At 43.3% G+C, this 144179-nt stretch overlaps 1 protein-coding gene across 1 annotated transcript; it reads right to left on the minus strand.

Moving 5' to 3' along the window:
* Positions 1-56962: 56962 nt before the first annotated feature.
* On the minus strand, positions 56963-113668 carry LOC140740743 (B-cadherin-like). The gene is made up of 15 exons (XM_073070231.1): positions 113247-113668; positions 112865-112964; positions 93391-93584; positions 89153-89311; positions 78552-78707; positions 76515-76659; positions 74056-74228; positions 73039-73167; positions 71060-71242; positions 68787-69031; positions 67223-67365; positions 64903-65127; positions 63853-64074; positions 62311-62421; positions 56963-59964 (listed from the first exon to the last, which is right to left on the minus strand). Exons 1-14 carry the CDS (start codon positions 113295-113297, stop codon positions 62336-62338), a joined length of 2211 nt encoding a protein of 736 aa, XP_072926332.1. The 5' UTR covers positions 113298-113668; the 3' UTR covers positions 56963-59964; positions 62311-62335.
* Between the last annotated feature and the right edge of the window lie 30511 nt (positions 113669-144179).

Raw genomic sequence — 144179 nt, forward strand, 5'->3', positions numbered from 1 at the left:
ACACTACCCACACTACCCACACTACCCACACTACTCACACTACTCACACTACTCACACTACTCACACTGCCCACACTACTCACACTACTCACACTACCCACACTACTCACACTACTCACACTACTCACACTACCCACACTACCCACACTACTCACACTACTCACACTACACACACTACCCACACTACTCACACTACCCACACTACTCACACTACTCACACTACTCACACTACCCACACTACCCACACTACCCACACTACTCACACTACCCACACTACTCACACTACTCACACTACTCACACTACCCACACTACCCACACTACTCACACTACTCACACTACTCACACTACCCACACTACTCACACTACTCACACTACCCACACTACCCACACTACTCACACTACTCACACTACCCACGCTACTCACACTACTCACACTGCCCACACTACACACACTACCCACACTACTCACACTACTCACACTACACACACTACCCACACTACTCACACTACTCACACTACTCACACTACACACACTACCCACACTACTCACACTACTCACACTACTCACACTACTCACACTACCCACGCTACTCACACTACCCACACTACTCACACTACTCACACTACTCACACTACCCACGCTACTCACACTACTCACACTACTCACACTACCCACGCTACTCACACTACACACACTACCCACACTACTCACACTACTCACACTACTCACACTACCCACGCTACTCACACTACCCACACTACTCACACTACACACACTACTCACACTACTCACACTACCCACACTAACCACACTACTCACACTACCCACACTACTCACACTACCCACGCTTCTCACACTACTCACACTACTCACACTAACCACACTACCCACACTACTCACACTACTCACACTACCCACACTACTCACACTACCCACGCTACTCACACTACTCACACTACACACACTACCCACACTACTCACACTACCCACACTACTCACACTACCCACGCTACTCACACTACACACACTACCCACGCTACTCACACTACACACACTACTCACACTACCCACACTACTCACACTACCCACACTACCCACACTACTCACACTGCCCACACTACTCACACTAACCACGCTACTCACACTACCCACACTACTCACACTACCCACACTACCCACACTACTCACACTGCCCACACTACTCACACTACCCACGCTACTCACACTACCCACACTACTCACACTACTCACACTACCCACACTACTCACACTACTCACACTACACACGCTACTCACACTACACACACTACCCACACTACTCACACTACTCACACTACACACGCTACTCACACTACCCACACTACACACACTACCCACACTACTCACACTACTCACACTACTCACACTACTCACACTACTCACACTACTCACACTACCCACACTACTCACACTACACACACTACCCACACTACTCACACTACTCACACTACTCACACTACACACGCTACTCACACTACTCACACTACCCACACTACCCACACTACCCACACTACTCACACTAACCACACTACCCACACTACCCACACTACTCACACTGCCCACACTACTCACACTACCCACGCTACTCACACTACCCACACTACTCACACTACTCACACTACTCACACTACTCACACTACACTCACTACCCACACTACTCACACTACTCACACTACTCACACTACCCACACTACTCACGCTACTCACACTACCCACGCTACTCACACTACTCACACTGCCCACACTACACACACCACCCACACTACTCACACTACTCACACTACACACACTACCCACACTACTCACACTACTCACACTACTCACACTACACACACTACCCACACTACTCACACTACTCACACTACTCACACTACTCACACTACCCACGCTACTCACACTACCCACACTACTCACACTACTCACACTACTCACACTACCCACGCTACTCACACTACTCACACTACTCACACTACCCACGCTACTCACACTACACACACTACCCACACTACTCACACTACTCACACTACTCACACTACCCACGCTACTCACACTACCCACACTACTCACACTACACACACTACTCACACTACTCACACTACCCACACTAACCACACTACTCACACTACCCACACTACTCACACTACCCACGCTACTCACACTACTCACACTACTCACACTAACCACACTACCCACACTACTCACACTACTCACACTACCCACACTACTCACACTACCCACGCTACTCACACTACTCACACTACACACACTACCCACACTACTCACACTACCCACACTACTCACACTACCCACGCTACTCACACTACACACACTACCCACGCTACTCACACTACCCACACTACTCACACTACCCACACTACCCACGCTACTCACACTACTCACGCTACTCACACTACCCACGCTACTCACACTACTCACACTACTCACACTACTCACACTACCCATGCTACTCACACTACCCACACTACTCACACTACACACACTACTCACACTACTCACACTACCCACACTAACCACACTACTCACACTACTCACACTACACACACTACTCACACTACCCACACTACCCACACTACTCACACTACACACACTACCCACACTACTCACACTACTCACACTACCCACACTACTCACACTACCCACGCTACTCACACTACTCACACTACTCACACTAACCACACTACCCACACTACTCACACTACTCACACTACACACACTACTCACACTACCCACACTACCCACACTACTCACACTACTCACACTACACACACTACCCACACTACCCACACTACCCACACTACTCACACTGCCCACACTACTCACACTAACCACGCTACTCACACTACCCACACTACTCACACTACCCACACTACCCACACTACTCACACTGCCCAAACTACTCACACTACCCACGCTACTCACACTACCCACACTACTCACACTACTCACACTACTCACACTAACCACACTACTCACACTACTCACACTACTCACACTACACACGCTACTCACACTACACACACTACCCACACTACTCACACTACTCACACTACTCACACTACACACGCTACTCACACTACTCACACTACCCACACTACTCACACTACTCACACTACTCACACTAACCACACTACCCACACTACTCACACTACTCACACTACACTCACTACCCACACTACTCACACTACTCACACTACTCACACTACCCACGCTACTCACACTACTCACACTACACACACTACCCACACTACTCACACTACTCACACTACTCACACTACACACACTACCCACACTACTCACACTACTCACACTACTCACACTACTCACACTACCCACGCTACTCACACTACCCACACTACTCACACTACTCACACTACTCACACTACCCACGCTACTCACACTACTCACACTACTCACACTACCCACGCTACTCACACTACACACACTACCCACACTACTCACACTACTCACACTACTCACACTACCCACGCTACTCACACTACCCACACTACTCACACTACACACACTACTCACACTACTCACACTACCCACACTAACCACACTACTCACACTACCCACACTACTCACACTACCCACGCTACTCACACTACTCACACTACTCACACTAACCACACTACCCACACTACTCACACTACTCACACTACCCACACTACTCACACTACTCACACTACCCACACTAACCACACTACTCACACTACTCACACTACTCACACTACTCACACTACCCACGCTACTCACACTACACACACTACCCACGCTACTCACACTACCCACACTACTCACACTACCCACACTACCCACACTACTCACACTACCCACACTACTCACACTACCCACGCTACTCACACTACACACACTACCCACGCTACTCACACTACTCACACTACACACACTACCCACACTACTCACACTACCCACACTACTCACACTACCCACGCTACTCACACTACACACACTACCCACGCTACTCACACTACCCACACTACTCACACTACCCACACTACCCACGCTACTCACACTACTCACACTACTCACACTACCCACGCTACTCACACTACTCACACTACTCACACTACTCACACTACCCATGCTACTCACACTACCCACACTACTCACACTACACACACTACTCACACTACTCACACTACCCACACTAACCACACTACTCACACTACCCACACTACTCACACTACCCACGCTACTCACACTACTCACACTACTCACACTAACCACACTACCCACACTACTCACACTACTCACACTACCCACACTACTCACACTACTCACACTACACACACTACCCACACTACTCACACTACCCACACTACTCACACTACCCACACTACTCACACTACCCACACTACCCACACTACTCACACTACCCACACTACTCACACTACCCACACTACTCACACTACCCACGCTACTCACACTACACACACTACCCACGCTACTCACACTACCCACACTACTCACACTACCCACGCTACTCACACTACACACACTACCCACGCTACTCACACTACCCACACTACTCACACTACCCACACTACTCACACTACCCACACTACCCACACTACTCACACTACCCACACTACTCACACTACCCACGCTACTCACACTACACACACTACCCACGCTACTCACACTACCCACACTACTCACACTACCCACACTACCCACGCTACTCACACTACTCACACTACCCACACTACTCACACTACACACACTACCCACACTACTCACACTACTCACACTACTCACACTACACACGCTACTCACACTACTCACACTACCCACACTACCCACACTACTCACACTACTCACACTAACCACACTACCCACACTACCCACACTACTCACACTGCCCACACTACTCACACTACCCACGCTACTCACACTGCCCACACTACTCACACTACCCACGCTACTCACACTACCCACACTACTCACACTACCCACACTACTCACACTACCCACGCTACTCACACTACCCACACTGCCCACACTACTCACACTACCCACGCTACTCACACTGCCCACACTACTCACACTACCCACGCTACTCACACTACCCACACTACTCACACTACTCACACTACCCACACTACTCACACTACTCACACTACACACACTACCCACACTACTCACACTACTCACACTACTCACACTACACACGCTACTCACACTACACACACTACCCACACTACTCACACTACTCACACTACTCACACTACACACGCTACTCACACTACACACACTACCCACACTACTCACACTACTCACACTACTCACACTACACACGCTACTCACACTACTCACACTACCCACACTACCCACACTACTCACACTGCCCACACTACTCACACTACCCACGCTACTCACACTACCCACACTACTCACACTACTCACACTACTCACACTACCCACACTACTCACACTACTCACACTACACACGCTACTCACACTACACACACTACCCACACTACTCACACTACTCACACTACACACGCTACTCACACTACACACACTACCCACACTACCCACACTACTCACACTACTCACACTACTCACACTACACACACTACCCACGCTACTCACACTACACACACTACCCACACTACTCACACTACCCACACTACTCACACTACTCACACTACTCACACTACTCACACTACACACACTACCCACACTACTCACACTACTCACACTACCCACACTACTCACACTACTCACACTGCTCACACTACTCACACTACACACACTACCCACACTACTCACACTACTCACACTACTCACACTACCCACACTACTCACACTACTCACACTACTCACACTACCCACACTACACACACTACCCACACTACTCACACTACCCACACTGCTCATGCTACACACACTACTCACACTACACACGCTACCCACACTACTCACACTACTCACACTACTCACACTACTCACACTACACACACTACCCACACTACTCACACTACTCACACTACTCACACTACCCACACTACTCACACTACTCACACTACTCACACTACCCACACTACACACACTACCCACACTACTCACACTACCCACACTACTCACACTACCCACACTACCCACACTACCCACACTACTCACACTACACACACTACACACACTACTCACACTACCCACACTACCCACACTACTCACACTACTCATACTACTCACACTACCCACACTACACACACTACCCACACTACTCACACTACCCACACTACTCACACTACCCACACTGCTCATGCTACACACACTACTCACACTACACACGCTACCCACACTACTCACACTACTCACACTACTCACACTACTCACACTACACACACTACCCACACTACTCACACTACTCACACTACTCACACTACCCACACTACTCACACTACTCACACTACTCACACTACCCACACTACACACACTACCCACACTACTCACACTACCCACACTACTCACACTACCCACACTACCCACACTGCTCATGCTACACACACTACTCACACTACACACGCTACCCACACTACTCACACTACTCACACTACTCACACTACACACACTACCCACACTACACACACTACTCACACTACTCACACTACCCACACTACTCACACTACTCACACTACTCACACTACCCACACTACACACACTACCCACACTACTCACACTACCCACACTACTCACACTACCCACACTGCTCATGCTACACACACTACTCACACTACACACGCTACCCACACTACTCACACTACTCACACTACTCACACTACTCACACTACACACACTACCCACACTACTCACACTACTCACACTACTCACACTACCCACACTACTCACACTACTCACACTACTCACACTACCCACACTACACACACTACCCACACTACCCACACTGCTCATGCTACACACACTACTCACACTACACACGCTACCCACACTACTCACACTACCCACGCTACTCACACTACTCACACTACCCACACTACTCACACTACTCACACTACCCACACTACTCACACTGCTCACACTACTCACACTACCCACGCTACTCACACTACCCACACTACTCACACTACTCACACCACCCACACTACACACACTACTCACACTGCCCACACTGCTCATGCTACACACGCTACCCACACCACCCATGCTAGACACACTAGACCCGCTGCACCCATTACCCACCCACACACACTACCCACCTATCCACACTGCACACACTACTGACACTACACAGATTACCATACTATCCACCTACCCACGTATCCACACTACCCACATACCCACCTACACACACTACCCACACTACCCACGTACTTACCCACACTATCCAGCTACACATACTGTGGTGAACTACATATACCTGTCTGGACTGCTCCTGTGGCTCCTCCCACAGACCCCTGTATAAAGGCGATTGAGGCCTGAGCCCGGCCTCATTCCCCAGGATGTAGTGTTGTTCATTCTTCCAGTCAATAAAAGCCGATACCTCGCTTCTTACGTCTCAGAGTGAGTTATTGATGGTGCATCACATACTACCCACACTACCTACACCACCCACATACATACACTACACACCTGGGCCCTTTGAGTTGCATTGAACACCAAGCCTGACAATCCCTATTTAACCCTAATCTAATCGTGAGACTATTTACAATGACCAATTAACATTACCCAGGCCCCTGTCTTCCTCTAGTGAAGGAAGATATTGTCAGACCCCTGCAGTTTCTTTCCCAGCTTCCCACAGTTCTCATGCAGTGGTGCTAGAAAGTTTGTGAACCCTGTAGAATTTTCTCTATTTCTGCATAAACATGGCCTAAAATGTGATCAGATTTTCATGTAAGTCCTAAAACTAGAAAAAGAGAACCCACTTAAATAAATAACACAAAAATATTATACTTGTTCATTTATTTATTGAGAAATATGGTCCAATATTACCTGTACTTTTGAAAAAGTATGTGAACCTTTGCTTTCAGTAATTGATGTGACCCCCTGTACAGCAATAACTTCAACCAAACGTTTCTGGTAACTGTTGATCAGTCCTGTACATCGGCTTGGGGGAATTTTAGACCATTTCTCCTTACAAATTGCTTCAACACTGGAATTTTGGTGGACTCCCTTGCATGAACTGCTTGCTTCAGGTCCTTCCACAACGTTTCTATAGGATTAAGGTTATAACTTTGACTCGGCCATTCCAAAACATGATTTTTCTTCTTTTTAAACCATTCTGTTGTTGATGTACTCTTGCCTTGTTGCATTACCCAACTACTATTAAGCTTCAGGTGAAGGACTGCTACCCTGACATTTTCCTGTAAATGTTTTGATAGAATTTAGAACTCATTGTTCCCCCAGCATTTGCAAACTTTCCAGACCCTGGGGCAGCAAAGCAGCCCCAGTCTGTGATGCTCCTTCCACCAGGCTTCACAGTTGGGGTGAGGTTTTGGTGTTGGTGTACAGTGCCCATTTTCCTCCAAACATAGCAAAGTACATTTCTACAAAAAGTTAAACTTTTGTCTCATTTGTCCACAGAACATTGTCCCAAAAGTGATGTAGAACATCCAGGCGATCTCTTGCTAACTTGGATCGTGCAGTAATGTTTTTCTTGGAGAGCATTGGCTTCCTCTGTGGTGTCCTTCCATGAACACCATGTGAACAGAGACTTCAGCAAGTTCTAGAAATTTCTGCAGGTCCTTTGCTGTTACCCTCGGGTTCTTTTTCACCTCCTTCAGCACTGCACGTTGTGCTGTTGGTGTGATCTTTGCAGGACGCCCACTCCTAGGGAGAGTAGCAGCAGTACTGAGTTTCCTCCATTTGTGGACAATTTCTCTTACTGTGGACTGATGAACACTCAGGTGTTTAGAAATGCTTTTGTAGCCTTTTCCAGCTTCATGCATCTCTACAATTCTTCTTCTAAGGTCCTCTGAAAGTTGTTTTGATGGAGGCATGGTGCACTTAAACAAATCTTTTTTTTTGTGAAGAGCAGGCTCTGTCAGTAACCTGACTTTGCTGTCTTTTTAAACGGGCAGGGCACCTCTACAGCCCGCCACTCCAATCTCATCTCATTGATTGGAACACCTGACTCCAAGTAGCTTTTGTAGAAGGCATTTTCCAGATACATTTTCCAACAAAAACATGTAATATTGGATCATTTTTCTCAATAAATAAATGAACAAGCATAATGTTTCGTGTTATTTATTTAATTGGGTTCTCTTTATATAGTTTAGGACTTATGTGAAGATCTGATCACATTTTAGGTCATATTTCTGCAGAAATAGAGAAAATCCTATAGTGTTCACAAACTTTCTTGTATTACTTTATATACCTGATCGGGCCACAGGAATTTATTCATATTAATATGCCTTAACAACACCAACACCTTTTCTTTGGGAATGTCAATATGATCCAATATCTCTCTATTCATTTCCCTTAGTCCCTTAGCTTCCATGATAATCTCTGTTGCAAATACAGATGAGATATATTCATTTAACTCATCCATCTTCTGTGTGTCCACACAGAGGTGACCACTTTGGTCCCTAAGGGAAGCTATCCTCTCCCTAGTTACCCTTTTAGAACACTACAGAACAGTTCAGGCCCTTCAGCTCACAATGTTGTCAATATCCCTGTAGAATTCCAAGGATTCTCTTTTACCTATCTGCTAAATCTATCTCATTGTCCTCTTTTTGTCCTTCTGATTCCCCTCGTAGGTGTACTCCTACATCTCTGATACTCATGATCCCAGCTGCCTAAACCTGATGCCTGTCTCCTTTTTCCTGACTAGCATCACTCGTTAACCTGGGTTCCTGCCAGCCTTGCCCTGCACTCTAACAGGAACATGCTGTCCATAAAGTCTCCACATCACACATTTAAAAGCCTCCCAGATACTAGGCATCCCTGCAGCCAGAGAAGAGATAAGCCGGTTAAAAGCCAACCATAAATAGTCACACACAGATAGATGAGACCAATGGGATGGTAAATTTCCTTCTCTGAAGGCATTAATGAACCAGATGGTGCACTAGTGCTTGATTTTAACATTTCCCAGCTAGATTTCAAGGTCAGTGGACTAGAACTCTGTGTGTTAGTCCAGTAACTAAACCACTCTACCACTGTGCCCTTAAGTCAAAGCACTGGGAGAGGGAGAAAAGTAGCAACATTAGAGATAGCACAGACAAATTTAAACAGTACAGCAATACAGCAGTTTATTCTGTTTATTGGGATTATAGGACAAAATGGTGGCTCAAACATTGCATAAGGCAGCGTTGTACAATTGAGCGCAGCATGTGGACAGAACAGGAATATTCATTGCTACAAAAAATGTGTTAGAAGAATCATATTCAAAATCCCATAATACAGAGCACTGTTCTGGCATGCAATGAAGTTACTCTTTTGACAGCAATTAGATCTGAGATCTACCACATGAGTATTAAGCCAGTCGTGCCCACAGAAAGCCAAAGCTGTTTTCTTCACAAAGTAGTATTGAAAAAAATAGTTCAACACACAACCATTTGAAGTTGCAGAAAGTTCCAAGCTTGACACAACAGATCAGGGAGCAGAGAAAAATATCAGCAGGTATACACTGGCACCTCAGAATTTATCAAGGCCTTGTTACTTCAATGAATTCTCAAACCATGCACTGAGAGGGCAAAACACACAAGAAACACATATTGCTCTATCATGGGTAGACGCACCTACAGAAGGAAACTCAACAATCTGTCCGGGACCCAGGAGACACTCCACTGAGTTGAAATACACATTCTTCAGAATAAAACGTCACAAGAAGCCAAATACACAAATGCAATGCGAGAAAGCCAGTGATTAACCCAAAAATGGTAATTGTATCACCTATGTGAAATACTTTCTTAATGAGGGAAGTTATTGTGCAGCATCTAAATATGTGAATGAATCTTGAGTGTATGTGAAGGAATTGTACATTTTATAAAACAAACTGGGTAGTTACTTGTTCCACTAATAGAATTAGTACCTATTCGGAACTTACGAGTGTCTCTTAGAGTTTAGTGTGCATTTAATTCTGTACAGGCCACATCCAAATGAAGGAATTTGGGTAGATTGGGATCTGAGCATTTGCAGCATTGTCAATTACATCTTTTAAAATCAGTGAATGGGAAAGATCTGATCCTGGTGATATTCTGCCTTATTTTTCTTCAGACCTATAATTTTGCAGATGTTAATTTTAATGAACTCCTGTCCTTGATTCAAGATGTTTCCTTATGATGTCCAGCACATCATCCTGTTCCTCTATTTAAAACTAGCACACAGGGTATTCATTCCAAATGTCCACTCCCTCCTTTTTCGCATTGACAGTATCTGGTCATTTGCAGTTGTCAGCTTTCAAGGATCTGACATTGCTCCTATTTCCTTTCACATAAATATAAAACAATTTCAGTGTTTATTTTGGTACCCTTTCTAGTTTTTTTAATGCAATCTGTTTGTGGCTGTTAAAACCTTTGTGTCTCTTCTATTTGTGAGGCTGTGGGAGAGCTAGTAACTTCTCTTTAGTTTTCCATTTTTGATTTGTATTCTTTTTAGCTCTTTAGATTTGCTTGTGATAATGTGAAGCTTTAGCCCTTAGAGGAATAAACCATTAAATTGTCATGTGGAATCTTATTTACAATCTTTGTGACTGTTCCAAAAATTGTTCAGAACTTGATGATATTATTATTATTAGATAAAATGAACACATCTTTAAGCTGTTAACTGAACTTGATCATTATTACATCAATTATCCACTGGTTTTTTTTGGACATAATTATCCTCAAGGAATGGACTTTGCTATGTGTGAAGTACTTTGTTCATCCAACATAGGAAAGTTCCAATTCCTTATTAAAGCCACTCTGGCTTTGAAAATGCTCATCTAACCTTCCCATTTGTGAATTTCTGCTGCTCTAGCTCTGCAAAAACGTGCTCCCATTTTACTTCTGAATTAAACATGGAACAGAGAAACACACACAAAATGGTGGAGGAACTCAACAGGTCAGGCAGCATCTATGGAAATAAATAAACAGTCGACGTTTCAAGCTGAGACCCTTCTTCAGGACTGAATAGGAAGGGGAGAGACACCAGGATAAAAAGGTGGGGGTGGGGGGGAACGAGCTAGCTGGAAGGTAATGGACAAAACCAGGTGGCTGGGAAGGTAAAGAGCTGGAGAGGAAGGTATCTGATAGGAGAGGAGAGTGGACCATGGGAGAAATAGAAGGAGGAGGGGACCCGGGGTTGGGAGGCTACCCCAGACGGAATATTCTGGTGTTTCTGCTCCATACTGAGGGTGATTGCATCTTGGCACAAGAGGAGGCCATGGACTGACATACCGGAACGGGAATGGGAACCAGAATTAAAATGTTTGGCCACCAGAAAGTTCCACGTTTGATGGGTGGAGGGGAGGTGCTCAACAAAATAGTCCCCCAACTTACGACGGGTCTCACCCATGTAGCGGAGGCTGTATCGGGTGCACTGGACACAATAGGCGACCCCAGCAGATTCACTGGTGAAGTGTTGCCTCACCTGGAAGGACTGTTTAGGGGCCTGAATGGAGGTGAGGGAGGAGGTGAATGGGCAAGTGTAGCATGTGGGCCATTTGCAGGGGTAAATGCTGGGAGGGAGATTAGTGGGGAGGGATGAATGGACAAGGGAATCATGGACAGAGTGATCACTGTGGAAAGGGGGGGAATGTAGAGATATATTTGGTGTTGTAGGATCCCTTTGGGGATGGCAGAAGTTGTGGAGGATGATGTGTTGGATGCAGAGGCTGGTGGGGTGGTAGTTAAGGACGAGGAACTCTATCGCTGTTAAGGCGGCAGGAAAATGGGGTGAACATGGATGTCTGGGAAATGGAGGAGATGTGGGTGAGTGCAGCTTCAATGGCAGAGGGAGGGAAACCCCATTCTTTGAAGAAGGAGGACATCTCTGATGTGCTGGAATGGATAGCCACAACCTGGGAATTGATGCGGCAGAGGGGAAGGAACTGAGACAAAGGAATAACATTTTTACAGGAGATGGTGGGAAGAGGGAGAGTCAAGGTAACCATGGGAATCGGTAGTTTATAAAAGATGTCAGTTAACAGTTTGTCTCCAGAGATGGAGAAAGAGGAGGGAGGTGTCAGAGATGGCGCAAGTGGAAGTTAGATTAACGTTTATGAAATTGGCAAGCTCAGCATGAGTGCATGAAGCAGCACCAATGCAGTTGTTAATGCAGAGGAGGAAGAGTTGGGGAGTATTACTGGGAAAAGCCTTGAACATGCACCGTTCTATGTAGCCAACTTGGCCCATGTGGGTGCCCATGGCTACCACTGAGGGAAAAATTGTTGAGTGTGATGAGCAGTTCTGCCTGACGGAGAAGGGTGGTGGTGCAGGGATATTGGTTGGTTCTTTTGCCAAGAAAGAAGTGGAGAGTTTTGAGGCCTTCTTGATGGGGCTAGAAGTGTTCAGGCACTGGGCATCCAGGGTGAAAACGAAGTGGTCAGAGCCAGGGAATTGAAAGTTACTGAGGAGATCGAGGGCATCAGAAGTGTCATAGATGTACGTGGGAAGGGATTGGACCAAGGGGATAGAATGGAGTTGAGATATGAGGACCAGAGTTCAGTGGGGCAAGAGCAGGCAAAGACAAGAGGCCTACCAGACAGAATGGTTTGTGGATCTTGAGTAGGAGGTAGAAGTGAGCAGTGTGGGGTAAGGGAACTATGCATTTGGTGGCAGTGGATGGGAGTTCTGCAGAATTGATGATGATAGTGATGCTGTCGGAGATAATTTTCAGATGGTTCAGACTGGGATCCTCTTCAATGGGTAGGTATGAGCAGGTGTCTGAAAGTTGCTGTCTGGCCTCAGTAAGGTAGAGGTCAGTCTGCCTCTCTACAACAGCACCCTTTTTGTCCGTGGGTTTGATGGTAAGGTTGGGATTAGTGTGGAGAGAGTGGAGGGTAGTGTGTTCAGAAGGGATAAGGTTCAAAGAGGAGAGAGGAGCTCTGAAGGAAGGGTGGTTGTTGTCTCGTCGGCAATTTGAGATGAAAAGATCCTGAACAGGCAGAGTGAGGTGTCCAAGAAGGGGAGGAGGGATGAAGGTGGGAGAAGGGGTCATCTGCGTGGGCTGAGAAATTCTTGTATAAGAAGAGGGCTCAGAGACGGAGGCGACAGAAGAAGAACTCGATGTCTTGGCGGGCATGAAACTCACTGTGAAGGAGGACAAAGGTGAGGCCCTTGCTGAGGACAGAACATTTTGCCTCAGAGAGGGGATGGTCAGTGGGAATTGGGAAGATGCGGCAAGGATTAGAGCTGGGATCAGAGGGGGGAACGGAGTTGGTGGTGTCAGAGGACAGGGAAGGGCTTGGGTGTTCCGGGAAGGTGGGATGAGAGGAAGGTGGAGGCTGCGAGGACCCAAGAAGTGACAGTGGGGCCTGAGACACACGGAGTTGGAAAGAGGTGGTGGGGGAAGAGTAAAATGGGGACCCAGAACATAGAGTATTATATTGGCCCACTAGGCTGAGCCAACCTTTAAACTTATGCCTTCCATCAGTTGTTCACTGCTTGGTTGGCTCCAGTTGTTGATGTGACTTTAATCTACGTAATCCTCAAGGAGATTCCCTCTTATCTATCACTTTCCTTATTTTTCTCCTTTGTTCGTCACATGCCATGTCTTATGACATGCACGATCATGGTCTTTCCATGACCATGATTTATCTTGGCAAATTGTTCTACAGGAGTGGTTTGCCATTGTCTTCTTCTGGACAGTATCTTTACAAGATGGGTGACCACAGCCATTATCAATACTCTTCAGAGATCGTCTGTCTATCTTGGCTGCCTACCAATTAAATTCATTGCTATTCATTCTCAATAAAGGCTACCACATTGCTACCTTCCATGTTGAATTTGAAGGCTGAAATTTCTTCTGTTTGCTCATCAACCTCCAAAAGTTTGTTTAAAAACTAATATTGCTACAAATCTCAACTGTCCTTCTTTAATACTTTGCTCTTCCACCTTCAGTAAACTTACACTAATACAAAACCTTTAAGTCACATCAATTTGGTTCACAAATGAAGTTGTTCACTATTCACTCATTAGCCACCATGAGCTCCTGATAAAACACAGCATTCCTTTCATTTCTGTTTTCAAGCCTTTCCATAGCTTCAAGCACCCCCATTGTACTGCCTCCTCTCCGTAAGCACCTACAGCTCTACCATCAGATATTTATGCCTCTCCAGTTGTGAGATCTTTCACATCCGTGATTTCAGTTACTGTGCCACTGAGGACAAGAGCTCTGCTGAGGTTGTGAGTTTGAAATTCCCTCGATAATCCTCTCTGCTTCCCCTTCGTTAAGATGCCCTTTAAAACCTATTACTTTGACTGAGCTTTTCATTACGTCAGACAATCCTGTTTGAATTACGTTCAGATGTTTTACCACACCAAAGGTGGTGAAAGGAAAGTCAGAATGCTTTTGCTGATATGAAATTAAGCACTTGGTGATGTTTGATTTTACATGTTCTTTAGCCACAATCTTTCTTAAAATGATTGCAGAAACACCTGGAAAAATACATTAATTACATAACCTAATAATTCTGCTCCCAAATGAGAACAATTGAAACATAGTTGAGATTATACTGCAGACTTTTGATAGTGAGTTTACTGATGGAAGATCTAACAGTGAGAACAACACTTAACACAAGTTTCCCAGAGAAAAGATTACCAAGCAGATTTAGAGGATGGGATTTTTCTGTCCACGTATGGACATTGACTTTGCTGCCGGTTAGTTCCTTGGGCTCAGTACTCTTTTTGATGTAAGTGTGAGTGTAGAAAGTGAGCAGATAGTCTGGCCAAAATATTTGTTTGGCCAAGCAAGAGATCAGTATACTTATGTGGAGTTACACCTCAACAGCATGCTTACTTCCTAGCAGAGGCCCTTGGATGAGGATCAGAAGCTGTAGGCCTGATTTAATCTCCTCAGACGGCTGGCCTTGGATATTTGGTGTTCTGTAGCTCATAATCGGCAGAGATCAACAGAGCAGCTCTGAAAGATCAAATCCAAGTCCTTCTGGCGGGACACTCTCTGCATTTAGCTGAACCATCAGAGAACATGGCTCCAATAAAGAATGTTTATTCAAGACAATAAACAGTTAATGCTAGGAATAAGAGCAACTGCACCACATGTTAAATATCACAGTGATTAACATTTCAAACAGTAAAGTCATAAATCACATTGCTGTTTCATTGAACCTTGAGGCCTGTTATTTCCTATTCCCTTGCCTACCCTCTGAACAATGGAAAAGTACATTAATTTCTGTTGATACAGTAAGTACCATTATTTAGTTGCTAGTTATTTAATTTCTGAAACTGGAATGGAACCAAGCATGATAAAATGTTTCAAGCCTTTTCTTTCTGATATGGTTCATGGGGGTTATTAATTGACATATGGTTAACCCTATTCTGTACCAACATTGTGCTAACATACAGAACTGATTTAGAGATGTGGTCTGAATACCAGCATCACGTAGGATATAAGAGAAATAAGCAATGTGCTGGAGGATCTCAGTGGCCAGGCAGTGTGTGAGAGGAAAGAACTTGTCAATGTTTTGGGTTGAATGGCTGCAACAGGACTGTGTGTGGAGAGGCGAGACAACTGGAATAGAGAGGAGAGGGGGAGTGGTGAGACAGGGTTCCAAAACAGTTGGTGGTCTGGGGGTCGGGGTGATGCTGTAAGATGGTGGGTAGACGGTGTCAGATAGGGGAGGAGAATAAGGGGTGGTGTTGGTAGACGGTGTCAGATGGGGAGGAGAGTAAGGGGTGGTGTCGGTAGACGGTGTCAGATAGGGGAGGAGAGTAAGGGGTGGTGTTGGTAGTCTGTGTCAGATAGGGGAGGAGAGTAAGGGGTGGTGTTGGTAGACGGTGTCAGATAGGGGAGGAGAGTAAGGGGTGGTGTTAGTAGACTGTGTCAGATAGGGGAGGAGAGTAAGGGGTGGTGTTGGTAGACGGTGTCAGATAGGGGAGGAGAGTAAGGGGTGGTGTTGGTAGACGGTGTCAGATAGGGGAGGAGAGTAAGGGGTGGTGTTGGTAGACTGTGTCAGATAGGGGAGGAGAGTAAGGGGTGGTGTTGGTAGACGGTGTCAGATAGGGGAGGAGAGTAAGGGGTGGTGTTGGTAGACGGTGTCAGATAGGGGAGGAGAGTAAGGGGTGGTGTTGGTAGACGGTGTCAGATAGGGGAGGAGAGTAAGGGGTGGTGTTAGTAGACGGTGTCAGATAGGGGAGGAGAGTAAGGGGTGGTGTTAGTAGACGGTGTCAGATAGGGGAGGAGAGTAAGGGGTGGTGTTGGTAGACTGTGTCAGATAGGGGAGGAGAGTAAGGGGTGGTGTTGGTAGACGGTGTCAGATAGGGGAGGAGAGTAAGGGGTGGTGTTGGTAGACAGTGTCATAGGGGAGGAGAGTAAGGGGTGGTGTTGGTAGACTGTGGTAGCTACTCAGAGGCAGACAGAGAGGGAGAGAAAAACAAATGGGAATGGGGAGGGGAGTGTGAAGATGGGAGGCAGCTGCTAAGGGATTTAAACAGGAACACAACATGCTACCAGTGCTGGATTTAGGTAGGTTAAGGAGGGGAGGATGGGACCCATTCGGGGAGAGGTGAATGATGGTTAGAACAAAATGGGGAAGGGGGAACCTACATGGGAAATGGATGGCTGAAGCCAGGAGGGGGACGGGATGGAGGTTATGGAGGAAGATCCGAATCTTGCTCTGTCAGCATTTTGTGCCCCTGTTTATCTCTCTCTAGTAGTTGTCTCTCAACCTCACACTCCCCTCCCCATCTTGCTCCATCTTTATTTTCCCGCCTCCGTGTATCATTCACCCACTAGACGCAGCTTGACCTCTGTTCACCCCCTTCACCTGCCTGTCATCCCACACCCCTCGTCAGATCACCAAATGCCTCAGATTCCTTTCTTGCCACTCTCTACGCCGGCACCTTACCTCTCCACTTTTAATCCTGATACAGGGTTTCCAGCTGTAACATTGACGATCTCTTGTCTTTCAGAGATACCATTTGACCCATTGAGCTGCCCCCAGCATATTGTTTATTGCCCAGTTTCGAACATCCGCAGTCTCTTTCTCTCTTAAATGGGAAATAAATGAGCCCTCAAACGGACTAAAACCCACGATCCTGTTCCACTTATAACCTGATGGTGACTGACAGTATCAGCAAGGTGGAAAGATTTCAGAAAATCCCCCTCAGCCAGAGAGCTTGATTAACTTCAAGGATTGATTAGTTTGTGTCCAGTTCATGTTTGAATCAGAATCAGGTTTATTATCAGCAACATGTGTCGTGAAACTTGTTAACTCAGCTGCCATAATACAATGCCATACATGATCATATAGAAAGAAAAAAATAAGTAAATTAATTACAGTAAGTATATATGTATATTGAATAGTTAAATTAAAAATAGTTGAAAAACAGAAATAATAAGTGTAGTACTGTTCATGGGTTCAATGTCCATTTGGGAATTGGATAACAGAGGGGAAGAAGCTGTTCCTGAATCACTGAGCGTGGGCCTTCAGGCTTCTGTACCTCCTACCTGATGGCAACAATAAGAAGAGGGCACGCCCTGGGTATTGGAGGTCCTTAATAATGGACACCTCCTTTCTGAGGCACCGCTCCTTGAAGATGTCTTGGATGCCACGGAGGCTAGTACCTGACACAGAGCTGACTAATTTACAATTTTCTGTAGCTTTTTTCACTCCCTTGCAGTGGCCCCCACCCCCATACCAGACAGTGATGCAGCCTGTCAGAATGCTCTCCACGGTACATCTATAGAAATTAGAGTGTTTTAGGTGTTTAGGAAAGCTTCCTAGAAGTAGGTTTTACTTGGTTTAGAAAGCCATCCTGATTTTAATGCTTTCTGCTTTCTTAATGCAGTTGTGGAAATATCTCAAAGGAAACAAGGCATATTGCACATCAGAAGACCCCTTTACTAAAATCAGGAATTATTTCTGAAAATGCATTTTCACTCTGAAACATTAAATCTGCCTGTTCTGCATTTTTCCAGCACTTTTGTCGTACATTTGCTTACATCACAGTGAACAGCTGAAAGTACTGTGGTGTTAAAATACTCCCAGTTATTTATTCTGTTATACAAAAAATAATCCTTTTTGTTTCATATTTTAACTCTAAAACGTAAACATAATTGAAATGTAAACACAGAGAGGCCACAATGGGGTCCGAGTTTCGTTTTGATTTTTAGAGAAGCACGCATTTATGACGTGGTGGCATGATAACGTATGCCATTCACATATATTTACATATAACCTGTAATAATTATTTAAACAAACAAGAACACTGAATCAAACAATGCAGTATATTTACAACGTTACTCAAATAATACTGAAATATTAAGTACACAATATTTATTACATTCTATATGTTGTTATGAGACAATTTCTATAAAAGTCTCAAGACCACAGAATGGTCATCCTCCATCCTGAAGATGTTATCTGAACTTTGACCTCACGGCCAATGCTTCAACCTGCTGCAGTACCAGGAGATGACACCAGGTTGCATTGTAGCCCCACTTGTTACTGCTCAGACGTCTATGTTCAATGCAGCAGAATCTGAATTGTTGGCATTACATTAAACCAGATAAATTTACATATAATTTAAATTAACTTGTAACATAAGTCCTTGCACTTTATTCAATTTCAAAACCAGCTTCCAGCCCAACAACATGAATCCATCATTTCTAGCACAAAATGTCCAAAACTTTTAGTTGGTAAACAGGTCTGGTTGGCTCTGGCTGCTGTTCATTATGGATTGTGGTGTTCTTCAAAGTTCAAAGTAAATTTTATTATCAGAGTACCACATACAACCCTGAGATTCATTTTCCTGCTGGCATACTCAGCAAACCTATAGAATAGTAACCTTAACGATCAAAGAAAAATCAACTAGAGTGCAGAAGACAACAAACTGCACAAATGCAAATATAAATAAATAGCAATAAATAATGAAAACATGAAATAACTGAATAAAGAGTCCTTAAAGTGGTTGTGGGAACATTTCAATGGTTGGGCAAGTGAGTGAAGTTATCCCCCTTTTGTTCAAGATCCTGATGGTTGAGGGGTAGTAACTGTTCCTGAAACTGGTGGTGCATGTCCTGAGGCACCTGTACCTTTTGTCCGATGGCAGCAGCAAGAAGAGAGCATGACCTGGGAGGTGAGGATCTCTGATGATGGATGCTGCTTTCCTCTGACAACATTTCACGTAGATATGCTCAATGGTTGGGAAATCTTTACCGTGATGTACTGGGCCAAATCCACTACATTTTGTAAGATTTTCTGTTCAAAGGTATTGGTGTTTCTGTACCAGTCCACAATGCAGTCAGTCAATACACTCTCCACTACACGTCAAGAGAAGTTTTTGATGTCCTGCTGAATCTCCGCAAACTGCTAAGAAAGAAGTGGTGCTGTTGTGCTTTCTTCTCATTTGCATTTATGTGCTGGATCCAGGACAGGGCCTTTGCAATAGTAAAACCCTGAAATCTAAAGTTGCTAACCCTCTCCATCTCTGATCTTCCAATGAGGCTCATGGACCTCTGGTTTCCTCTCCTGAGGTTTACAATCAGTTTCTTGTTCTGCAGCAAGCATTTTGACACATGTTCAGTTGGTTCACCTCTGGTTTGTGTCTCCGAAAGCTTTTAGGCAGTTTTCCGTAGCTGACGCCCAGTATAACGGTGTGCAGCACCTTCCCCAGTCTCCATCTCATTCAATGTAACCAGCAACAAGACTCTGCGACCTGTGACTTTCCACTTCCTTTGTCATTGATGCTGTGTGAATTGTGGTTGAAGATGTCTCGCGGGCTGTCCTGTTGTAGGAGGAAGGTTGCTTTCTCTTTTCTCTCTGCCACTGTTTGCTTACTCTGGCTGGAGCTTCAAGCTGCAGCAACTTTGCAGCTGTGGCCAGTGACGTTCTGGTTCAGCAGCTCATCCAATCTGTAAGTTGCGTTAAAGTTATTGATATTTTTCTATATGCCAAGGGTCAGTGAGACACATCAGTGTGCATTTTGTCTGCCTTTCATGGAGCAGGGCAGTTCTGACATCATTCTTTGACTTTTCATATTTGGCACATGAATGAAGGAAAAGTGAAGGGCTATGGGGGAGGGAAAGAATGTTCAGTACAACATTGTGGGCCGAAGGGCCTGTTCTACTGTGGACAGTGTGGTGATGACGATCCAGGGTGTGTATTCACACAGCTGCAAACCCTCCAACATCTGCAGCAATTGGTGCTCCTTCCTCTGATACAAGCTAATCTGGAATATACACTGGTAAACTGAATCTTCAGTTTGTGAATGATGGCTGAAGACACAGCTGAATCAAACCGACTACTTTGAAAAAGTGTTTAAAATAATCCACTGTCATCAGGTGGATTTTGGACTCCAGGGTGATGCAGTGTGCTACGACCTACACCTGAGAGCTGAGCCGGCATGGACTCGTTCTGCTGCTTTGCCTCCACAGATCTGCACATGTCACAGTTTAGTGTCCAGCCTTTCACTCAGCACTCAGTCAATACCATAACGTGTGAGCCTCCCTTCCCTCCCAGGTCCCCTGAATGGACGTGCTTGTCCACCCGTTAGAAGTGAGGTGGACTTGGGAGTGAAGTTGATGCAAACTGTTTTCCACCGTCCTGTCAGTGGTTGAGTGGGCTTGCTGCCAGAGTTTGAGACTATTGATCCAGATATGTGTATTTGAATCCTACCATTACAGCTGGATTTAATCAATCTTTAATTGATTAAGTCAATCTGGAATTGAAACTAATCTCAGTAATCCAGATTACCAATGGTGTTTCAGGGAAGGAAATCTGCTGTCCTTACCTGGTTTCCCGTGTTTAAATGCTGTCAACGCAGCCCACAATCTAATTAAAAGCTAAAAGAATGCTGTCAAATCTGCCTTATTGTTTTAAGAAAGGGACTAAATGCACATGTCTCAAAAATCAAGAATCTAGATGAACTCAGAGAGTCAGGCGGCATCCATGGAGAAATATGGCAGCTGACATTTTGAGACAAGACCATCATCTGGACTAAGGTGGAGAAGTAGACGTGAATGGCCAGGGTAAAAAGGTGAGAGTGCAGCAAGAGATAGCAAGTCACAGGTGGATTCAGGTGAGGAACGGCGATGGGCAGACGAAGGAGGGGAGAGTGGAACAGAAGCTGAGAAGGAATAGCTGTATCTAACATTGAGGAGAAGCTGATGGAATCTGATAGCAAGGTGGAACAGGGGAGGTGAGGGAAGGGTATCAGGTGTGGGAGGTAGGGAGGTTTTGCTCCAGATTCTGCAGTCTTTTGTGTCTCCAAATTACATTATTAATGATCTTTAAAGAATCAATAGATTCTGGCATGGTTCCAGAGGGCTGGAAAATTGCAAATGTCACTCCACTCTTCAAGAATGGAAGGAAACAGAAGGAAGGAAATGCTGTGTCACCATGGTTTCCTTAAGGATAAATCTTACCTGAAAAATCTGTTGGGATTCTTTAAAAAAGTAAAAAACAGGATAGACAAAAGAGAATTGGTGGATGTTGTGTTCTTAAATTTTCAGAAGGCCTTGGACAAGGCCATACATGAGGTTGTTTAATAAACTACGAGCTCAAGGTATTACAGGAAAAAACTCGGCATGGTTAGAATATGGCTGATTGGCAGGAGGCAAAGCGTATGAATAAAGGGATCCTTTTCAGATTGGTTGCTGGTGACTAGTGGTGTTGCACAGGGGGTCTGCCTTGGGACTACTTCTTTATATGTTGTATGTCAACAATTTAGGATTAATGGCTTTGCGGTCAAGTTTGTGGACTATATAAAGATAGATGGAGAGGCAGGTAGTTTTGAGGAAGTAGAGAGGCTATCAGACTTCGATTAGGAGATTGGGCAAAGAAATGGCAATGTCGGGAAGTGCATGGTCATGCACTTTTGTAGAAGAAATAAAAGGGTAGACTATTTTCTAAATAGGGAGAAAATTCAAAAATCTGAGGTGCAAAGGGACTTGGGAAACCTCGTGCAGGCTTCCCTCCAGGTTAACTTGCAGGTTGAGTTGGTGGTGAGGAAGGCAAATGGGATGTTAGCATTTACTTAGAGAGTGTGACAAGAAACCCAGGCAAGGATCAAAGTTGAAAATAGATATATTACCAAAGTCTATACACATTATACAACCTTGAGATTCATTTCCTAACAGGCAGCCACAAATCAAAGAAACCCAAAAGAACCCGTATATAAAAAAAGACCATCGAACACCCATTGCACAGAGACAAAAATACATCATGCAAGCAAATAGCATTCTGAACTAAAGTCCACAAAGAGAATACCATAGTCCCATGAAGTCCCATGTTCAACATTGAGCCAAGTCATAGAGTAGCAATTTGAACTGGCCCATCTTTCACCTTGGGCCCCCACACCTTTTCAATCTGGCCCAGCAACTAAATCAACATCCAAATATCAGAGTCAATCGCCTCTATAAGCTTTGGGGATAGAGCTAAGGAACTGCAAGGGTAAAAAAGACTAGATTGGGAAAACCAGATTGGTACTGGATTACAGGAGAAGGAATTTCTAGAGTGCCTACAAGTTGGCTTTTTAGAGCAGCTCATGGTTAAGCCCACTAGAGGATTGAGTGCTGTGCGATGAACCAGAATTGATTAGAGAGCTTAAGGTAAAAGAAACCTTATGGGAAAATGATCATAATATGATCAAATTCACCCTGAAATTTGAGAAGGAGAAGCTAAAGTCAGATGTTTAAGTATTACAGTGGAGTGAAGGGATTTAGAGGCATGAGAGGGGAGTTGGCCAGAATTGGTTGGAAAAGAACACTGGTAGGGATGATGGCAGAGCAGGAATGGCTGAAATTTCTGGAAGCAATTTGGAAGGCACAGAATATATACACTCCAAAGAGGAAGAAGTTTGTGAAAGGAAAGATGCCACAACCATGGCTGACAAGAGAAGTCAAAGCTAACATAAAATCCAAAGAGAGGGTATATAATAGAGCAAAAATTAGAGGATTGGCAACAGTTATACCATGTGCCTAAGAAGAATAATATGGGCTGCCTTAATGACTATTGCCCAGTAGCACTCACATCGACAGTGATGAAATGCTTTGAGAGGTTGGTCATGACCAGACTGAACTCCTGCCTCAGCAAGGACCTGGACCCACAGCAATTTGCCTATCGCCACAATAGGTCAATGGCAGACACAATCTCAATGGCTTTCCACACAGCCTTAGACTACTGGGACAATACAAACACCTGTGTCAGGATGCTGTTCATCAACTATAGCTTAGTATTTAACACTATCATTCCCACAATCCTGATTGAGAAGTTGCAGAACCTGGGCCTCTGTACCTCCCTCTGCAATTGGATCCTTGACTTCCTAACCAGAAGACCACAATCTGTGTGGATTGGTGATAATATCTCCTCCTCACTGACAATCAACACTGGTGCACCTCAGGGGTGTGTGCTTAGCCACTGCTGTGCTCTCAATATACACATGACTGTGTGTCTAGGCATAGCTCAAATACCATCTATAAATTTGCTGATGATACAAGCACTGTTGGTAGAATCTCAGATGGAGAAGAGCAGGCATACAGGAGTGAGATATACCAACTCGTGGAATGGTGTCGCAGCAACAACCTTGCACTCAACATCAGTAAGCCAAAAGTGCTGATTGTGGACTTCAGGAAGGGTAAGATGAACAAACACATACCAATCCTCATAGAGGGATCAGAAGTGGAGAGAGTGAGCAGCCTCAAGTTCCTGGGTGACAAAATCGCTAACCTGGTCCCAACATATTGATGCAGCTATAAAGAAGGCAAGACAACAACTATACTTCATTAGCAGTTTGAAGAGATTTGGTATATCAACAAAAACACTCAAAACTTCTGTAGATGTATCATGAGAGCATTCTGACAGGCTGCATCACTGTCTGGTATGGAGGGGTGGGGACTACTGCACAGGACCAAAACAAGTTGCCGAGGGTCGTAAATTTAGTCGGCTCCATCTTGGGTACTAGCCTACAAAGTACCCAGGACATCTTCAAGGAGCGGTGTCTCAGAAAGGCAGCGTCCATTATTAAGGACCTCCAGCACCCAGGGCATGCCCTTTTCTCACTGTTACCATCAGGTAGGAGGTACAGAAGCCTGAAGGCACACAACTCAGTGATTCAGGAACAGTTTCTTCCCCACTACCATCTGATTCCTAAATGGACATTGAACCCATGAACACAACCTCACTTTTTAAATATGTTATTTCTGTTTTTGCATGATTTTTAATCTATTCAATTTACTTACACTGTAATTGATTGATTTTTCTATTTTATGTATTGTATTGAACTGCTGCTGCTAAGTTATTAAATTTTGCAACATATGCTGGTGATAATAAACCTGATTCTGATTCTGGACTTTTAAAAACCAACAAAAGGCAACTAAAAAATATATTAAGATGGTAAAGATGGAATACAAAAGTAAGCTAGCCAATAATATTAAAGAAAATACTAGAAGTTTCTTTGGATACAAAAGTGTAAAAGAGAGGTAAGAGTGGATATCAGACCACTGGAAAACAATGCTGGAGAGGTAGTAATGGAGGACTCGTTGTGTCACCAGGCCGGAGGAGGAGCCCGTAAGACAGGCCCGACCCCGCCGCAGACCACGAAATGATCTCTGCTACCGGTGCGGTCAGGCAGGTCATTTGGCCCGGGGCTGCCCCAGTCCTCCAGCAGAATCCCTCCGTTGTCGCCCCTCCGGGTGGGCTGTTGACATGGACTGCGTGCAGGAGCGCATCATTTGCCGTGCGTTGGTAGACACGGGGTCCAACCATCGCTATCATCCGTCCCGGTGTTCTCCCCAGCACGGAGCAGCCATCCCCGCCTGGGTGGATCGCAACGGCGGTCCGGTTGGTGACGGTCACCGGCGATGTGAGGGAAGACGAGGCTGCGCATCGCAGTGGAGCACGCCGACATCATTGGCCTGGACCTGCTGAACCGCTGGGGGGCCCGCGTGGATGTGCCGGGGGCGACACTCTACCTCGATGCCGAAACCGTGGCTCTCGGGCAGGGCAGCTCCGTGAAGTGGACGCAGCGGGGGGCAGCATCCACCACCGGTTTCACAGTGGCCCGCCACCGCGCAGCACGGCCGAACCAGGGACAAGCGACGGTGACAGCGCTTCAGGTGAGAGCCGGGACCACCTCCACACTGTGGACCAGCAGCTGCGCAGCAGGCAGGTGAGCGATGCCCCCAGGTAAGGAGATGGTTGAGTGTGGGACGATGGCCGGAGGGGGCAGAGGTCTCCGCCCTAGGTCCAGAGACCAAAGCCCTATACCCGCAGTGGGGAGCGCTGGAGGTGCACGACGGGTTGCTGTTCCATCGGTTGCAGCTTTCTAACAGCGACGGACATCTCCTGCGGCTGGTGCCCCCCCCCCCCCCCCCCAGGGGCTCAGCACTATGGTGCTGCGGTCGGTACAAGGGCCATTTCGCAGTTGCAAAAGCATTGGGCAGGCTGCGCGAAGATTTATATTGAGCTGGGTACAGGCAGGACCTGGTGCTGTTCGTGCACTGCTGCGTCCCAGAAGGGGCCGGGCCACCAGTGCAGCAGTACATGGGTCTACCGCCCCTCCCGGAAGAAGGAACTGTCCCCCAGGCTGGGAGGGGCTGGATGAGGTGCTTGACTGCACCTCCAATGTGGTATATCGGTTGCAGTTGCCTGAGTAGCCGACGGCAGTTGTGCTTCACTGGGACCGGTTGGCATCATGTCGGTCCTGGCCACCACTAACCCAGCAAAGCTGAGGGAAGAAGTGTCACTCTGCCTCTTCCCTCACACAATAGGGCCTCTCCTGGAGGGGGCTCCAGGTCCCCCCAGTGCCCTAGGCGGCAGTGTCTACCCCCGCCAGGCCTCTTGGACGTGATTATGGATTCCGGGGTTGCCGAGGACGGCTAACCGCTTGGGTGGGGGCAGTGTGATGAACTAGGGGCTGGTGGGGGGGCTTGTTGACAGTCCACCGCTGCATTTCTAATGACCAGCACAGTTTGTTCTTGTGTTAAAATGCTTTTGTGGGATTATGGTGGGAAGTTCCAGTTCACTTATTGTTAAATTTTAGCTTGGGTTGTACAGTTACTTGCTTGTGGGTCACCCTAATTGTAACTAGGTTATAATGGTCACCTCCCCTGTCTCTATGTGACTGGTTGGGTTCACTCTCCCGCTCATGGTGCCCGGTCTGTTCTGTGCACATTACAATGAAACAGTTGTCGAGTTTAACGAGCTTCCTTTTCTGTCATTATGGACCAAATGCTTGCCACAATATATTGAATTGCTGTTTAAAGCGTTTCCAATTATCAGCTAGATTGTTGGTAAACTGCAAAGCAACAGGAGGATTTAGCTTATCGACTGAGGGGACTTTTAGGCTCTCGCCTCAATTTCTTGGTGAACATTGAGACAGTGTGAATCGTTTAAGGTGAACTGCCTGCATTGCACACTGGGAAATGAAGCATTTCATTACGTAACCACATAATAACACGCACCGCCTCGATATGGCCTGTAATTGACCTCTCTGATTCAGCACGGCACTTAAATCTCCATCCAAACATCAAGTTCAGGCACCAGGACCCACTGAGGGGCATGAGCACCATCTCCTCAATTCAGCCTATAATCGGTATGCTTTGGGGCCTGGACACCCCTGCTTTGATTTGGCCTTCGACAGAGCGCTTAAAGCAATGGAACCTCAGGTCTTATGACCGTCCCCTTCTTGCAATTCCTCCGTCTCCGCCGCATCTGCTCTCAGGATGAGGCTTTTCATTCCAGGACGAAGGAGATTCCTTCTTTAAACAAGGGGCTTCCCTTCCTCCACCATCAACTCTGCTCTCAAACGCATCTCTCCCATTTCACGCACATCTGCCCTCACCCCATCCTCTTGGCACCCCAGTCGGGATAGGGTTCCCCTTGTCCTCACCTACCACCCCACCAGCCTCCAACCTATTATTCTCTGTAACTTCCGCCACCTCCAACGGGACCCCACTACCAAGCACATCTTCCCCACCCCCTTCTGCTTTCTGCAGGGATCGCTCCCTGTGCGACTCCCTTGTCCATTCGTACCCCCCATCCTATAGATGCTGCCTGGCCTGCTGCTTTCCACCAGCATTTTGTTTGTGTTGCTTGCACCTCAGCTCTTCCTCACTGCCTCGCCTCGCATCAGTTCTGCCACATCAAATTGCCTTCAGTTCCACAGGGAAGTTACAGACTATTACTTCCGAAGATCGCTTGCCAGGAAAAGTAGCTTAACAAAGTATTTAGTTGTTTTCCTTGTTTTGTTAGCCACTAGCCAGCCAGAAGCTGCTGAGGTTCACCAGCACCATCTTAAATGATGGTTTAAGGACAGTTAGGACCCAAGTGCTGGAGTATCCGAGATTGGAATCGAGGCACAATACCAGACTGGGATGAGAACAGGGTTCTAAACTAGACTGTAGACGAGAATCCAAAGTTGAGGTGTCGATTGAGCAGCAAACCTCAGTTCAGGCACTCTTTAAATATTAAAATCTTGGTGCCAAAACATGGTGGCCAGTTAGCAGGGAAGGCCTGAATCTTTAAAGGGGCCAAGCCAGCTCTCCATACTCTGGAGAGTTAGAGCATCTATACCCCGGAGACTGGCTCGATCGAACAGGACCCCCTCCCCTGCGGCTCTGACCACTGTGGCCCAGGCCAGGGCTCTCCTGGTCTGGCGAGAGAAATCATGACGGCCACCTTTTTGCGCTCCCTGGGGGAACTAGGACGGCTGGAGTTCAAACACCAAAGAACATCGAGTGGGGAATCCGCGGCAGCAGCCCAGGTCTTCCAATGGTTGGCGCACGGAGACCTGGAGGTCACGAGTCTCCAGGCTCTGTCTAGAAATTTTCTCACTGTGGCAGGCCGCAGCTGACGAGAGGCCCCCATGTTAGGCTTAATTGTACTGTGACAAGAGACCAAGGCACGTATGGTTAGGGCTCGGTGCTGGATTATCCAAAATGAGAATCAAGACACAACATGAGACTGAAACAAAGACAGTATTGTAAATTAAATGCTAGATGTGTCACAACCATGGACTCTATGCGCCTCCTGCAGGCGGTCTGTGCAACAGATTCGGGAATTGCACTCATATTGATGTGTCACCTAGTTACTGTTTTGTAATGGCGGTACTTAACTCCCTTCTTTTCATTGTAGTGCTTGTTAAGACTTGAGCAAAGCACAGCAAAGTTATGCTGCCTGCTTGTATTCTGCCTTGCCTGAGAAAGTGGACTATCGAATCGATTGATGCTGGACACTAGCGATACTCCTTTCAGCCGCGGTGTTGCCATCTAGTTTTCCATTTGAGAGTTTAGTTAACAACCCTGTTTGGCCTAGCGTTTATTGTTTTCCTTTCGCTTAAAATCCTGTTTGCATTAAAGTCTGTGAACTACTGACCCACTTCAGTGTCTCTGCCTCTCGATACTTGGGCCATATTCGAACATAGTGACAGCAAGTCTCAGCCACACAAAGATGGAGCCAGCAGAGAGAGAACAACTGACCTTGGCCCTGAGATTCATTGGTCAGGTAGGGGACAAGCTTCAGGCAAATAAATCTGTTCTGGGTGAAGTTTACTGAAACAAGATTGCTGTTCGTGAAGAGCAGGATTGTCTGGATGACCTGATTAATGTGGCTGCTTGAGTTGATGACTGGATAACCGAGGGCATAGGCGGCCATAGCTATGTTTCACCCGTTTCAACTGAAACAGGCCTCGCCCCCCCAGGGGCCCCTGAATGACAGGCAAAAATTTAATGCACAGCTCCCAGACGCCAGAATATTCTCCTGGAGGTCAGCCGAACCACCAGTGGGCGCTTGCTGACTGGCATCTGAGAAAATACTGTAAACATTGCTCCTAGCTAAGAAGGCTACTTTTCAATGAGAGGAAAATGAAACGCTCCTATCCTAGTGGTGCTGAAAAATGGAAAATATTAGACAACAAAACAAAACGTCTGTGGTGAACTACATATACCTGTCTGGACATGCCCCCTGCTGACTGCTCCTGTGGCTCCTCCCACAGACCCCGGTATAAAGGCGATTGAGGCCTGAGCCCGGCCCTCATTCTCCAGGATGTAGTATGGCGGTCAACTACTGCTTGTTCTTTCTTCCAGTCAATAAAAGCCGATATCTCGACTTCACGTCTCAGAGAGAGTTATTGACTCTACCAGTTATTGAGGGTTGAGTGCATCAACGTCTAAAGTGTCTCCCAAAAGTTCCATCTTTCTTTGGTCCAGCATCTGTAAAAGGCCTGCCGACTGCAGTTGCTGCTGCACCATCAGCACAGCATGGGGCTGCAGTGCCAAGTGACAGTGTAAGCAGTACAGGAGATGTTGATAATCAGAGCAATGTAAATGAGAAGAACAATTCTACTCAAACCGATGGTGACAATGATGGCCAAACTTTGTTCGATGAACAAGCACCACAGCATGATGACAGTCCTACAACTGAGACAGGTGAGGGAGATGCCACCACCAGCACACCAGACAGAGAGCAAGCCCCACTAACATTCACAGAGACCGATCCGGCACGTTGGCCAACGCATTTTACCAGTGACCAACGGATCGACATTGTTAGGAGAGGTCTCGTTCAGTTAGACGTCATTAACTTTCCACAGAGCCAATCGTGCCGTCATTTTACCAAGGACAGATACCTTATGAAGATGAAAAATGGAGAAACCATTCGTAGATCATGGTCAGTGTACTCACAATCATCTGATTCAATCTTCTGTTTCTGCTGTACCCTATTTGGCAAGCGAAATCACAGTCTCAGTTGCGGAGGTTTCAGAGTGTGGGAGCGACTCACTCTCACACTCCAGGATGATGAGAAGTCAAATGCGCACCGTGCCAACTTGGAGAGCTGGCGCGAGCTGGAAACGCATTGCCAGCACGTACCAAGACATGCAAACGCTGGAAAAAAACACTGGGATGATGTCATGAAGAGGTTCATTGCCATAGTCTGTCACCTTGCAGAACGAAACCTTGCTTTCCGTGGCCACAATTCCACCCTACAGGAACCAAGTAATGGGAAGTTTCTAGGTCTGGTGGAGCTGCTTGCCGAGTTCGACCCAGTGACGAGCGAACATGTCAGACGAGCAGAGAAAAAAGAGATTGCTGACCACTACATGGGGAAACCCATACAAAATGAGTTAATCACACTTATTCGAGTCAAGACACTGGAAGCGATGACAGAGAGAGTAAAACAATCACGTTACTACTCGGTGATAATGGACTGCGCCACTGACGCTGCACACATAGAGCAGCTCTCTGTGACACTGCGCATTGTCACATGCCAAGTAAAGGTCGGAGCTACTGTTAGTGAGCATTTTGTCAGTTTCCTACCACTGCTTGACACAACAGGTGCAGGCCTAACCGACGTTTTCTTAACGCATATGGAGAAGTTAGGATTAGATATATCAAACTGCAGGGGGCAGGCATATGATAACGGGAGAAATATGCGGGAAAAAAATAGCGGGGTGCAGAAGAGGGTGCTAGATATTAACAAAAAAGCACTGTTCATGTCATGCGCCGGCCACAGCCTAAACCTAGTCATTGTCAATGCTGCAACATCAACAGTGGAGTCTGTGAGCTTTTTGGGGTGCTGCAATGTCTATACACACGATTCAGCTCATGGACACAGAGATGGGAGCTTTTCAAGGAGAACGTGCCACAGGTGACCCTCAAGGCCATATCCAACACGCGATGGGAGTGCCGCGTGGAAAGTGTGAAAGTCCTGCGCTGTCAGCTTCCCGATGTTGGCAATGCGCTCCTATCACTGATTGAACATGCCACACTGAAAGGTGACAGTGAAACCACACCTGCAGCCAGAGGCCTAGAACAGGAGATCATGTCATGGAAATTCCTGCTGACTGTTATCATCTGGTACAACGTTTTACATGAGGTGAATCGTGTCAGCAAGCTGCTCCAGAGCCCACCAGTGGGAATCGACGTGCTACAGCGCGAGGTGGAATATGTTCTGAAATTTCTCAAGGAATACAGAGAGAATGGCCTTTCATCCGCCCAAACAGATGCCAGAGACATAGCTGAAGAGGTAGGGATCCAACGGTCTTTCCTACTGCACGAATCAGGAAACCAAAACGCCAGTTCCAGTCCGAGTCCCAAAGTGCAGATCCTTCCCTGACAGTGGCACCCGAGGAACGGTACAAGAGAGAAGTTTTCCTTCCTCTGGTGGACTCTGCCATCACGGGCATTAGTGAGCGCTTCAAGCTGATGGAGTCATTTTACAGTCTGTTTGGCTTCATTTATGGAAGAGAGGAAATGAAAAAAGCCACCCGAAGTCACACACTGAAAGACAGCTGCGTAACCATGGAGAGGACACTTGGTGATGTGGATGCTGAGGTGTCGGCTGCTGTCAGTGCCGTGCCTGCAAAAGAAACCACAGGCCTGCAGGTTCTGAGCTACATTTACAGCAACAATCTGGTTGAACTGTATCCTAACCTCACCATTCATGCTGACAGTGCCTGTGACTGTAGCGAGTGGAGAGAGAAGTTTTTCGAGGCTAAAGCTCATCAAAATGCATCTGAGGACAACCATGCTCCAGGAGCATCTGTCAGCTCTTGCCCAGATATCAACTGAGCATGAAATAACAAGATCGCTGGACAAAGGTGAGCTCATTAAAGCATTCTCAGCACTCAAGCGCGAGACGCAGTTTGTTGTAAACTTCCAGTAGTTAACTTTCAGACACTGTTCATTGAATAAATAAAGTGTGAATTTTCATTAAATATGACATTGCTGTTGTTATTAATTTAGTTAGGGGGAAATTGTTTAAGCTGTTCTTATGTCGGCTGATACCTAACACATAGAGCCATTCAACGCAGACTAGTTGCTGGAAAGGACAAGGCTTCTCACTCCAAAGCAAAAAATGTCATTGTTTCAGTTTTTAATTAAGAGAATTGTTTGGATTATGTTGAGCTGTCTGTCCATTATGCTGAAAGTGCATATAATGCATCAACGTTTAAGTCCAAAATTATACCATTATTGATGCAAACCAACTTGAATATTCGCTTTTTGTCTTTTTTTTTGGGAAGCGGGGTAGGGCCCCACATTAACTCTTGAAACGGGCCCCCAGATGCTTAAGGCCGCCTATGAGCTCTGGGACACTACAGCCAGGAACAGAATCTTGCCTTTAAAGTTCTTTTGTTGCTTGACATTGCGCCAGCCCATCGTAAACATTTGAACAGCATTCATCCTAACATAACAGTGCGTTTCCTGCCGCCTACCACAACATCGCGGATTCAGCCACTCGACCAAGGTGTCATCCACATTCAAGGCATTTTTTTTTTGACAGCAAACTATCTCTCAGATGCTGCAAGCAACAGACGATTTTGAAAATCCCGGGAGTTTACCGATGGTGAGGGAATGGTGGAAGTCGGAACACTCGGCACAAATGGCGATGGACATGGACCCAAGTTTAGAACGGAGTCAAAATTTCAGTCGTTCCCTGCCGTCAACCCTTCTTCCCTACAAGCAAACTTATGCTGAAAAACAAAATGCTGCCAAGCAAACAGCCCTCACTACTTTCTTCAAACCGGTGTCATCTCCTGCTGCTGTTCTGTGAGTATTCCTTCACGCCTTGCTGTGCTCGATGTCTACCTTATCCATGTAAAGCTGCCCGACACCACAACAACCACTCATCTCCCGGAGCGAACACACCTGCCACTGTTGGTGAGTACTGTACACCCTACTATGTTAATTTTCTATGATTTATTACATTGAATATTACTTTAAATTGATGAAATATAATACAAATGTTGCCTTGAGGTACTGCTTTTGTGTCGTATTGGTATGAAAATATGAATAAATTACAGATAAAACATTTAGGAAGCCCTCTGGAATGCATCCCTATTTTCTCTATTTAAACAATTACTCACATAATGCGATTTCACATTATGCGTCGACTGCGAGGAATGTATCCCTCGCATATAACGAGGATAGGGTGTAAGCTAAAAATGTTTTGTTGATGATTTTCATTTGTACTCAGTGTCTGAAGCTTCTCGCTTAAGCGTCCAATGATAATCAGCCAGCATTGATGGATTCCAGTTGCCCTGATACTATTTCTCCATGACCACAGTGTCCAGGTGAAACCTTTCTCCATGCTCGCACTGACAATGCCAAGATTTGCAGGGAAGAAGTCTAACTGGGAATGCAGGATATGAATCTTTGGTCATATCTTGTACTTCATGGCTTTGTATGCTTGAAACATGTTGTCAACTGGCTGCATGTAGTTTGATACTCTGTAGTTGCCAAGAAAATTTTCAACAACATCCTTAAATGCCTTCCATGCGATTTTCTTTGAACCCACTAGAATTTCTTTGAATTGGCTGTCATTGATGACCTGTTTGATTTGTGGACCAATAAAATACCAGTGTTAGATTAGTAGGCAGCCGTCAATCCCAGGGGATCATGGGTTTGTGCCTCTGGTGGACTGTGCCCTCTCCAGGGTGCAAGCCTGGGCAGGAAGATTTGAAGAACCGGCTGTTGCCCGTGTAGTGGGTTCCCTCTCTCCACGTCACTGATGTAGTCCAAGGGAGGGGCAAGCGCTGATACAGCTTGGCACCAGTGTCGTCGCAGAGGTTGCCAGAGTGAAGTTGTAAACAACTTCAAACTGCCAGGGGCCCCGGCTCCGGATTTCTTCCTCAGGGTTTTACTCCTGAAGCTTCTCCCATGGGTGGGTATGGCCACAAGGCAGCAGAGGTTTAAAATGAGTTTTCCTTCTCCTAGGTGGGCTAACGAGCCCCACTTGGCCAAAGCAACTGGTTTTGAGGCGCCAGTGGTCTGCCTTTGCCCCTTCTCTTGTCAGTAGAAACAGTTCCGCACATGAAGGCCAGAGTTGGACTTGGTTGTTAAAGGTTGTTCGGGACGCATGCCATTTGGAGCACTTTATAGGTAGTGGGAGCTTATGTCCAGCTATGACAACCTTAAGAACCAGCATATTGGTACACACACATTTTCAGACTTTTCCCAATGAAGGCTCATTGACTTCAAAAAGCATTGACCCTGTTCCTTTCCACAGCTGCTGCCTAACCCACTGAACATTTCCAACTTTCGTTTCAGATTTCTGGCATCTAAAGTATTTGCTCAAATCACCTGTTTCCAAACACTTGTAAGTGGCACTTTATACCAGCACACAAGTGGCCACTAATCCGTTAATAAAACAGTCTCACATGACCACATTCACACATCAAAACTCTTTGACAGCTGGCTCTTTTAATATGCTTGTGTGAAATAGCTCAGTGAGGTTTCCTTGCAAGATGTTTGCTCACTATTGTTCTGCTCAATGAATCTGTAGAGACTCGGGGTATTTAAAGATATTGCCGTGGCAATTGGTACTTTCTACATCCTTGATAAAAGTGCAAAATTAATGCCGAACTGTACAATCAATGTGCTTAAATTCCACTCAGAATTGCACAATGGTCAGTCATAACCTCACTGAATGGTGAAAACAGGCTTGAAGGATGGAAACAATTGAGGCCCATCACAGTCTTGATATGACAAAAGGCATTTTCTACGTCATAATGAATATGTAAAAGATGGATGATGTGATCAGAAACATGAATCACTCATCAGCCCCAGTTCATGTCATGTCTATATATAATCTACACATCAACAGCCTCATATTTTATTCTCATTCTCCCTGATATACCTAAGGAATAATCTATGTGAATGATGGCTCCAAACATAAAGTAATTAAAATGTACTTTAATTTGAGAGTGCTAGAAGGATAAAATCATATTCATTTAACAAAATACACGATTTAATTCCTCAGACACTAGTTTGGTGTTAGCGAAATTTATAAAACCCATTTGGAGCGAGACACATGTGGAAGACAATAACTTGGCTGCCACAGTCATCTTTGGCAATGAATTCCATAGATTCACACGGCATTACTCCTTTTAGTAAACGGATAAGCATCCTACCTAAATATCCATTCTCTGAATGCAATTCATCATGAGCAAATTTATCAGTTTTGCTTGACTTATTATTTTCTCTGAGAAGACTTGGCAAGTATGGTCACGATATTGTGGCAAACTAGGATTAAATATGAACTCCTATAACTCCATGATATGAAGCGTCAAAAACCTCAGCTATTGCCTGTAAGGAGCAAAGCCCTTCTCATATCGGTGTGTAGCAGATTATCAGAAGCAGCTTTTAACTGAGCCTTGTCCAGTCGGGATTTTCACATTTCCTGTTTTATTGCATGATTCATCCTTATCCACAAAATGTTTTTAATGTATTTTTCCCTAATCTCACGATTTTTGGAGATGTGCCTGTGCTTGTGCAATCCTGGTTTCTCCCATACAGTATCTCCCTTACAGTGATTCTTCAGCTTCCCAGTTCCCAGGGATTACCCTCCCCATCTGTGGGTTTTGCGAAGCCCACCCCATGAAGATAGCTCTCACTTTTGTTCCCTCATGTAAAATGTAAGTTCTAATTCCCAAATAATTATGTGCATTTAGAACACGTTATTGAGTTACCCCCGATACAGCTCAACTTCAATAAAATTATTCCCAAAGTCAATGACATTAAGAGAAAATCAATCTTTTTCCTTTCAGGACAATCATCGGGCAACATTGATATGTTTCTGGGAAACCCCTGTTCCAACTATCGAAAGGTGAGTTATGGCATTCAAATATGCTAATATCTCATAAATCATTTATTATGGTCCCCATGACAATACAGTGAAAATTAGAGAAAAAGATGCAAGATATGTTGTTTTGTAATGCTTCGTAATAATCAAAAATCTAACGGGCAGGCCACCCATCTCAGTACTAATGCTGCTTTTAGCAAATCTGTTGTGTAAAGCGCCAGAGCATAGCTAAATATTGATCAACTTCAAACTACCGGCTGGCCACCAGCACAATCAGACCATCGGTAGAAATGAACTAATAAACAGAAATGCTACAGAATCTTAAACAGAATAACTAGTATTTCAAAGATAAATCTGTTTATCAGAATTACTCTTGGAACGATACATATTTTTCATTGGATAGTGACCAAAAATCCGGGAAATAATTTATATTGGCTTTATTACAGAAGATTAATTCTCATAATGTGACTTATTTAAATGGATTCTAATAGATGGTACTTATATTGAAACATCACAAGGTATATTCATATGATCAGGCATCATAACCCAGTGGAATAACGTTAGGCTGTCAAAAACATGCTCATTCCAGAGGCCTCAAAGAGGGAATTTGACTTCACTAGGAAAATGAGTGCTCGGTATTTGAAAATTGGATTTATGTGGTTAAAAATCAGCTGATGCATAATCAAGGCACTGAAACAAGGAAAACCAATTTGTATTCAGAAATTTGTATTTCATTCTGAATCAGCACCCCCAGGAAGAGGAGATACTGAAGAGAGATAGATTGGTGTTCAAGATGAGGTCAATTCAGGGACAGTTCAGATGATGGTAATCAAATTTATTGATCTACTCTTTTCATAACTCTGGTAATTCCTCTGCCACTCACTACTCTTTCTGGTGACTATTCTGACTGAATTTCCAGTTACGGTGTGAAATCCATGGCCCAAACATGAATGGTGGATGAACTGAATAAGTATTTTGCATAATTCTTCACTGTGGAGGACACTAGCAGTTTGTTGGAAATTCCAGGTGTCAGTGGTCATGAAGAGTGTGAAGTTACCATTACCAGGGAGAAGGTTCCTGGGAAACTGAAAGGTCTGAAGGTAACTGGAGAAGTCACCTGGACCAGATGGTGTACACCCCAGGGTTCTGAAAGAGATGGATGAAGAGATTGTGGAGGCATTAGCAATGATCTTTCAAGAATCACTAGGTTCTGGAATGGTTCTGGAAGACTGGAAAATTGCAAATGTCACTCGACTCTTCGAGGGGGAGAGAGGCAGAAGATAGTAAATTATAGGGCAATTAGTCTGACTTCAGTGGTTGGGAAGATGTTGGAATTGATTGTTAAGGATATGGTTTTGGGGTACTTAGAGGTATATGATAAAATAGGCCATAATCCTAAGAAATGCGGCAAATGTTCAGGGAATATTTGCGTGGGGATTCTGAGTAGGAATGTTCCAATGAGACATAGAAAGGATGGTAGGGTACAAGATCTGTGGTGTACAAAGGCTGTTGTAAATCTAGTCAAGAAGAAAAGAAGAATTTATGAAAGTTTAAAAAAAATGAGGTAATGTTAGAGATCTAGAAGATTATGAGACTAGCATGAGGGAGCTTAAGAATGAAATTAGGAGAGCCAGAAGGGTCCATGAGAAGGCCTTGGTGGACAGAATTAAGGAAAACTCCAAAGCATTCTACAAATATGTGAAGAGCAAGAGGATAAGACGTGAGAGATTAAGACTGATCAAGTGTGACAATGGAAAAGTATGTATGGAACTGGAGGAAATAGTGGAGGTAATTAATAAATACTTTGCTTCAGTGTTCACTATGGAAAAGTATCTTGGCGATTGTATGGATGACTTACAGTGGACTGAAAAGCTTGAGAATGTAGATATTTAGAAAGAGGTTGTACTGGAGCTTTTGGGAAGCATGAAGTTGGATAAGTCACCAGGACAGGACGGGATGTAGCCCAGGCTATTGTGGGAAGAGAGGGATGAGATTGCTGAGCCTCAGGCAGTGATCTTTGCATCATCAATGAGGAAGGGAGAGGTTCCGGAGGATTGGAGGGTTGTGGATGTTGTTCCCTTATTCAAGAAAGGGAGTAGGGACAGCCCAGGAAATTATAGGCCAGTGAGTCTTACTTCAGTGATTGGTACATTGATGGAGAAGATCCTGAGAGGCAGGATTTATGAACATTTGGAGAGGCATAATATGATTAGGAATAAACATCATGGCTTTGTCAATGGCAGATCGTGCCTTTCGAGCCTGATGGAATTTTTTGAGTGTGTGACTAAGCACATTAATGAAGGTAGAGGCACAGATGTAGTGTATATGGATTTTAGCAAGGCTTATTGAGAAAGTAAGGAGGCATGGGATCCAAGGGGACATTGCTTTGTGGATCCAGAACTGGCTTGCCCACAGAAGGCAAAGAGTGATTGTAGACAGGTCATATTCTGTATGGAGGCCAGTGACCAGTGGTGTGCCTCAGGGATCTGTTCTGGAACCCCTACTCCTTGTGATTTTTATGTTACCTGGATGGAAAAATGGAGGGATAGGTTAGTAAATTTGCTGATGACACAAATGTTGGGGGTGTTGTGGATAGTGTGGAGGGCTGCTGTCAGAGGTCAGTGAACACTGGTTACAGTTCCATGTTCTGTTCACGACACCTCTCCTGTATCTGGTGCATGACGACGATCATGTTGGATGTGTCCCTGTTCACTCTGAATCCGCACAGACTCTCTGTGAGGTTGCCTTCAGCAATGGTAGGGATGATTCTGTCCAAGAGGATTCTGTCGAGGATCTGCCCGGTGGTGGACAGCAGGTTAGCACCTCTGTAGTTTAGCAATCCAATTTCTCCCCTTTGTTCTTGCACAGGGAGACAATTACAGCATTGCATCAGTCACTTGGGACTGAACCTTTCTCCCAGCAGAGTGTGAGCAGAGTTATGAGTTCAGTTAGGAGAATGTCTCCAACCATTTTGTACACTTCTGCTGGGATCACATCAATGCCTTGGGCTTTAAGGCATTTCCGCTTGGAAAATGCAGCTTTGACCTCGTCCAGAGTTAGTAGGCCATCAAGCTTAGGCCTGACCTCATGCTGGGGATCATTTCAATGGATGCTTCTTGTACTTGACGATTATCCCCAAAAAGGCTCTTGTTGTGCTTTGATGTTCGCCTCATGATGGCTTCTGTGTCTGTCTGCAGGGTGGAGCCATTCGATGAGCATAGAGGAGCTTGAATCTGACGAGTCGGACCATAGACTACGCGCAGCGATTCGTAGAAGGCTGAGTGTTGCCGCTGTCTGCATAGTGCTGCGTTTGTTTTGCGTCGGTCTCCGTTTGGATTGGAGGGTGCTGCATGCAGCTCTGCTTTCTGCCTTGGCTGCTTGGTCGTCAGGTTTAGACAGCACCACTTGATGGCAGGAGTGTTTCTTCTGCAGCAGGTTCTGCATTTCAATGTCGTTTTCATCAGACCAATCCTTGTTTCTTCTTGAGGAGTGCCCAACTACCTCGACAGTCTCGTCTTTAGTGGCATTCTTCAGATGCTCCCATTTCTTTCCTGTGCTGGAGTCTGCGTTTGGGGAGCTTTTACTGTCCAATTTCTCCGTCAGCTTGACCTGGAATACATCTCGGAGGCCAAGGAGCTTATCCACCTGGAGTCTCTTCGACTGTGGTCCCCTTTTCCTTTTTGCTGGCTTGGTAGCCAGAATGACTTTCGCCCTAACCAATCTGTGATCGGTATAATGGTCAGCGCTTGGCATGACCCTGGTGTGTAGAACATCCGACACATCCTTTTGGCGCATCAGGATGTAGTCCAAGATGTGACAGTGTTTGGATCAGGTTTGTCTCCTGTTTGTCTTGAACCTGGCTTTCTTTGAAACAGCGTATTCGTTCTAACCAGGTCTAATTCTGTGAAGAGCTCCAGGAGCAACCTCCGATTGTCGTTGCAGTATCTGACACCGTGGTGATCTGAGGCTCCCTGCCATAACATCTCTACACACCCTGCCATTGAAGTCACCGAAGTTCATGATCTTACCTGTGAGTCCTGAGCTGGACATCCTGCTCACTTAAGAAAGGTGGAGCATCTCCCATGGCCTCCCCTTTTCAGGTGCAGCGATCGCCACAGGACCACTGTTTGGCTTGCCATGCAGGAGGTCACTTGCATATGGCCCCTCCTACACCTCTGTCCCCTTAGCAATTCCTTCATGAGGCATCCCTATTGTTATTGGGTTTTCTGTGTCACGGCGTGACCGAACATCCATAACTGGGCGGGCAGGCTGGGCTCATCAGCCTTGACCGGCAGCCAGCCTAGGAGAAGGACAACTCCGATTCCAGACCTGGGTAGATGGGGGTCGTTAGCCGTGCCAGGCAGTCTGTGCAGGAGAAGGACAACTCCGATTCCAGACCTGGGTAGATGGGGGTCGTTAGCCGTGCCAGGCAGTCTGTGCAGGAGAAGGACAACTCCGATCCAGACCTGGGTAGATGGGGGTCGTTAGCCGTGCCAGGCAGTCTGTGCAGGAGAAGGACAACTCCGATCCATACCTGGGTAGATGGGGGTCGTTAGCCGTGCCAGGCAGTCTGTGCAGGAGAAGGACAACTCCGATCCATACCTGGGTAGATGGGGGTTGTTAGCCGTGCCAGGCAGTCTGTGCAGGAGAAGGACAACTCCGATCCATACCTGGGTAGATGGGGGTCGTTAGCCGTGCCAGGCAGTCTGTGCAGGAGAAGGACAACTCCGATCCATACCTGGGTAGATGGGGGTCGTTAGCCGTGCCAGGCAGTCTGTGCAGGAGAAGGATAACTCCGATCCATACCTGGGTAGATGGGGGTCGTTAGCCGTGCCAGGCAGTCTGTGCAGGAGAAGGACAACTCCGATTCCAGACCTGGGTAGATGGGGGTCGTTAGCCGTGCCAGGCAGTCTGTGCAGGAGAAGGACAACTCCGATCCATACCTGGGTAGATGGGGGTCGTTAGCCGTGCCAGGCAGTCTGTGCAGGAGAAGGAAAACTCCGATACCCAACCTACTGTTACCCGGTTCCAATATGGCCGAGTGCTGAGTGGGAGACACTGAAGCAGGTCGATAACTTTAATACGAAGTATTAAAGAGAAAATAAACAATAAACTCTTGGCCAAATGGGCCGTTAACTAAAACTCTCAAATGGAAAATGAAGCCTACACTGCAGCTGAAAAGAAAATCTAAACATTAATCAAATACCGCTAGTCTTCAGAGTCAGTTGACTCGAAGGTCTAATTTCTCAGGGAAGGCCGGAAGCAAAAAAGCAGCGAAGCATTGCTGTGCTCTGTCCAAGTCTCGACAAGTCCTATGACGACAAGTATGAAGTTAAATACTACTCCAATTACATAATAATTAGCTGACAAATTCACAAGCGCAATTGCCGTATCTACTGCTCTGCTGAATCTGTGGTTGTGACACCTACAGCCTTGTGATTGCCGCAGCATGCTGTGCCATTGTGGAATGTCCCCGGGCCTAAAGAGTGCAATCGGTCCACGTGCACCAATCCTCACTATAAATCTACGCAGTGCAGACGGGCAGAAAACTCCTAAAGCAATGGAGAAGGGACGAAATGACAGGTGCTAGGTAACAGTGGAAATCACTGTCTCAGACCCATGGGTCATCTGGCTGTTGACCTGAGTCAACAACAGCATTTGGCAGCCCTCTGAGTGACCAAGCTGCCCCTCTTCAGGGATAGCACCGCCTGCTCCGGATGGAGACGGACCTACAAAAGGTGGTCCAAAACAAAGCTTGCCTCACCACCCAGTTGCTTCACCGCGGCCAATGGGCATGTCTCTCAAACGATAAGCAAAAGGGAAACGCAACCGTATCTGAAAATCATGTGCTGGAATGTACGCACAATGCAGGACTTTACAGAGGATGACTGACCCCAAAGATGCTCAGCACTCCTGGCACCAGAACTGGGCTGGCTGGACATTGACATCGCTGCTATACGAGAAGTACGTTTTGCAGATCAAGGATCTTCGATAGAGCTTGGTGCAGGTCAGGCAGAAGCCGCAACGAGAACAGACTGTCAGGGGTGGGCTTCATGATCAAAAACACCATTCTCAATAAGCTTCAAAGGCTCCTGGTCGGACACTCAGACCGACTTGTGTCCCTGTGATTCCCGCTGCAAGACATTGACACCCTTGTAAGCATCTACGCCCACACTGCAAGCAGACACTGCTGTCAAAGAGGCGTTCTATTGGGGAGCTGAAGTCTCTGCTATTGGCACCTATCTAGTCCAATCCTACATTAATCCTAAAAACACAAAATGCTGGCAGAACTCAGCAGGCCAGACAGCATCTATGGGAGGAGGTAGTGACATGAGTGAATCTGCAGATGCTGGAAATAAATAAAAACACAAAATGCTGGCAGAACTCAGCAGGACCTATTTTCTTCTTTCCCCTGCTTTCTTGTCAACTTATCCCAGATTCTACCAATGCACTGGTAGCATTTTACAATGTGCTAGGAACTGACCAACACGTGTCTTTGGGATTAGTGCCCAGAGGAGATGGACACATTCACAGGGAGATTGAGCAAACTTAACAGCACCCAGCTTTAGGATTGAATCCAAGTCTCTGACTCTGGAAAGCAGCAACTCTACAGCCTCTGTCTCTGCGTCACCATTTTTACATCCACCATTCTGCTTGTGTGCAGCTCCTGGTCCAGTGGCACTCACTGTAGCTCCTAGGGAACACACTGATGTAGGTAGCCGTGGACATACAGGGTAGGCTATGCTCCCCAGATCACACCTAGTCTGCAACAAATGTTCCACGATACAGACTTGTGTTGTGTCAGAGAGGGCCTGTTGTGATGTCGAAGTGTTGGAATGGACAGTGGTTTTTGATGGGCTCTGGATTGTGGCATCTAGGGTCTCACTATTGCTTGCATGGTGGTGGGGGGGCGGTGTTGATGCTTGTGCGTGGGAGGGGGAAAGGGCTTTGCGTTTCTAATGCTTTTCTATCCTTCGTTCTTTGGAGTTTTTTCCTCTGTTTTGTGGATGTCTGCAAAGAATAATGATTTCAGGTTATGTACTACATACATTCTCTGATATTAAATTGAACCATTGATCCATAGATCCATTTTCCCCTTCGCCCCAATCTCCTGCCTTCTCCCGGATCCCTTCATGCCCTTACTAACCAATAATTATCAACCTCTGTTTTAAATATACCCAATGACTTGGCCTCCAAAGCAGTCTGTGGCAAAAAAAAATCCACAGATTCCCCACTCTCTGGTGAAAAAAATTCCTCCTTATCTCCGTTCTAAAAGGACATTGCTCTATTCTGAGCCTGTGTCCTCTGGTCATAGACTCCCTTTCCACATCCTCTCTATCAAAACTCTTCAACATTCGATAGGTTTCAATGAGGTCACACCTCATTTTGAATTACAGTGAGCAGAGGCCCAGAGCCATCAAATGCTCTTCATATGACAAGCCCTTCAATCCTAGAATCATTTTCGTGAAACTTCTCCAATATCAGCACAGCCTTTCCTACATAAGAGGCCCAAATCTGCTCACAATACTCCAAGTGAGACGTCACTAACGCATTATAAAACCTCAACATTACATCTTTGTTTTGATATTCTAGTCCTCTCGAAATAAATGATAACATTGCATTTGCCTTCCCCACCACTGACTCAACCTGCGAATTAACCTTTAGTGAATCCTGCACTAGGATTCCCAAGACCCTTTCCACCTGAAATTTTTGAATTTTTTCTCCATTTGTAAAATATTTTATTTCTTCCAGCAAAATGCATGATCATACACTTCCCACACACGCTGGACGTATATGGTGAGGAAAGCTGAGACTGCAGCAGCAGGAAGAGATTTTTTTTTAAACTCAGTTCATTGTTTTTATTTTGATCCCCTCTTTCTGCATTGAAACATCTCAACAGATAAAGAAATTAAAGACCCAAAAAAGTATTTGTTGTCCTGCGTGTATTTTCCCATGCTACAAAATTTGGTACCAGGAGTGGGGTAATGCCGAGTCAGTTCAGAGGGTCTTTGATGTTTGTATGCAGTACAAATTACAGTTGTGGTGAAGAACAGGTCAGCCGATCCTGTATATCGGAAGCGGACCTGGTGTCGTGTGGAGACTGTGGTAGAGCCTTGAGACTGGGCTGGGATTTCAGGAGCTGACGCCAAGACACAGAACTGTGACGGTGATGCAGAGAAACTGTGCCAGTGAAGTCATCATTTTTTTCTGCAGGAGACTTCAGCAACCCTTTTACCCCTTTTCTGGGCCTGTTGTAGAGACTTTAAGGACTTGAGTTTTCACAAAGTCAGGTTCATCGGGTGAACAAACTGAACCTCAGTTAAATGAATAAATTAAAGAGTTACGTGGAGGGATGAGGAAGCCATGCATAGATAAACTAAGCGAGAGGTCCTCTGTACATGTTCCAAGAGAAAGACAGATTGTTCCATTTACGGGTGATGTTGAGGAAGACAGGAGGTCTGTCGATGACTTTATTGAAGAAGTCGAATGCGTGCTTCGTGTTGGCAATCTGTCTGACCGGGATCAGTTTGATTCTGTTCTGTTATTGCTCTGTGCTGTAGCCTAGAAGAGGGACATATGCACAGTGATGCTGGAGAAGAGGTGTCTGATGACTTATTCGCCTATCTCAGAGAAGCTTTTAGAGTCAAATGTGGTTCACCCCAGCTGTCGTATAGCTTCTTTAGTAGCAAACAGTGTAAGGGTGAAGACATAATAGAGTATTCACGTGTCCAAGCACCAGCTCTTAACTTGCGACTGAAGTGTTACCCAGAGTGCTGTGGCCAATGAGTGGGTGGTGCTCAGAGATCAATTTATAAAAGGGATCAGAGACCCTTCCCATAGAGCAGAGCTCCACCGATTTGTGCGGAACAACCCTGAGTCCTCAATGATAGAAGTGTGAGGAAAAATTCATCTGTGGTTTTTAGAAGAGTCCTCAGGAAATGCAAAGACTGTAAAGTTGAAGTGTAGCAGTTGCCAGTCACAGTGCTCAACTCTCAAACCTCAGGGATCTAAGTCTGTCATCCTATTCGCAGAGCAGGGCAAAGCCATTAGTGAGTTGATTCAAGCAATGAAAGGTCTTGCTGTACAGAGAGCTGTTGCACATGCTACCAGCAGTAGACCGAAGTTACAGACTAGGCTCACAGAGGATGGGCATCCAATATGTTTCAAGTCTCAGGTGAGGGGCATGTGGCTAAGAATTGCCCACAGAGGCGAATTGCAAGGGAAGTAAAGCCCACATCCTCCCGCCCTCGGGGAATCCGGAACCCCCAATTGTTGTGCTTCGGGAATTCGGGGGAACCTCAGAGACTTAGATAAAGTACAGCCATCCCGTGACAAGTTACTGCAATGTCCTGTCATTGAGAGGATAACAGTTGATTGCCTGTTGGACAGTGAGCACCATGACTGAGCAGCTCTTTTAAAATCACTTGAATGGAGAGGATGAGAATACGCTGTCCTCTGCTGGCTGACTTCAGTTAACAGCCACTAACAATCATGATATTCCTTACCTTGGATATCTCGAGCTAGAGGTTCAAGCGATGGGCATGAAGATAGACAATTGTGGCTTCCTAGTAGTCAGGGGCCTGTCAGCATTGAACAACCTGTCCCAGGACAAATGGAACAGGATCGTGGGTTTCAGTCCGTTTGAGAGCTCATTTATTTCCCACTTAAGAGAGAAAGAGGCTGCAGATGTTGGAACCTGGGGAAATGAACAATATGCTGGGGGAGCTCAATGGGTCAAATGGCATCTCTGAAAGACAAGAGATTGTCAATGTTACAGCTGGAAACCCTGTATCAGGATTAAAAGTGGAGAGGTAAGGTGCCGGCGTAGAGAGTGGCAAGAAAGGAATCTGAGGCATTTGATGATCTGACGAGGGGTGTGGGATGACAGGCAGGTGAAGGGGGTGAACAGAGGTCAAGCTGCGTCTAGTGGGTGAATGATACACGGAGGCGGGAAAATAAAGATGGAGCAAGATGGGGAGGGGAGTGTGAGGTTGGGAGACAACTACTAGAGAGAGATAAACAGGGGCACAAAATGCTGACAGAGCAAGATTCGGATCTTCCTCCACAACCTCCATCCCGTCCCCCCCGTGGCTTCAGCCATCCATTTCTCATGTAGGTTCCCCCTTCCCCATTTTGTTCTAACCATCATTCACCTCTCCCCAAATGGGTCCCATCCTCCCCTCCTTAACCTACCTAAATCCAGCACTGGTAGCATGTTGTGTTCCTGTTTAAATCCCTTAGCAGCTGCCTCCCATCTTCACACTCCCCTCCCCATTCCCATTTGTTTTTCTCTCCCTCTCTGTCTGCCTCTGAGTAGCTACCACAGTCTACCAACACCACCCCTTACTCTCCTCCCCTATCTGACACTGTCTACCAACACCACCCCTTACTCTCCTCCCCTATCTGACACCATCTACCAACACCAGCCCTTACTCTCCTCCCCTATCTGACACCGTCTACCAACACCACCCCTTACTCTCCTCCCCTATCTGACACCGTCTACTAACACCACCCCTTACTCTCCTCCCCATCTGACACCGTCTACCAACACCACCCCTTACTCTCCTCCCCTATCTGACACCGTCTACCTACACCACCCCTTACTCTCCTCCCCTATCTGACACCGTCTACCGACACCACCCCTTACTCTCCTCCCCTATCTGACACAGTCTACCGACACCACCCCTTACTCTCCTCCCCTATCTGACACCGTCTACCCACCATCTTACAGCATCACCCCAACCCCCAGACCACCAACTGTTTTGGAACCCTGTCTCACCACTCCCCCTCTCCTCTCTATTCCAGTTGTCTCGCCTCTCCACACACAGTCCTGTTGCAGCCATTCAACCCAAAACATTGACAAGTTCTTTCCTCTCACACACTGCCTGGCCACTGAGATCCTCCAGCACATTGCTTATTTCTCTTATATCCTACGTGATGCTGGTATTCAGACCACATCTCTAAATCAGTTCTGTATGTTAGCACAATGTTGGTACAGAATAGGGTTAACCATATGTCAATTAATAACCCCCATGAACCATATCAGAAAGAAAAGGCTTGAAACATTTTATCATCCTTTGTTCCATACCAGTTTCACAAATTAAATAACTAGCCACTAAATAATGGTACTTATTGTATCAACAGAAATTACATGGTCATGCATTTCATTAAATTCAATTAAACAACATCCACTGACTCTGCTTTGTCTATAGTGCCTGTTATTTCCGCAAAGAATAAAGACACAGCATGTAACGAACAAAGAAGAAACATAAGTAACGTGATAGGTAAGAGAGAATCTCCTTGAGGATTAGACTGAAATCACTTCAACAATTGGAGGCAAGCAAGCACTAAACAACTGATGGAAGGCATAAGTTTAAAGGTTGGCTCAGCCTAGTGGGCCAATATAATGCTCTATGATCTGGGTCCCCATTTTACTCTTCCCCCACCACCTCTTTCCAACTCCGTGTGTCTCAGGCCCCACCGTCACTTCTTGGGTCCCCGGAGCCTCCATCTTCCTCTCATCCCACCTTCCCTGAACGTCCGAACCCTTCTCTATCCACTGACACCACCAACTCTCTCTCCCCTCCCCCCACCCCCCCCCCGATCCCAGCTCTGATCCTTGCCGCATCTTCCCAATTCCCATTGACCTTCCCGTCTCTGAGGCAAAATGTTCTGTCCTCAGCAAGGGCCTCACCTTTGTCCTCCTTCACAGTGAGTTAACCGCACGCCACAACGTCAACATCTTCTTCGGCCGTCTCTGTCTCTGAACCCATTTCTTTGGCAAGAATTCCACACCCCACACAGGTAACCGTTTCTTCCACCTTCAACCCTACTCCTCTTCTTACAGCTACGTAAGACCTTGGTCAGTCCCCACTTGCAATACTGTGTTCATTTCTGGTCACCTCACCGCAGGAAGAAAGTGGATACTATCAAGAGAGTACAGAGGAGATTTACAAGGATGTTGCCAGGATTGGAGTGCGTACCTTATGAGAATAGATTGAGTGAACTTGGCCTGTTGTCCTTGGAGCGACGGAGGATGAGAGGTGACCTGATAGAGGTGTACAAGGTTATGAGGAGCATTGATCATGTGGCTAGCCAAAGACTTTTCCCAGGGCTGAAAAGGCTAACAGAAGGGGAATAGTTTTCTTTCCCAATATTTTTATTAGTTTCTACATAGAAGAATACAGAGTACAAGAAAGTATATATAAAAGTTCAAAAAAGATTTTAAAAAACCACCAATTACATTACATCTGTTCATAATATCAATCTCATTACCCTGTATTCATGTAAGTTAATCAATAGTTATATTGCAATATACTAATTTATTACCAAAAAAAAGAATCTAACCCCTACCAAGACCGAAGCTGTTCATTAAGGAGAAAAGCAGGTAAAATACCTTCTCATATAATAAAAATTAATAAACTCAGCCAACACCTGAGTTTAAACAACAAATTGAAGATTTTGAAAATAATTCAGAAAAGGTCCCCACAATGTTTGAAAGACTTGATGAGATTCAGGAATTGAACAACGAATCTTCTCTAAATCTAAACGTGACAGAACATCGCATAACCATTGAGCATGAGTAGGAGGAAAATATCTTTCCAATTTAAGCAAAAGCGTCCTCCTAGCTATAAGACAGCTAAAGGCCAAAATACAAATAGTTTTAAGGTGCTTGGAAATAGGTGCTGAGGGGAGGTCAGGGGTAAGTTTTTCACACACAGAGTGGTGGGTACATTGAATGCACTGCTAGTAGTGGTGCTGGAGGTGAATACATAGGGTCTTTTAAGAGCCTTTTAGATACGGTAGGTACATGGAGCTCAGAAAAGTAAAGGGATATGCACTGGGGAAATTCCAGGCATTTTCTAGAGTAGGTTTTATGTTTGGCACAACATTGTGGGCTGAAGGGTTTGTAATGTGCTGTAGATTTCTATGTTCTTGGATACTCCACTCTGCCCGTTCCGGATCTTTCCATTTCAAATTGCCAACAGGACAACAACCATCTTGACTTGATCGCTCCTCTCTCCTCTTTGAACCTTATCCCCTCCACTCTCTCCACACCAATCCCAACCTTACCATCAAGCCCATGGACAAATGGGGTGCTGTTGTAGTGTGGTCGAATGACCTCTACCTTGCTCAAGCCAGGCAGCAACTCTCGGACAGCACCTCATACCCACCCATTGAAGAGGATCCCAGTCTAACCCATCTGAAAATTATCTCCGACACCATCACTGTCATCATCAATTCTGGAGAACTCCCATCCACTGCCACCAAGTGCATAGTTCCCTTACCCCACACTGCTCACTTCTACCTCCTGTCGAAGATCCACAACCAGACTGTCTCTGCCTGTTTCTCCTGCCCCACTGAACTAGTGTCCACACACCTCATTCCATTCTATTCCCCATTGTTCGGTCCCTTCCCACCAACATCCACAACATTTTCCATGCCCTTGATGTTCTCAGTAACTTTCAATGCCCTGTCCTTGACCGCCTCTTTTTCACCAGTGATGTCCAGACTCTGTACACTTCTAGCCCCATCAAGAAGGCCTCAAAACTCTCTGCTACTTTCTTGACAGAGAAACCAACCAATTTCCCTCCAGCACCACCCTCCTCCGTCTGGCAAAACTAGTCCTCACCCTCAACAATTTTTCCTTCGGGGTAGCCATGGGCACCCGCTTGGGCCGTAATGCGGGATTCTTTGTTGGCAATGTAAAACAGTGCATGTTTGAAGCTTTCCCCAGTAATACTCCCCAATTCTTCATCCACTAAATTAACAACTGCATTGGTGCTGCTTCATGCACCCATGCTGAGCTTGTCAATTTCATCAAGTTTGCCTCTAACTTCTGCCCTGCCGTTAAATTCACTTGATCCATCTCTGACAACTCCCTTCCCTTTCTCCACCTCTGGAAACAAACTGTTAAAAGAAATCTTTTATAAACCTACTGATTCCGATGGTTACCTTGACTCTCCCTCTCCCCACCATCTCCTGTAAAAATGCTATTCCCTTTTCTCAGTTCCTCCCCCTCCGCTGCATCTATTCCCAGCTCATGGCTTTCCATTCCAGGACATTAAAGATGTCCTTCTTCAAAGAATGTGGTTTCCCTCCCTCTGCCATTGATGCTCATCCGCATCTTCTCCATTTCCCAGACATCCATGTTCACCCCATTTTCCTGCCACCTTAACAGCGATAGAGTTCCTCGTCCTTAACTACCACCCCACCAGCCTCTGCATCCAACACGTCATCCTCCACAGCTTCTGCCATCCCCAAAGGGATCCTACAACACCAAATATATCTCTACATTCCCCCCCCCTTTCCACAGTGATCACTCTGTCCATGATTCCCTTGTCCATTCATCCCTCCCCACTAATCTCCCTCCCAGCATTTACCCCTGCAAATGGCCCAAGTGCTACACTTGCCCATTCACTTCCTCCCTCACCTCCATTCAGGCCCCTAAACAGTCCTTCCAGGTGAGGCAACACTTCACCAGTGAATCTGCTGGGGTCGCCTATTGTGTCCAGTGCACCCGATACAGCCTCCGCTACATGGGTGAGACCCGCTCCACCCGCCAAACGTGGAACTTTCTGGTGGCCAAACATTTTAATTCTGATTCCCATTCCCGTTCCGGTATGTCAGTCCATGGCCTCCTCTTGTGCCAAGATGCAATCACCCTCAGTATGGAGCAGAAACACCGGAATATTCCATTTGGGGTAGCCTCCAACCTGTTGACATCAATATCAATTTCTCCTTCTGATTTAAAAAAAAAATCCCTCTTCCTCCATCCCCTACTCTGGTCTTTTACCTCTTCTCACCGGCCTGTCATTTCCCCCGGGTCCCCTCCTCCAATTTCTCTTATGGTCCACTCTCCTCTCCTATCAGATACCTTCCTCTCCAGCCCTTTACCTTCCCACCCACCTGGTTTCACCCATCACCTTCCAGCTAGCTCGTTCCCCCCCACCCCCACCTTTTTATCCTGGTGTCTCTCCCCTTCCTATCCAGTCCGGAAGAAGGGTCTCAGCCTGAAACATCGACTGTTTATTTATTCCCATTGATGCTGTCTGACCTGTTGAGTTCCTCCACCTTTTTGTATGTGTTTCTCTGTTCCATGTTTAATTCAGAAGTAAAATGGGAGCACGTTTTTGCAGAGCTAGAGCAGCAGAAATTCACAAATGGGAAGGTTAGATGAGCATTTTCAAAGCCAGAGTGGCTTTAATAAGGAATTGGAACTTTCCTATGTTGGATGAACAAAGTACTTCACACATAGCAAAGTCCATTCCTTGAGGATAATTATGTCCAACAAAATGCAGTGGATAATTGATGAAATAATGATCAAGTTCAAGATGTGTTCATTTTATCTAATAATAATATCATCAAGTTCTAAATATCACAAACAAATCTAAGGAGCTAAAGAGAATACAAATCAAAAATGGAAAACTAAAGGGAAGTTACAAGCTCTCCCACAGCCTCACAAATAGAAGGGCCACAATGGTTTTTTTTTTAACATGGCATTATAAAGTAACAGCCACAGAAACAGAATGCATGAGAAAACTAGAAAGGGTACCAAAATCAAAACAGAAAGAGTTTTATATTTATATGAAAGGAAATAGGAGCATTATCAGATCCTTGAAAGCTGACAACTGCAAATGATCAGATATTGCTAATGAGGAAAAGGAGACTGTGTACATGTTGAATTATTATCCTGTGTGCCAGTTTAAGTAGAGGAACAGGATGATGTGCTGGGCATCTTAAGGAAACATCTTGAATCATGAACAGGAAGTCATTACAATTAACATCAGCAAAATTATAGGTCTGAAGGAAAATATGGCAGAATATCACCAGGATCAGATCTTTCCCATTCACTGATTTTAAAAGATGTAATTGACAATGCTGCAAATGCTCAGATCCCAATCTACCCAAATTCCTTCATTTGGATGTGGCCTGTACAGAATTAAATGCACACTAAACTCTAAGAGACACTTGGAAGTTCTGAATAGGTACTAATTCTATTAGTAGAACAAGTAACTACCCAGTTTATTTTATAAAATGTACAATTCCTTCACATACACTCAAGATTCATTCACATATTTAGATGCTGCACAATAACTTCCCTCATTAAGAAAGTATTTCACATAGGTGATACAATTACTATTATTGGGTTAATCACTGGCTTTCTCGCATTGCATTTGTGTATTTGGCTTCTTGTGATATTTTATTCTGAAGAATGTGTATTTCAACTCAGTGGAGTGTCTCCTGGGTCCCGGACAGATTGTTGAGTTTCCTTCTGTAGGTGTGTCTACCCATGTTAGAGCAATATGTGTTTCTGGTGTGTTTTGCCCTCTCAGTACATGGTTTGAGAATTCATTGAAGTAACAAGGTCTTGATAAATTCTGTGGTGCCAGTGTATACCTGCTGATATTTTTCTCTGCTCCCTGATCTGTTGTGTCAAGCTTGGAACTTTCTGCAACTTCAAATGGTTGTGCGTTGAACTATTTTTTTCAATACTACTTTGTGAAGAAAACAGCTTTGGCTTTCTGTGGGCACGACTGGCTTAATACTCATGTGGTAGATCTCAGATCTAATTGCTGTCAAAAGAGTAACTTCATTGCATGCCAGAACAGTGCTGTATTATGGGATTTTGAATATGATTCTTCTAACACATTTTTTGTAGCAATGAATATTCCTGTTCTGTCCACATGCTGCGCTCAATTGTACAACGCTGCCTTGTGCAATGTTTGAGCCACCATTTTGTCCTATAATCCCAATAAACAGAGGCACTGCTGTATTGCTGTACTGTTTAAATTTGTCTGTGCTATCTCTAATGTTGCTACTTTTCTCCCTCTCCCAGTGCTTTGACTTAAGGGCACAGTGGTAGAGTGGTTTAGTTACTGGACTAACACACAGAGTTCTAGTCCACTGACCTTGAAATCTGCTTTAAATTTATCAACGTAGCTGGGAAATGTTAAATAGTACGACCCTGGACAGAGAGCTAGGGGTACTTGTAGATACATCTCTGAAAGTAGCAGCACAGATAGACAGGGTTGCTAAGAGGCAACACGAACAAAATGCTGGAGGAACTCAGCAGGCCAGGCAGCATCTATGGAAAAGAGTGAACAGTCGATGTTTCGGGCCAGGACTGGAAAGAAAGATGAGAAATCAGAGTAAGAAGGTGGGGAGAGGGGAGGAAGAAGTACTAGGTGATGGGAGTGGGGGGGGAGGGGTGAAATAAAGCGCTGGGAATTAGACTGGTGAAAGAGATAAGGGGAAGGAGAAGGGGTAATTTGGTAGGAGAGGACAGAGGCCATGGAAGAAAGGGAAGGAGGAGGAGCACCAGAGGGAGGTGATGGGCATGCAAGGAGACAAGATGAGAGAGACAAACTGGAATGAGGGATGGTGGGGTGGGGGGGGGGTGTAATTATGGGAAGTTCGAGAAATCGATGTTCATCAGGTTGGACGCTAACTCCATGACCTCCTCTACTGCTGCAATGAGTCCACACTCAAGTTGGAGGAGCAACACCTTCTATTCCAACAGGGTAGCCTCCAAACTGATGTCAGAAGGGAGAAGTGAGACTGCCCAGGGTGGGTGAGATTTTCAAGTATGCTGGCTGCTTTACTGAGGCAGGGAAAAGTGTCAACAGACTCCATAGAGGGGAGGCTGGTTCCTGTGCTGATCTGTGTCCAAACTCTCAGCAGTTTCTTGCAGACACGTGCAGAGCAGTTGTCATACCAAGCCATTATGCATCCAGTCAGAATGCTTTCCATGATGCATTGTAAGAGTCAATGGGGACATGCTGAATTTCTTCAGCCTCCTGAGGAAGTAGAGGCATTAGTGAGCTTTCTTGACCGTGACATCAATATCACTGGACCAGGGCAGGTGATTGATCATATTCACACCTAATAGGAACCTGAAGCCCCGAACCACAACACTGTTGATGTAGAGAGGAGAATGTGTACAGCCCCCTTCATGAAGACAATGGCCAGCTTGAACAGATTTCCTCAATGTGTATCCAGTGAGTGCAATGTTTTTCCAGTTTTTAAGATGTATTCGGGCTGATTTTGATTGTTATCTTTGAAATATTTCCTTTGCCCACCAGGGGCTCACGATAACAGAGTGTAAAGGACCTTTTTGGAGGAAATGTGAGTTAGACATCTGGATGAAATGAGCTATCCATGGGAGTTGGTGTTGCTTTATCGTGGTGGAGATGCTGTTCATGTCGGCCTCCTCCAGTGAGCTGGTGTTGCTGTGTCTGTCCTTTCAGCTGATCCCCAGCATCGGTCACAAGGATCCTTGGTGGGATTGCTCCAGGGCTTCCAGGTACCTACTGTAGGCAGTCTATGATTCAGCTCCACACAGTCACGTAGGAAAGACAACTGCTCCATAGACCATTTTTGTTTGGAACAGTAGATCACGGTCCTCAAAGACTCTTTTCCTTAAACTTGCAGCATCTCCAATAGTACTACTCAGGCAGTGGTGATCTCTAAGTCAATATCTGCTTTTGACAAAAGAATGCTGCCAAGGCAAGGAAAGTTACCTACAGGTGCAAGGGTGATATGGTCAACTTTTATGGAGAGTTGGATAAATGGCTGGTTGGATGGTGGCTGATATTGGACCTTTGTCTTTTTTTATATTCCAGACAAGATCCAGGGTCATACATACTTTGGCAAAAGCTTTCAGGGTACATTAGAGATCCTTCAGTGTGTCCTGCAATGGTGTAATCCTTCACTTATTGAAGCTTGGTGATAGTGGTAGTGCTGAACTTGGTCTTGGCCTTTAACCCATTGATAATGAAAATCCTGATGTCCATTCTATACATGATTGGGATTCCTTATGGCAGGCCTTGGCCAATGAGGTGCAGCAATAAAGATAGTGAAAAGGGAGGGTGCAATGATACAGCTTGTTTGACTCCTGTCTTTACAGTGAAGGGTTCTGATTCAGTGCGCTGTTACTGAGTATTGTGGCTGACATACCGTCATGCAGTAGCTTCAATATTCCTAAGTACTTGTCAGGGCAGCCCTGCCTTTATTGTACAGTATACGCCAGGGAGCTCGGCAGTCTACTGTATCAAATGTCGCTGATAATTCTATGAAGCCAAGGACAGGGGTTGCCTTTGTTTACATTTTTTTTCCTGTAATAGCTGTGCTGTATAAATGTCTACATCTGGATAGGCAGAAACCACACTGCAAATCAGGAGTGCTTTTTAAATCATTCTAATATCATTTTGTAAAAATTTTTTTGTATGTACTTGTTTGTCCCCATGTGCTGGCAGGAAACTTGTGAAGTAGACAAGGAACAGTCCATTGTTAACTGCTTTGTTCAATAACACCTTGCAATCATCACGTAACTGTACTGTCTTATCTGCTTTACACAAAATTGTTGTCCATTCACTCCAAAGTCTTTCCTAGAAAGCTACTCTTCTAATTTATCAAACTTTTCCTTCACCTGTCTCTTCAATGTGAAGGGAGCAATTCCAAGGTGAATAGCTCTTTCCAGTCTTGCTTAAATAATATTGGTTGGTTAGTGTATTAAACCAGAACCACAGATAGTTCTATTTCTTGAACATTGTGATCACTAAATAATATCTGTTCTAGATATGGATTTTATGGAGATATGTTTTAAAGTTTGCCATACTCAGTGTTGGTGATATTTGGATAAATTTACTTAGAGAACAATCCATGGTTGCAATTGAACAAATTCTTGCTATATTAGTCTTTGTTAGGAAATAACTGCCTTGATGTCGTTTTGTTTTCCACAACTACTGCTGGTAGAAATGCTGTAGATGCCCAGATCTCCATTAGATTTGTGAGAGGGAATAAAGGAACTAAAGTCCCACCCTAGCAAAGGCATTCCTGAAATCCATATAGATAATGTCCATTAATCTGCAATCATGAGAAGAATATCCATTCTGTGAGACACTATTTTCCTGCTCACTAAGCCATGTTGACCATCCTTAATCATTCCTTGCAGCCCTCATTAACACTTGGTTCTCACCTGCAGCAAAGGACAATGTAAATATTTGCCAGAGCTTCTACAAATTCTTCCACTGCTTCTCACAATGTCCTGGTCAGGTCAGATTGATGCTGACATAAACACAGAAGAGGAAAATATCCACAAAAACTAAGATGAGGAAGATATTCAAAAGGCAATTCATTTTCTTCATATCTTATATAAAAACACTCAGTTTTAAAAGCATATTATTAAAAACCACAATCAGACTCAGATACACAGGATCAGAGGCAAATGTTATTGCTAAAAACATTTATTAGAGCACATACATTTCAACAGTAAAAGCTCAATTAAATTTCAATGATCTAAAATGAAGCAAGTAGTAAAAATAGAATACATTTACAAGCAATTTTAAATGCACAAAAATAGACTAATGCTTTGGTTGTCAAATTTTTTTAAATGGAAACATAGAAACATTACTGACTCAACCCTATCACCAGGAAATGTTCCATTCCATATTATCTAAATCTCTGCAGTTCAAATGAAATCAGATATTTATGTTCAACTAAAGGCAAGTTAGCAATTATAAAATGTTGCAGCAGGGAAATGCCTTTTGTAACTTAAGGCAGTGCTAATCTATGATACTAAGCTCTTTCATGAATGTTGTCAACCAGATAGCACATTTCACACGCAGTGACAACTGCAGGTACATGAGCCCAAATCCAGATTACCCAGACATGTGAGTGGAAGAGAAATGGAGAAATGAAAGGAGCTCAGAAAGTATCAAATGTTTGTATTGCTGTTATGATGCAAGTCTATTAATTTTCTTTACCAATTCTTTGCATGTATTGAACAATTCAGGTGTGAATTCATGGCATTTTGCGAAGTGTGGGATGGAATGAGAAGGGTCGTGAAAGACAATGTATTGTGATTGACAAGAGCAGTAATTAATTTCTAGTTCTAGAGAACTTTGTCCAACAGACTGTTATCCAATTCTACTGATTTTCTTTTTACCTCCACCATTATGTACAGTGGAACAAAGATGTAAGTGTATTTAGAAATCCCCACATTAGGTTCCATGACAAAGTCATTTTCAGTGAGAAATTCAGAACATGCTGCAAACAAACCACATCCACTGTAATAATTCCAATCAATATAAAATTATACAACAGTTAATGTCATATGATGCAAGGATCCTGTTATGTTTCAAGGAAATAGCAAAATTTACAAGTATTTTAGTTACAGTCAATAGTACATAAACAGGGAGATAATCCTTTTTATTTTCATTTGGATTTTCCATAAAAACTCCCAAATAAATATTTCCTGAGAATTCATACATTGTCAATGTAAAGCGGTTTTTGTCTAGTAGCTGTGAGAATTTTGATCACTTTAATGCCTTTAAAAGCATAATGTTAAAGACTCTGCATATGGAATTGTCAAACACTCTACCTTATAAAACACTGCATACCAAACTTCAACTTCACTAACATTCCCAATATTACAAAAGGGCTACAGGCAAAGGTTATTCGAGCAGTAGAATATTGCAACAAGAGCCTAGTAGGGGCAAAAAAACATAAAACTGAAAAAAAATTGGCTCAATTAAACTTTGGGAAAATTGAAAAGTTAAGTCATAGATAAATGAAAATAAAGCTCTGAGCAATGATTTATTGCAATTAGCTCAGGCAAACCTTGTTTTTCATCCTAACAATTTAGTAACTTCAAGTTCAAATGCCGGATCAACTGGAATGTAATTTCAATTCAACTTGTCACCTAATACTGACACACACTCCGTTTGTCACTCTCATTGTCAATCATTAGATGGTTAAAACACAACTCTCTGAAATCTGTTTATTTTCAACTCCTCAATCCTCACCGTCACTGTACAATTCAGCAAGTTTCTGGAAGCGTGGGTCCCATTTGTTCAAATAGTTGTAGTCCTGGTCTGCATCAGAGATGTTGGATGAATTCACTGAACTTAAAGATTCTGCCTCTGAACCACCACCTTCATAATCAAACACCAAGAGGGAGTCATGGGGGGAGCAGTGGGATCATTGTCGGCAGTCTTCAGGTTCTCTGGTGATAAGACCAAGGGAAAATAAGCAAAACTATGGTAACTTGTGATGCTGATCATGATAGCAACAGCGCCAGTAGCAGGGTTGCCAATTATTCTGTATTAAGATGTTGGCTGCTAATTAATTTAATTCAATTAGAGTTACAGGGAGTTGGGACCCAGAGCACCAGGACAGATAGTGGAGTGGTTGTGGGAAAAGATGTTAAGCCTGCATACAAAGACAAGGATCAAACATAGTTGGGTATGGTGGGAATAATGTTCAGAGTTGTGTCTATTTCTATGTAGGTTTAGTCAGAAAGATGGATGAGCTTAGAGTATGGATCAACACGTGGAATAATGACATTGCAGCCATAAGTGAGTCTTGGTTGTAGGAGGGGCAGGACTGCCAGTTCAGTGTTCTGGGGTTCTGTTGTTTTAGATGTGATAGAGCAGGAGGGATGGCATTACTTGCCAGGGAAAATGTCGTGGCAGTACTGAGATAGAACAGACTGGAGAACTCATCTACTCAGGATACCCGAGTGGAACTGAGGGACAACAAAAGGATGATCAGATTAATGGGATTATATTACTGACCACCCAACAGTCAGCAGGATTTAGAGAGGCAAATTTGTAGAGAGTTGCAAGAAATACAAGTTTGTGGTAGTAGGTGATCTTAATTTTCCACACATTGTCTGGGATTCCTCTGCTATAAAAAGGCTGAATGGGGTAGAGTTTATCAAATCTGTCCAGGAGAATTTCCTTAATTAATGCATTCAGATTCCAACTAATTAGCTAATGTTGTTCAAACAACGCATATGAAGATCGAAGTTCAAAAAGTTCAAAGTTCAAAGTAAAATTTATTATCAGAGTACAAACATGCCAGCACATATAACCCTGAGATTCTTTTTCCTGTGGGCACACGCAGGAAAGCTATAGAACAGTAACTGGAAACAGGATCAATTAACAACAAACTGCAAATGCAAATATTAATAAAAAGCATGAAATAACAAGATAAAGTGTCCTTAAAGTGAGATCATCAGTTGAGGGAACACCAGAAATAGAATGAATGGAGTTCAGGACCCTTTTGTTCAAGAGCCTGATGTTTGAGGGGTAGGAACTGTTATTGAAATTGGTGGTGCGAGTCCTGAGGGTCCCGTATCTTCTACCTGATGGCAGCAGCGAGAAAAGAACAATGGCCTGGGTGGTGAGGATCTTTGATGCTGGAGGAACTCAGCAGACCAGGCAGCACCTATGGAAAAGAGTAAACAGCTGACATTTCAAGCAGGGGAAAAAACAATGAGAAGTCAGAGTCCACCAGCATTTTAGAAACATAGAAAACCTACAGCACAAGACAGGCCCTTTGGCCCACAAAGCTGTGCCGAACACGTCCTTACCTTAGAACTACCTAGGCTTTACCCATAGCCCTCTATTTTTCCAAGCTCCATGTAGCCATCCATGAGTCTCTTAAAAGACCCTATTGTTTCCACCTCCACCACTGCCCCTAGCAGCCCATTCCACACACTCACCACTCTCTGCGTAAAAAAAACTTGCCCCTGACATCTCCTCTGTACCTACTTCCAAGCACCTTAAAACTGTGCCCTCTCGTGCTAGCCATTTCAGCCCTGGGAAAAAGCCTCTGACTATGCACACAATCAGTGCCTCTATTTGTGTGTGTTACTTGCATTTCAGCATCTGCAGATTTTCTCAGCTAATGTTGTTCCATTGTTTAAGCAAGGCTGTACAAATAAACTGGAAAACTACTGACTTACAGATCTGGCTGCTTAAAATACCTTCCAATTATCTATCCACCTAGCGAGTGGGCAACTTATTGGAAGGTATTCTAAGGGATCGGATTTAGAAAGACAGATTAAGGACAGTCATGGCAGGTGTTGTCTGACCAATCTTAAATAGTTTTGAGGAAGTTACTAGGAAAATTGATGAAGGAAAGACAGTGATGTTGACTACATGGACTTCAGCAAGGTTTCTGATAAGGTCTCCACGGGAGGTTTGTCAAGAAGGTTCATTTATTTAGCATCCAGGATGAGATAGTAAATTCGATTAGACACTGGCTACGTGGGAGGATCAGAGAATGGTTCTGCCCTGTGCTATGCCACTCTGCACTAGTGTAGTGCCACAGGGGTCAGTGCTGGAACGTTATTGTTTGTCAGTGATCCGAATAATAACGTGGCAAACTGGATCAGCGAATTTTCCGGTGACACAATGATTGAGGGCATAGTGGACAGTGAAGAAGTCCATCAAAGTTTGAGGTGGGATCTGGACCAACTGGAATAATGGCAGATGGAATTCAATGCAAACAAGTGAGATGTTGCATTTTGGGAGGACAAACCAGGGTAGGACATACACAGTGAATGCTTGGGATCTGCGGAGTGCAGGATAGAAGAGTAAAGATCTGTAATTCCTTGAAAGTGGTGTCACATGTAGATAGGGTCGTAAATAGCTTTGTGCACATTATCCTTCAGTGCAGTAGCTGGGATGATATATTGAAGTTGTATAAATCATTGGTGAGCCTAATTGGTGTATTATGGAATCTGTACGCTCTCAACCTTATTGATATCTTTCCTGTAGTTCTGGTCACCTACCTAGGGGAAAGATATCAATAATTTTGAAAGAGTTCAGAGAAAACTTACAAAGATGTTACCTGGACTTGAGGACCTGATTTATAGGGAAAAGTTGAGTAAGTCAAAGCTTTACTCCCTAGGGCACAGGAGAATGAGTGGAGATTTGATGGAGGTATACAAAATTGTGAGGGGTATAACAGGGTAAATGCAAGTAGGCTATGGGGTAGGTGAACTATAGCTAGAGGTCATGGGTAAGGGGTGAAAGGTGAAGTGTTTAAGGGGGCGCCATGGAGAAGCTTCTTCACTCAGTGAGTGTGGAATGAGATGGTGGTGGAAGTGGTGGATGTGGGCTTGATTTTAACATCTAAGGGAAATTAAAACAGGTATATTGTATGGAGGGCTATGGTCTGGGTGCAGGTCAGAAGATAATTGGTAGAATAATAGCTTAGCACCTACTAGATGGGCCAAAGGGCATGTTTCTGTGGTAGTGTTCTAAGACCCTATGAAAATTTCAATAATTTTTCATTTTCCTGAATATATATTGGGGTATATCAATAATACAAACCAAACTGCAAATTTGCTAATTCCAGACTTTTGTGCCAAATATCTCCCAAGACTGTGGCTATGTTAGTAATGGTCAATATCCTGCCTCCTCAATAAAGTTGCCAATCTCATCTGGGAATGCAGAGAGTGGCTGACGTTGTAGTGCTAAGAGTACAGGAGCCACATCATAATAAGGCATTTAGTAACTGCCCATATTACCATCTCCCATGGCAGAGCTCATGCTGAACACTTCTTGGAGGACTGGTCAAGCTGGTAATGGCAGACAGAGGTCTGGCTCTAACTGGCATAATAACAGTAGGCTCAAACACCACTTTACATCTCATGCTCAGCACGCTTTCCTGTGTAAATTACAGATTCCACAAAATAGGATCCCATCAAGAAACTTCTTGTGGATCCTAGTTAACTGATCCTGAAAAAAAAATCAAGATTTAAGCTGTGCCACCAGCACTGACCTGGTCTTCTTCACCACCACCCTCTTCATCGTTCTGGTAAACTTTGTCCCGAATGTCCTCTTTGAGCTTCTTTTTTGGCATTTCGCCTCTTTGTTATGAAAACCAGGGACACTAAAAGTGGAAGAAAATACAATTATGTGTAGCTAGGTAGAGCTCATCTATAAATTTGTTGACTGTCGACTGCAGATTGTGGGGGGGGGGGGGGGAGCGGAGAGGGAGAATCTTGAAAATTTCGTGAAAATACCGTGAAAAGCATTCTGACAGGCTGCATCACTGTCTAATATGGGGGGGGGGGGGCTACTACAGGGGATCAAAAGAAGCTACAAAAAGGTGTAAAATTAGTCAGCTCTGTCTTGGGTACTAGCCTCTGTAGTATCCAAGACATCTTCAAGGAGCAGTGCCTCAGAAAGGCAGTGTCCATCATTAAGGAACCCCATCACCCAGGGCATACCCGCTTCTCATTTTCACCATCAAAGTTAAGGTACAGAAGCCTGAAGGCACACACTCAGTGACTTAGGTACAGCTTCTTCCCCTCTGCCATCTGATTTCTGAATGGACATTGAACCCATGAACACCACCTCACTACTTTTATTATTTGCATCTGTGTTTGTAATTTAACTATTTAATACACAGATATTTACTGAAATTCATTTTTTTCTAAATTTATCATGTATTACATTGCACTAATGCCACTAAGTTAATGCATTTCAGAAAATATGCTGGTGCTATTAAACCTGATACAGATTATTTTTTAAAAAGATGCTAGATGTTATGAAATTAAACTCCTTGTTCAAAATTTATAATTGGAAATACAACTTTTATAGATATGGGTTTCATAGCAAAATGGCCAGGAAGGAATGGAGTTCTTAAAAAGAATACCTGCAAATGAACCGAAAAGCTTACTATTGTAGAGAGTGCATTTATCACCAAATAAATGTCATGGAAATTTTAAACAACTCATGTTGATCACAAGAGAAATAGGATGGAGGTATGAATGGAATAAAACTCCTGTGCAATCAGGGATTGCTTTCCTTCGAAGGAGATTGTTCATTAGAATTCAAAATCATGAAGGTGTTGATTAAGTAAACAAAGGGAAACTGGACAATATTATGTAATTGACAAAAGAACCAGAAGAAATGAGATTTCTTTCTACAAAAACACAGCAAGTCATTTTAAATATGTGATTTAAGTGTAATCAATATCTTTTGAAAATGGCCTTGATTATATAAACACACGGGGAAAATAAAACAAACACATAAAAAGTGAAGACTAATTGTAATCATTCTTAGCAAAAGCCAGAGCAAACACCGGGCACATAACTTGCCATTCAATTTCATTCCCAAATCAGTTGGCAGTTCCATATAGCAATGTACTTGCATTTGCTCTGTATTCAGTCTCCAATGTTCTTGAGAGAGAAATTGTTATATTTTGTGAGAATTGAATAGTAGGAATACACTTTAAACTTAACCTACATCCTAATTTTCAGCAAAACTAAAGGGAATTAAGATTGATTGTTTTAAATTGTATGCAAATGATACTCACTCAGCAAAGCCAAGATAACACCCAGAATAGCCAAAATGCAAGGGAAGCCAAAGGCGGCACCAGCAATCCTCTGGCTACAAGCACCATTATCACAGTCGCACACTTCCACTTGCAATCCTGTAACCTGAGTGAGTTGTGGTGTCCCACTGTCTTTTACTCTGAGAGGGACCTCATACGTATTAGGTTCAATTTTATTCCTCAGCTTCAACAGCTTCACGTGAGCTAAATAAAAGAAAACACGTTGTTTTGTAAGTTCTACACAAGAAAGTATTGCTTAACTTGAAACATGTTTGGGCATCAGTTTGCAGACAGCAGGACAATCACCCCTTGTGTTAGTTCTCATCAGCCGAGATTATTAGCCTCACTGCAGTCTGCACTTTGATCTGGCCCACATCTTCATTTCCTTAGTCCAATACTATTTGCCATTCTGCACCCAGTATACGCTGGGCATACAGATCGTAGTCCCATTAGCACTGACACACCAGCTGCAGCCACTTTAACCATCCTTTTAAAGGACATCATTGCATTTCATTGTTTTGGAGGGGGTGATGGTTGGGGGGGGGAGGTTACAGCAACAGAAACACATTCCCTAGGAATCTGGCTCCACAGGATTTCAAATCTTCACTTCCACCATCACCATGTCTTCCTCTCCAACCCCAAACACCACGACCATCTGTTCGTGTTGCTGATCTATAGGTCTATCTGTTACACGAGACCATCTCTTCTCCCAGTTTCTTGCCTTGATGTTGGTTTCCTTGAATCCCTTTGACTAACACCTTGCAATGACATTGGAGGCATGTTGGGATGACAAGTAATGGCAGAATGTAAGTGCATCAAGGGAAAGTGGTATGAGGACAAAGTGAGAGTAAAGGAATATTCATTTACGATTCTCACGGCTGACTACTTACAGTGTGCTATGTCCAGGAAGAAGGCATCAAATTTTAGGGAGAGATAAATATTTACCAGGGAAGAATGGAGGTAGAAGAAAAAAGGTAACAAAAAACCATATAGTTATGGTTCGTAAATCTGTTTTCAATGTAATCAGCTTACGATTCTCTGTTGATTCAATTTTCCAGTTTCTTTCAGCTCCATGATCTAGTGTAATCACAAAAGGAAAAGTGTTGGGTGGGATGTCTTCGTCTACAATGGTCACATTCACAGGGACAGGATCTTCATTGCACACATGGTTAATAAGTGAAGTAGCATTGGGTGGATTATCATTGATATCTTCAAGATGCAGAAGAATGGTCCCAGTACCAGTGGCAGATGGACTCCCTGCAGACACAAGAATGAAACTGTGAATCCAATAGCCAAACCCCAATAGCAAAGAAAAGTTCATAAATTAATGGCCTTATTATATACGAACACTTGGAAAAAGGTTGACAATTGACCATTTTAATTCATTCATCCAGAGTTACATTAGAGTCCCATTGTCTTAACGCTTCTTTCAAGACATACTCATTCCAATTATAAGGCAAGTTTTCTTCAAACTTAAACTTTCATTGATTTTAAACCCCTATTCCTTTGACACCGTCTCATAATGAAAACATTCCAGTTTTATCTATTAAATTTGACGTGCACTCAGTGGCCACTTTAATAGGTATACCTGTACATCTTTTAATTAATGCATTTATCTAATCAGCCAATCATGTGGCAGCAACTCAGTGCATAAAAGCATGCAGACATGGTCAGCAGGTTCAGTCATTGGTCAAATGAAATTTCAAAATGAGGAAGAAATGTGATCTAAATGATTTTGCTGTGGAATGATTATTAGTGCCAGACAGGAATTTTCGGGTATCTCAAAATCTACTGATCTCTTGGGATTTTCATGGACAACAGTGATAAACAAAAAAACTTGAGCAGTACTTTTGTGGTCAAAAGTGCCTTCTTAATGAGAGAGGTCAAAGGAGAATGGCCAGATTGGTTCAAGCCAACAGGAAGGTGGCAGTAATTCAAATAACTAAACATGACAATATTGGTGTGCAGTGGAGTATCTCTGAACACACAACACATTGAGCATTGAAGAGGATGGGTTACAGCAGCAGAAGACCACAAACATGCACACAGTGGCCACTTTATTAGGCACATGAGGTACAGTCAGATGGCCACTGAATGTATTTCCACATTTATAAGATTGCTTCTTTCAAAGTTGAAAACCTTTCCTACAAAAATGTGCTGGATTGAAGAATGTCAAATATTTCTCTCAACAATGACTTTCCATTGAAAACTACAATGATCACCATGTACTTAATCAACTTAAACTTGTCCAATATACCATTTGCCACATGTTCTATGGTGCCCAATACAGACAAGGAACACTCTGATGTGGACCGGTAAGGTCCTCTCTATTTTAGTACTGGTGATATCATGGTAATAACAGATTCCACCCCGTTACCAGCCAAATCAGTTAACCTGTATTGTAAATGTTGGGTACAAGTACACAACTGTCAGAGATAAACAATGGATTGCACAATTTTTCTGAAGCACCAAAGGTGCTTTTCTGATTGGTTCAGCTGACTAATTTAAACGATACGGATGAACTACATCATGGATTAAAGGAAACACAAACTATTTACAACATTGCAGAACCAATCCTATTGCAAAGCATTTTGAAATTGGTTTTAGTTACTTTTTATCATTTACAACTCAACTCACCAATACATTTTAAAACAACATGCACCAGGTTTTCTTGAACATCTGTCTTCACTAGTGGACTTGGGGTGAACAAGCGTAGCACTCAAAGGAGGCTCACTACATCCCTACCCATTAGAATGTGGATCTGATGCCCAAGTCCCACCCATGTTACACCAATTTATAACAGGTTCCATGTTCAATTCTGCCCTCAGGTGCAGTCAGTGTGGAGTGTATCTGTCCACTCTTTGACCATGTGAGCTTCTGTTTGCTACTCCAGATATAGTAAGTCAGCACTGTGAATTACCCCTTAATGTAGATGGCTGAAGTCATACCAGAGGGAAGTTGATGGGCTTCTGAGAGAGTCAATGGTAGGGTTATAGGGATATTGGAAAAGGGAATAGAACTGTTAAGATTGCCCCTCAGTGAGCTGGCATGGACCGAGGGGCTGAATAGCCTCCTTCAGTGCTGTAGACAAGGAAATGGGAAATACTGGTCCAAATTTACATCCCCCTCCCCCCACTACTTTCAAATCTCTTAGTATCTTTCCTTTCAGTTAGACCTGACGAAGGGTCTCAGCCTGAAACGTCGACAGTGCTTCTCCTTGTAGATGCTGCCTGGCCTGCTGTGTTCCACCAGCACTTTGTGTGTGCTGTTTGAATTTCCAGCATCTGCAGATTTCCTTGTGTTTGCTCTTAAAATATTACAGCAGGTGTCTTGTAGACCCACAAAGTCTCACCATTATCAGAAGCAAGGACCGTTGCAGTATAAATGCTGTCTTTAACAAATTCTGACTCTCTATCCATAGGGCTGATGAGTTTAATGATGCCAGTCTCCGACTCAATTTCAAACCAGTGTGCTGGGTCATTTCCCATCCGGTAGCTAGAATATATGAAGCAACACAAATATATTATTAGCCACAAATCCCAAAATCAAAGAAAATGAACAAAACTAGTTTCCACTTAAAATATAATGTATCTCTAAGTGCTGCCTTGATGGATTATCAAATGTTCCATCACTGGGTTAGTAACTTTATTAAGCTCCTTACCCAATGTAATTGTCGCATGGAGTTCTTTCAGGAAGTAAAGCAGAGTCATTAGCTAATTTTAAAGCATTTTACATACACCAAACATTTTGGTGATCTAGTCGTCCCTTAACGCACTAGTTTTATGTTCAAACGAATTGCTACAATGGATAATATAAACTGTTCTAATGTCTGATTGCTATTCATTATTTGGCAGATGATGAATGGACAGAAACACTGTCACAACCACAATTAGTTGGTGTGGCTGCACAGCTATGCAAACTATTATTTCATCTGTACAATTTTTAAGAAGGAAAAACAGATAATAGCAAATGAGATCAAAGCCTTTTGTCCAGCACACAAATATGTTGAAGGCATGAATAAATGATGTCAATAGTGAGAGCAAGTCATACAAGGAAAGGAGCTGTATGATATAGAAATTATTAAAAAAGAAAAATTATGGCAGTAGGAGATCATGAAACAGGTAATCTTCAAGCTAAGAAGTACAGGGGAAGTGAGTGAACGATAAATATATTTACAGCTTAATAAATACTATCAATATCAGCTTCCTTATAAAGAGAAGAGACAATGGAACGCGTTGCAAATAAGTCAAAAGCAATAGCTTAAAGTTTTCATTCGGTAAAGGAGGAGGATCACAACTGACCAAGAAAAAAGTGAAACAGAAAGATTTCCCCTTTCTTCCTCCTCCTTCAGGAAACATTGCTTCTCCCTGCTGATGGAGCCCTCCCATGCAATCCTTTCCTACCCTTCTCACTTGATCTCACCATCCAGGAGGGCAAGGGGGAGTTAATTTCCCTGGCCCTCACATTGCACCTCAGTAGCCTCAATAACAACCAAGTCATTCGCCATTTCTGAGAGCTCCAATGACATTGCAATCCAACCACATCTTCTACTCTCCTCCTTCCACTTTCTGCAGAGGCCGCTCTTGGTGACTGCCTGGTTTGCTCCTCCCTTCCCACCAAATCTTTGTTCTCCGTGCACCTTCCTTTGCAGCTGTAAGAGGTACAACACTTGTTCCTTCATGTCCTCCCAAACAGCCCTTCCACATGAGGCACCTTCTCCAAACTTGGTGCTCCCAATTTTTTTCCAGGATCTACTCAAGGCTCCAGCATTCCCAATCACATTCACTATTCCCAAATATGCCTCTAGCAGTTCTCAATTTATAGTTCTTCTTTGTAAGCAAAAATATCTTCTCTGTACACTTGAGGAGAGGAACACACTGCTAACTTAAAAGTGTTCCCACAAATCCATCTCATACCTGATAGTTTGCTCCTGAGCAGTGTCAGAGTCATTTGCCTTACATGTAGTTACTGTACTCCCAACTGGTAGATTCTCAGGCTGCTTATCGTTCTTGGTTTCTGGATCAAATATTGGAGCTTCGTTCACATCACGCACATTGATGGTTACTGTAGCTGAAGACAGTGGCATGGTATCGACAAATGGTATCTCATTCTTTACATCAATTATCACCACATGTTGTTTGTTCTTCTCAAAATCCAAAGGCTGCAGTTAGAAGTTCAACATAATATCAATGAAGCATTTTCTTCATGAAAACACTAAGTATTAACCTAAGTGTACATAGATAGATAGATAGATAGATACTTTATTCATCCCCGTGGGGAAATTCAACATGACATGACATGACATGTAGTATCACATTGGTAGTTTATTTAGAATAAACAGAAGACAGGGTTTCCCTATTTTTAAGGGAAAAACTTAGCAAGATGTTCCTTTATATCGCTAAATGAACCATTTCACAACACAATCAAATCCAAGTCAGTATCGTCACAATGACAAACATAGCCTCAATTATAGCAGTGTTCCACAGTTAAGTGCAAAGAAGTACCGACTCTTCCGTCTGTTGAGCTATGGCTAGTTTTGGCTTAACTCTGAAAACATAGATTCTGTTTGCATCCCATGTCTTTGGCTTTTCCTTTCATTATGTATATCTAAAAGCAAGCTAAATATTTATTAAAAATTGAAACTTGTGAGTTTTCAATTTATATTACATTTGAGTGCATTATCTTACAAACTAGCTTTTTTCATTTCATAATGATACGCAATATTGATCCATGTGCACTGCACAGCCAGGTACACTCCCATTAATAGATACCTGGCCTCATGAGAGGAATCAAATTCTCAGAGTAAATATCTGGTCCTTGTAACAACTGTTGTGGATCAAAGAGCCTGTTCTTGTTCTGTGCTGCTCTACGTTTGCATGACCAACAGAGAAATGAGAACCACGTTCACACACCTCACCAGATTTTTCTTTATTTGAAGGATATGGGTATCATTGACAAAGTCAATGTTTATTGCCATCCCTGAAAGCCCGAGGAAAACATTGGTGAGCTCCTGCAGCCTTTCTAGTGAAGATATTCTCAGTGTTGTTGGGCTAATAGTTTCAGGATTCTTAGATCCAGTGGGAATGGAGGAATGTTAATACACTTTTTCTAATCAGGATCCATGTAACTTGGAGGGGAACCTGCAGGTGGAAGGAGCTCTCAAGTGTTCGTTGTCCTTGTCTTCCCTGGTGGTAGAAGTTGTGGGTTTGGGAGGTAATTTTGGAGACGCTTACGTGAGTAATAACACTGCATTTTGCAGGGAAAAAATCAGCTAGTGGTGGAGGAAGTACATGTTTGGAGTGGCAGGCAGGGCACTAATCCAGTGAAATCGTTCTGTATCAGATCGTGTTTGACTGTTGTTTAAATTGTATGCATGCAGGCAAGTAAGGGATCAAACTCTCAGCTGGAAATGAGATGATACAGCCCTGAACTCAAATCATGATTGGTCCATTTAAGTTTCTGATAAGGGCGGCCCTGGGAGCTTTGCTGTCAAATCTGCAGAGATATCATGAGATGCTAAGAGTTTCTTTTCAGTCACTGCTTTGCCAGTATGCGAAGTTTCCAAATTTGCAGTCCATGTCCAAATATTATCCAATTCCTGCAGCATGCAAGTTCAAACTGATCCATTTTATCTTGAGATGCTACAAAAAGAACTGAACATTCCTTGACAGGGAACCATAAATGATCCTTCCCATGTAAGCTTCTATTTGCAGCTCATAATATCTGATCCCAGGGTACTAAGGAGTTCCTGCAGCACCCCAGGAGTGGTAAATGGGCATGGAAGGTGGGATTTCACCCATCAGCCATAACCATCTTCCTCAATGTGAATAAAGTACAACTTGTGCCAATGAAGAGGCTTCCCGTCAATTCTTATCCACTCTCTGATACCATTCTCCATCAAATTTCATGTGCAGTGATTCACACTTTGTCTGTCTGTCAAGTGATCTACTGATAAGTGCATTTACCTTCAGTGAGCAGCTTCTTGGCAAGTTATCAACACTGGATAATATTCATCCTTTGCTCATTACTGAGGGCGGACCAACTGAGTAGTACATCTAGCCTTTTGTGGACAGGATATCTCTCGAAAATGTTCCATTATCATGTAGATGCCAAAGTTGTGGAAAAAGCCCAAATCATTTACTAGTAAATATTAAAATGACTACAAAAAGCTACTAGTGGACTGCCATACCTTCGCAATTCTAAGGACTCCATTATTCTGCGGGTCAGTAATAATTGTGAATTGTTTTCTCTCATTTCCAAAGGTTATACTGAAATTCGCTTTCCAGGCCGGTGTGTAAATCAGGTCAGCATCAGTTACAGTGTGTCTTGACACATCATAATCCACTTCATTTTCAGGAACTTCGACAGTAACCTGCAATTAGAAATGCATAGTAATTTACCTTTACAGAGTTGCAGACTTTCCCGATCAACACCCAAGCTCAAATTCAACTAGAGTTGATGTAGTATGAGTATTTGTATAGACAGGAACTGATCAGGGATAGTCAACATGACTTTGTGCATTGTAGGCCATGTTTAACAAATCTTACAGAGTTTTTCAAGGAAGTAACCAGGAACGTTGATGAAGCCAAGGCAGAGAATGTTGTCTTCGTGGACTTCTGCAAGGCATTTGACAAGGTCCTGCATGGGAGGTTAGTCAGGAAGGTTCAGTCACTTGGCTTTCAAGATGAGGTAGTAATTTGGATTAGACTTTGGCTGTGTGGGAGAAGCCAGGGAGTGGTAGTAGATGGTTGCCCCTGACTGGAGACCTGTGACTAGTGGAGTGCTGCAGGGATCGGTTGTTGGTGTTCATCGAGATCAATGACCTGGATGATAATGTGGTAAATTGGATCGGCAAATTTGCAATGATACCAAGACTGGCTTTGCAGTGGACAGCGAGAAAGACTATCAGTGTTTGCAGTGGCATCTGGACCAGCTGGAAAAATGGCTGAAGAGTGGCAGGTGGAATTTAATGTAGACAAGTGTGAGGTCGGACCAACCAGGGTAAGGCCTAACACAGTGAACGGTCAGGAACAGAGGAGTGCAGTGGAACAAAGGGACCTGGGAAATGCTTTGGAAGTGGTGTCACATGTGGATAGGTTCATTACGAAAGCTTTTGGCATGCTGGCATTCATAAATCAAAGTATTGAGCACAGGAGGAGGGATATTATGTTGAAGTTGTATAAGATATTGCTGAGGCCTAATTTGGAGTATTGTGTGTAGTTTTGGTCACGGACCTACAGAAAAAATGTAAATAAAGTTGAAAGAGTACAGAGAAAATTTACAAGGATGTTGCTGGGATGGAGAACCTGAATTATAAGGAAATATGAATAGGTTTGGATTTTATTCCCTAGAACATACCAGATTGAGAGGAGATTTCATAGAGGCACACAAAAATATGAGGGGTATAGATAGGGTAAATGCAAGCAGGCGTTCCCCACTGAGGTTGGTGGGACTACAATGAGAGGTTATGGTTTAAGAATGAAAGGTGAAACGTTTAAGAGGAACATGAAGGGAAACTTCTTCAGTCAGAAGGTGGTGAGAGTGTGGAATGAGCTGCCAGTGCAGGTGGTGAATACGAGCTTGATTCCAAAGTTTAAGTGAAGTCTGGGTAGGTACATGGGATGGGAGGGGTATGGAGGGCTATGGTCTGAGTGCAGCTCAATGGAACTAGGCATTTTAAATGGTTCGCATGGACTAGATGGGCTGGAGGCCCGTTTCTGTGCTGTACTTTTCTGTGACTAAATTCTTTCCCTTCTTCCAGCTACCGAATCCTAAACAAATCTGTCCTCCTGAAGCTACTAACAAATTACTGCAGAATAGTTGCCAAAGCCCTCTGAAACTTTGTTTAGTGACCTTTCATCAAATAGAGGCAGTGGGAGCTTTTGTCTGAATCACAGCTCAATAATGCTGACCAGGGACCAAGCAATGGTGACCTGGGACCGCTGATTTTCTTAAGCGTGCAAGATGTAGGCTCTTTATTCCCCAACAAAGTCAAAAGACAACTTCTTCATCATGATGAAGATGAAAGTGAGCATGGTATACTTTTGATTACACAGTCCCTCAAATTCTTTTTCAAAACAATTAAAAGAAATAATTGCATTTTGAATTTAAGGATCAGTTTATTATATTCAGAAGGAAATGTTTAAATATGTTTAATGAAATCTTTACCGATGAAGTCTCAAATTGTGGGGCATTATCATTTGCGTCGGCGACTGTGATTATTACTGTGGCACTGGTCATCATTCCCTGACCTTCCATATCTGCTGCCCGAACAATAAGCGTGTATTTATCCACTGCCTGAAACAAGATTAAAAGAATAAAAGAACTTGTATGACATGTAATTTTCACACAGTCAGAAACAGCACATTCTGTCTACCACATTCATGTATACTGGTCAGAAAAGATCACAGTCACTTCTCATTTCTCAGTCCATGGTCTGTACGACCATCAGCAAAGGCTCATCTGAATATCTTGGGTAATAAGAGTTGTCGCTTTCTCTGTGTATCCAGGCCAATCACTGCAGATTCCCACTTCTTAAAGTGCAAAACTTTTTCCTCAACTTCCCTCTAATTCTGGCCAACTTCAAACTACAGATAAAGTACCTTTTGTAAAAATGGCAATGAATGCTATCTCATAGGGCACTAACAGATAAGAGATTGTGTCTTCTACAACATGTATAGAAATTTGAGCAGGATTTTTCTTGGAATGATGAGTATAATTCAAATAAGATTTTTTTTTGCAATGGAATAAATCATTTTTTAAAATAATTTCAATACTACCAGACATACTATTTATGTTCAATATGTATTTTATGGTACAATCTTTCCCAGTACCTGTAGTTGCAATTTGATAATGTTTCTGTCATTTTAATTTGTGTGTGTTTTCCATCTTTCTTTCCATCAAAAATGCTTCTCCTACGAATTAGTGAGTAACAAAGCATAGAGCAAACGTCGAGAATATTTACTTTATTGAACTGTAAGCAGGCGAGCACAGAATATTCAACATGGGCACCCTCGAGCATGCTTCAATTGGAATGGAATTACATTTTAAAAGACATTTAACATTACATACGAAAATAATTACTTAATCACTAAAGCAGGGGAAAGCAACATAAAAGATGCTACAAATAGGAATAAACATTTTAGCAACAAGCTTTTCAACTTTGTACACTGACTGCCCACTTACCTCCCGGTCCAGACCTGAATGCAGCACACTGATCAGTCCACTTGTTGAACTAATTGCAAACATCTGTGAATCAGGACTGGCTGGTTGTTGATGCTCAATGGAGTATTTGATTATAGAATTAGCATTATCTTTCTCATCTGCATCTGTGGCTGTCACAGTCATGAATGCAGTACCTATCGACAAACGTACATTAAAATTACACCGACAGCTTCATAAACATTCTCTTCTCCCAAATCCATGGAAAGTAATAGGTTTAATTGGATCAATTTCATCACATAACTTTGCATCTTCTGAGATGCAGCCATGCCATTGTTTTTCATAAATCAGCACTACTGCAATATCAGTTGTTATGTTTTGTAACCTCAAAGCATTAAACTAATTCAAAGGAAGACACTGGAGCTCGAAATGCAAGTCTAACTTAGTGTTTATTTTAGTGAGGTGCACACATATCACGTGGTATGCAATTCACGTACTTATACATTTAACTCATAATGATTATTTAAATGAACAAGAATGCTTAATCATAGATACAAGATTTCTCAAATATTAAATACACAACATCAGCCTCCCCACTCTCATTAACAACACATTTTACCGTTGAACAAACAATGGGCAATTTTAGCCATTTTACATGAAATAATACTCTATTAAAAGAGATTGCTTGTACTTTGAATGCATAAATATATAACACTAAATGAAACACTCAGATAGAACTGGATGGAGAAAGTAAACAGCAGGACTTCATAAATCTCACTGCAGCCTGAGAAACTGCACGAGGAGGTCACATGACCTCGAGTCTGCTCCAGCATAAAATGTCATTGATCATCAGCAATTCACTCGCCAACTAATAACTTCACTCCAGCTATCCAAAGAAAATTACCCAAGCTATGAGTGCAACTCAGTAACTCCCAGGAGTAAAGACTTGCAAAGATTCACACTCATCAGAAGCAATTCCCTCTCATCAGATCATAAGTGGCTGATTTCATATCCAGCACAGTTTGAGCACCCCTTATCCAAAATGCTTGGGGCTGGAAGTGTTTCAGATTTTGGACTTTTTGTACTTTGGGATTTAACCTGAGACAGGTTGTGATCACCACCGTTTCCAACTCTGAATTTACTGTATGTGTGAAAGGTAAGCAATCTTTGTCATACCCTTGTTCATCACACATATGTGTGTAACAGTGAAAAGTATTACATAACATCACTATAATGAAAATTTAATGTGTGCAAGGCAACAGAAGCAGTACGAGCATATCGGGATAGAAAACTGAATCAGCTGTTGAACAACAGCAACAGCAAGCTTTCAGACTCCACCTACGATGCTGTCTTTTGATAAAAAGAACACTGTATTTGTATTTGATTATTTATTAGATTTTATGTAAGGTATAAAAACAATCAGCAGTGTTGACTTGTTCGGGTGTTAGATTTTCAGCAGTGACGACCTTGGCAAACTCATCAGTAAATTTCTCTCCTGTTTTGTGTTCAGCAGACACTTTAACAATTTAATGCTGTGCCTTTTCTTGAATTTCTCTAACCAGCTTGCTGAATATTCACGATTACCTTCAATTTTCAGTTTGTCATGATAGATCTTTGCTTGTTTCACGATCAGCATAGTGTTAAGCGGCATACATTCACAAGATGCTGACTCTCTTTCAAATCACGATCACGATCTTCATTTTTCACTTTATGCAGTGTGTTTCTATTTTTAACTAACTTCTGTTCATTACATTTCTCAGAACTGTCTGTGGTACAGAGAACAGCTTGTTGCCTGGGATTTTCCTTCTGTCTTGAATAATTTTTGATTTGGGACATCATGTCAGCACTCAAAAAATGTTTGGATTTTGGAGTTTTTGGATTTTGGATTTTTAGATAAGAGGTACTCAACCTGTAGTTCTTGAATGCCCATTAATAGCAAAAGCATCTATCCTGTTGAAGCCCCTCATTTGTTTCCTGTGCAAATATGTTCTCACTCTGAATGAACACCGTAAAGCAAACTCTAGGCTGGAGAGTTCAAGACAAAGTACATTCTCCATATAGGACAAGAAAATAGGCTGTTTCATTGTCAGAATTAGTAATGAAAGCCATCAGATGCAAGTATGGCATCTTTGGAAGAATCATTGGATGTAGAAACTTCTTCATTAGCCTGCTTGTCCAAATAAACCATTACAAAAATTAAACAATGTGGCTGCCTATTGAAATGGTGGTTCTTGGGAGACAAGACCCTTTAGTGATCTAACAGAAAACACACAAATGCAAAAGATTCAGAGAAAACAAGTGAAACTTTTTGGCAGCAAGGCACAATAGAATTGTAACATTTGATCCATCCAGACACACTGGGTCAACAAACATACATTAAGATTAGGAGTAATCTATTGAGGAAAAAAATCAAGATTCACTGTCATTTAATTGTTGGCTCAATCTCAATTCGGAAGTAAGACCAAACAAAATGTTCCTCTTACCTGGTCTAGCTCCTTCTATCACCTTGCCATAGAAAGTTGGAACAACAAATTGTGGCCTATTATCATTCAAATCAATGACTACGATGACAACATCCACTGCTTCTTCAACTTCAACCCCATTTTCATCAAGTGCATGAGCTAACAGCTATTTCAGTGAGATAAGAACATTGTTTGTTAGGGTACAATAGCTCCAAAAGTGCTGCAATAATAAACATTCATTCAATATTGAACCAGAAACCCAGTGTTGGTTAATTGGTTCAAAGTGGATTGAAAGACCCATGTCCATTTCACCTTGACTATTAACAAGTCAGTTACTATCACAAAGACATAGGTTGGGATTTTGCATTGCGTAGCACTTCCCTCTGATCAGTGAAAAATGATTACAAAAATACTTAATTCAGAAGCATGAATTTAGAGCTTTTCTGATCGTGACTACGGGAAATCAGTTCTCCAACAACCAGCAATCATTAAAGTGTCCTCCCCCATGAGAAAATCAGAAAGAAAAACACACAAATTAATCTGTAGTGGTGCAAAACTGAAATCATTATATGCTTCAGTTGAAATATAAACAGAAATATGCCATGAACAAATGCTTCCGTCTTAAAACCGATTACACTTTGGCATTTATGTGGAGGGAATCGCTGGGAGTCAGGGTTTACCAAATGCAGGAATGGTTAGTAAACTAATTCAAACTCATTTGTCTTTCACTCAACAACAGAATTTTGATGAAATTCTATAATGGACACCTATCTCCAGTTTTTCCCTTGATTCTACTGGAGAAATCTGTCAACAGCTGGTTGTGGAGAAGCTCACTGATTACCAACAGCAACTTGAGATAAACTGTGTATCCATTGAATTGCAAGTACTGTGAACTTTTCTGCAGTTATTACATCCATAAAATGCAGGCCAGTGATTTAACATGAAACCACTGAACCCAAAAGACTTTTGTGATCATTCAGTGCTACTCTAATGAATTATACGTTTCAAAAACAAAGTTAGGAGAGTTAAAGAAAATGGTATATGAACTATACATTATCGTATGTTGTTTTGCAAATATATTAATGAATTCATGTTACTAAAGCTACCATTTTTACCCAATGCAACACACACAAAGTTCTGGAGGAACTTGGCTGGTCAGGCAGTATCTACAGAATTGAATTAACAGTCGATGTTTCAGGTCAAGACCCTTCTTCAGGACTAGATAGTGTGGGGGAAGTTACCAGGGGAAGGAGGGTGAGCTAGAAGGGGGTAGGTGAAGCCAGCTGGGTGGGAAAGGTACAGGGCTGGAGAAGGAATCTGACAGGAGAGGAGTGGACCATAGTAGAAAGGGAAGAGGGAGGGCCATCGGAGGAGATGATAGGCGGGTAAGGAGAAGAGGTAAAAAGCCCGAGTGGGAAAAGGAGAGGGCAAAAGAAAAATTACCAGAAGGAGATATCGATGTTCATGCCATCAGGTTGGAGGCTACCTAGATGGAATATGAGGTGTTGCCTCTCCACCCTGAGAGTTGCCTCATTGTGGTAGAAGAGGGGGCCATGGTCTAAAATATCAGAACGGGAATAGGATAGGAGTAAAAGCATTTCGAACAAAGTTGCTTTCCAAAGTGGAACCCCTACTTATATCAGTTCTCACCATTGTACAGGAGACCGCATTGGGAACCCCAGATGCAATAGACGACTGCAACAGATTTGCAGGTGATGTGTACCTTCACCTGGAAGGACTGTTTGGGGTCCTGAACGGAGGTGAGGGAGGAGGTGAATGGGTAGGTGTAACATTATTATCCAATATGCAATGATAGAGCTGATGAATTAGCATGGGAAAGGGCAAGGAGGTTGTGATAACAAATTACGGCAATAATCATTTGATACTGTGGATTGTCCAAAAAAGTGTCGTTCCTCAAATTTTAAGGTCAGTTATTTGAGTAATATTATACTAACAGTGTGTGAACCAAGAATCAGTCTTGTCCAGAGAAATAATTGAGAACAAAGTTAACTTTCTACTATAAATCACTGTGGGAATTTTATAATTAATGAAACTCACTCTGTATTCGTCTCTTTCTTCTCTGTCTAAAGGTTTATGCACAACAATTTTACCGTCGTTTTTGTTTATAGAAAAAATACCGATAGGTGGCTGATCAGCTCCTGGGCCTGTTATAGAGTAATATACTCTCGTTTCTCTTTGCCGATCGGACTTGATCTGTTCAGAGGAAAAAGAAATGTCAGCATAATGTTCACAAGCACATTGTGACAAGTCAGAATAAAATATCCATTAATGTATCGACAAACAAGAGAAAATCTGCAGATGTTAGAAATCCAATCAACACACATAAAATGCTGGAGGAACTCAGCAGGCCAGGCAGCATCTATGGAAAAGAGTACAGTTGTCCTTTCGGTAGGACCAATTAATGTAATGTTTATTGTGAATTGCCTCAAGGCATCACAGTAAAGGCTAAGAAGCAAAAGTCCCATATTTAATTCAAAGTCTTTTCTAAATTGCCTGAATTAGGTTGAGAGAGTCAGGTGAAGGAACTATGCACAGTATCATCTCCTCATAAATATTCCAACAACCCTGGCTGAAAATCAGGGGATCCAAGTCAAGAGGATGCAAACTGGGGAGAACAAAGAGGTGATGGATTTCCTGGTGAGAAGAAGAAATAGAAAAAGTTCAGGATTTGAGGGCAAGGGTAAAGGTGACAGTTGTGACAGCATGTGAAAGCAGGATTAAATGGAGAGATTAGAACATCTGCTAATTTTAGCTCCAGGAGAATAACTTCTGTTCTTTATTGCTGGACACCCCCAAGCACCAACTGGCTAATAACAAACTCATTTTGGAACCAGGATTTCAAACATATTATAAATATCACTCATTTACAGAGCCAACATGCATTCTGCACAAGTGTTGTTTCAAAAGGCAGGTGGAAGAGACAGAAAGAAAGACGAAGCAGTAAAGTGAGGTTAACAAGAGTGAAACCTGGTCAATTAAAACACCTTACAGAGAGCATTTCTTAATATTTACAAAAAAACAGCTAATTCTATAAATATACAAGTTGCGCTAAGACAGAACTTGCAAGATGTAGAGAAATTAACTTCTCCCAAATGTTGTTCTAAGAAAAAAGAAATGAGTTACTCAGTAATGCAAAATGTATGAATACATAAAACTAAGAAATGTGACTTCAGAAGTATGATCATCTGCACCTCAGACTTCTAACCAATACTTCCCTGAAGCTTTTCAACAGAAATATTAAAAAAAACATTTGTATCAAAAACGCAAGAAAATCAGCAAATGCTAGAAATCCAAAGCAACACACAAAATGCCGGAGGAACACAGGTCAGGTAGGATCGATGGAAAAGAGTAAACAGTTAACATTTTGGACAGAAATCCTTCTTCAGGACTGTTCGATTAACACAATTAGAATATTTTCCAATTATTTGCAAGCCACCCGGGAAATCTGTGTCATTGACAATTCAAATTCAAATATAGCAAATACTCTTTTCTCTCTGAACACAATGATTGGGCTCACTGTACGTGTGAAGATTTTTTTTATTGAGATACGGTGTGGAATATGTCCTTCTGGGACTCTGAGTCGTGGTGCTCAGCAGCCTGACATTTAACTCTAGCGTAATCACAGGACAGCTTACAATGACTAATTAACCAACCAAATTATGTCTTTTAACTGTGGGACGAAACCAGAGCACCCAGAGGAAACACACACAGTCATGGGGAAAACATACAAACTCCTTTCAGACAGCAATGGGATTTGAACCTAGGTAAAGCGTTGTAAATGCAAATATAAAACTGTAAATGCAGATTTAGGGTAAGCAGAAACAGAGAAATGCCACATTTCATTCCACTTACTTGCAGAAAATCTGAGGACAGGTTTAAATTCCTTGGGGCCTCACAAGTGAAAATAAATTGAAATATATGGCTTCAGCAAAATTTGACATTACTGCAGAGAATGAAATTAAATAGTGTGGTTTTTGTGGTCAGCAAAGTGATGATCTTCATTGATAACCGTAAGGAAAGCAGTTTGTAAAGACTTAATGCCACCCCTGATATAGATGTCCCTTTTACTATTGTCAGTCAGCGCTGTCTGGCTCACTGTGGCAGACGGGTAAGCGACTGCCTCGTATGCTGTCCCTCTCATTTGATAAATGTTGGTGATGTCAGAGGATGGTAACGTGGTTCTGCAATTATGGATCAGACTACTGTGTTTATGGACTGTGAACTTTTTCCAGGCTTATGGTTTGTAGATTGTGTTTTTTTTTGCTCATTTCTTCACCATTTTGTTGTGCAAGGGGAGGCAGTTTGGGAGGTTGATTTTCTTGTCACAGGGTGTAGGGGGCTGGATAGAGGTAGTAGCTTTGATGTCCAGAAGCTGCACTCTACCTTGTAGCATCACTGGTCCTCATCCATCTTTCTGTTCCGGGCGGACAGGTGTAAAAACCTCTTTGGGAAGAGTAAAGGAGGAGGGGTATGCTTCATGGTCAGTAATGCTTGGTAGAACACACATGCCCTCAAATCCTTTCGTTCCCTGGATCTGGAGTACCTGGTGTTGCTGTATAGACCTTTCTGGCTGCCTAGGGAGTTCTTTGTAGGCATCCATTAGTCTTGGGAGACCATGGATTTGCACCCCGGAAACTTTCCAGGGTGCAGGCCTGGGCAGGGTTGTATGGGAGACTGGCAGCTGACCATGCTGCAAGTCTCTCCTCTCCACGCCACCGATGTTGTCCAAGGGAAGGGCAAGGGCCGATACAGCTTGGCAGAGCAATGTGTGGTTAAGTGCCTTGCTCAAGGACACAACACGCTGCCTTAGCTGAGGCTCAACCTAGTGACCTTCAGATCACTAGACCAATGCCTTAACCAGTTGGCCACGCTAGGGAGTTCATGGCTGTTATTGTCACAGCTATGTATATTACGCTGCAGGCCAATACTGATCTGGGTCTCGAGGAACTGTACAAGACCACCAGCACCCTGGAGACTCCACACCCAGAGGCTGCCTTCATTATCGCCGGTGACTTTAATAGAGCGTCACTGACTAAAATCTCTCTGAAGTTTTGTCAACACATCCAGGTGAGCACACGGGGAGATATCATACTCGACCAATGCTACTCTCCCTTCTGCAATGCTTACAAAGCGCTCCTACACCCGCTATTTGGAAAATCAGATCACTACTTCATCTTGCTGCCAAAGTACAGGCAGAAGCTGAAACAAGAGGCAGTTATAGTTAAAATCATCCACTGTTGGTCCAACCAATCGGTCTCCATACTGCAGGACTGCTTTGATGACTTCTACTGGAATGTCTTCCATGATGAGGGTGTCCCCGAGTTCACGGGTGGGGTCACGAGTCTTATCCGGGGATCAAGGATGTTGTCCCCCAGAAATCGGTCAGTGTCTATCCAAACTGGAAGCCCTGGCTCAACAGTTCCATGCAAGCAGCACTTACTGTGTGACAAAGAACTTACGCTCCAGTAACCAACAGGAGCTCAAGAAATGCAACAATACAGGGAGAGGATTCAGACTCAACTTTCCACCAACAACATACGCAGCTTATGGCAAGGTCTGCACACCATCGCAGACTTCAAAGTTAAACACAGTGGAGTTTCCAACATGGCTGCCTCTTTCCCAGATGAGCTAAATCTTTTTTACGCTCGATTCGATGTCACCAATACTGGGCCTCTGAAGAGAGGCACTGATGCAACCAGCAGCTTGGTCATCTCTGACCCTGAAATATGGAGGTGTTTCCAATGTGTGGACAATTGCAAGGCTGCGGGATCAGATGGCATCACAAAGCGGGTACTCAGTGTGTGCATGGCATAACTGGCAGGTGTGTTTACAGACATTTTTAATCTCTCCCTCTCCCAGTGCTGAGTGCCCTCCTGCTTCAAGAAATAGAAACATAGAAAACCTACAGCACAATACAGGTCCTTCGGCCCACAAGGTTGTGCCAAACATGTCCCTACCCTAGAAATCACTAGGCTTACCTATAGCCCTCTATTTTTCTAAGTTCCATATACCTATCTAAAAGTCTCTTAAAAGACCCTATCATATCCACCTCCACCACCTTTGCCAGCAGCCCATTCCACGCACTCACCAGTCTCTGAGTGAAAAACTTACCCCTGACGTCTCCTCTGTACCTACTCCCCAGCACTTTAAACCTGTGACCTCTTGTGGCAACCATTTCAGCCCTGGAAAAAAGCCTCTGACTATCCACACGATTAACGCCTCTTAACATCTTATACACCTCTATCAGGTCACCTCTGATCCTTCGTCGCTCCAAGGCAAAAAGGCCGAGTTCACTCATCTTATTCTCATAAGATATGCTCCCCAATCCAGGCAACATCCTTGTAAATCTCCTCTGCACCATTTCTATGGCTTCCACATCCTTACCATTATTCCAGTACCTTAAAAAGACCAAGGTAACATGTCTGAATGACTGGCGTCCTGTCACACTCACCTCAATATTAAGCAAAAGCTTTGAGAGACTGGTCAAGGACTACATCTGTAGCATGCTATCCATACTGGGCCCTTACAATTTGCTTACTGACACAACCAATCGACAGATGACACAATAGCCACAGCTCTACACACCATCCTTACACATCTCTGCAGAAGAAGGATGCTTATGTAAGAATGCTGTTCTTGGACTACAGTTCAGCTTTCAACACCATAATTCCCTCCAGGGTGAACAGGAAGCTCAGAGACCTTGGCCTTCACCCTGTCTTGTGTAGCTGGATCCTGGAATTCCTGTCAGATTGCCGACAGGTGGTAAGAGTGGGCTCCCTCACATCTGCCACTCTGACCCTCAACACAGGAGCCCCTCACGGCTCTGTGTCCTAAGCCCCTTTCTTTACTCTCGGTATACCCATGACTGTCGCCACCCACAGATCCAATCTGCTAATGAAATTTGCTGGCAGTACACTGATTGGCCTAGTCTCAAATAATAATGAGGCAGCCTACAGAACAGAAGAGCAGCCTGACACGATGGTGTCAAGAAAACCACCTCTCCCTCAATGTCACAGAAACAAAGGAGCTGGTTGTGGACTACAGCCCCTACTGACATCAATGGATCTGAGGTTGAGAGAGTGAACAGCCTTAAGTTCCTCAGCATACACATCACCGAGGATCTCACGTGGTCTATACATACTGGCTGTGTGGTAAAAAAGGCACAACAGTACCTCTTTCACCTCAGACTGTTGAAGATGTTTGGTGTGGGCTTCTAAATCCCAAGAACTTTCTACAGGGGCACAATTGAGAGCATCCTGACTGGCTGCATCACTGTCTGGTATGGGAACTGTACTTCCCTCAATCACAGGACTCTGCAGAGAGTGGCGCAGACAGCCCAACACAACTGTAGATGTGAACATCCCACTATTCAGAACATTTACAAAGACAGGTGTGTAAAAAAGGCCTGAAAGATCACCTGTCACCCCAACCACGAACTGTTCCAGCTACTACCATCCGGGAAACAGTAACACAACATAAAAGCCAGGACCAACAGGCTCCGGGACAGCTTCTAATCACCAGGCCATCAGACTGATTAATTCATGCTGAGACAACTGTATTTCTATGTTATATTGACTGTCCTGTTGTACTTGCTACTTACTATAAATTACTATAAATTGCACATTGCACATCTAGAAGGAGACGTAACGTAAAGATTTTTACTCCTCAGGTATATGAAGGTTGTTAGTAATAAAGTCAATTCAATTGAATTCCTAAATCTCTCATGTATGCCTCTAAGCAGCACAACCTGGTACACCTGGGTTATGTTAACAAGGCACCACTGGGGGAAGGACCTCGTTGACAAAGGCACGGGCCAGGGCAGATAAATTCCCTTAAGAACTGCAATAGCCACATGTTCAAGACCAGAGTGATCCTCTGAGTGAAGGACATAAGCTGTGGTCTGGCCTGGAGAGGGATGGGCACCACCAGGCCTCACTAGCCCAAGACACACAAAAGCGCCCCTACGACCCGGAGGTATGTTGCAGGATCTGATCCGAACCACACCGTTCTTGTTGCATTCCCTTACTTTTTTGTGTGGGGTGAGGGATCATTTGGGGATCAATGTTCTTGTTCAGTTTTGTGTGGGTGGGGGGGGGGGTTGATGATGCTCACTGAATGATGTTCATGTTCTTCCTTCGTTTTGTGGCTATCTGGAGAAGACAAATCTCAGTTGTACATGGATATGTACTTCGACAATAAATTAACTTCCGAATTGCTGTCGGGTGTCACTATGAGGAGATCTATACATCCAATAACCATGTTAAATAATAGACTAGATCTTACAGATAACAAGACAAGAAATCAAAATAGTTAAAACATGTTATATTACTTTTTATACACTTTACAGAGAAAAGAAGAATGGTCCTTGCACATGAAGCCAAGGTTACAGAAAGGCCATACACTATTAAAAAGCACAAGAATTTGAGTGACAGCCAAGCCAACACATCAGAATGACATTGACAACTAACATTTGCAGCTCAGCATATCTCAGACTTGTGTCCTTGCTCAGTAAAAGGTAAGTCCTGGGCAGGATGTCAGTGCGTCGAAGTGTCCGGAGTGAAATCATGAGCAAAGGAGTAATGTTTTGTGTACCACCTTGGGCCCTTCGATATATGGTAGACAGGGTAGGCACTGAAATGGTAATCCCAAGTGTAGGCAAGTGCTTACATTATTATACAAACATTTGTATTTTAATGCTTTTGAACTAAAACAAATCATTGTATTTTGTGTCTTTAATCATTTTAAATCTACAAGAATAATTGTAAATGACTGAACTATCATGGAGAAAACATGACGGCAATCACAAGTTCACACAGACATCACACATATCTCCCAGGCTTAGTCACTGTCAGACCCAGCACTGCCTCTCCACACAACCAGAGGATCAACCTTTCCTGTCTGGAAAAAGTGGGTCTGGAGCTACAAGGGATCTATATGAGCACTGAGTCAGGCCTGCAGCAGTATATTGGCTCAGAATGGTTTTTAAGCAGTAACTGCAGTTTAGCACACTAGAACCATGGAAACATAGAAAATCTACAGAACATTACAGGCCCTTCAGCCCGCAATGTTGTGCCGACCATGTAACCTACTCTCACAACTGCCTAGAGTTTCCCCACCACACAGCCCTATTTTGCATAGCTCCACGTACCCATCTAAGAGTCTCTTAAAAGACCCCATTGTATCTGCCTCTACCACCTTCACTGGCAGTGCATTCCACGAACCCACCACTCTCTGTGTGCAGAACATACCTCTGACATCCCCTTTGTACCTACTTCCAAGCACCTTAAAACTGTGCCCCCTCATATTAGCCAATTCAGCCCTGGGAAAAAGCCTCTGGCTATACACACAATCAATATTTCTCATCTTATACACCTCTATCAGGTCACACCGGTAAAATCTAAATTACATGCCATTCAGTATCTAAGAATTTTTTTAAAAATGTAACAGCTTAAAACCATCTGAAATTGACAAGTCACTGGGAAAGTCAACAACAGAGCATCCTGCAGAGAGACAATCAGTGACATCACTTCTAGATTGCCATAAGCAGCATACATCTACCGAGCAAACACGAGGAAATCTGCAGATGCTGGAAATTCAAACAACAACACACACAAAATGCTGGTGGAACACAGCAGGCCAGGCAGCATCTATAGGGAGAAGCACTGTCGACGTTTCGGGCCGAGACCCTTCGCAGGACTAACCGAAAGGAAAGATAGTAAGAGATTTGAAAGTAATGGGGGGAGGGGGAAATGCAAAATGATAGGGGAAGACCGGAGGGGGTGGGATGAACCTAGGAGCTGGAAAGGTGATTGGCGAAAGTGATACAGAGCTGGAGAAGGGAAAGGATCATGGGACGGGAGGCCTCAGGAGAAAGAAAGTGGGGGGGGGGGGGGGGAAGCACCAGAGGGAAATGGAGAACAGGCAAACAACTAAATATGTCAGGGATGGGGTAAGAAGTGGAGGAGGGGCATTAACAGAAGTTAGAGAAGTCAATGTTCATGCCATCAGGTTGGAGGCTACCCAGCTGGTATATAAGGTGTTCCTCCAACCTGAGTTTGGATTCATCTTGACAGTAGAGGAGGCCATGGATAGACATATCAGAATGGGAATGGGATGTGGAATTAAAATGTGTGGCCACTGGGAGATCCTGCTTTCTCTGGCGGACCGAGCGTAGGTGTTCAGCGAAATGGTCTCCCAGTCTGCGTCGGGTCTCACCAATATATAAAAGGCCACACCGGGAGCACCGGACGCAGTATACCACACCAGCCGACTCACAGGTGAAGTGTCGCCTCACCTGGAAGAACTGTCTGGGGCCCTGAATGGTGGTGAGGGAGGAAGTGTAAGGGCAGGTGTAGTACTTGTTCCGCTTACAAGGATAAGTGCCAGGAGGAAGATCGGTGGGAAGGGATGGGGGGGGGACGAGTGGACAAGGGAGTCGCGTAGGGAGCGATCCCTGTGAAAAGCAGAAATAGGTGGGGAGGGAAAGATGTGCTTGGTAGTGGGATCCCGTTGGAGGTGGCGGAAGTTAGGGAGAATTATATGTTGGACCTGGAGGCTGGTGGGGTGGTAGGTAAGGACAAGGGGAACCCTATCCCGAGTGGGGTGGCGGGTGGATGGGGTGAGGGCAGATGTGCGGGAAATGGGAGAGATGCGTTTGAGAGCAGAGTTGATGGTGGTCGAAGGGAAGCCCCTTTGTTTAAAAAAGGAAGACATCTCCTTTGTCCTGGAATGAAAAGCCTCATCCTGAGAGCAGATGCGGCGGAGATGGAGGAATTGTGAGAAGGGGATAGCCTTTTTGCAAGAGATAGGGTGGGAAGAGGAATAGTCCAGGTAGCTGTGAGAGTCTGTAGGCTTATAGTAGATATCAGTAGATAAGCCGTCTCCAGAGATGGAGACAGAAAGATCAAGAAAGGGGAGGGAGGTGTCGGAAATGGACCAGGTAAATTTGAGGACAGGGTGTAAGTTGGAGACAAAGTTAATGAAGTCGATGAGCTCAGCATGCGTGCAGGAGGCAGCGCCAATGCAGTCGTCGCTGTAGCAAAGGAAAGGAGGGGGATGGATACCGGTATAGCCTTGGAACATGGACTGTTCCACAAAGCCAACAAAAAGGCAGGCATAACTGGGACCCATACGGGTGCCCATGGCTACACCCTTGGTTTGGAGGAAGTGGGAGGAGCCAAAGGAGAAATTATTGAGAACTAATTCCGCTAGACAGAGGAGAGTGGTGGTAGAGGGGAATTGGTTAGGTATGGAATCCAAAAAAAAAAAAAGAGCTTCGAGACCATCTCGGTGGGGGATGGAGGTATATAGGGACTGGACGTCCATGGTGAAAATAAGACGGTGGGGGCCAGGGAACTTAAAATCATTGAAAAAATTCAAAGCATGGGAAGTGTCACGAACATAGGTGGGAAGAGATTGAACAAGGAGGGATAAGACAGTGTCAAGGTATGCAGAAATGAGTTCAGTGGGTCAGGAGCAAGCTGAAACAATAGGTCTACCTGGACAGGCAAGTTTGTGGATCTTGGGTAGGAGGTAGAAACGGGAAGTGCGGGGTGTGGGAACTATGAGGTTGGTGGCAGTGGATGGGAGATCCCCAGAGCTAATAAGGTTGGTGATGGTATAGGAGACAATGGCCTGGTGCTCCTTAGTGGGGTCATGATCAAGGGGTAAATACATCTACTGTCTGTGATTACAGACCCATCTCTGCCTGTGCCCACTCTGTGCCATGTCTGCACCAGTGCTCATCTAAATGTGCCTGCCTTTGTGGAATCAAACTTCTCAAACTGTTGCTGTGTCTTCTCCAATGATAACGGTGAGCACCAAAAGCCTTGTTACTTTCCTCATCGCAAATTACAGGCCATCGTGTTAGAATTCTTGTTTGGAATTTATGGCTAACAGCTGAAAACATTGGCAGATACTGAACAAGAAGGATCTTTCCTACTGTTTGATTAGTTTAAATTCTTAAACTTGAGGATTATTTGATTGTTTATTGCAAATATTTAATGATTTGCTGTATTTGTCAACATGGAGCAGAGAGCAAGTTTGTAAATCTGACTGAAGCAAATTTTGTTGGGAATGGTGTTGGTGGAGCACAGAGGCAGGGGTGTAGGACAGGTGGCAGAGAAGGAGTGCCAGGGGCGGAGGGAGGGGTGGCGCTGGTCCAGGCACACCCAGTACTGAGACACCAGACAAGGTTGTTTGACTCCAAACAATTGGTTCATTGATCATTACAAATAGTCTCTCTGCTGCTTCCCACTCCCTCCCCTCTCTTTTCCCCTTTTCCCAACCATTATTCCTGTTTCTCTCCCCCTTCCCACTCTCAGACCACAACAGACCCATACAAGAATCAAGTTTATCAGCACTCATACAGAATGTCATGAAATTAGTTTTTTTTTGCAGCAGTACAGTGTGATATATAAAATTACTGCAATACCGTGCAAAAGTCTTAAGCACCCTTGCTAAATACAAGTGCCTAAGATATTTCCCAGTACTGCATTTGCTGCTTCCTTGTTTCTGATGTTTACACCCCTTTATCCTTATTCCAAATGTCACCGGGAGCCTGAACTGAATCAAAATGATAACAGTTTGATTCAATCCCGAAACAGAATTCCACTACAATTTGAACTATAAAGACAAACCTGTATAAAGTCCTTCGGGAAAGGGCCTCTCTCATTTTCTGGATGCTTGGCAAATGGAATCACCCAATCTCGCTTCCTTCGTCTCAACGCAGAATGAGAAAACCGTGAAGGGAACATGAACACTGGCACATCTGACTTGTCCTCTGCAGAACCTTGCACCTGTAACTCAAAATACAGAAGGTAGTTTACAATTAGTTTACTATTTGTCTACTCTAACAGGTCAGCAGCAAATGCCATTTCATTGGCTCTTCACTCAGTCCCGGAACATCTGCACAGCAAAGCTGCATACTACATCAGAATGCTCTTCATTGACTACAGCTCGGCATTCAATACTATCGTCCCCTCAAAACTAATCAATAAGCTTCAGTTCCTAGGTTCGATGCCTCCTTGTGCGATTGGATCCTCCATTTCCTCACTTGCAGACCCCAGTCAGCTTGGATTGGCAACAACATCAGTAGTCGGGAAGTTGTTGGAATTGACTGTTAGGGATGAGATTACGAAATACCTGGAGACACATGACAAGACAGGCCAAAGCCAGCATTGTTTCCTGAAAGGAAAATCCTGCCTGACTAATCTACTGCAATTCTTTGAGGAAATTACAAGCAAGGTAGACAAAGGAAAATTTGCAGTGGATGTGGTGTATTTGGATTTTCAGAAGGCCTTTGACAAGGTGCCACACATGAAGCTGCTTAGCCCATGGAACTACAGGGAAGTTACTAGCATTGGTGGAGCACTGGCTGACTGACAGAAAGCAGAGAGTGGAAATAAAGGGATCCTATTCTAGCTGGCTACCCATTACCAGTGGAGTTCCACAGTGGTTGGTGTTGGGACTGATGCTTTTTACCATATGTCGATGATTTGGATTCTGGGATTAATGCATTTGTGGCTAAATTTGCCAATGATACAAAGATAGGTGGAAGAGCAGGTAGTATTGAGGAAATAGAGAGACTTAGATTGTTTAGGGGAATGGGCAAAGAAGTGGCAAATGAAATACAATGTTGGAAAGTGTATGGTCATGCACTTTGGTGGAAGAAATAAACGGGCAAACTATTATTTAGATGGGGAAAGAATTCAAAATGCAGAGATGCAAAGGGACTTGGGAGTCTTTGTGCAGGATACTCTAAAGGTTAAACTCCAGGTTGAGTCAGTATTGAAGAAGGCAAATGCAATGTTGGCATTCATTTCTAGAGGTATAGAATATATGAGCAGGGATGTGATGTTGAGGCTCTGTAAGGCACTCGTGAGACCACACTTGGAGTATTGTGTGCAGTTTTGGGCTCCTTATTTTAGAAAGGATCTACTGACATTAGAGAAGGTTCAGAGAAGATTCATGAGAATGATTCCAGGAATGAAAGGGTTACCATATGAGGAACGTCTGACAGCTCTGGGGCTGTATTCCCTGGAGTTCAGGAGAATGAGGGGGGATCTCATAGAAACATTCTGAATGTTAAATGGTCTGAACAGATTAGATATGGCAAAGTTAATTCCCATGGTAGGGGAGTCTTGGACAAGAGGGCATGACTTCAGGATCAAAGAACGTCAATTTAGAACTGAAATGTGGAGAAATTACTTTAGTTAGACGGCGGTAAATCTGTGGAATTTGTTGCCATGCGTGGCTGTGGAAGCCAAGTCATTGGGTGTGTTTAAGATATAGATAGATTGGTTCTTGATTAGCCAGGGCATCAAAGGGTATGGGGAGAAGGCAGGGGAGTGGGGATGACTGGAAGAATTGGATCAGCTCACGATTGAATGGTGGAGCAGACTCCATGGGCTGAATGGCCTACTTCTGCTCCTATATCTTATGGTCATAACATCTCCTCCACAATCTCACTCAGCACAAGCGCTATAAGACTGTGTGCTTACATTCCCCACACCCCCCGCCCAACCCCACTGCATGCTTATGACTGTGAGGCTTAGCACAGCTCCAATGCCATATTTACATTTGCGAATGACACCACTGTCGCAGCCCAGGTCAAGGGTGGTGACAAATTAGTATATAGGAAAGAGACAGAAAATCTGGCTGAATGGTGCCACAACAACAACCTCCCTCTCAATATCAGCAAGAGCACGGAGATAATTATTGATTACAGGAGCAGGAAACCAGAGTTCCATGAGCCAGTCTTCATCAGGGAATCAGAGGTGGAGAGTTTCTGTGGCTACAAATCCTCATTATTGTCATTTCAGTGGATCTGTCCTGGGTCCAGCAAGTAAGTGCCATTATGAAGAAAGTACAGCAGCCACTTTACTTTCTTAGAAGTTTGCAAAGATTTGGCGTGTCCTCAAACTTTGACAAACTTCTATAGATGTGTGGTGGAGAGCATAATGACTGGCTGCATCACAACCTGGTCTAGAAGCAGCAATGCCCTCGTACAGAAATGCCTACAAAAATATTGGGTATGGCCCATCCATCACAGATAAAGCCCTCCCCACCATTGAGCTGTCGTAGGAAAGCAGCATCCATCGTCATCCTCCACCATCCAAGTCATGCTTTCTCACAGCTGCCATCGGGAAAGTACCGAAGCCTCAGGACCCAAACCCCCAGGTTCAGGAACAGTTAATACCCCTCAACCATCAGGCTCTTGAACCAGAGGGGATAACTTCACTCGCTTCACTCAATGAACTGTTACCGCTGTAGTGGACTCGCTTTCAAGGTCTCATCATCTTATGTTCTCAATATTCATTGCTTATTTATCTATCTACCTCTATTTATTTACTTCTCTCTGTCTTTTTGTATTGGCAGTTTTTTTTGCACATTAGTGATTGTCCATTCTGTTGGGTGTGGTCTTTCAATCGCTCTATTGTGTCCCTTTTATTTACTGTGATTGCCTGCAAGGAGATGAACCTCAGGTTTGGTTCATATGGTGACCTTTTTGTACCTTGATAATAAATTTACTTTAAACTTTGAAATAACTGTTTCTAACTGGGCCTCAATAACCCCTGGATTTGCTCTCTTGCCAACCCCAGTCAGTTCAGATTGGTAAAAAACATCTCCACCACAATCTCCATCGGCATCAGTGCAACACAGGGATGTGAGCTTAGACCCTGCTCTGCTCGCTTTACACCTATGACTGTGTGGCTCAGTACAACTCCAACACCATGTGCAAGTTTGCTGATGGCACCTCTGTCGTGGGTCATAGCAAAGGTGGTGATGAATCAGCATAGAGGAGGGAGAATGAAAATCTGGCTGAGTGGTGTCATATCAACAACCTCTCAATGTCAGCAAGACCAAGGAACTGATAGTAGACATCAGGAGAGGGAATTCAGAGGTCCATGAGCCAGTCATCATGGGAAGATCAGAGAAGCAGAGGATCAGTAGCTTTAAACTCCAGTGTGTCACTATCTCAGAAGACCTGTCCTGGACCCATCATATAAATAAAATTACAAAGAAAGCACAACAGTGCCTCTACTTCCTCAGGAGTATGCGGAGATTCAACATGTCATCAAAAACCTTGACAAGCTTCTATAGATGTATAATGGAAAGTGTATTGACTAGCTACAGCAGCCTGGTATGGGAACACTAATGCCTTTGAACATTAAATCCTACAAAAGATTGTGGATTCAGCCCTCCCAACCATTGAGCACATCTACATGAAACATTGCCATAAAAAAGCAGCATCCATCATCAAAGATTCTCAGCACCCAGGCCGTGCTCTTTACTTGCTGCTGCCATTAGGTAAAAGGTACAGGAGCCCCAGGACTCACACCACCAGGTTCAAGAACAGTTACTACCCCTCAACCATCAGACTCTTGAACAAAAGGGATAACTACACTCATCTATTGAGATGTTCCCACAACCAATCATCTCAATTTGAGGACTCATTATCTTGTTATTTCATGCTCTCGTTATTTATTGCTATTTATTTATATTTGCAGTTGCACAGTTGTCTTTTATGCTCTTGCTCTTTTATTGATCCTGTTCACAGTAACAATTCTATAGATTTGTTGAGTATGCCCACAAGAAAAAGAATATCAAGGTTCTCAGTGCTGATGTGTCTGTTCTCTGATGATAAATTTTACTTTGAACTTTGGAATAAATGTTTCTGCATTAAAAACCATGAATGCTGCATTTCATGACAACATTCATTCAGGTGGGAATTTTCTCATTCATCAATCATTTCATCAATTTACCAAAACTCATTAAAGTAATTGTTTAAAAGCTCCATAACATTTCAATGCTTTAGCATTTACTTTGGTCATGACTATTCAACAATTCGCCCCAAAATCTATGTTTAAGTTACCTTGTCACCATTTATTAGGACAGTAACATCTGTTTTCCATGTATATTCCGCCTTGCTAAGTGCAACGATGGTAAAGCTGGTTTGGTTTGTTGGTGGAACGTCACTAACAAGAACCCTTCCATCAGATTCCACATGGAAAGAGGGATTATCCGTTTGGAATTCCAGGCCATTCTGTTCACTGCAGTTGAAGTGAACTACAAAAAGAAAAAGGAAAATAACACTTAAACAGATTATCATCTGAACACCATTCCTGACTGAATGGTTTTATAGAAGAAAAACCTTCACACAAACTACAGATGTTGAATTATAACAATGTACTTTGTGCTTGGTTATAATGGACTTTGCACATCCTAACCACATGTCACAAGGGATAAGGATTTACCTTCTGATAGTCCATATTTCACTGTGTTGATCAACCCTCCCACAATTTTCATCAGAAATATTTTTTTAGAATTAGAATTTATTTAATTCTTACATCCATCCAATAACGTGAAGGAATAAAAATCTTTCCGTTATGACTCCATTGCAATGTACAGACATGTGAATTTAGAAGTCATATGGCTTGTAGAAAGAGGGTGTCCCGTAGCCTGTTGGTCCTGGCTTTAATGCTGCAGTACCATTTGCCAGATGGAAGCAGCTGAAACAGTATTTATGGTTGGGGTGACTGGTTTCCCTGATGATCTTCCACGCCTTCTTTACGCACCTGCTGCTATAAATGTCCTCAATGAAGGAAAGTTCACATCCACAGATGTGTTGGGCTGTCAGTACCACTCTCTGCTGTGCCCAGCGATCGAGGTTGGTGCAGTTCCCATACCAGGCAGTGATACAGCCAGTCAGGATGCTCTCAATGGTGCCCCTATAGAAGGTCTTGAGGATTTGAGGGCTCATATTGAACTTCAGTCACCTGAGGTGCAAGAGATGTTGTTGTGCATTTTTTGGCCACAAAGCCAGTATGTATAGTTCAGGTGACATCATCAGTAGTGTGTATACTGAGGAACTTAAAACTACTCACCCTCTCAGCTGCAGACTCATTGATGATGATCGAGCCAAACTTGACTCCCTTCTCCCTGTAATCCACAATCAACTCTTTTTGTTTTTTGGATATACTGACATTGGAGAGGGTTCAGAGAAGATTTACAAGAATGATTCCAGGAGTAAAATGGTTACCGTATGAGGAATGTCTGGCAGTTCTTGGGCTGTATTCCCTGGAGTTCAGGAGAATGAGGGGGGATCTCATAGAAACATTCCGAATGACAATAGGTGCAGGAGTAGGCCATTTGGCCCTTCTAGCCAGCACGGCCTGGCTATGTTAATAGAACTGAACAGATTAGATATGGCAAAGTTATTTCCCACGGTAGGGTAGTCTTGGACAAGAGGGCACAACTTCAGGATTGAAGGACATCCATTTAGAACAGAGATGTGGAGAAATTACTTTAGTCAGAGGGTGGTAAATCTGTGGAATTTGTTGACATGAGCAGCTGTGGAGGCCAAGTCATTGGGTGCATTTAAGGCAGAGATAGATAGGTTCTTGATTAGCCAGGGCATCAAAGGGTATGGGGTGAAGGCAGGGGAGCGGGGATGATTGGAAGAATTTGATCAGCCCATGATTGAATGGTGGAGCAGACTCAATGGGCTGAATGGCCTACTTCTGCTCCTATATCTTATGGTCTTGTGGACATTGGGGGAGACTTTGTTATAATGGCACCACAGTATCAGGCTATCAACACAGTTAATGTTCTACGTAGAAGTGATAGAAATGACAGCTTGCTGGATTAGAAATCTAACAGTACAGGACAGCATATAGACTCCCACACAACTGGTTAAATTAAATATAGTGTTAACGTACTACTAAACATGAGCAAGGACAAGTGTCCTGATGAAATCCGGACATGGGGAATACACAGTAATGGAAAACATGCCAACATGTACCTTATACACATTCTTTTTAAACTAGTTCTTTTTATGTTTTGTGATGAAAATCATACACATATATATGACTAGTGTGCAACATATTTCAAGATAATAGGAGTGTATGTGCAGGTCAGAAGGAGCAGCACTTGGCAGATACTTGAGCTGCAGGCCTGAGGTGTGGGAAGCAGTCAGCTGCAACAAGGGAGCACTTACTCAATACAGGAGAAGATGGGCCCGGCCCGGCCTGCAACTCCGCATTAGTCTAGAATACCATGGGATAGTAAACATTTGTAACTCAAATTTCAGGGACCAGTGACACAAATCACAGGCAATCCCTGTGAACCTTCACCTTTGCTTCCAGGATGGTCTGAATTCACTCTCCTCAGCAATGGATAGGAAGGGAAGGAGAGGCTAATATTAGCATCATGATGGAACAGTGCATGGTGAACAAAATGGCGTAACTGGGTATTGGATTTGGCTCAGAACTCATTCTTTTAATAATACAACCACAGGATAAGTAACAGCAAAATAAGGCTATTTGGCTCCTTGTGCCTGCTCCACCATTCAGTATGATAATGGTTGTTCCTATCACCCTCATTCCCATTGATATCCAAAAAGTATCAATCTTTGTCATTGATAGTGCCTTTATTATTGTCACAGGCACTGAGATACAGTGAAAAGCTGTTTGCATGCCATCACTACAGATAATTTCAGAACACAAGTACATCGAGGCAGTTGAAAGTGAAAAGCACAGAAGGATGCAGAATTTAGCGCAACAGTTTCAAAGAAAGTGCAGTTTGGGCAGACAAGAAGGGAACAAAGGCCAGGTGGCAACTCCAGTATTCTGTGTTGCTTTGGATTTCCAGCATCATGTGTTCATGAAGGGCCACAATGAGGTGGATTGTGAGACCAAGATCAAAAGGCTTTTAAAAGCAAGATAAAAGCTGTTTTTGAGGGGGGTGGCAAGTTTTAAAGATTTTGTATCTTCTAGCCAATGGAAGAGGGGAGAAGGGAGAATGAGAAGGGTAGGAGTGGTCTTTGATTACGCTGCTGCTCTCCTGAGGCAGTGGGAAGTATCGACAGAGACAATGAAGGGGAGGTTGGTTTTCATGATGGGCTGAGCTGTGTCCAAAACTGCAATGACTTGTGGTCTTGGGCAGAGTGGTTGTCATTCCAACCTGTGAAGCATCCTGATAGGATCTTCTTGTGGTACATCTCTACTGGTGAGGGTCAACTGGGTCATGCCAAATTTCCTTAGCTCAGGGAGATGTGCTTCCTTGGCCAGAGTGTTGATGTGATGAGACCAGGGCAAGTTATGACCAAGATATTCAATAAATATTAATACACAAGATAAGTTATAGACATTGATTGTACATCCAAAAGTCACACTAGGCTGTACACAAGATGCTGGTGGAATTAGTGGGTGGAGGTGATGATCAGCCTTACTGCTTGGGGAAAGTAATTGCTTTTGTGTCTGGTAGTCTTGGCATAGATGCTACGTAGCCTCCTCCCAGGTGGCAGTGGGACAAGCAGTCCACGAGCAGGGTGGGTGGGATCCTTCATGATGTTACTGGCCCTTTTCCACCACTTTTCTCCACATATGTCCTTGACATCTGAAACTTTGACCAACTTCTATAGATATGTAGTGATGCACCATCAATAACTCTAGGAGACTGGAAGTGAACAATAGACTCCTAGAGCAAACGTGAGGAAATCTGCAGATGCTGGAAATTCAAACAACACACACAAAATGCTGGTGGACAAAGGGTCTCGGCCCGAAACATCGACAGTGCTTCTCCTTATAGATGCTGCCTGGCCTGCTGTGTTCCACCAGCATTTTGTGTGTGTTGATAGGCTCCTAGAGTTATTGATGGTGCATCAATTTTATTAACAGCGAAAAGGGAGCATGACATGTCAAAGACTGAGGGGGGGGGGCAAGTGCCCTAATTGCCTTTATACCGGGGTCTGTGGGAGCAGCCACAGGAGCAGTCCAGACAGGTATACATAGTTTACCACATGTAGTGAACAGCATATTGATGATCTCTCCTTGTATGGTGGTAACATGTTTACAAGTAAATTGCCAAGATCAGAGAACAACTCATCCCAACCAAAATAAATTTTCATCAATACAAATATTGTATATGGATAAATTGAAAATCATGGTGAGTGATTTTAAAAAGGTAAAACAATACTTTACATAAAAGTATTACCTTGGAACCTGCAAGTTGGATTTTATAATTACTAAGGTAAATCAAAGAAACTATGGAAAGACCATAACTCCTAACTTAGTAATCAATGACTTTTAAGATCTTACTTCATTCATTTTGAGGAGGTGACTAAAGACAGGAGTGCAAAATGATACACAAACTGTAATTCTCCCCAGGGTGGGCTCTGGATTCTTCGGGAGTTCACTACATACACTGACGGGGTCTATCAACGGGTGATAATTCTACCTCTAATAGTATGAAGCTCATAATTTCACACACTGATGTCAAAATTCCCCAATGTGTCTTATTTACTCAACAATACTCAAATACATCACACTGCACTTTCTCCTCAAAGGCAAGTTCTTGAACTCCAGGAACAAGTAGAATCTCAGTTCCATTTGGTGACTCAACAATAATTGAACAGAAACACCAGGATGAGACTGATCATATATTGCTGCAGCTCTGTCTCTTGCTATGATCATTTGATCTCCATGAACTGTCCAATAAAACAAAGTTGTTGGAAAACCTACCATTATTAATTGTAGATTGAAAACCAAACTTTCACTATCAATACCAGGCAGTTTATGTGGAAATCCAGAAAGAACACCACACTGACAACAAACACCTGTCAAATCAATTTTTCCATGTTGGAAACCAATTTTATTTGTCATCATTTTCATTATTTTCTTGGAAGTGATTCTTATTAAAAAGGGCATTAATAGGAGAAAGGTCATACTATGGTGGACTGAGGAGCGTGCAAAAGCAATTAGGGAGAAAAATAAGGTTTTTAGAAAATTTGGAGATGTTGAGGAATGATTAAGAAAATGGAGGAGGAGGGATTTGTAGGGATAATAGCATTCCAGTATTGATTAAAGAAGGTAATATGATTGTTACTGCAAGAGAGAAGGTTGAGTTACTGGCTTGGTCATTTGCTGCAATTCATAATCCTGATAATTTACGTGAAGAGCTTAAACTATGTAGTGATAAGGTTCTACGTGAATATCCTGATGTGTTGGAAGCCAGCTGTAGCAATGTTTGTATTAGTGGTGTAGAGTTTCTATTGTAGGAATTTAAGAAGGCTATTAATAGTTCAGGTCAGATGTCTCCAGGAAAGGATGTTACATGTTCTCGTATGGTTAAACGTTTGAACCATTAAAATTTATTTCCTATTTGGAGGCTAGGCCGCCTTTCTTCCTCATAGAAAATGGCAGTAGTGTTGCCTATTCTAAAAATTGGGAAACCAATATCACTAATGTCTCATTTGTGTAAACTTATGAAACGTATGGTAATAGAGTGGTTGAATTATACTTTGGAAAGTGAGGTGATAGTGTGTTTTATCAGAGTAGATTTCAGAAGGGTAGAAAGACTTTGGATTCAGTTTTATGTTTGGAAGATGATATTAGGGAAGCACATGGAAATAAAGAAATTGTAATGGCAGCATTTTTGATATTGAAAAGGCAGATGATATGTTAATGAAACAAGGGGCTTTTGATTAAGTGCTGGAAATCAGGAGTGAAGGGAAGACCACAATTTTGTTCTGAATGTTTTATTTGGACGGTCTATGCCGGTACTGTGTATTTCAGTTTCTATGAGGTAGAGAATGAGACCCAACAAGGCATTATTTTTAGCACTTTATTATTTAATATTATGATTAATGATATTTTCTCTGAGATTTTTCTCAGCCATTCATGTCCAAAAAGTGTTGGCCCTCCACTTTTCAACAGATAAACTCTAACTTCTGTGTTTGACCGCCATACATCACATTCACTTCGCCTTTGGGAGACACTTTTTCACCTACATAGGTCTTTAGTATCACTCAAGTCTTCGCTCATGATGGCTTTGAATACAATCTGTTGTAGTTAGCCGCTGAAATTATAGAGAAAGTTGACCCTGTATCCAGCACCATTTTCAGTTTTACATCAGACTCATCTATTGTGATCCATATGGTTTTGTGACCTGCTTCAGTTATGTTATGCAGTTCTAGGCATAATGGCTCACCTTCGTTAGACTGTGATTCTGTTTTGCACTCAGTCACTTAATGCATTTGCTTAGTTTTGTGTTTGACACTTTTCACCGTGTGGTTTGTCCCTTTGGTTGTGCTTTTTGTTTGCCTTGTGCACTCTATGTGACCTTGTGTCTGACATTCTCTGCAAACGTTTTCTTTGAACCAATAGGTTTGGCGGAGCTTTGGAGGGTTAATGGCACCTAACGGCAACTTCTTTGTTTGCATCTTTGGAAGCAGTTCTATTTCCACCTTTAATGTCTTTATTTTTCCCTTTCAGGGTTCTTTTGAAGACCCTGACCTGGAGTTACACGTAGGCTTCAGTTCTTTGCGGGAATGGGACCCGTTCTCAGGGTTCCACGACTGGTCATTATTTGACATGCCAAGAATTTGGCCTAAGAGTCTCAATCATTTTCAGAAGCCTAAGATCTCAGGGCTCTGGAGACGGACGGATCGAGGGTCGGTGTCACAGCAGGAGACTCGTGTGTCATCGGGGAGGCCAAAAAATCTTTTGCTGTGGGCCTGTAGACCTGAGGTCTTTGCGATCTTCAGCCATAGAGCTGAGAAAAGGCAATGAAACGGACTTTTAACATCATAAACCAGCGGGTTGTTACGTCTCCCATTCGCTGTGAAAATGGGGGACACCTGCTTCTCCCTTTGCCAGGGAGAGAGAATTGTGGTTTGTCGAATGTCAGGTGAAATGCAAAGCCTTTAGGTAACTTTGGTCTGTGTCTTTGCTATTGCTCAGCACATGCTATGACTATGAGGAAAGATTGAGTTGCCTGGCACTGTACTCGTTAAAATTCAGTAGAATGAGAGGAGATCTTATAGAAACATATAACACTTTGAAAGGGATAGACAAGATAGAGGCAGGAAAGTTGTTTCCAATGGTAGGTGAGACAAGAACTAGGGGACCGTTCAGGGCAGTAAATTTAGGATGAAGATTAGGAGGAACTGCTTTTCCCAGAGGGTGGTGAATCTGTGGAATTCTGTACCCAAAGTAGTGAAGGCTACTTCAGTAAGTATATTTAAGAGAAGGTTGAATAGAGTTTTGCATGCTAGGGGAAGTAAGGGTAATGGGTAATTGGCAGGTGATGAGGAGATGAGGCCAGGTCAGCCATGATCTTATTGAATGGCGGAGCAGGCTCGACAGGCAGATGGCCGTCTCCTGTTTCTATTTCTTATATTCTTATGACACATTCAGGTAGAACTAGATGGAAAAGGTACTTTTTTTTGCTGGTGGGGGGAGGGGGATTGTTGCTTGCTGCCACTTACACACAGATGGGGGAGCTGGGGGTGGACTTTGGGGTTCTCACCTTTAACTTTTGTTTATTCTTTCAGGCACTTCTCTGTTTTTGTGGATGTTTGTGAAGAAAAAACATTTCAGGATGTATATTGTATACATTTCGCTGACATTAAATTGGACCTTTGAACCATTATTTTCATTCTAGGAGGATTTGCCACATCAATAACATTTGACTTTTTGTACCATTCAGAGACACTGTGAGCATTTCACATTCTAAACTCCCTTTCTGTAGTTCTGCTACATCCTTTGCTGCAGTATCTAACAATATTGCAATGGTCAATGCTGGTTCTAAGGTTAAGTCTCTTTCTGACTGTAGCCTCTCTTGAGTGCTTTGACTATGCATACCACATGCAAGCCTGTCCTTCAATGCATCAGAAAGTCCATCTCTAAAGTCACAGTATTGGGAAAGTTTGTGCAGTTCTGCAATGCACTCAGAAATGTTTTCATACTTTGAATGGTTCCTTTTGTAAAATCTATATCACTCAGCTATTACCAGTGGTTTAGGGCTCAAATGATTTTGTAGAATTGTAACAATTTCGTCAAACATTGTGCTTGTTGGCTTTTCAGGAGTTACAAAGTTGCGTAAGGGCCTATATGTTTTAGCACCCATTAAGCTAACAAGTGTATATACTTTCTGTTCCTCATCCACGTTGTTCATCTTACAATACAGTTCAAACCTTTTGATAGACGACTATCAGCCTTCATTCCTTGTATCAAATTTGTCAACATTCCCGACTAAAGTCCTTGCCATGTTATTTTCACTTTACCTTTGCTAGTTGTGCGTCTACTATGCAGTTACTTACACGTCGCTTTTCAGTGTCTGTGTCTGCTTTCTCCAAACTGTTTTAACTCTTTCCTCATGCTGTCTCATCCCATAACTGTCGGTGCAGTTGGCGATATTCTCTGATGTTTGTACTCGTCTCCGATTTGTTGTATTTGTGCAACTACATATCAATTAAGTAAAAGCCTGCATGTGGGAAATGGCTTTAACTGGTGTATTCACTTAGGGGTGATGAAGAGAGGGAGGGAAAGAAGATCAATGCGCATAGGCAAGTTATCAGTCCATATGTAGTACTAAGGAAATTATTGCTCTAAAATAAATATGTCACAACAACTGATTCAGCAGTGCAGCTGATATTGTAATTGTGCTCATGAATATGCACGTATCAGCTAATTATTATTTCATTGTGATGGCATTTAACTCCATTTTTTTCGTTGTAGATCTTGTTGAGACTTGAGCAAAGCACAGCAACCTACTTGCTTTTGGCTTTGCCTGAGAAATTAGACTGTCCAGTCAACTGACTCTGAAAACTAGCAGTATTTGTTTTATATTTAGTTATTCCTTTCAGATGTAGTGTTGGCTTCATACAGTAATAACTAATGGGCCTGTTTGGCCTAGCGTTTATTGTTTTCCGTTCCATCTGACTCTATTTGCATTAAAGTCTGAACTATTGACCCACTTCAGTGTCTCTCATTCCCGGCACTTGGGTTATATCCAAACATAGTGAAAGCAAGTCTGGAACACCGAAAGATGGACCCAGCAGAGTGAAAGTAGCTGCCCTTGGCACTGAGATTCATTGGTCAGGTAGGGGACAAGCTACCGGCAATTGAATCTGTTCTGAGTGAAGTTACGGAAGCAATGAGGCAGATAATCTCGCGCCGACAAACCCAGTCTCATCTGGAGGAACAGCTATCATCCTTGGCCACAAATGTTCAACAGCTCACCGCAGACAATCGGGCTCAGGCGGCTGCGATTTCCGCTCTCACGGCCGCCATGCACGAACTCCTTGCAGACAGCCAGCACCAGCTGACAGCCACTAGCATTCTCGCCAGCGCAATTCAGCAGCCTCTGGCTGCCTCAGTCCCACTCCCAGCATCTCGCAGGTTCTCCTTTTCTGCTGCCCCGACAATCTCTGCTACTGATACCCTCGCTCCTGCCTTCGGGCCTCCACAGACTCCCGTGTCTGTACATTTGAGTTGACGACCGGGTAACTAAGTGGCGCAGGGAAATAATGTTTGAAACTTCCTCCGAATAGGAACTGATCAGCATCTTTCCTCACCCACTCCCTCCCTCACCGCCCAGCACCCATCCCATGGAGGAGCCTATCCAAGTAGGGCTCTTGCACCTGTCTCAGGAGGAACGAGAGCGGCGCAGGAGAACATTGTGCCGATCCAGGACATTTCTGGGCAGCATGTCAAATGTGTCCAGTAAAAGAGGATACACGTCAGCAGAGAGAGGAGTCCTGGTGGGTCGGTTCACTTTTCAGTCTGCTTCCCCTAATTGTGTAATGCTTGAAGTGTCCTTGTCGTAGTGGTCTCGGATCAATGAACTTGAGGAGTTTATCAGCCAGAAATCTCATGGAGAAATCTCTATTTCAAAGGTGGGGAGTTCTGATTCAGGAATTAAGAGAAAAGATCAACATCAAAGCGCTGGATGGTCGACCTCTGGCCTACCGGCCAGAACCACCTTTCCACCTGGTGCTCGAAGGCAACCACAGTGAACAACTCTTATCTGGTTGATGCGCCTGAACTATTACTGGTACTTGGTCTCCCCCGTTATCCTGACATCAATTTGTCTGAGTAGGGACCGGCATACTGTCTACCTGTCTGGGTCCAGCTCAAGCTCCATTCCATGAATCCCCTCCTCTATCAGCTAAAGATGTAGGCCTGTCTGGGATTTGGCTGAATATGCACATCTTCCTGAGGTCTTCAGAAAAAGGAAGACCACCACCCCCCACCCCCACCCCCCACCGGCCATAACTCTGACCTATAGACCTCCTACCTGGTACTAATCATCCCTGGGTCTGGCTCCTTATCCCCTCTCATCCTGAAACGGTGGCTCTTTGTGAGCAAGGAAGACGGCAACATCAGTCCCTGCTCAATTATCGGCACCAAAACAATATCACTGAAGAACCGCCATCCTCTTCACTGCTGAACATCTCCAGGGAGCAACCATTCTTTCCAAAATCGATCTGAGCAATGCTTACAATCTAGTTCACATGAGAGACGGGAAGAGTAGAAGACAGCTTTCCACACCTCTAGTAGCCACTATGAGTATTGGTTAATGGTTAATTGGTTAAAGTTAGTTGGCATTGGTTGGCATTGTTAGTTGGCATTGGTTAATGTGCTTAGGGACATGTTGAACCAGTATGCGTTTATTTAGATGGCATCCTTATCTATTCCCGCTCTCATCAGAAACATGTCCAGCATGACCGGAGATCTCAGACCGCTCCTTGAAAATATCCTATACACCAAGCCCAAAACATGTGAGTTTCATAAAGACCATATACCTGCCCCATCCAATGTTCAGATGGACCCTAGTAAAGCTCAAGCAGTTAGGGAGGCCCAAACCATCTAGAGTCAAACAGGTGCGGCACTTAATGGGGTTTGCGAAATTTTGTTGCCGCTTCACCCGGAGATCCGGCTCTATCACGGCTCCCATAAGTGCACTCACCAGGAAGACCTCGGCAGCTTTCCATTGGACAGACAGTGCCGACCGAGCTAAAGTGACGTTTCACACTGCCCCACTGCTGCAACACCCAGACCCGTCTCAGCCATTCACTGTCGAGGTGGATGCATCCGATGTAGGCACTGGAGCTGCCCTCTCTCAGCGCTCGTCTGCGGATAGCCAGCTGCACCCTTGTGCCTTTCTTTCCCGTCGCTTGACCCTGGCCAAGAGGAACTGTGATGTTGGAAACCGGGAACTTCTGGCTGTCAGGGAGGCCCCTGGAGGAACGGCAACACTGGCTGAAGGGGCAGAGCGTCCTTTCTTGATCTGGACAGATCAAAAGAACCTCTCAGGATGCAAAGAGACTCAACTCTCATCAAGGCCGCTGAGCTCTCTTCACACGGTTTAATTTCATCCTCACTCATTGTCCCAGCCAACGCCAACACTGTCCCCAGTCATCTGAGGACAATGCCGACCCAGAGCGCATTCTTCCTCACTCGTGTATCGCTGCTCCAGTGATCTGGGCAATAGAGGCAGAGGTGAGGGCTGCCCAACAGTCGGACCCAGGCCCGGGTGGGAGACCTCCCAACTAACAACACACACAAAATGCTGGTGGAACACAGCAGGCCAGGCAGCGTCTATAGGGAGAAGCACTGTCGACGTCTGGATACCCTCCAATTTGATGGCATGAACATTGATTTCGAGCTCCTGGTAATTTCTCCCCTCCTTCACCATTCCCATTTCCCCCCTCACCTTATCACCTTACCTGATCATCATTTGCCCCTCTGCTCCTCCCCCTTCCCTTTTTTCCATGGTCTTCTGTCCTCTCCTATCAGATTCCCCCTTCTCCAGCCCTTTATCTCTTTCCCAGCTCTTTACTTCACACCACCTCCTCTCCCAGTTTCACCTACCACTTTATACCACTTCCTGCCCTCCCCCACTTTCGTGCTCTGGCCTGAAACATCAGCTGTTTACTCTTTTCCCTAGATGCTGCCTGGCCTGCTGAGTTCCTCCAGAATTCAAGCATCTGCAGATTTTCTCATGCTTTTAAATTGTAAACCTTACATTGGATGAAGGGAAAATAATCTGGAATATTGACTGCTTCCCTTTCTGCAGAGCTACAGAGAATTTCCAGTGTTTTCTATTTTAAATTCAGATTTCCATCATCTGCAGTTTGGTTCTCATTTAATATCTCAAATTAGCTCGTTGAGAGTTCAGCCAATATGTAAAAACATGATAAAGAAACGAATTATGAACAAAACCCGTCTGCGGTTCCATGTAAGCCAGTGGTGTTTTATTTACATTTCCCACTCTGTTCCTTATTTCTTTATCCCTTGAAACCAACCCTGGAGTCAATTTCCAGTCACACCTGTCCCTAGCTCACCGTTCTAAAGCTTTTCTTCATTCTTCAAACAAAAATATTCTAGTTCTTTCAACCTCCCGATATTTCCCCATGTTAATCATTGCAACATACGTTGATCAAAACCAAATGTTCCATTATTCCAAGTTATCTGCATTTACACATACAATGTGACAATTCAGTCGGTCAACATTGCACCTAAATCTCAAAGTGTTTAAGGTTTCATTTAGGCTAAATTAACGTTTTTGTATTTTACAGTTTCTACTTAGAGCAAGTCCTTTTCTCAGGTCTTCAAAGTGAGGTGTGGTTTTACAAAAAGCTGAGTACTCAAAGGCATTGATTTTGTTTAAATAGATGCAAATGAGTTCACAACACAATTTGAATAATTGGTGGGAAGGGCTCTTTTATTCTCTTAATCAAGAGAATTACAAAATGTATTGGGCTGAGAATAGAGACAAAATGTAAAACAAGCCCCAATCCAAATATCTATGGTTGTAGATTATATTATGTAACTGTGGCTGAACTGCTAGAAGGTTTAAGAGTACGGAACACCATATCGATGCTCTCATTAATAAATAAGGATGTCATAACAACGACACAGTTTTCCTCGAAGCAGCCACCGATATTCACAAAAGAAACGAGGATGCTAAGAAGTTTCAATATTCAGTGCTAAATTTCAATAAGTGAACACATGAATGAATCACCACTTGCCCCATTAAAATCAGTCCACTTCTGAGAATCAGACAATTGTTACAGTACAGAACATGGCCATCCGGCCCGTCTCTGGAAGGTTAGTATCCATCAGTCTACTGCTACAAGGATTTTTCCTGTTGTTCTTTACATTACTCTTACACATCCTACTCAAAGTGGAAGTATGAATATAACGACAAATTGTTACAAGGGGGGCATTGGGAGCAGACCCAAATGCAAGACACGGACATTGTAGTATGAACAAGACAATGTTTATTAAGAATACTAGGGAAGCCAAAGAGCGAGGACAAGATGACAACATGGACGTAGACGTAGGATACAACCTGGGCTAGGACTTGGGACTTAGACTTGACTGGGAACCCAGGTCATGACTCAGAACTCGGGTCTCGGCAGGGACTCAGTACCTGGCTCTTGACCTGGAACTCAGACTCAACTTGACTTGAAACTCGGACACACACACCGAGCCGGGACTCTTCCTACTGCAAACGGCCAGCAATTCTCAGCTGGCCATGAAAGCGTCAGAATTTGCACCTTACTCAGAGCAGCAGCAGACGGCCGGTAACTCAGCTGGACATGAAAATGACTGAATTTGCTAAGCAACCACAGGCACAGAAACAACCTAGAGTCCACGATACTCAGTAGCTCCAATAATGGTCCAAATTTCCCACACTGGCTGAAGTCACATGCTTCTGATAACAAGCTTCTTGGTGTGGGTTTCTAACAGGATGGCCCAGCCAAGGATTAGCTGGACCCCAGAGCTATTTATGTTGCCCGCCTGAAACGAGAATCAGGTGCCTCAATTAAGGCAACCAACGTAACAAGGGAAAACAGAAGCAACTGGACCGCAGAATCCACGGACTGGACAGTGAACTGGAATACGGAATCTACGCACGGGACCGTGACACAAATAGGTTGTGGAGGTGGAGCTGGGGTGGTGGAGGAAAGTGATCAGCACTAGTTTGTGGATATTATTGAATTTTCCAGCAATTAAACCTCATTGCTCACAAGAAATAAACCCTTGACAATGAAACACTTCATTCATCCCTTTGTAATATAATTCAGGACTACGTACAATGGGTCTTTCAAACAAATCCATGTAGACTCAGTAAACTTCAGTGACACCCTGCTACTGAGGGAACTGCTGCTATACCGAAAATCTTTGCATTTGTAATTACGTAAAGTGAAAGCACAAACTAAACTGTTGCTGCGTTACATGAGTTTCGTGACTGATGTGGCATCATTTTAACCAATACAAAGTTGCTGGCAATCCCAACAATACAAACTATACAATCTCCTCTGAAGGTTTCAGACACTTGCCAATCGGATTAGTTCCTCAAAGGCTGCTCAAACGACACAAGTCCAACTCAAGGAAAGTAAAGCATTTTAACAGAAAACTTTTAGTATAAAATAATTTTCCAAAAAAATGAAGGAACAATTATTGTGCAGCCAAAAGACTTTTCCCAAAGTGGGTGGAGTCTGCTTTTGAAATTGGAATGGCATCCATTTTGTATAAATTTGATCCAAAACCAAACACGCGAAAAGCTGTTGAAAATATACGTAATATAAAGTTGCCAGTTGTGGTTATAAACTTCTAGTCAGTGGCGTATCTAAGGTATGGCAGGTGCCCTGGGTGCCACTTGAAGGGGGGGGGGGCGCCACTGAGCAGTTTCTATTAAAGTCAGACAAGCCGTCCTGGGTAATGAAAAAAGAATTTTCTTCAGATGTATGATCTGTCTTTGATTATCAGGGTGAGAAGCACTAGGATGGCCTTATTTCAGAGCATTGTGTAAGAAGACCATGAAATGTTTCTTCACAAAGAAAAAGGAAAGTGGAGCTGAAGGACGAAAGAGATGAAAGTTGGAGGTGGAGGAAGCCAAGAAGTCGAGCAAGTTCTTCAGGCCCTTCTTTGAAAAGCCAGGAACAAGTAGTTCAACACGTTCCATGGAGTCACCTGCACCTGCTACAAGTTTGTTAGAATCCGAAGGTGGATCAAGTACAAATGCGTCACAAGCCGAGGAGGAAGTCAAGTCAGGCAAATCCGAGTATGACGAGATTAAGAGTGAGGCTGCCACAGAGAACGTGGACATGACAGGAGGGGAAGACGATGGTGGTGGTGGTGATGTTGAGTTTATTGACGAGATTTTACCTGACGGGATTGAACCTGACGACACTGAACCTAGTGAACTGGATGGTGTCAAAGAGCCTCAAACTGTCATACCAGAAGTGATTGAACAACATGACATTGGTCTTCTGAAGTTCGACAAGGATACTGGAAAAGCAATTCTGCCTGACGTGTTGAGAACAGAAATAATTAAACTGGGTTCAAAGTATTTCCAGAACAGTGAGGGGCCTTTCCTACCAACAAATAACCGCTCAATGAACAAAACTTGGTTCAAGAGGAAATTGGGAAGTGGTTATGGTGAGGAAGTGACTCACTCATGGCTGGTCTATAACCCTTCTTAAAACTCTGCATTTTGTATCTGTTGTCTTCTCTAGTCCTGGTCAGACCATCAATCCTCATTGGAGCAGGAAAGTGGATTCAGCCAGTGGAAAGCACCTGAAAGGATTAGTGTTCATGAAAACGCCAAGAATCATCCGGAATGCTTCACACAGTGGAAAGAAATGGAAAGAAATGTAGCTGGAAACAGAGGAGTTATTGGCGCGGTAATTCAGACACAGATTGAGAAGGAAAAGCAGCAGTGGCATGATATCTTGACAAGAATCCTTCACTGCATAAAATTCCTTGCAACTCAGAACTTGGCTTTATGAGGACACAGGGAGTCACTTCAGCTAGACAATGACTCCAATGTGGGAAATTTCCTTGGCTTACTGAAACTACTAGCCATCTTTGACCTTATCATAAAAGAACACCTCACTCATTTGGAAAGTTATCCTGGATCCATGTCTTATCTTTCACCGGGTGTCCAGAATGAATTCATCCACATGATGGCATCCACTGTTCGCCAAAGTTTACTGAGAAGCATTCGTAAAGCCAAGTACTATGGTCTCATGTTCGACTCGACTCCAGATTCAGATTCAGATTCAGTTTATTGTCATTTAGAAACCACAAATGCAATGCAGTTGAAAAATGAGACAACGTTCTCTGGAATTATATCACAAAAAAGCACATGACAAAACAGACCACACAAGAAAAACCACATAACGTTTGGTAATCCCCAATCCAGAGTCCGGAGAGGCTGCTGCATATTAATATCGCTCTACCATCTTAGCACGTTCCCTGGAAAGGAGCTCCAAACCCATCAGACAAAACAAGACTACCCAGACATATCAAGTCAAGAGACCAGCACTACCACCCAACAAACCAAAAACCTACACAAAACCACATAGTTATAGTTAACATTTAGTTGCAACAGTGCAGACAATACCATAATTGATAAAAGACAAACTGACAAAAGCCACATAATTATAACATAGTTCCAACAGTACAAAGCAATACAGTAATCTGATAAAGAGTAGACCATAGCACGGTAAAAAGTCTCAAAGTCCCGACAGCCCATCATCTCATGCAGATGGTAGAAGGAAGAAAAACTCTTCCTGCCATGATCCTCCAGCGCCGCAACCTTGCCGATACAGCCCCTGGAAGCACCTGACAGCCAATTCTGAGTCCGTCCGAAAACTTCGAGTCTCTGACCAGCCCTCTGACACCGAGCACCTCGACCCCGGCACCGGCTGCCAAGCAACAGGCAAAGCCGAGGATTCGGGGGGGGGGGGGGGGGGTGATCAGGCACACCATGAGCAGGTCAGAAGTAGTGAGGTATATGGAAGTTGATTTTGAGAGGATAACAGTCCCTGTTAGAGAGTCCTTCCTTGGTTTTATCCAGATAAGCCAGAAGGATGCTGAGAGCATGGTTGAAGACATCTTGAAACAACTAGAGAAGGACGAAATGGAACTACAAGTTTGTCGGTCACGGTGCTATGACAACGCTGCTGTGGTGGCTGGACACAGGAGTGGTGTTCATCAAAGAATAAGTGAGAAAAACAACCTGGCAGTGTTTGTGAATTACGACAATCACTCACTCAACTTGGTGGGTGTACATGCAGCCAAGCAGGATACAATGACGGTCATGGTTTTGGAACCATCGAAGCTATCTACGTGTTTTTCTCTCGTTCAACACAGCGCTGAGAAAAACTCAAAAATGCCATGCCTGTGGTTGTTAAGTCAGAGTCCAAAACCAGGTGGAGTGCAAGGACAGAAGCAGTGAAGCCCATCAACAAGTACCTTGAGGAGATACTTCAAGTTCTCCAGCACATGATAGACAATGAAAATGAGACCAGTGAAACAAGAAGTGATGCAAGGTAGCTGTACAACTGCATGTTGAGTTACGATTTTCTGATTTTGCTAGAATTTGGAACAAAGTACTCATTCGCATTGACTGTATTCAAAAGAGGCTGCAGGATCATAGCATGAACTTCCACGATGCTGCCCTGGATTTGAAAGCCCTCCGAGATCATTTTTATGATGAAAGAGAAGTGTTGGTCAGTGAGTGACTTGAAGAATGAGTCAGTCTCTGTCAAGAACGGAATGTTGAAGTTGAAAGACGTCAGAGACGAAAGAAACGAATGGTTGATGAGAACAGGAGACACTAGGTTAACAGCTAAGGAGGAAATGGAAAGAGTCATGAAGGGAGCATTTGACCATCTTCACAGAGCAATGGACGAAAGGTTTGCTCGTTTGCATGGCATTGACACCAAGTTTGGGCTCCTTCTCGATGTCGAGGGACTGTGTTACGGCGCCGACAGTAACAACCTAAAGAAGAGGTGCGAAAATTTGGGCGAATTGTACAGCTCTGATGTTGATGGACAGCAGCTATATGAAGAAATTTTGGAGTGCAGAATGTTGCTATCAAGGCAGGTCAACGTGAAAATACCAAGACCTGAACTTCTTGAATTTATTGTTCAGTATGGAGATGAGAACATCTTCCCCAATCTTCGCATTGCTATTCAGATAATCTAACCATGCAGTTTCCATCACCAGCTGTGAGAGATCATTCAGCAAGTTAAAACTAATACTTTCGTATTTCAGAGCCTCCATGGGTCAAGGCAGACTCTGTGATCTTGCTCTGCTGAGCGTAGAAAGAGAAGAAACTGAAAAAACTTACTTTGATTACATCACAGACCAATTTGCATCAGCAAAAACAAGGAAGGTTCAGTTATAATTTTCATGTAGTGCCATAATTTGTTAATTAAAAGATTAACGAGCTTGACTTGTATTTTTGAGCTGATATTATGGTAAAGTTATCTAAAAGATGGGTGTCAGATGTTTGGACAAGGGCGCAATTTCAGTGCTTGCCGTTAGGCGCTATTTTCCATAGATACGCCCCTGCTTCTAGTACACAAAACACAAATTCGCTTGAAGGTTAATATCAAGTAATATAGAACGGGATACTTGAACCTGTTCTGGAAACAAAACAGAAAACTGACTGAAAAGGGGGTTTCTTCTTTCTTTATGTTACTGCGTGTGTTAATCAAAATGGCTTCTTTGTTAGAAGTAAAAATGCTTCTTTGTTATGCTAACTGTGAGAGAGTGCTTTTTGTTTGGGTTACAATTACTGATAACGAGAATTGTATTGGTTTGTTAACCCATTGGGATAGAGGTTATTCTTCCTGTGGGTCTTTGGGAAGGAGAGGGCGCGGGGAGTTAGAGGGAGAGGACGCGATGTTGTAAGCTGGGCGACGGAACGGACCCCGAGCAGGGGTCCCAGGCCCAGGGTTTCGGCGAGGGGAGGAGACGAGGACAGATTCGTGTGGAGCGTCTGGTCGACCACCGTTGTTGGTCGCAGGCGGCGGGTCGAGGAGGTCCGAGGGGATGGAATGGTGGCAAGAAGACTTCGGTAACTGAGCTCCAACGGTTGTGCACGAAGAGGGTGGACTTCGATAAATTTGGCGCCTTTTACTTTTCCTTTTATATTGTATCTCTATTAAGTACATAGTTCCAGTAAGATCTCTAAAGTGCAATCATTTAATCGCATATGGTGTACTGTCTGTTATTGGGCGGGGTTATTGTCTACACAAGCTGATTACCCAGTCTGGCGGGGCAGAAGGCTGCTCCCCCTAGACGGAGGCGAGTTTAGCCAGCCTGGGGCTTACCAGGGGTCTACACAAGATACCAAACTATTCACAGTTCTTCGCTAATCTGGAGCAGATGTTTTGAATTTGTGTATAAGGTGCACAGTTATAATTAGTAGACGTGCCGAACTTCCAGTGGAACGGAACCGAGAACGACATGTGCATCTGCAGCGCAGCGTAGAGAGGAACGGTGATCGCCAGACTCTCACTCTGCAATTCTGTGCCTTGCACATTGAGAAGTCAACGACTTTGTACCCCTCCGATATCAGAGCCCCTCTTTTGCAGTTCACATCACTCCCCGGATAATTTACATCCTTTCCCGCCAGATCTCCCGTCCCTGTGAATTGCAGCCTGAGCCCTTTCCTGCGTAAAACTCGCTCTGCCTTTCCCGCACACCCGGCGTTATTCCCCGAAGAGACCCGGGTGCTTTCCTCGTTCTCACCTCTGCCAAGTACTTGACCCAGGGCCAGAGACGCCACCTCGAAAACGTACGAGTCTTTATCGAACCCCTCGCATCGTTGTGAACCTTCGCCACCGCAAACCTGTCGGACAGAGTCGTTCCATGTTAGATCACGAGAAGCGAGGCTTTCCGCGTACAGTTTATCCCCAAATCCGTCTAATCCATCTGGATTAATCCCCCTCTCGAGAATCTCGGTCTCACATTGGATTGAAAAGGTGGGTGACGGGAAACCAGAAGCCGGTGTTGGGGTAGGAGTGACCCACCCACACCTGGCGATCCGAGTGGATAAAAACCACACACGCAAGAGCTCGCGGCGGCATCTCGGAGGAGTTGGAGACGATCAGTGTCGGGGACCGCGGCTCACCTGTAGCAGGAAGGCGAAGGTTCCCAGGCAGGAGAAGATGAAATTACTCATCGGAGCCCAGTGACTGTCCACGGATCCGTGTTGTGCCCGATCTCTGTTTTATTTGCGTGTCTCTCTCCGCTTCCGGTGCTACTTAACCCAGACTTCCTCTTCTGATAAACATTTGGTAATTCTTCAACTTTAGGAGACGTTTCTCTCTGTCCAGGACACGAGAAAATGTGTAGATGCTTGGAATCCAAAGCAGCGCACACAATATGCTGACTAACTCAGTCGGCCAGGCAGCATCTATGGAAAAGAGTAAAATAGTCGACGTTTCTGGTCGAGACCTTTCTCTCCTTAACTCATTGACCAGGTAACCTCGTTTACATTAAACCATGATTACCCTGGTTTTTATCTCATCAGACATATTCCCCCTACCCCCACACCATTCCTGTGATTTAACAAGCTTCTTTTCTCTTCTACCCACTTCTGACAAAAACTCATCAACACCAAACAGATGTGAACAGACCTCCTGCGTATTTCCAGCATTTTTTGTTTACCTTTTAGATTTTTAACATCAACATTTTTTTCTTCATTTTGTTCATTTGTGATGTTTGTCTCTTTATCTGAACATTTCCTTCAGTGGGCAAGAAATTCAAATACAAACATGATCCTGTTATAAACATATTTTTAGCCAGACTGTCAAGTTGATTTAGCAATCAAGTGGCAGCCAATGCGGGAAGTTACTCATGAGAATGAATAAACTAAACAAAATCCTACATCGTTGTGACTTTACTGAAACCCATCTACTGACCTCTAGGAAATTATTTGGGGGAATTTCTTTGACATATTTTTGCATCACATTAGTAACGGAGTTAGTATTTCATTAATAGTTCAGCACTTTGAGACATCCACTCAACAACTGTGTCTCACTTTTACAGCCTAGCAGGAAAGGCCTGGAGAGGGAACTAAATGATGGGGAGGTTAGACATTATGATTCATATCTATGTATTTTTATTGTATTTTACCATTTGGTCCTGGTTTGAGGCACTGAAGCATGGAAGGAAGCCAATTTATGACACATGTTTACAGTCTGATTGTAGCAAACAAGCAGTTATGGTCAATCAAACAAACCACAGCCATCCAACATTGCACAAGATAAAGATGTCTTTCTGTTCAACGCTGTCACGTGCTATAGGACTTTTTGTTTAATAAAGAACTTGCAGAGTCCTCAGTACTTTCCTGAGCAATGAAGAAGACTCCATTGAACATGAGTAGCTCCTTTGAGTCTGCTCGGTCAGTTAACAAAATCATGCTTCATCCATCACAAACACCATTTTACTGATAAGTGTATTCATAGATCTATTGATTACTTGTTTAAATGTTGATCTAGAGCAAGGATCCCCAACTGCTTTTATACCTTGGACCCTGAACATTAACTGAGGGGGCTGTGGAATAGTGTTTGTGTACCCCTGTCTAGTCTAAGGAATTCCACCTCTTTAGAGAATTATCCTCATCACAGTGACTCCTTAGCTGAACAATAGACAGTAGGTGCAGGAGTAGGCCATTTGGCCCTTCTAGCCAGCACCGCCATTCACTGTGATCATGGCTGATCATACACAATCAGTACCCTGTTCCTGCCCTCTCCCCATATCCCTTGACCCCGCTACCTATAAGAGCTCTATCTAACTCTCTCTTGAAAGCATCCAGAGACTTGGCCTCCACTGCCTTCTGGGGCAGAGCATTCCACATATCCACCACTCTCTGGGTGAAAAAGTTTTTCCGCATCTCTGTTCTAAATGGCCTACCCCTTATTCTTAAACTATGGCCTCTAGTTCTGGACTCACCCATCAGCGGGAACATGCTTCCTGCCTCTAGCGTGGCCAATCCCTTAATAATCTTATATGTTTCAATCAATCCCCTCTCATCCTTCTAAATTCCAGTGTATACAAGCCCAGTTGCTCCAATCGTTCAACATATGACAGTCCCGCCATTCCGGGAATGAACCTTGTGAACCTATGCTGCACTCCCTCAATAGCAAGAATGTCCTTCACAAATAGCTGTTCTGCATTTCCCAGGTCAGGCATTTAAGAATGTTCTGTGTGCCAATGGGGACAATTTTCTTAGAGTCAAACAGCTCAGAAATAGCCCTTGGGCTCATGAAGTCCATGCTGAAAGTACCATTTACCCTCATCACATTTTATTCTCCTTATCAACTCTTGCCAGGTTCTACCGCTGACCCATACAGAAGAAGCCATTTACCATATCAGTTCACCTCCCAACCCATGCTTCCGTGGGATGAGGGAGGAAACAGGAGCATGCAGAGGAAACCCAAATGGACGCAGCGAGAACGTGCAATCCCCACATAGACAGCTCACAGTTGAATTGGTTCAACGTGAGGTGCAGGACAGCAGTTCTACTAATTCACCTTGAGAATAGTAGCCTATTCTGTCCAGTATCTCCTCGCATGAAATAACTGCTATCCCAGTAACCCATCTGGTCCCTCCATTGCAACTATATCCATTTTTTAAGAAATGATGCCATACCTTACAAATAATCCAGGTCTATCCTAGAGACAGCATCTTTTGTCTCTAAATCCTCTTACAGACCACATAATTTTTGTTTTCCTACCTGTCAGCTACATCATAATTGGCCTTCAGAGCCTCGTATACAAGGCTACCCTGATCCCTTTCAATATCAAATTTTCCTGATCTCTCATTTATTTAAAAATTACTCAGCTTTGTTCATTAAACTGAAGTGGAAAACTTCATGATCTTTCCACAATATACTTCTATTTTCTCTGCCTGTTTAATTCCCCTTGGAGTCCCCTTGCTCATCATCACCATTCACAGTCCTGCTTAATTTTGTGATATCAGCAATTTTGGAAATAATACATTTGTAATATCCTCCATTCCATGAACCAGAATCAAGTTTAATATCACTAGTGTATCTTGTGTAATATGTAAATAAGCTGTGCAAAAAAAGAGCAAAAATAAAGGTGGTGTACATGGTTTCATTATCCATTCAGAAATCTGATGGTGGTGGGAAGGAAGCTCCTCCTAAAATCTTGAGTGTGTGTCAGGCTCCTGTACCTCCTCCTGGATGGTAACAATGAGATGACAGCATGGCCTGGGAGAATCGGTCCTTAATGATGGATGCCGCCTTTTTGAGGCATCACCTTTCGAAGATGTCCTCAGTGCTGGGAAGGCTAGTGCCCATGATGGAGCTGGCTGAGTTTAGAACTTCCTGCAGCCTTTTTATTTAATCCCTGGGCTGTGGCCCCTCCATACCAGATAGTGATGCATGCAGCCAGTTAGAATTATCTCCGTGGTAAATCTGTTGAAATTTGCTAGAATCTTTGGGCATAATATAGTGGCTGTTATGCCTTCCTTATAACTGCATTAATATTTTTGGTCCTTGATAGATAGTCAGAGATGTTGACACTCAGGAACTTGTATTCTAACCTCCTGAAAACTCAAATGCACCACATGCATTGTTGGTGCCATTTATTCTTCAAGGTAACTCAAACTCAGTGGCTATTCGAAAATGATTTCCCTTTCATCTGTAGATGCACAGTGATTCATCATATTTTTGTTCCTAAGTATCATGGTATGACACCCTTCATTATCAACTCCAGCATTATATTTTCCAAATTGCAATATCAGGCTGATGGATCAGTAGGGTCTCTTTTATCTTCCTCTATCCTTCCTCAAGAGTAGGATCCAATCTACGGAAACCATTCTGGAATCTGTAGAAGATAAGTAGAGTATCAATTATCTTTACAGGCACAGTTTTCAAAACTAAGACAGATCAGAAACACAAGGGATTCTGCAGATACTAGAAGTCTGGAGTAACACACACAAAATGCTGGAGGAACTCAGCAGGTCAGGCAGCATCTATGGAAAAGAATGAACAGTTGATGTTTTGGGCCGAGACCCTTCATCAGGTCTGGTAATAAACAGTGACGAAGCCAGAATAAGAAGGTGAGGAGAGGGGAAGGAGTACAAGCTAGAAGATGATAGGTGAAGACAGGCAGGTGGGGGAAGGGATGATGAAGTAAGAAGATGGGAGGTGATAGGTGGAAAATGTAAAGGGCTGGAGAGAAAGGAATCTGACGGAGAGGAGAATGGATCATGGGAGAAAGGGATCAGAAAGTCTATGAGATTTTTCAGTTATAGGACTCATTACATCCATACCACCTTTTCTTAAACTCATACTAGATTCTATTATTTCCTTAAATGCACAAAATGACTTGCTTCCTAATATTATTAAGTCATTACACACCAGTGCAACTTCAGATCTGTTCGATGTCCAGGTCTTCAATCTTTACTTTATTGTCACCAAACAATTGATACTAGAGCGTACAATCATCACAGTGTTTGTTTCTGTGCTTTGCGCTCCCTGAAGTACAAATCAAAGTAAATATAATAAAAATTTAAATTATAAATCAAAATGGAAAAGGGAAAGTACGGTAGTGCAAGTCAGGTCCAGATATTTGGAAGATACATCCCAGATCCGGGTCAGGATCTGTTCAGCAGACTTATCACAGTTGGTAAGAAGCTGTTCCCAAATCTGACCGTACGAATCTTCATGCTCCTGAACCTTCTCCTGGAGGGAAGTGGGACAAAAAGTGTGTTGGCTGGGTCGATCTTGTCCTTGATTATCCTGGCAGCACTGCTCCGACAGCGTGCAGTGTAAAGTGAGTCCAAGGATGGAAGATTGGTTTGTGTGATGTGCTGAGCTATGTTCATGATCTTCTGCAGTTTCTTCCGGTCTTGGACAGGACAACTTCCATACCAGGTTGTGATGAACCCTAGAAGAATGCTTTCTACGGTGCACCTATAAAAATTAGTGAGGGTTTTAGGGGACAGGCCAAATTTCTTCAGCTTTCTCAGGAAGTAAAGGCACTGGTGGGCCTTCTTGGTAATGGACTCTGCTAGGAGACATGAAACCAACCGGGACATCGGCTGCATGTACCTCAGACTGGGTATTTTACAAAAGGTTCCTTATGATTGCATGGGGAATTCAATGCCTTTGAGTGGAAAATCCTACAAAAGTTAGTGGATTCGCCCCAGTAGATCACGGGTAAAACCCTTCCAACCGTTGAGCACATCGACATGAAACAATGTTGTAGAAAAGCAGTATCAATCATCAAAGATCCTCACCACTGAGGCCAGGCCCGTTTCTCGCTGCTGCCATCAGGTAGAAGGTAATGGAGCCTCAGGACTTGCATGACCAGGTTCAAGAACAGTTACTGCCCCTCAACCATCAGGCTCTTGAACAAAATGGGATAACTATATTCATTCTACTTCTGGTGTTCCCTCAACCGATGGTCTCACTTTAAGGACTTGTTATTTATCTTGCTATTTATTTATATTTGCATTTGCACAATTTGTTGTCCATTGATCCTGTTTACAGTTACTGTTCTATAGATTTGTTAAGTATGCCCACAGAAAAAGAATCTCGGGGTTATATATGGTGATGTGTATGTACTCTGATAATAAATTTTACTTTGAACTTTGAGTAAGTGGGCGGAAAAATTGAACTCAGCTAATCAGGATTAAAATGTCAAAGCAGTTTTTTTCACATCAATATACAAATTTCTTCCCCAGTATGATAAAGCTTTTTAATAAACAAAATATTCCAAACTAGTGATAAATAGATTATTTTGTCATGCAAGCTAATCAATGAGTGGCGATCGAGTTAAGGAACAGACCAATCACAATCTAACAAAAACAGAGCCGCATAATAGATGAAGCCTTCAAGACGAATAACACATCGGTAGTGTCGATGAGGAGTCGCAATGAGTGTACACGGAGAGCAAAGCTATGTAACTTTAAGAGCCAGTTTTCAGTTGTGGTGTCTTTTTAGATGAATTCTATATAATTGATGGTACATTCTGACAAGTTCAAAAAGCTGAAAGATTGCTTATAATGGCCGTAGCCTGGCTTGAGAAGCCATGTAAAAAGTAACACAAAACGATTGTCTTGATATTTTTCCAAACCTTTTTATTCTATACACACCTGTTTTTTCTCTCTCTATTGGCACTTGTAGGCCACAGATGTGCTGTTGAGGAGGTGAGGGGCACTTATTCAAACCAGGCTTCTTCAAGTAATAAACAATGCTCTGAGGAAGGCTCTTCTCCACTTTAAACCATGTTTCAGAAACACTTTGTAGGTCAGAAGCTTGTTGCTGAAGGAAGTGGGTTTCAGAGTATTGACACTTAAAGCTGTTTGAGCCACAACTTCAACAGTTTGTACACTGTGCACTTTAATTAGGATTGAATATGTTTGATCTTGTCTTCAAAACTAACATTGAATCATGTTTCATCTGCTCTATAACCATCCCATGGCAGATCTCTCAACATTGCAATCCTACTTCCATATCCCACTTCCATATCCCAATGCTGATTCTCTAATCATTGTCACACTCTGCTATTTGTGGGAACTTACTGTGCACAGATTAATTTCTACTTTTCTTAAATTACAACAATCTATAATTTATAAGTATTTCCTTGGTGGTGAAACACTAAACATCTGTTGTCACCACTTAAATGTACAAGTGCATGTCTATTTTTTTGAAAAACTACTTCCTTTTAATTTCCTGAGATCTTAACAGTAAACAAATCTGACCTCTTGAAACTGGAACAGGAACGTAAATAGCAGCTCACCTTGACAGCTTTAATTTTCAATGGCTGACAGGCCTTTTGGCCCATCAGGTGTATTGGTGAACTGTTACTTTCAGTTATTTAATAAATCCCCACCTTACAGTGAGGACATCGAGGAAAATGCTGGAGATGCTAAAAGATGAAACTGAAACCTGAAAATGCTAGAAATACTCAACAGTTCGTGCAACACCTCAGAAGAGAGAAGGAAAACTAACATTTCACATCCATGAGGTTTAGTTGGTCAAATGTCTGCGACATAAATGTGGTTTGTTTTTTCACTGTTAGTAATCTTCTGAGAATTTCAAGTATTTTAGTCTCAGGTCCTAAACCCCCTCACGTCTTCACCCTCAGATTAAGAATATTCGTCCTATTGCCTTGTCAAGGTAACAATGTGCAGAAGCAAAGAGCTGAATCAGATAAACCACCAGCCTTTGCTGATATTGGAGAGTTGTATCAGCTTATACCCATTAGGTGTTTAACATCACACCTAATAGAAGAACATTTCTGCCAAGGTATTCGTGTCAAAGCACGGCAGCCCAAATAGACATTTAAATCAGCAGTTTACTCCTGGATTAGAGAGCAGATACTAAAAGGAAAAGTTGGTCAAACCAGAGTTGTTTTCTCTGAGTTGGCTGAGGGGAGCTCTGATAGCTTCATAAAATTATGAGAGGCATAGATATAGTCGACAGCTTGTGTCTTTTTCTCATGCCTAATAGTAAAGGGTATGCATTTAGGGTGAGGGGTAAAAGTCCAAAAAGAGTTGAAGGGAGTGTTTTTTTTGCACAGTGTGGTGGGTACCGGAAAGTGCTGCCAGGGTGGTGATGGAGACAGATATGATGGAGGTTTATCTGCTGTTAGATGGGCATGTCAATAGAGTGGAAGGATATGGATCATGTCTGGGCAAAAAGGGCTGCACAGTAGCGTAGAGGTTAGCACAATGCTTTACAGTACATTCAATTCCTGATGTTGCCTGTAAAGAGTTTGTACGTTCTCCTGGTGACGACGTAGGTTTCCTCTGGGTGATTCCATTTCCTCCAACAGTCCAAAGACCTACTGGTTGTTTGGTTAATTGGTCATTGTAAATTGTCCTGTGATTAATTCAGGATTTGTTGGGTGGTGCGGCTCACAGGGCCTGCTCTGCACTGTATCTTAACAAATAAAAAGAATTAAGTTAATTAGCATTATTAGCTTAATCAGTTCACAATAACATTGTGGAACATTCTGTTCCTGTGCTGTACTGTTCTTTATCCCATGCTCTACGAATAGAGGATGTATGCCAAGGCTAACAATTTCCATCCTCTCAGTAACTCCAGGCGAAATCAGTAGGGGAAAGAGGAGTCCAGTGGGAAACAGTAGAAAAACACAGCATTATCTGCACTTGGATCTTTTCAATGTTCTCCACAATTCATAAAGATGGTTCCTGATCTCCTTCCTCTGTGTCAGCTTCTGGAAACAGTCCTGTATCCTTTTACTCCAACATACACAAATCCATCAGTCTTGGTTTTGAACTACCGGTAACTCAGTGACTGTACCTCCACAGCTCGAGAATTCCAAAGATTCACTGTCCTATGTGTAGAAATTTCTGCTCATTTCAGTCCTTAATGGTACAACTCTTATTGTAACACTGTGAACCCTGCTTCGAGATTCATCAGCCAGGGGAAATATCCTCACTGCAATCAACCTGCCAGGCTCTGTAAGTTTCAATGAGTTTGCCTCTCATTCTTCTGGACTCACATGTCCAGGGTACTCAGTCTCACCTTATACTGTAAACCCACCATCCACTGCACTCCCTCCATAGCAAGTATCAGGTAAGGAGATCAAACAGAAAACAATCCTGCAGATGAGATCTCACCAAGACCCATCATAATTATAGTAAGGTATCTTCACTCCTTTTCTCAATGCCTCTAACAATAAACACACAGTGTAGATCACTACATGTCCATAGCACATTGTGAGATTTAAGAAATGCTAAAAAAAATACAAGTATAAATACCAGCTCCTCAGCTGATCCTGTCCCAGTGATGGTTTGCTTGCCTCATTGATTCAAACGTCACTCCAGGGCCTAGACCAGACAAATCTACACCCGGTGACCACTTTATTCAGTACAGAAGATAACAAATAAAGGAGTCACTGAGTGTAGACTGACACTTCTGGGTGTGACCTCGAAACTGTAAAGGGAATTTCAGAGACCAGTAAGGGTTCTGCTTGATCTGGGTGGCTGTCTCACCTGGGCAGCAGAAGTTTCAGGTCAGCTTTTGGTTTCCAGAAATTAGTGCCACTGATCAAATCCTCTTATAAAGGGAAATGGTGTGTGCTATAGAGGAAATTCAGCACTTCCATTCGGTAGCCAAGCTAAAAGGGACGAGGAACACAAGGGATTCTGCAGATGCCAGAGATTTCAAATAATGCATACAAACTGCCTGGGAAACTCAGCAGGTCGGAAAGGAATAGAAACATAGAAAGCCTACAGCACAATACAGGCCCTTCGGCCCACAAAGTTGTGCCGAACATGTTCCTATCTTAGAAATATCTAAGCTTACCTATAGCCCTCTATTTTAGTAAGCTCCATGTACCTATCTAATAGCCTCTTAAAGGACTCTATCGTATCTGCCTCCACCTCCGTTGCCGGCAGCCCATTCCACGCACTCACCACTCTCTGAGTAAAAACCTTACCCCTGACATCTCCTCTTTACCTACTCCCCAGCACCTTAAACCTGCGTCCTCTTGTGGCAACCATTTCAGCCCTGGGAAAAAGCCTCTGACTATCCACACGATCAATACCTCTCATCATCTTATACTCCTCTATCAGGTCACCTCTCATCCTCCATTGCTCCAAGGAGAAAAGACTGAGTTCACTCTATCTTTTCTCATAAGGCATGCTCCCCAATCCAGGCAACATCCTTGTAAATCTCTACTGCACCCTTTCTATGGCTTCCACATCCTTCCTGTAGTGAGGCGACCAGAACTGAGCACAGTACACCAAGTGGGGTCTGACCAGGGTCCTATATAGCTGCAACATTACCTCTCGGCTCCTAAATTCAATTCCACCTTTGATGAAGGCCAGTACACTATACACCTTCTTAACCACAGAGTCAACCTGTGTAGCTGCTTTGAGTGTCTGATGGACTCGGACCTCAAGATCCCTCTGATCCTCCACAATACCAAGAGTCTTACCATTAATACTATATTCTGCCATCATACAAACGTTTGTATTTCACCTACCAAAATGAACCACTTCACACTTATCTGGGTTGAACTCCATCTGCCACTTCTCAGCCTGGTTTTGCATCCTATCAATGTCCCGCTGTAACCTCTGACAAACCTCCACACTATCCACAACACCCCCAGCTTTGTGTCACCAGCAAACTTACTAACCCATCCCTCCACTTCCTCATCCAGGTCATTTATAAAAAAAATCACGAAGAGTAAGTGTCCCAGAATAGATCCCTGAGGCACTCGGCTGGTGACTGAATTCCATACAGAATATGACCCGTCTACAACCACTCTTTGCTTTCTGTGGGCAAGCCAGTTCTGGATCCACAAAGCAATGTCCCCTTGGATCCCATGCCTCCTTACTTTCTCAATAAGCCTTGCATGGGGTACCTTATCAAATGCCTTGCTGAAATCCATATACACTATATCTACTGCTCTTCCTTCATCAATGTGTTCAAAAAATTCAATCAGGCTCGGAAGGCATGAGCTGCCCTTGCCAAAGCCATGCTGACTACTCCTAATCATATTATACCTCTCCAAATGTACATAAATCCTGCCTCTCAAGATCTTCTCCATCAACTTACCAACCACTGAGGTAAGACTCACTGGTCTATAATTTCCTGGGCTGTCTCTACTCCCTTTCTTGAATAAAAGAACAACATCCGCAACCCTCCAATCCTCCGGAACCTCTCCCGTCCCCATTGATGATGCAAAGATCATCGCCAGAGGCTCAACAATCTCCTCCCTCACCCCCCCCCACAGTAGCCTGGGCTACATTGCATCCAGTCCCGGCAACTTTTCCAACCTGATGCTTTCCAAAAGCTCCAGCACATCCTCTTTCTTAATATCTACATGCTCAAGTTTTTCAGTCTGCTGCAAGTCATCACTACAATCACCAAGATCCTTTTCCATAGTGAATAGTTTCCAATTTAAGCCTCCAATTTCCTGCCTGATAGCCTCATAATTCCCCTTACTCCAATTAAACACTTTTCTAACTTGTCTGTTCCTATCTTTCTCCAGTGCTATGGTAAAGGAGATAGAATTATGATCACTATCTCCAAAATGCTCTCCCACTGAGAGATCTGACAACAGACCAGGTTCATTTCCCAATACCAAATCAAGTACAGCCTCTCCTCTTGTAGGCTTATCTACACTTTGTACATACTGTTTCAACAAACCTTCCTGAACACACCTAACAAACTCCACCCCATCTAAATCTCTTGCTCTAGGGAGATGCCAATCAATATTTGAGAAATTAAAATCTCCCATCACGACAACTCTGTTATTATTACACCTTTCCAGGATCTGTTTCTCTATCTGCTCCTCGATATCCCTGTTACTATTGGGTGGACTATAAAAAACACCCAGTAAATTTATTGACCCATTCCTGTTCCTAACCTCCATCCACAGAGACTCTGTAGACAATCCCTCCATGGTGTCCACCTTTCCTGCAGCCGGGACACGATCTCTGATCAACAGTGCCATGCCCCCACCTCTTTTGCCTCCCTCCCTGTCCTTTCTGAAACATCTAAAACCCAATACCTGAAGTAGCGATTCCTGCCCCTGAGCCATCCAAGTCTCTGTAATGGCCACCACATCATATCTCCAAGTACTGATCCACACTCTAAGTTAATCTGCTTTGTTCACAATACTCCTTGTGTTAAAATAGACACATCTCAAGCCTTCGGTCTGAGCGCGTCCCTTTCTATCACCTACCTATCCTCCCTCTCGCACTGTCTACAAGCTTTCTCTATTTGTAAGCCAACCGTCTCTTCCCCAGTCTCTTCAGTTTGGTTCCCACCCCCCAACAATTCTAGTTTAAACTCTCCCCAGTAGCCTTAGCAAACCTCCCCGCCAGGATATAGGTCCCCCTGAGAATCGAGTGCAACCCGTCCTTTTAGTTCAAGTCACACCTGCCCCAAAAGAGGTCCTAGTGATCCAGAAATCTGAATCCCTTCCCCCTGCTCCAATCCCTCAGCCACACATTTATCCTCCACCTCATCCTATTCCTATTATCACTGTCGTGTGGCACAGGCAGTAATCCCGAGATTACTACCTTTGCGGTCCTGCTTCTCAACTTCCTTCCTAACTCCCTGTAGCCTTTTTTCAGGACCTCCTCCCTTTTCCTACCTATGTCATTGGTACCAATATGTACCACGACCTCTGGCTGTTCTCCTTCCCATTGCAGGATATCTTGGACGCTATCTGAAATGTCCCTGACCCTGGCACCTGAGAGGCAAACTACCATCCGGGTTTCTTTCCTGCGTCCACAGAATCGCCTGTCTGACCCCTAACTATAGAGTCCCCTATCACTACTGCCTTCCTCTTCCCTCCCCTACCCTTCTGAGCCACAGGACCGGACTCTGTGCCAGAGGCACGGCCACTGCTGCTTCCCCCAGGTACATCGTTCCCCCCAACGGTACTCAAACAGGAGTACTTATTGTCAAGGGGTACAGCCACAGGGGTACAATCTAGTACCTGACTCTTCCTCTTCCCCCTCCTGACTGTGACCCACTTATCTGTCTCCTGTGGCCCCGGTGTGACCACCTGCCTTTAACTCCTCTTTATCACCTCCCCGCTCTCCCTGACTAGGTGAAGGTCATCAAGCTGCATCTCCAGTTCTCTAACTTGGTCCCTCAGAAGCTGCAGCTCGACACACCTGGTGCAGATATGGCCGTCCGGGAGGCTGGGAGACTCCAGAACCCCCACGTCTGACACCGAGCACAGAAAACTAGCCTCACACACATACTTCCTCATTTCCGCAAATAACACCGGTAGACCTACCTTGCCTAAGCCCGTTGAGCCGAAGCCCTCTCACTCCGCTGCCCGCTCCAAATGTTGCCCGCTGGAGTCTACGTTTTGTTCTGAGTCACTTCATCAGGAAGTGTATCCCGAAGCACTCTTTATAAGTGGTGGAAAGCTTTTCGTTTATCAGGGCATGAAGAACTTTTTGCAGTATATTTCATTTCTGATTTGCAACCACAGGATTTTAGCTTTAGATTTTGGTTGATGGTAATTCCTCAGTATGTTGATGTCAGGGGTTGGTATTTCAGATTGGAAACTTGGGAGTTGATGGTTGGATTGGGGTTTTGGGAGGGTGTAGGCAGGGCAGAAGCAGCAAATTTGGGACATTTGCTGTTAACTAAATTAAATCACTGTTAAGCAAATTTGTGGGTCTGTGCCTCAAGTTAGTAGGGGTGGGAATGGCTGGAGAGTATGCTGTTGAATATTGAGTGAAGATGGCTAGACTCTGTACTATTGGAAAGCAAAAGAAAAGCAACTGGTAGATGTACTCAGAAAGTCATACAGCAGATTCCAGCATTTACAGTCTCCGGTGATATGTATGGAAATATCGATGAAATATCTGATGAAATAACGAATACATATTATCTGTTTTCATGTGGTATGATGTGGATGAGATGATTGCTCTGCGGCACCCGTGAGTTTACATAAACGGCCAGAGAGTTGTGATGATTCTCTGGGTATTTGCATATGGAATGGCCTTGGGCACTGACGTTATTATCATAATACACTCTAAATCAAATCTTAGCCCAAAAGAGACATGGATCAAGTATATGAATTTCAAGATCAAATTGAGGTCCTCTCAGAGAATAACTTGCTAGCTACATGAGATTGCTCTTGCTTTGGTATTGAATCAGTTCTTCCTTTTAAGTGGTGGCTCTTTTGACGTAACTAACGTGGTTCAAAGTTCAAAGTAAATTTTATTATTGAAGTACATATATGTCACCATATACAACACCGAGATTAATTTTTTTGTGGGCATACTTAACAAATTTATAGAATAGTAACTATAACAAATTTATAAAGTAGTAATTACAACAGAGTCAATGAAAGACTACACGAGTGAATCTGCAGATGCTGGAAATAAATAAAAACACAAAATGCTGGCAGAACTCAGCAGGCCAGACAGCATCTATGGGAGGAGGTAGTGATGACGTTTTGGGCCGAAACCCTTCATCAGGAGTGAAGTAACATGGGATGGTCGAGGGGGGATAAGAAGTGGGGGGAGGGATGAAGTAGAGAGCTGGGAAGTGATAGGTTGGAGGGAAATGGGTTAGGGGGAAGGTGGAGAATTATGGGAAATAAAAGAGAAAGAAAGGTAGGGCTGGGGGGAGATTGTAGTGAGGGAGGAAAGAGAGCGAGAAAGAGAACCAGACTAAAATTATAGATAGGGATGGGGTAAAGGGGGGCTAGGGTATCAACGGAGGTCTGTGAGTTGAATGTTCATGCCAGCAGATAGGAGGCTACCTAGGCGGGAGATAAGGTATTGCTCCATCAACCTGCGTGTGGCCTCATCTTGACAGTAGAGGAGGCCATGGACAGACATATCAGAGTGGGAGTGGTCTGTGGAATTGAAGTGTGTGGCCACAGGGAGATCCCGCCACTGCTGGAGGACTGAGCGCCGGTGTTCGGCGAAACGGTCTCCCAGTCTGCAGCAGGTCTCCCCAATGTATAAACGGTCACATCGGGAGCACCGGATACAGTATATCACCCCAGTTGACTCGCAGGTGAAGTAGTGCCTCACCTGAAAGGACTGTCTGGGGCCTAGGATGGTGGTGAGGGAAGAAGTGTAGGGGCAGGTGTAGCACTTCTTCCATTTGCAGGGATAAGTGCCTGGAGGGAGGTCGGTGGGGAGGGATGGGGGGGATGAAAGGACAAGGGAGTCGCGTAGGGAGCGATCCCTGCGGAAAGCCAAGAGTGGGGGGGGGAGGGGAAGATGTGGCTGGTGGTGGGATCCCGTAGGAGGTGGCGGAAGTTACGGAGGATTATACGTTGGATCTGTAGGCTGGTAGGGTGATAGGTGAGGACCGGGGGACTCTATCCCTGGTGGGCTGGTGGGGGGATGGGGTGAGGGCAGAGGTGTGTGAAATACGGGAGACACGATGGAGGGCAGAGTTGATAGTGGACAAAGGGAAGCCCCTTTCTTTAAAAAAGGAAGACATCTCCTTTGTCGTAGAATGAAAGGCCTCATCCTGAGAGCAGATACAGCGGAGGTGGAGGAATTGAGAGAAAGGGATAGCATTTTTGCAGGAGACAGGGTGGGAGCAGGAATAGTCTAGGTAGCTGTGGGAGTCTGTAGGTTTGTAGTAGACATCGGTGGATAGGCTGTCTCCAGAAATAGAAACAGAAAGATCTAGAAAGGGGAGGGAGGTGTCGGAAATAGACCAGGTGAATTTGAGGGCGGGGTGAAAGTCGGAGGCGAAGTTAATGAAGTCGACGAGCTCAGCATGCGTGCAGGAAGCAGCACCAATGCAGTCATCGATATAACGCAAGAAAAGAGGACGACAGATACCGGAGTATCTGTCCAGTTGTGGTGTTCAACCAGAGTGCAGAGACAACAAACTGTGCAAATCGAAATATAAATAAATAGCAATAAATAACGAGAACATAAGATAAAGGTTCCTTGAAAGTGAGTCTATTGGTTGTGAGAACATTTCAGTGATGGGGCAAGTGAAGTTGAGTGAAGTTATTCCCTTTTGTTTAAGAGCCCGATGGTTGAGTGGTAGTAACTGTCCTCGAACCTAGTGGTGTAAGCTCTGAGATCTGGTACCTTCTTCCTGATGACAGCAGTGAGAGGAGAGCATGACCTGGGAACTCTTATTGCTTTGCCAGGTCTCTCCCAATTCTTATCTGGAAAGGAAGGGTGGGCACAGGGCAGAGGGGGAGCGGTAGTAACGGTTGTGACAGATGTGTAAAGGCGCCATCAGGGTTATTTATAACTCACAGGGCCTGAATTTGCAATCTCATCCACTATCCAAACCAGAAATGGTGCCTCCCCATTTTAACAGTTCCTTTTTTCCTATCCTTCTGATAGGGAAAAGAGCTGAAAAGAGAAAAACAAATGATTGACCTTGTGCCTTGTGTGTTAACATCATCCCCAAGTGATACAACTTTTACGTTGAATTAGAAACCACTTGAGTGAAACAGAGACACAAGAGATTGCAGATGCTGCTCCTGAGTGAAATAGAGGCTGAGTATTTTGGTTCCAGCTCTCCATTACTGGATTGTTCTGAATAAAATTTTAATCCTCGGTGTTTTGTGTGGTTGTTCACTGAGGTGGAAGTAGATTCCAGTGACAACACTGTCTTGCTCAGTGTTCCCTTGGTTTGCTTACAGAAGGAGGCAAGAGCTCTGGACTTTCTGACTGGTAGACTTCAGTCCTCTAGAACTGGTCATAACATTTCATCCTCCCTAATGCTTAACTTTGGTGCTCCCCAGAGATTTGCATCTGTCCCCTACTCTATTCCCTGGATTATTTACCCAACTCAGTCTTCATGTTTGCCAACAAAATCACTGTCACAGGCCAGATCGACAACAATGATGAAATGAAGTACAGGAAAGAGATCGTGAACTCTGAGCTATGGTGAAAGAACAACAACCTAGTCCTTAACATTATTGAACTAAGGACGAGGAGTTGGGAGAACACAACTCTGTCCTCACTATCTGTAGAAATGGCCAACAGCTTCTAGTTCTTAAACATCCATATCACCAGCAACCTCACCTGGTCCCTCCACAAGAATTCTCCCAAACCAGCAGATGACAGTATCTCAGCCTGGTATAGCAACTGGTCTCATTGCCTCCTTCCATCAGTCCATCTTCACGTGCATTGTTTCAGGAAAGCTAATAGTATCATCAGAGATGCTGACCATCCTGGCCATTCCCTTTGCTCTCTTCCACCGTCTGGGAGAAGATAGAGGAGCTTAAAAACCCAGACTTCCCAGGATACAAAGTTAATCTGTCAAAATCAGCATTAATACAGATAAAAGTAAGGTGTCTCTCCCTCCCCAGATTAATGTTACAAATGAGGTCCACAACTTGGGTATTAAAGTTAATACTTCCCTATCATCTGTGGCTAAAACAAATTACTCTTTAATTTTGAAAAAATAGAAGGTATTAATAGATGGAGACACCTGCTAGCATCAGCCCCAGCCCGTATCTCAGTCATTAAAATGAACATCTTACCTAACATTAATTTTATCAGCTCAATGATCCCACTTGTGCCTCCAGCAGAATATTGGCAAAAACTGGACTCCTTACTACGATGCTGTGTTTGGAATGGTAAACGACCCAATATAAAGTGGTCAGCTCTACAATTCAAAAAGTCAGATGGGGGATTGGCATGTCCAAATTTTAAACTGTATTACTGGGCATTTGTGTTAAAAAATCTTAGCTATTGGATGGAGGAGGATAAAGTTTTGTCATGGAAAAATATAGAACAAGAGCTAATAGCACCAATAAGGCTGAAGGACTTTCTCCTTATAGGTATGTCTACTAAAATATGTGATTTGTATTACGGTCCAATTTTAACCCATATGCTACATGTGTTTAGAGAGGCAGAAAAATTCCTAAAATTTAAAAGCGTATGGTGCAAATCATCTCCATTATGGAATAATAATCATCTTCTATCCGGGGGGAAACCATTCACTAACAGAACTTGGGAGGATAAAGGTATTACTACTCTTCAAGTTATTAATGGGGCAAGTACTATCCTTAGCTTTCAAGAACTGATATCTCAATATGATATTGAGAAACACTCTTTTTTTCTACTTTAGAGTAAGATCAGCCTGTAAAGCCTACGGGGTTCCCTGGGGGGGGGGGTCAGATTTAAAGGACCACCCCATTTTAAGTTGGATACAGAGTGCTCCAAGAGAGATAGTGTCATATATCTATGATAAATTAAGCTCCCAGAAATATATGCCCACATCAGAAATGAAAGCCTGGGATAGGGACATATCTAAATTGGGACAAGACAATTGGGATGTGATTTGGGATAATGCTGCAGGTGCTTCAAAGAATCTGAATCCTCGGTATATACACTTGATGTTTTGTGAGACTCCCTGCTGGTCGCTGATGGAGTAGCAGTTTTCCAAAGTTGCTCCAGTTTTACTTACTTTACTGTTTCCAACCTGTTTTGAAATCTTATTCTTAAACTTGATATTGCTTCACTATGACTACAAGGAGTGCCAAAGGTACTGGAAAAGAAGAGGATCCTCCTGCGTCTTTGGAATATATCATGGATATTAAGCCCGCTCCAGGAGAAAGACCCAGATCAGTCATAGTCTGTTTACATGAATTTCAAACTAAGGAGCTTTTAATTTACGAATCCCATCGAAGAGGAATGATTGATTATAAAGGCCAAAAGATTAGAATCGTCGAGGATTTTCCACCTTTAGCAGTTGTGCGTGAGCGTGCTAAGTTTAAAAAGGTTATGTCAGAACTTTTTAACAAAGGTGTCAAGCCTTCTCTTTGTCATCCCGCACGGCTCAAAATTATATTGAAGAATGGCTTGAAGAAGTGGTTCTGTTCGGTTCAAGATGCTCAAGAATTCTTGGAATCAAAAGATTAATTGTTCAGTATCTTCCTGCATGAATATCTGCCTCTCCTACTCTTGGTAACCCTTTGTAGTTAACTCTCTTTTTTTGCACCTTTTAGTGTTTTACTAAGAGAATAAGGTTTTAGTGAGCTAATATCTTGAGTGTTCATGTATTTTGATTTTTGATATTTTATATTATACATATTTTTGAGGTTTTTTCTCTAGTAATAAGGCCAAGTATGGGTATTTACTATTTTATCATTTTGCAATTGCAATAATTAATGTGTTTTTGGTATGAGGTTTAAGTTTTTTTCTCCTGTTGTTTTGTCTAGGCTGGAATGCAGCTAACCTTGATATAGATTGGAGCTTAATCAGCAGGATTTTTATCAGGGGATAACATTATTAGTAGTAGCTGCTGGCTATCTATTGGTCGGCTTTCTGGCCTTGGGGTGGGGGGAGGGCTTTTTTTCTAGAAGCTGTATTGGGTTCTCAGCCAAATCTGTTGCTTGGTTACCTTATCTCAAGGTTCAATGTCTGGTTTTAATATACATTCCAGCATGGTCATTATCTTAACCTTTCTTTTAAATAGTATTAAAAATGGATCAAACTATTAAATTACTTAGTCTTAACGTGAAAGGGTTAAATCACCCTGTGAAACGGAATAAGATTTTTGCCTATATTAAAAAACTTAAGGTCCCAATTATTTTCTTTTACACGAAGCTCATAGATAGATAGATAGATAGATAGATAGATACTTTATTCATCCCCATGGGGAAATTCAACATTTTTTCCAATGTCCCATACACTTGTTGTAGCAAAAACTCATTACATACAATACTTAACTCAGTAATAATATGATATGCATCTAAATCACTAACTCAAAAAGCATTAATAATAGCTTTAAAAAAGTTCTTAAGTCCTGGCAGTTGAATTGTAAAGCTTAATGGCATTGGGGAGTATTGACCTCTTCATCCTGTCTGAGGAGCATTGCAGCGACAGTAACCTGTCGCTGAAACTGCTTCTCTGTCTCTGGATGGTGCAATGTAGAGGATGTTCAGGGTTTTCCATAATTGACCGTAGCCTACTCAGCGCCCTTCGCTCAGCTACCGATGTTAAACTCTCCAGTACTTTGCCCACGACAGAGCCCGCCTTCCTTACCAGCTTATTAAGACATGAGGCGTCCTTCTTCTTAATGCTTCCTCCCCAACACGCCACCACAAAGAAGAGGGCGCTCTCAACAACTGACCTATAGAACATCTTCAGCATCTCACTGCAGACATTGAATGACGCCAACCTTCTAAGGAAGGTTGTAAAAGGTCACATGTGCGTAAATGTGACAATCCATGCCTTTTTAGCAGATGGAAAGGGCCACATTTTCATTCCTCTTTTCAAGCTAAATCTGGGGGGGGGTCAATCTTTGTAGATAATACTGTTCCTTTTGTTCAACATAAAGTAGTCCCTGATATTAATGGGCATTTTGTTATAGTGTCAGGAAAATTAGATAATAAATTAATGGTATTTGCTAATCTGTATGCCCTGAATATAGATGACCCAGGATTCTTTGAGTGTTTTTTTTTCACTCCTGCCAGATTTGAGTCTTTATTCATTAGTTTTGGGAGGAGACTTTAATTGCTGGTTATATCCAGTTTTAGATTGGTCATCTTCTAAACCAGCTACCTTTAACAAATCAGCTTTATTTATACAATCTTTCCTAATGAAATGCGGTATTGTTGATATTTGGCGTTTTTTTACATCCAGAAGATAGGGAGTACACGTTTTTTTCTCATGTTCACCATACGTGTTCCAGGATTGATTTTTTTTTATTGATAGTCAGATGATTCCGTTAATTCGATCTTGTGAATATAAAGATATTGTTGTTTCAGTTCATGCTCCTATGCTTTTATCTTTAAACCTTCCTGGTCTCCTTCAAACAAATAGATTTTGGCATTTTAAACTAACTTTGATATCTGCTAAGGATTTTTTTAAAGTTTCTGGAGAAACATATTATTCTTTTTTTTAAGAAAATATGCTAGAAGAGACTTCTAGTCTTATTATATGGGATGCTTTTAAGGCCTATATTAAAGGACAAATTATTTCTTCTACTGCAGTGTTAAGAAAAAAGCTAATAAAGAGAGAATTGATTTAGCTAATCAGTTGAAACAATTAGACCAAAAAATATGCTTAGGCTCCAGATCCTGCTTTATATGAAGGACGTGTTGAAATTAAAACTAAATATGATCTTCTTTTAACATATCCAATTGAAAGTCAACTCCTAAAAGATAAAAGTCAATTCTATATTCATGGAGACAAAGCAGGTAAATTATTGGCTAACCAATTAAAAACCTTTATAGCTAAATGGCAAATTAAAGAAATTTGTAAAGTGAATGGTGATAGGACAACTGATCATTTAAAAATAAATGATACCTTTAGAGAATTTTATTCTAAACATTATAGTTCTGACTCTCCTAAAGATAATACTGTAATGACTAATTTTTTAGACCAATTAAACATCCCTGTACTTTCTGTTGATAATCGAAAGCAGTTGGATCATTTTATTTCTTTTGAGGAAATTGCTGATGCTGTACGTTCATTGCACTCCGGGAAGACTCCGGGTCCTGATGGATTTTCTGGAGAATTTTACAAGGCTTTTTCCTCATTCCTTATACCTCATTAATGTTCTGTCTTTTCGGATTCCTTTAAGTTGGGTCTGCCACAATCTTTTTCTGAAGCTTCCATTTTGCTTATTCTTAAAAAAAATAAGAACCCAACTGAATACTCTTCATATAGACCAATTTCTTTACTTAATGTTGATACTAAAATTCTATCCAAAGTTTTGGCTTATAGACTTGAAAATATTTTACCATCTATCATATCTGATGATCAGACTGGTTTTATTAAAAATCACTATTCCCATTTTAATATTGGTCATTTACTAAATGTTATGTATTCTACTTCTAAGGAGATTTTGGAATGCATGATATCTCTAGACGCCGAGAAGGCTTTTGATCGGGTTGAATGGAATTATTTATTTAAAACCTTAGAAAAATTTAACTTCGGGCCCAATTTCATTCAATGGATTAAAATACTTTATTTATCTCCTTCTGCTCGGGTTCTTACTAATTTTCAGAATTCTAAACCTTTTAAACTTCAACGTGGAACCAGACAAGGATGTCCTTTGAGCCCTTTGCTCTTTGATCTGGCTTTAGAACCCTTAGCTATTGCTTTCTGAGAATCTAGTGATATCACTGGTATTTTAAGGAGAGGTACTGCCCACAAAGTTTCACTCTGTGCTGATGATTTATTGCTTTTTTAATTTCTAACATTGAGACCTCGTTACCTCCTATGCTTTCTTTACTCTCCTGTTTTATCCAGTTTTCAGGATATAAACTGAATTTACATAAAAGTGATCTTTTCTCCTTGAATAATCCGGTATCAATTAATACTAACCTTCCTTTTAAAATTGTAAGAATTCAATTTACCTTTTTGAGTGTACAAAGAATTATAAACACTTACTTAAAGAAAACTTTCTTACTCTATTGAATTATGTGAAAAGGGCAATATCAAACTGGTTGCCCCTCTCTCTATCGTTGATTGGTTGAATTAACTCTATTAAAATGAATATCCTATCTAAATGTATATACCTTTGTCAGGCCTTACCCATTTTTATTCCCAAGTCCTTTTCTGATTCTCTTGATTTAATTCTGTCTTCATATATATAGAAAAACAAATATTCTTGATTAAATAAGGTTCCCTTTCAAAAAGTTAAGAAGAATAGAGGTTTAGCTTTACCAAATTTTAGGTTTTATTACTGGGCAATCAATATACAAAATCTTACGTTTTGGTCATATTGCATTAACCATGAGGACTGTCCAGTATGGGTCTCTTTAGAAGCTAACTCTGTTTTAAAATTTTCTATTATTTCTCTTCTTGGATCCTCACTTCCTTTATTTTTAAATAAACTAACAGACAATTTGGTAGTTAAACATACTTTGAGGATCTAGTTATAATTTAGAAAATATTATGTTTATCAAGATTTTCTCTTTCTAGTCCCATTTTTTCTAATTGTTTTTTAAACCTTCTATGACCAATGTAGTTTTTAAAGAATGGGATAGATTGGGTATTAAATTCTTCAAGAATCTGTTTGTTGGAGGAAGTCTCTTTTCGTTTGAGCAACTGTCAGCTAAATATAGCTTACCAAAAAACTTTTTTCGATATCTACAGATTAGAGACTTCCTGTGGTCTCAATTACATACATTTCCTATGAGTCCTGATAAGAATTTATTAGATGTAATTTCTAATTTGAAACCTTTTCATAATGGGTCAATATCCAATATTTATGGTATGTTGTTGGGAATAAGAGAGGCTCCTTTAGACAAAATTAAAAATGCCTGGGAACAAGATTTACAGATTACAATTTCTGAGGTGTTATGCCTGCAGCCCCCTCCTTTGTGAGGATCGCAAGATCACTATTGGGTTAGGTCAGGGGACCCAGGAAATGAGAGAGAGACGTGCAGAATGCCTCGTTCCCCGGCGATGTAAAACTACGGGACATGGCCATTGTCTCTTGGAGACACATTTGTGGATTGAAATACTATACTACGTGGACGCCCTCAGGCAAAGTGGGCTGGGTGAGAAAGAGATTGCATCACCCCAACCTGATTGACATCTTCGACCCTGTGAGTCAGGATAAAAGAGGGTCTGTAGGAACAGCCCTTCAGACGCACCAGAAGAAACACTAGCGATCCCGTAATAGCGGGAAGCCATTTGAAGGAGGCCATGTGCGTTCAGTCCCGTTGCCTGGGATTGATGGCTGGCACCATGGAAAACGGCTTTTAACTAACAACGGGGAAATCAATTCCCCCGACTCAATGGATTGGCATCATAAAAGACCCGGGCAAGTTTAAAACCGTCTCTCTTAAACCCAAAGAGCTGCAGCTTGAATGACAGTGACTTTTATATTTCCATCGGACAATACATTATCCCCTAGACAACGATAGAGCTATTTCTTATTGATTATTATTATACCCGCACTTTTAGAGTTAGTATTGACGAAGTATATTATCTGTATGTTTGCATTGATATTATTCTGTGTCTTTTTATCAATAAATACTGTTAAAAAATAGTACCATCAGACTTCAACGGACCTCTCTATCTTTGCTGGTAAGTGACCCAGTTACGGGGTTCGTAACAGAGGAAACTTGGAATGAAATTTTTAAATTGGTTAACACTTCATCACTATGTGCTCGCCACTCCCTCCTACAATTTAAAGTGGTTCACAGGGCCCACATGTCTAAAGACAAGCTATCTCATTTTTATCTGGATATATCTCCCTATTGCGATAGATGTAACAATGGAGAGGCTTCACTAATCCTTATGTTTTGGACATGTCCGAGTCTTGAAAAGTACTGGAAGGAAGTATTCCAAACTTTTTCTGTACTTTTTAAAGTAAATTTTAAGCCTAACCCTTTGACAGCCTTGTTTGGTTTTGTTGGAGAAAAAGGCATAACTTTGGAGACATCTGATTTGCATAGACTGACTTTTATTTCTCTTATAGCTAGGAGGGCAGTGTTGCTTAAATGGAAAGATGTTGCTCTGCCTACTCACGCTCAATGGTTACGTGATGTTATGTCATGCTTAAATTTAGAGAAGATCCGTTGTTCAATTTCTGATTCTAACCAAGGCTTTCAAACATTGTGGGGACCATTCTTGAACTACTTTCAAAACCTTTGATTTGGTGTTAAAGTACAGATGTTGGCTAGTAGCATAAATCACTATGTGATAAGGATTTTTTTCCGTCTTTCTTTCTTTACCATACAGCTTCGACTTTGGTAGAGGGTTTAGATTCATTTTTTTATAATAAAGTTATTAACAATCCAAATTACAATTGAATGAATGTACGTGTTTGATTATGAATATAGGGTACTGTGATTGCAAGTGTGAATACAAATATAATGTATTCGGTACTATTCTATTTTTTTTATTCATAATATATATCTTCATGTACTCTGTATTCTTGTATGTGAAAATTAATAAAAATATTGAAAAAGAAAAAAAGAGTTACCAATTCTAAAAAAAAAGAAATTTTGTCGTAGAGCATATCTAACACCGTGAATTAGACATCAAATGGGACTGGTTCCTGACCCATATTGCTCATTTTACCCCCACGGAACCACTGGCTCTTTCATACATGTTGTATGGGAATGTCCAGGGGTTTGATTTGTGGAGGAAGGTTATCAGTACTCTTACAGAACTAACGGGGGTACAGTTACCAATGGACTCCGCTGTACATCTTCTAAATCTCCACTTTTCCCTTACGGAAAAAAACACGCAAACTCTGGCTGACAGGCCTGACTGCAGCTAAGAAGATTGTAGTCCAGGGTTGGAAACCTCCCCATGATATTTCAAGTACTCACTGGCTTCAGAGCTTTTTGGACATTTCTTACCTGGAAATATCATCAGCAAGAGTAAATGATGCACAACCAAACACAATCTTAATGTGGACAAAGTTGATATCTAACTTAAAAGATCTTCTGTTAAAATAGGAATGCTCTGTCTGTGTATGCACTACTATTCAGTAGGTTGGTGGAGGGGAGAGGAACAGGGGAGAGAGGGGGGAGGGGTGGAGGGGAGAGGAACAGGGGAGAGAGGGGGGAGGGGTGCAGGGGGGATAGTGATGAGGGTTGGGGGGGTTGGCTGGGTTAAACAGTCAAAATGTAATCGGCAACTGGTTGTATTGAATGTAATTTGTTGGTGTTGCAATAAAAATTATTGATTAAAAAAAGCCCAGACTTCCCCATTGCTATCAGACTTCCGAAACGCTTATCTCTTTCACGTCTCCGTTCCCGGCGATGCTGCCACATTCTCAGCCTCGTAAATCTCGCTCTCTCTTGGTTTTTCTGTTATTGACACATTTCTGCACAACAATCATTACACCACTCTGTTGTACTTTGTACCGTTCTGTGGTTTTGTGCTTGTTACTGTATTTATTGTTCCGTTTATTATTTATATTTATACTGTTTACTCTGTGAGCTACATGTGAACAGGCAATTTCATTGAATTCTGGTGACTGTGACAATGAACTGATCTGAACGTGTGAGAGTGACACCTATCCAGAGCAGATCCTCTCCTGAGCCTGGAATTGCTGGAGATACAAAGTCATGAAAAGTAACATTCACTGAAAATGGCGCAGCAGAATGTTTAAGGAAGTGGATAGTAATGCCACCCATTCCTAGTTCAGGCATTGGGGGTTAAGTTTCTTGCATTGTTCTATTTGGTTACTTAGCAACCAGGATCAATTTGGATTATTGTGCTTTGTTTTAGTTAGCAGACTACAGGAAGGAAGGATGTGATTAAGCTCAAATCAGTGTGGAAAAGGCTCATAAACATATCACCTGGATTGGAGGGCTTGAGCGATCAGGAGAAATTGACTGGTTTGGTCTGTTTCCCCTGGAGTTCCAAAGGTTGAGAGAAGACAGTAACTGATAAGGGTGGATGGTGTAGATAGCCGGTGTCCATTTCCTGTGTCCAAAGCTGGAGGGCATAGGTTTAAGGTGACAGGGAGGAAGTTGAAATGAGAAATATCTGAGGGATAAATCTTTCACACAAAGGATAGCTGATATCTGAAATGAAATGCTGTTGGAAGCTGGAGACAAGTATCGTTAAAACATTTAAGAGGCATCTTAACATGTATGTAAGTGAATAAGGCATAGAGGGTGTGGAATTAATGCAGTCAAGTAGCATTAATGTATGATGGTTGCATAGAAGGCCTTTGGCAAGGTGCCACACATGAGGCTGCTTAACAAGCTATGGGCCCATGGTGTTACAGGACAGATTCCAGGAAGGATAAAGCAGTGGCTGACTGGCAGGAAACAAAGAGTAGGAATAAAGGAAGCCTTTTCTGGCAGGCTGCCGGTGACTAGTGGAGTTCCACAGGGTCTGTGTTGGGACTGATTCTTTTTACATTATATGTAAATGATTTGGATGACGGAATTAGTGGATTCACTGTGAAGTTTGCAGGCGATATGAAGATAGGTGGAGGGGCAGGTAGTATTGAGGAAGAAGGGAGACTACAGAATGACTTAGGCAGGTTAAGAGAATGGGCAAAGAAATGGCAATGGAATACAGTGTTGCGAAGTGTATGGTCCTGCACTTTGGTAGAAGAAGTGGGAGACAGAAGATCAAAAGCAGCAAGCTGGCTGCTGGCTATGAGCCCAGAGACCCGAGTTCTTCAGGCACAAAGCTCAGAAAAAGCGACACAACAGATTTTTAACATCGTAAATCAGTGAGCTGTTTGTTATGTCTCCCGTCTCGCTGTGAAACGGAGGCATCTCTTTAGAGAGAGAGAGAGCCTGTGGTATGTTGAATACTGGGTGAATGAGTAGTCTTTGGGGTACTGCAAGTCTGTGTCCTTACTGATGCTTTACTGCATACTTGAGTGCTCGGTGGGGGTGGGCGCTGATGCTTTTTTATTGGTGGGGAGGGGGGATCGTTGCAGGGGTCTTTGGGGTTCTAACATTTAACTGTCATTCATTCTTTGAGGCACTCTGTTTTCATGAAAGGTTGTGAAGGGAAAGTATTTCAGGATATATATTGTATACATTTCTCTGACATTAAATGTACCTTTGAAACCTTTGAAATGAAAGGGTTGACTAATTTCTAAATGGAGAGAAAATACAAAAAAATGAGATGCAAAGGGTCTTGGGAGTCCTTGTGCAGGATTCTCTAAAGGTTAATTTGCAGGTTGAGTCTGTGGTGAGGTTGAGACTTTATAAAGCACTGGTGAATTCCTCACTTGGAGAATTGGGAGCAGTTTTTAGCCCCTAGGATTAGAAAGGATATGCTGAATCTGGAGAGGACTCAAAAGAATTTCATGAAAATGATTCCAAGATTGAATAGCTTGTCATAAGAAGAGTGTTTGATGGCTCTGGGCTTGTATTCACTGGAATTCAGAAGACTTATGTTTGACCGCTTTGAAACCTATCAAAAGGTGAAAGGCCTTTATAGAGTGGATGCGGAGAGGATGTTTCCTCTGGTGTGAGAATCTAAGACCAGAGGACACAACCTTAGAATAAAGGGCAGTGTTTTACAATGGAGATGAGGAAGAATTTCTTTAGTCAGAGAGTGGTGAATCTGTGGAGTTCTTTGCCATGGGTGGCTGTGGAGGCCAAGTCTTAATTTATACTTAAGGCAGAGGTTGATAGATTCTTGATTGCCCAGGGCATGAAGGGATATGGGGAGAAGGCAAGAGATTGGGACGAAGAGGAAAATTGGATCAGCCATGATGAAATGGTGGAGCTGACTGGATGGGCTGAAATGCCTAACTCTGCTCCTATATCTTTTGGTCTAAGAGATGCTGTGGGCCAATGGGCAAGTTCCTTTGCTGTATAACTCTGTAACCCGGGTTAATTAAACCCAAAATTTCAATGCTATAAAGTTCTACCTGCGGAGGGATGAAAACGAACTTTACTGATTTTTTAAAAAAAGAAAATTTGGACAAAAAAGCTATGTGAGGGTGGTGTGGGCTGGACAGAGGACAGACAAGGAGAGAAACACAGCAACAATTGGAAGCTGAAGACATGAACTGTTATGAGTGGAATTAGTAGTGAGTATCTTTACCCTACTAACTTGAAACCCTCAGGCATTTGGGCAAGTTTTGTACAAGTTTGTGAATTGACTCTCCGTGGATGATCAACTACTTCATTCCAAGGAACCAAGAAACACGATGGCAAGCCACCCAGGATGAAGAACCAGTGCGGGAATGAAATGTGTAACGATGCAGAGGATTTAATACGGTCGGATGGATCAGTTTATTTTCATTTTAAGAATCCGAATTTGATTTTCTGCAAGAACTGATTACTTTTGCAAAAACTTTGATAAGTTACTGAATGAGATTGTTTAAGAGTTGGAGAACTGTTGTGAAAGTTAAACTGCGTATATATGATTTTTGAATTTGAAATTAAACTTGCAGATATACTGCTGGAACTGAAACTACAGTTAACTATAATACGTGAGAATAGGAATTATATTTAGTTTTCTAACTGACTAGGGTGAGTAAAAAAGGAAGTTTAGTCTGTAAACTTTTAAATAGGGAATAAAACTGGAACTAATTAGTTAGAGAAATTGGACTAACAGAGGTTATATCCAATGAATATCATTGATTCTAACTAAACAGTAATTTGGCTTTTGTTGATATCTAAGATTTGGAACCTAAACAGAATGTTTGAATTTTGAATTGTTCTTGCTCATGAAAATATTTTGTACGCATTTTTTTTTCTTATAAACAAACTTTATTCCCAAAAGTGTGTGGTTTCTATTCACTGCCTCCTTCTGATACCTGGATTCTTCTGATGGCCTATTAGCACCCAGTGTAATTTGATTTTCTCTGAAGAGTGCGACAACTGGTCACACACAATAAATGTGATGCTACTCAGGTGTTACAACTCAATGACTGTTTGCCAAACGTCAATTAACCTGTGTGGCAAACCTGCAGATTACAGGACAATCTACCTGAAAGTGAATACTGTTGTTCCAGGGAGAATTGTTTGAAGGAATACCAAACAGGATAGACGAAGGAGAATTGGTTGATGCTGTACACTGGAAACTATCAGCTAACCTCAGTGGCTGGGAAGATGTTGGTTTCGATTACTAAAGCTGAGGTCCCAGGGCCTTGGAGGCATGTGATAAAATAGGCTGTGTCCTTGGGTTTTCAGAAGGCCTTTGTCAAGGTGCCACACCTAGGGCTGCTTAACATGTTATGAGCCCATGGTCTTACAGGAAAGATTCTAGCATGGATAAAGTAGTGGCTGATTGGCAGGAGGCAAAGAGAGGGAAGAAAGGGAGTCTTTTCTGGTTGGCTGCCGGTAACTAGTGGTGATCCATTGGGTCTTCTTTTTATGTTACATGTCAATGATTTGGATGATAGAATTGATGGTTTTGTCGCAAAGTTTGCAGACAATACAAAGATAGGTGGAGGGGCAGGTAGTACTGTGGAAGTAGAGAGGCTACATAAGGACATGGGGCAAGAGTAATCTCTTGCTCCACTTTCACCATTTTACCCTGGCTATTTACCCCCACCCCTCTATCTGGATCAATAGTCTCAAACTCTGGCAGCAAGCCCACTCATCCACTGACAGGACGGTGGAAAACAGTTTGCATCAACTTCACTCCCAAGTCCACCTCACTTCTAACGGGTGGACAAGCACGTCCATTCAGGGGACCTGGGAGGGAAGGGAGGCTCACACGTTATGGTATTGACTGAGTGCTGAGTGAAAGGCTGGACACTAAACTGTGACGTGTGCAGATCTGTGGAGGCAAAGCAGCAGAACGAGTCCATGCCGGCTCAGCTCTCAGGTGTAGGTCGTAGCACACTGCATCGCCCTGGAGTCCAAAATCCACCTGATGACAGTGGATTATTTTAAACACTTTTTCAAAGTAGTCAGTTTGATTCAGCTGTGTCTTCAGCCATCATTCACAAGCTGAAGATTCAGTTTACCAGTGTATATTCCAGATTAGCTTGTATCAGAGGAAGGAGCACCAATTGCTGCAGATGTTGGAGGGTTTGCAGCTGTGTGAATACACACCCTGGATCGTCATCACCACACTGTCCACAGTAGAACAGGCCCTTCGGCCCACAATGTTGTACTGAACATTCTTTCCCTCCCCCATAGCCCTTCACTTTTCCTTCATTCATGTGCCAAATGTGAAAAGTCAAAGAATGCTGTCAGAACTGCCCTGCTCCATGAAAGGCAGACAAAATGCACACTGATGTGTCTCACTGACCCTTGGCATATAGAAAAATATCAATAACTTTAACGCAACTTACAGATTGGATGAGCTGCTGAACCAGAACGTTACTGGCCACAGCTGCAAAGTTGCTGCAGCTTGAAGCTCCAGCCAGAGTAAGCAAACAGTGGCAGAGAGAAAAGAGAAAGCAACCTTCCTCCTACAACAGGACAGCCCGCGAGACATCTTCAACCACAATTCACACAGCATCAATGACAACGGAAGTGGAAAGTCACAGGTCGCAGAGTCTTGTTGCTGGTTACATTGAATGAGATGGAGACTGGGGAAGGTGCTGCACACCGTTATACTGGGCGTCAGCTACGGAAAACTGCCTAAAAGCTTTCGGAGACACAAACCAGAGGTGAACCAACTGAACATGTGTCAAAATGCTTTCTGCAGAACAAGAAACTGATTGTAAACCTCAGGAGAGGGAAATCAGAGGTCCACGAGCCACTCCTCATCAGAAGATCAGAGGTGGAGAGGGCCTGCAACTTCAAAGTACAATTGTGAAGAAAGCACAGCATCTCTATTACCTCCTTAGGAGTCTGTGGAGAATTGGCATGACATTAAAAACTTTGACAAACTTGTATTTATGTGTAGTGGAGAGTGTATTGACTGACTGCATTATGGTATGAAAACACCAACATCTTTGAGCAGAAAATCCCTCAAAAGGTTCAGTCCAGTACATCATGGATAACGTCCTTCCAACCACTGAGCATTAAATGCTGTTGTAGAAAAGCAGCGTCCATCGTCAAAGATCTTCACCACACAGGCCATGCTCTTTTCTTGCTGCTGCTATCAGGTAGAAGATACAGGTGCCTCAGGATTTGCCCCATGAGGTTCAGGAACAGTTACTACGCCTCAACCATCAGGCTCTTGAACAAAAGATGATAACTACACTCACTTGCCCATCCATTGAGATGTTCCCACAACCAATGATATCACTTTAAGGAGTCTT

Source organism: Hemitrygon akajei, chromosome 17 (assembly GCF_048418815.1).
Source record: "Hemitrygon akajei chromosome 17, sHemAka1.3, whole genome shotgun sequence".
Lineage (NCBI taxonomy): Eukaryota > Metazoa > Chordata > Chondrichthyes > Myliobatiformes > Dasyatidae > Hemitrygon > Hemitrygon akajei.

Excerpts from the sequence above, each read along its gene's own strand:
- LOC140740743 (XM_073070231.1), bottom strand. The coding sequence starts at position 113,297 with ATGAGTAATTTCATCTTCTCCTGCCTGGGAACCTTCGCCTTCCTGCTA. Across the intron at positions 89,312-93,390 it reads TCCTAATAAATGGTGACAAG|GTGCAAGGTTCTGCAGAGGA; the intron begins GTAACTTAAACA and ends TTTGAGTTACAG. Across the intron at positions 78,708-89,152 it reads TCCCGAAGGACTTTATACAG|ATCAAGTCCGATCGGCAAAG; the intron begins GTTTGTCTTTAT and ends TCCTCTGAACAG.